Genomic DNA, 129,141 nt, shown 5'->3' with positions numbered 1-129,141 from the left:
TGTAAGCATTATCATTTAAACAATAAAGCATCTGTGTTTGGCACGGCTCAAAGGCCACCTAATGTCTGATCCTGAAAGGTGCATGCTGTCAGTGGTGATGGATTAATCCAGCTGTCACTACGTCAGCTAATCATAAGTCATCCAGTGGTCAGAGAAAGATTTACTGAGGCTGCACTGAACACTCTCTGAAGCAGACGTGAAACCACTAAGAGCAAAGTTAGTCTTCAAACTCGTAGAGCGGTGACGTCTCATTTCATTTACAAGCAGCAATTTGTAAACCTGATCATTTTTTTGAATCTGTCATTCAAAGTCAAACTATCTATATGAACTTCTCTAAATACAGAGCTTTCACAAATTAACACTACTCTGCCTCCTCCCACAGAAATGTTTCTCATTCTTATTATTTGTGTATCCAGTGCCCTATTTTACCCACAAAAAATCCATAACCTCATTATTCAAAGTAAAAGAACTGGGCCATGTGGCATGGTGAGTGCATCTGGCCGCCTCCACCCCTCTCCATCACTTTTAGCCAGAACGAAGGATCATAGACTTTTATATAAATCATCAAAAAGGCAGGATTTCTAAATCACCCGGCCTCTTTTGCGCCTGTCACAGTTGTTTTTTCCACACAGGCTCGTTGGCTGAGCCTATCTGTCACGCTGGCTGATTGACTGACTGGTTTGGCTGTCAGTGCTGAGGACCATGTAAAGGCAGCCACAAGAAGGAACCTAGGGAGAGAACGCTGTGATGCCCTGAGGGCCTGAGCAGAGATGTAGCTTGACATGGTGCTCACAGAGTCATCATTACTCATTTGAAATGCAGCTCTGGAGGCTGATGGGATAATACAGAACTGAGGGAAGAGGGACGAGTGCTTTCATTGGGCCTGGCAGGCCATTGACTGGGAGACAGAAAATTTGGTTAACTTTGCTTCAGCCCACTGGTGAGTGAATGTTTAAAATAGTGCGACTTTGGGGAAAGCTGCTCACACTAAAACCTTCCAAAATCATGTGGGTAACATTTGCACGGTGGAAATACAGCACAGTCGTTTACTGGAGAAGTTATATGAGAAAGACCTCTATGCTCTCTCTCTGTACGTAGTATGCAGCGACTGAGAGAAGCTCTCTTAGACTTCATTATCTGAATAGAGCTGGCCCTTGTCCTCACTGGGTGAAACAACGATGCATGGCTGTGCACTTTGTTTTGAATGACAGCCGGAAGGCTGAGCAGAGTGATACACTCTTGGTCTGCGCTGATCAGTTTCATATGACCAAGCTGGAACGTATTTGGTAATCTGATTAAGGTAGTGCCTGCCATATGTTAGACAATAAAATAAGTAAGGAATTAAAGAAGGGTGGGGTAAAGGGAGAAGGAGAGAGAGACACCAATGGCTGAATAGCTTATTAACAGTATTTTGCCTATAATCAATATTTTCATCATAACAATCAAATGACTTTATGTCATGAGAAAAGGGGTTACTTGTAATGAAAAACCTACAGATTGTTATCACCTGAGGCTGCGGTTCTTCTCAGCTCTACAAAGCTTTACAGCGTCTTTTAACTCACTGTTTTGATTTTCTGGCCCACAGTTTTACTGTTGTGGCTCTTGCTGATCTCATCATCATTTTCAGCCACAGCAGGAAGCTGTTTTTAACAAAAAAAAAAAAAGCTCTAAGACCTCACTGTGCACGAGCTGCCCAGCACCAAACAGCAGACAGACAAAATTAGCAACTAGCTGTAGCTGTTTTCTCTTAAAAGGTGATAATATGTCAGCGTTGTGTTCCCACTGAAGGGTTAAAGTTTCCTGTGCAGCATTAATATGGTGTTGCTGTCGACTGCCTCTTGAGTGTAAGAGAAAAGGCAACACAAATGCTAAAATAAAGAGAAACTAATGAACACACATTACATGGATTTTGTGTTTAACCACCACATGCACACCTTTCATAAATGCATATTCTTTCACACAGACTGCAGTGCAGGAGAATTAGCACATGAAGTAAACAAAAGAATTTGTTACTTGAAAATTACCATTCCCATCTGCATAATCACACTCATTAATAAGCACCGAGCTTCAATAAGAGAGCACAGATTAAAGAGCCGGGATCATAATTAGTTCGACATTTGCAAACCATGAAGGGCCGAGCTTCAAGCTGACCCACTTAGCCCATTTTAGCTGGACCCTGTGATGTTCATTTATCTGCGTTAACATCTGAAGTGTATTCAATTATCAAGCAACACAAGGGCGATCTAGAAAACAGCTAAGATGCCGCAGAATCGACAGAGGGATTTTTGTTTAAGATTAAAGGTTTAAGCCTTTGCTCTGAAGGCTGCGAACATGAAGCATGAGGGAAAGCATGAAAGAGGCAACAATGTAAGCGTATTTTGTTGTTGCAGAGTTTCATACAGATAGTTTGTGTGCAATAATATCACACATCTGATGAGGATTTAGGATATCTGCCCGTGCAAAAGCTCAGGAAATAAAAAAACAAATGTTCATAATGCAATTGAAAACAAATTTCAATTCTGATAGAACAGTAGCTGTGATTAAAATACAAAAAAAAGGTTAAAAAGGCATTCAATGCCAGTCACTCAGGATTAGGTGTGCATGTGTGGATATTAATGTGTGTTGTATCTGTATGCATGCCAAGGTGTGTGAGGACACACAGGGACAGTGTCATTTCAGTGGGAATTGATCCAAATTATCACCACATGAGTAAAGCTGGGTTATTCATTCCCCTATCCACCAGTTAGCTTAGCTACACAGAGTTCAGCACTCACTCTCCCTCAGGCTATGGCTGAACTGAGCTTTGCTGGCTGTGTCGCTCGAGCTAGTACTAGTCTATGATGTAACAATTCAAACACTCTGGGGCTTCCTTAAAAATGCAGTGTTCTTCTTAAACAAGGGATAAAACTGGCTGCACTGACATTAAAGGTTCAGTCATTATTGGTAAATGACATAATCAGTGGAAGACTGATGCTGCTGCAGATTAAAGCTAAGGTTGTATTGCACTGACTGAAAGGGATGATTAACCATGTTACACAGGTAGCTAATGTAATAATAACAAGGTCTCGCTTATCATCGTGCCATAGTCTGGAGTGATTCCAGTAAAGGTGTATAAACTTTAAACCAACATAGGAACCTCTTTTACTGATCTAAGGGTAAGAGGACACAGAGGGGCCTGACCAAATATGCCAAATTGAAGCTGGAAAGAGAAGAAAGACCGACCAGTGGTTAATGATAAAAAGTCACACTGGCACCCCTGAACTAAGCTTATGACATTATTGTGGTTTTGCGAAGATTATGTATGTTGTGAGGGTTTAAATCCATTTATTCCGTCACTGTAAGCATGACATACAATAGGCCAGATTATCAAAAGAGGAAAAGAGTTCTGCAAACAAGGAACTTCTAATCCTTTTTTTCTGTAACCCTTGTGCCCGCTGGGTCCCTGATCCTTTGTCAGCTTCCTGTGAAAGGGGGTAGGATGCGGGTCCAGGAGAGGGACGGCAGATATCTCAGAGTCCAAATTGGCAATGCTTCAGTTAACACTGTGCTCACGAGAACCCTGGTCAAGTCGAACTTTGTGTCAACTTCAAGCCTTTGATCTGGGAAGCTCCCACTAATCTCTGCCTTCCCTGTGGCGCTGAGAGAGTTAAAATGGATCATCAGCTAAACTATTCTCAGGCTCTGCTTGCCCCTTGTACAACTCTGTTGGGTAGTTTTTAATTTGTGATCACATGTCAAAGCCAGGACAAGAGCACAGCAGTTAAAAACTAACTGGACTAACAGAGACATTTTGAAAATACTATGCCTACTTTTTGGTTTGGCTAGTTCACAAGATAACAGTTGGAATGACCAAGTAAAACTCCCTCTGCGGAAAATGTTTGTCATTTACAATGCTGCAAAGTAACTGCTGGAGCATTTCAACAACAACCTCAAGCAGTGGGCCTGATACACACACACACACACACACACACACACACACTTAAATCTCTCTCAAGGCACATCTTTCTTGTTCTGTTCTTTGAAATCCATCATCAGCAGCGCCAGATGAAGGGCATATTCTGACAAACGTTCCATGCCTCTGAGATGTTGAAAGCAACATTAACATCAAGACAGGGAGTTGGAGCATGAATCAGTGTGTTCAAAGTGCTGTAGGAGCAGTGGGATTTCTAATAACTCACCTGTTGTTGTGGAATTGCTGGAGGAATTCCACTTGGAGGTGCTCGGCCGCCTGCTGAGGTTCAGGTCCAGACGGGTGACAGTCCGCTTGTTGCCGTTTCTGTCGATGACCTCTGTGAAGATTTTGGGCTCGTCTGTGTTACTGGAGTTGTCTCGATCTGGGTCCACATCCTTATCTGATAGCAGTACAATGCGGCGGTTGAGCTGTGGGCTTGCCTGCTTAGAGGACAGAGGGGACAGGACTGGGGACATGCTCTGGAGGCTGTTTGAGGCAGGGAAAGATGTGTTGAAGATCCCAGCGAGAGAAGGAGAAGAGGGGCTCTTTATGTGGGATTTGCCTGGAGGTGAAGGATTGGTAGTATTGGACAGGGGCAACTGTAGCCCCTCAGAGTGCTTGTTACCTGTCTTTTCTCTACTGACTCCCAGCAAGGGGTCTCTGTTTGGCCCTCTCCACTCAGCTGGGCCTTCCCTATCTGGACTTGTATGGCTGACATGCTGCACTTTCCCCTCCACATCCTGCACTTTAGCCACCACCCTGACCCCAGTATTCCTCAGACTGATCTCGCCGTACAGCTGCTGAGCGGACTTGACTGATGATGGATTTTGAGATAATGTCTCGACCGGAGAATCGAACCTCTTAATTGGTCGAAGGTTGCTCCCACTTTCCCGTCGGGTCAGTCCTTCCATCAGACTGCAAGAGGACGACTCATATCCCAGCTCACTGTCATACTCTGAGAAGTCGTTACAGAAATACATGTCAGAGTCAAATGTCCGGTTGTCCTCCATGAAGTCCCAGCCTTCACGAGCGATCTGGAAGGGTTCCTCCATTGGGAGGATGGGATTACTTGCTGCACTGACATAAGAGCCAGTGACTGGGCTGTCAGAGGTATGGACAGAGGCTGGGGTACCTGGGATCTGCTCCACTACTGAGGCTGCAGATATGGACATGCTGTTCTGAGCAGGAACTTCAACACATGAAGTTCCATTTGTAACTTTCTTCTTCATCTTGCTGTGTAGGAAATCCTCGGCACTGTCAAGAGTTTTGCTTCCCAACTTTTTCAGCTTCTTCTTCTTCTTATGCTCCGGAGACACAGTGAGAGAATAGTTGCTGCTGCTGAGAACCTGACCCCCAAGGTGGACTTCCTGACCCTCCATGTAATCCTGGAGTTTCCCATCCTGGTTACCCATCCTGACTTTGTTGGTGCAATCCCTACACAGCGATAAGAAATCTGCCAGCAACTGGTGGTGCTCAGCTGCCAGCCAGCAGAGCTCTGCAACAGCTTCCTTTGTTGCCTGCTGGGAGTTGAGGAGTTTGCCTGAGGAGCTGGAAGACTGGCCTCTTTGTTCGGACACCGCGAGATCCTCCTTTCCCCAGTCATGGTCATTACCGGCCCTTTCTGAATGAGGGGCGCGGCTCTTGTACTTGAAACCCGGGGCCCGCCTCTTGGGGAAATACAGGCTGATGTTGCTTAGCTCACGGATGGGCGCATATAGCAGCAAGACGGTGTGTGTGCCCTCCATGATGGGTGCCATGTTAATCACTCAAGCACTCTGAGTAAGTGGTCAGTCCCCAGACAGAGTGACTGGGCTCGGGCTGCAGAGGAGGATTTCTGGCTATTCATCACCTGGCCTGTCCAGATGCTGTCAGAGAGAGAGCAGCACACAGCGATAAATCAGACACGGGATGTCCACTTAACATGTTAGTCCTAAAGACACTTCTTGACTCCTACTTTTTTGTATTCTTGCATGAGTTCAAGCTTTGACTAAAATATAATCTTTAAATTTTCAACACAATACACATTCCTCTTACAGCTAGGGCACTATATATCCTCTAGATGCTACAGCAGATATAGTTTTGTAGCATGACAATACAAACAGCCCCTCTCTCAACAGCAGGCCCTCCATATCTCTCAAACACATATGTTCATTAAAAACCAAATAAAAATCCCACCTAGAACTGACTCTGTTAGAGACTAACCTCCCTACCCTCATCCCATCTTCATCCTCCTCTCCTGCACTGTTGTATAAGCAGATGAAACATTTCTAAACCGCATTTCATCAACATTTCACAAGCTGCCGCATTAAAAAAAAAAAAAAAACCTGCCAGTGTCACACAAGGTGACGACACATGCAGAGCCCCATGCTGCTCGGCTGCCATCAGAGGTGTTTACAAGCTACACAGCCACACATTTTTACTTTTGCTCCAAACGTCTTTCAGCTGTTTACATCATAACACAGGCCACTGTAATCCCGTGGGTTACTGTCACCTTGCAACAGCCACTAGTGCATTTGCCAATGTGTGAAGACGGCAGAGCAAATTTCCACTACTACCAGTCAGGCTTTCGGGTTACTGCTGCCCGCTGCAACTGAAATCGACAAATCTTAACCTAAATTTGATATGAATGAATTTGTATTCATTGAAAAACTCCGCATTAGCTTCACACCAGCTCCAGTTTGGTGTTTTACAATGAAGAAGAAGCTGAAAGTACGTTACAGACAACTGCACCTGCAGCAGGTAAAAGCACAGCAGCGGTTCGTCAAAGATAAACAGTTACTTACCCGTTTCAGTGGCATGGCAAATATTTCTTCACATCTCTGTTACTGCAGCCAGCCACCGCTCACCGCTGCCTCGCTGGGCCCGTCCGCCGTGATTGACGGGAGCATGGTCCAATAGGCGCACTCAGCGCCGGCTCGCTGCTCTGTGATTGGTGTTTTATTATTTATCCCCATCCCGCATTTAGAGTCGGTGCAGCTGCAGCTTGCAGGTAGGCCATGTGATTGAGTTAGGGTCTGTGTGTCGAGCCAGGAAGGATGAGAATCAGGTGAGAGTGAAGTTCATTTAACTGCTGTCGCATTTCCCAGTATTTAGGCTTAAATAGCGTTATGTTTTGTTCTACATGCTGAAAGATAAGTGAATGTCAAAGTCCAGTTCCTGCTCTGTGAAGGCCCGAGATGACACCATTTCTTACAAAACAGAGACACCTAGTGGCTAAAATGGGCACTGCTGATTTACCACACTAACATGCTCCTGCTCATAAAAAGATTTTCTTGAATTATCTCCAGTAGGGATGTCATTTCAGCTGTAATAATATTTCAAGGAGAGAGGTGTCTCAAAAATATATTAGATTTTATTTTTGTGTGTAATTATTTATTGAATGATTTACATACTATAGCCGTTGCAATAACTTAAAACCCTACCAAAAACTGTAAAAGAAGAAAAGGGCAAAATATATAGACATTTATATGTAAACAATTACACTACAATTTCAATGAAATCTGGTTGAAAGTCAGGCTAGGAAATAAGCTGGAGACCCTTCAGAAATGATTACCCTTGTAGATTTATTAGTGAACTCACAAGAATGTTATGACTCACTTACTTTCAGCTCCATACAACCAACTTCCTTATTCATATAGGCATTTAGTGCTTTAAGGATAATCAGTTCATTTTCTTAATACTGAAATCCTAATAGCAGTGAAAAACAATTGGATATGTAGGCGATCTTGCATTTTGCTTCCACTTTGCACTAGAGGGCAGCATCGCATCACGATAATGAATCATAGTTGTGGAGATGAGGAGGCTTCATTATGCTTTGGCGTTGGGTCAAATGCGGCTTTGTGTAACCAGTTGTTAGGTCGTTCATCATTATCACTATTTTGTCCACAGGAAAGTGTGAAAGTCTTATTTTGCATTCATTAAAATTTAACTGAGTTGACATCACATTTGATAAATCATTTTATGGTGATTCATCTAATCAAAATAAATAGCTGAATACATGATCAATAAAATGTCAGTTTACATGGCACATAGGTTCCTCATCTTTTTCATAGATTCTGTTCATGATCTGAAGCATAAACCCACCTAAACTCAGTCACTCAGCTTTTGAACAACCACTTTTATTTATTTATTTATTTATGCATAATGCAATAGCATACATACATCATAGCAAACACCAATGTTTTTGTGGTAAATATGTGTCGATATTGGATTATGTTTGCACAAAAGTCTAATAATACATTCCGTGTATAGAAATATGTGGCAGTACATCGGCCTGTGATATACGTTAGTTTACACTTTGTAGTAGATGTGAACCAAATTGTTAGATTAGCAAAAGATGCCTATCAGGAAAACTGGATGAATCAAACCAAAACTCAAAACAAACTTAATTGCTATCTGGCCTTAAACTATGAATATAACTTAGAAGAGTATCTCATTTCTGTCAGAGATACAAAGCAGAGACAGATCCTGACTCAGTGACCGCACAGTCTAACCACAGAGAAAGGACACCACAGAGGAAAGAGTCTGAAACTACACGGAGCGAGATGACAGTGAAAAGCAACAGATTGTATTAGGAGAGGGACACGTAGCTCATTTAGCTGCACAATATGTGACTGCACTGACACACGATTAGAACATCACTGAATATGACAATTATCCTGACATAGTCTGTTATATATATATGCAACACACACAGGTCATTCTTTTTATGCAGGTATTTATATTTATTCATTTATAATGATATTTTATATTTTCCGTAATGCATTTTCATCATACATATTTTTTATCTTCTCATGTCATTATTGTGTCATTATGTCACTATTGATTTTTTTGTTTGTTTTTTCATTTTCTTGTTCTTTTTAATGTGTTTATTTATTTTTATTTTATTTTCATCCATTTTAAACACACGCACACACTCCAGTCATTATTGAATTGCATTGTCCTTGAGGCTTACACATAGGTGAACAATAGTGCCATATTGTTCACCTGGCATTCATCATGCCAATAAAGCATATTGAATTGAAAATGTAATAGGCGCAGGTCTGCTGGCCGTGTGCCGTTCCTGCACACAGAAACATGTGTGTGCAGTGGGGGTGCTGACCATGGTGCTGATCTGGACCTGCACTGGAACTAGCATATTTTCTGGGAAACCGTATCTAGGAGATAGGGCTGGAAAAAGAAAACAAAAAAACAAAACTGATGAGACATCCATTAGATAGCGGTCATTTTGACTTTATATAACGCACTTACGTTTGAATATTCGCGCTTTCACGGTTGTATTAATAAGGTCTGCCGGTGACGTCGAAGATAAAGACCCCGCTTGCTGTATCTCGGCTTCACGACTTGGCTTCTCCCTGGTTTCCCCGCCACACCGTCCCCAGTTGCTCCAGCCCACCGATGCTGAGACACACTCTCCTCCTCCGGGCGGTGAGCGGGGCTTGAGCACAGGGGCTTGAGTGACACATGCTGCGGTAGTCTGCCCGCTGTATGGTCCGCGGATTAGCTATATGCTAATATCGATAGGAGAGAGGAGCCAGTGGAGGCTTCCCGAGTCTGAACAGGCTCCTTTGCAGCCATGGCTGAAGGTGGAGAAGGAGAGGATGAAATCCAGTTCCTCAGAACTGTAAGTACATTTCCTTGCCGCTTGTACTTGAAGCGCTGCTCCGGTGGCTGTGGAGATACAGTACGTGTAGCTCTCCTTTTTTCATAGTGCCTGGTGTGTGTGTGGGGTTAATACTGTCGTTTATTGCCCATCACTTGGCTTGCTCCTCAGATGTCATTTCATCCATATACCATTTGATAACCCCGCGTCTTCTTGCAGATCTTAGAGGCGGTGATAGTGCCCTTTTGTTTTGCGCATCGCTCGCTGACAGCTATTGTCTCTTCTGCAGTCTCTGTCTCAAGAAGTTGACAGCACTGTTTCCCCTGCCATGTAAAACTTACAAAGGCACCTTCCCGCACCCGTTTTAGTTCTTATTGTCCACAATTTGACATGTAGAAACCCTGTGATTTCACTTAGTCTTTCAATAATTCACAGAATCACACGGCCGGATTGTTCTTGTGGCATCACTTAAATTTCTCTGAGGTAAATAGGGGAGTTTTGAACCAGTGTGCATGCTGTGTGATATGTTCAAACGTGGTAGCCTGGCAGTGTGGGCTGCCCGTCCAGACAGTATCCCCAGGGTTCCTGTGCAGCAGCAAAGGTCTATGCAAATGAACTGACGACAACATTTTTTAAATACAGTGTTGATGCACCAAAGTTAGATTTCTAATGCTGTCTTACTTGTTGGACACAAAGCCGTTAAAGACAGACTGTACTGTATGCGCATAACAAGAGGACATACATTGGGATTTAACAGGCTGGACACTGGTTCTGCTTCTTCTGGACAATAAAAATATTTAGCCACTCAGTGGAAATGAATTTCTTTAGCTCGAGATGTGTGTTGAGGCTTGGAAATATCTGGCAGCGGCTGAGCAGTTTCCACCGCTGACAAAGATAGATGATGACATGATCCATTCATCTATGGTAAAATGCATTGAGAGGCATATCATGTCTGAAAATACACACTGGATAGATGCAGGAAAGCACTGGAGGTCTTCCAGATCAGACCCCAAGACAGTGGGAGGTGTTTGGTTGCACATATCACTGGAACTGCTGCTTGCCATTTCCCTTTATTAAGCTGTTCACAGATGCACAACTGACTGTAAGCTGAGCAGAGGTGTTCTCATTTTTATGTAAATTACAGTAACTCAGTCGTTTCTCATAGCATTTTCTCATTAATGTCCATTTCTTGAGGCTTAATTGAGGAGCTTCAGAACACATTTTACAAAGTAATGTAATAATTTATCCAACAAATACCAGTGTCAAAATGTCAAAATGTGATAGGTCTAGGTCCATGACACTGCCTTTAAATATCTGAAAAGCATAAACAACTTCAGTGATGGCATCTTTACTAAGTCAGCATTAGCATTGCGCTGAAAGGTTTTCCCATCCCCAGGAATGGCAGTGATCTTTAAAATGTCCCATCCTTTCACTCAAAATAAGCTGATACCTCCTCCTGCTGCAGACCCCCCCCCCCCCCCCCCCCCCCCCCACACCCCCCAGCCTTTTACCCACAACACCCAGGGGTCACCACATCAGCACGCCTGCCACTCCAAAAAAAAGAGCTGACATTTCAGCACCACCTCTCCTCTTTTCTGGGTCTGAACTTAAATACCACCAATCCACAGTCAGGATTATTTATTTTTATTTTTATTTATTTATTACTTTTTTTTTTTTTAGCAACAAGCCTCAAAAGAGTTATGGTTTTAGCAGTTTTTGCTTGCTTGACTATTTTGGTCCCATTTGTTGGATTCAGAGTGAACATTTTTTCCTCCAGATGTAACTGTGTGAGAAGACTTGAGATGGCATTGACTAATAGGAAACTGCTGTTGCTTTAAAAAGGGCTTAGCAGCTTGTTGCATCCCTCCACAGAGGGAAGCAGCTGACAGGCTGGATGCTGGTGGGATGGGGGCGCAGAGAGCGAGCTTGGTGTTCATGAGTATAAGTGTGTGTGTGTGTGTGTGTGTGTGTGTGTGTGTGTGTGTGTGTGTGTGTGTGTGTGTGTGTGTGTGTGTGAGTGTGTGTGTGTGTGTGTGTGTGTGTGTGTGTGTGTGTGTGTGTGTGTGTGTGTGAGTGTACTTCTATTTTTGTGAGGACCAGTCTGAGCTCTTAAGGGCTGTTTTAGTGTTGAGACTTGGTTTTAGGGTTTCAGGTTAGAATCAGGTTTAGGTTATTGTTAGGGTTTGGCTTGTAGTTGTGATGGCTGAGGTTAGGGTAAGGGGCAAGGGGATGCATTATGTCAGTGAGTGTCCTCACAAAGATAGAAGTAGTATTGTGTGTGTGTGTGTGTGTGTGTATGTGTTGAATGCAAATGCAGAGCTGTAGCTGTGTGGTGCAGTCAGGCTGCACCAGACGTGCCACAGCAGAGCACAGTGCAGAAATTATTCATCAGTCCAAGCAAAGGCACAGCTGAACTACTCAATGTAAGAGACCAGAGCAGAAACACACACATACGAGTATGTACATGCCCACACATATGTATAGAGACACACATTTATCTCAAGTACATGAGTGAAGTCAGTCCAGCAGAAACAAATGCTCAAATCAGATACACATATACCATTTCAACCACATACATACGCACACCGCGGCTCTAAACTTGCCTTTACATTGTATCACTTACTGGCAAACAATCTGTGAGGATATGTAGAGGCTGTATTTCTTGCTGGCATCCAAATGTTGCCTGTTATTGGAGTCAAGGAGCTTGATAAAGCAGTTCACAAACTGCCTTTTCTCTAACAACACAAAGTAATTTCCCTGGAGTGGTAGCAGAAATTACCCCTGCCGGACTGCTGCTGCCTGTAAACCCAGCTCAGTGGGAGGAAAGGAAAGGAAGAGAGGGGAAGAGCGAGGATATCTCAGCCACGGGTAATTTGATGTTACAGGAAGAGGAACGGTGCTGATTGTGAGCCAGGAGACTCAGAGAGAAGCTTTGCCCCAAACTGCTGTTTAATATCAGAGGGGGCAAGGGGCTGCATGGGGAGTTTAATAAGGCTGCGCATTCTGCAGGAACTTCTATTCATCCTGTTTGGAAATGTCCTCAGATGCACTAGTTCTCACAGCAGTAGCTTCGTAATGAGCACTATAGTGAATAAAATATCAGCTTATGGTTACATGGCTCAGGCTGCTCATTATGTAAGAGTAGTTTTCTAAATGAATTGCTTGAGTACTGTGTGTTGTGTCATTACAGCAGACGAGGAGTAAAGGAAGAAGAAAAGGGAATAGCAACAAGAAAGTTTTGTTCTTGTCTCCTCCTCTGGTCTCCTCCTTTTTTTTGGTTCTAATTCATATAACCACTCTGACAGAAGGCCATTTATTAGTGAAAACATGATACATCACGTGATGTGATCATCCACACACACTCGCTGAACTTCTCTGCTGCGCGGATCCCTGCTAGGCGAATATCAAATTCTGGCGATCTATTAGCAGTTTGAGTGGGAGTAGCGACTTTGAAAAGGCCAGACTAGGGCTGTGACTAATGCACTGTGGCAGCGCTCGGCTTGTTTATGTGAAGGCACCGGTCTCACTTTGCATCCAGGCGACGACCGTCGATGCGGCAACAGAGAAAAAGTAATGCAACGAGCCAAAACAAGCAGGCAAAAAAAAAAGTACCACGTCAGAAAAAAACCCCCAAAATCTAAGATTGTAAAGCAGTAAAGCATTCATTTTGACTATGCCATGTGCCCATGGCATCAGTGCCAGAGCTCGCTGCCTCCTCACCCACTCACGTCTCTGTGAAAACCTTCTGGGGTCTCTCTTTCTCATTCCCTTGTTGCTGTTGCTCTTGTCTGCTCTGTATTGCTCTTTTCTTCTTTCACTTTCGTCATATTTCCCATTCCACCGTCTCAGTTTTTTCTTGCTTTCAGCTTTTATCTCATTCTTTTATCTCTCCTCTTCCTTTGCCTCCTTTTCTTCTCATATCCATTGTGATCTGCAGCGGCTTTGCATGTTATTGACATGTGCCAGTATGTATATCTGTATGCAGTTTGAAATGGTGATGTGAGAGGTCCAGGGAGGGTGGGGGTTGTTTCTAACAGCTCCATGCTGGCCCGGGGGCAACCAAAGGTGCCCTTGATCTGCAGTGAGCAGTCAGAGATAGATTATTTTTACTATAAAAGTGTATGGAGGCATCTTTAGTTAGGCTGCATTACTTCAGCAGAGAGCATCAAGAACATGTTTTCCAGGTTTTTGCTGAACTTTCATCACATTTTTCAGTGTGTCCAACATCTAGGTTTATGCCACGATTTTAGCGCCACAAGTATGCCGGGCTTGATTCGTATTTGGTCCCTCCTGTTACTCTGTCACTTGCCCTGTGTATAATTATTAGAGATTACCATGAAATTATTCCCACTGATGGGAATTCAGTTCAGCACATCATCGCATTCTACTTGACTCTAAGGAGCGGAGCTTTAATGTTATTATGATGAGGTCTGCTGTCATTTCATGGTTGGATTAAAAAAGTAATAGCTCAGTTTCATTAGCGACCAAAAGGCATTTTGAGCATAATGGTGCAGATTTGTGCGCAGAGATTCACTCCCAAATAGCTTTGTATAGAAGCGATTTCATGAAAACAAGAAATTTTCTTCTCGTGACACAGCCGTCACAGGCAGTACTGGGTCATCCAGCGAATGTGTTCGAAGCTGCGTGTGAATGCTTCACTTTCATTGTCTTTCTAAAATTTATTTATTCATGACATGCTGTTTTGTGCAAATGTGAAATCTAATTGATTGTGGTTACAGAGGTTCTCAGCCTATATGAGTTGCATTTCACCTACTCAAAATGCATGTTGTGTATGTCATGTATAAGGCATGGTATTGATCAAAAATATACTCTCTTTTTCTGCACTGCACATAACCTATATCCCTACTGCGGTATTGATTTACCTCATATCTCCCACTACCGTCACCTGTGACTCATTCACAATTCTCAGCATTCCTCTTTCCAAACTTCACCTTGCAGAAAAGTAAGTTGGTGCAAGTTTTAAAGTGGAAGTGTCGTTGGGCAGAAGGTTGTTTCTCTGTGTTGCGTGTTGAAAATGGACAGATAAGATAGGCCTGTGATGTAGGGGGAATGAAGCCAGCAGGCCTGCCCAGAGACAACCCAGTGTAAAGCTGCTGTAATGAGATATTGATCATGCCACCAAATGAAGAAATTTCCTCAGTAATGTCAGTGGCATGCAGTAAGGGGGCCTGATTGATCTGGTGTTTCAGAGCATGAATATTTAATAAGGCAGTGTAGGAAGCTTCCTCCTAAAGAAGACCCTGTTGTTATTTTCTCTTTGTTTGAAGACCTCCAACACGTCTGCCATTTATGTTCTCAGCTATAGTATTCGAGGGTGGCAAGCACTGAAATGACAGTACTGACTAATGTGGACTTCTGTCTCAGATCTGCTCGCTGCTGGCATGCTGCTGTGCTCCCAGGATGCACTTGGATAAGGTGCTGGGTATCATGTTGCAGACGTTTAGAGCTACAACTATTTCTTTTAATTATTAATAAATGTGTCTATCATTTTTTCAGTTTTTTAAATTTTTAATTGACCACTTAGTTGTGATAAATGTTAATAATGATCCAGGATGTCCATCACAAATTACCAGAGGCCAAAGCCTACATTCAAATAAATAACACCTACCTATTTGATTCCCTAATTGTCTGTCTATAGCAAGTTATTTGTTATTCGCATCAGGAATAAAACATCTTTTGTACCCTGACCAGTGCTACGCTGGCAAAGTTCATTTTATTCAGAGAGAAAATTATTTTTTTCATTTATCTTCACAAATACCACTGATGTCGATGAGTCATAGCCCTTTTGGTTTTCTGTTACTTCTTTTGTGCTGTGGCCACCTCCCGATATCCACAGCTGACTACTTTGGACCAACAGCAATGCAGTGTAATTAATCCTACAAGCTCCACTGACAGCATACTAAAAAACATATAGACATGATACTGTTGCACACCACTTCTGTTATTTTGAAGCCCGGCTGCAATGGAAGCTGTGTTAGAAAGTAGTTTTAGTATGCCGTCAGCAGTCTGTGTAAAAACACACAAGCCGAAACATACTGCGTGTCAGGCACAATTAGAAACCCCATTTGTTAAGAAGTTGCTAGTATTAGCCACTTAGCTCCATACATCCTAGCACTACTGCTTTGGTTCTGTTTTCCATTTAATTTTTCTTCTTGCCATGTTGTTTAATTTTAACCTAAAAAGACTTGAGCGCCATAAGGCTGAGTGTACGCTTGCCACAGTCTCCACCACCACCAGTGACTGTTAGCCCGTTGTTAGCTGCTGCCTCCTCCGTAGCTAGCAAGGCCATTTCTCGTCTCCCATCTCTATCTCTGCTTCGCTTTGCCATTGCTTCTTGGCAGTTCATGTTGGCTCACACATACAAGGCTGCGTTCTTGAATCTGCTATACTACTACAAGAAGCTGTGGTAATCCATTAGTCACTGATTGTAGAAAATCTGTGCCATCTACACATTTTTACTGGCACGTTCCTTTTTCACCTTTCCCTCTAAAATAATCTTTTTTTTAAATTAATTTAATTTTACATTGCTGTCATGCAGTCGAGTGCATGTAGATTAATAAAACCGAGGACTGCCTTTGCTGATGTTTTAGTTGTAGTTTTAAAATACCGTAAAGTTTATCAGGATGATGTCACATCCTTTGATCAAATTACCTGCCTTGACCTTACAGGATGCAGATATCGCTCCAAGGTACTCCTGTTTTTACCTTGTCTAAACAGAAAGTTTGACAGCTAAACGCTTAGTAAACGAACAGTTATCCATAGTATAAACACAGCAAAAGCCAGTAGATAGTTAGATTAGGTCAGCATAAAGACTGGAAGCTAACCTTTGTCCAAAGGTAAAAAAAAGATATGACGTGATAATAAGTGAGTTTTAGCTTTAGCGCTAATGGGCAGATTTTTCCCTTATGTATGGACAGAGAAAGAATAACAGAGAAAGGATAACTCTTTCCCCTTGCTACCGACTGCTGTCATGACATGATACAGGTATCAATCTTCTTGTCTCACTCTCAGCCAGAAAGCAAAGAAGTGTATTTAGGTCGGTAAGGCAGAAGTACAATAAGAAGAAAGCACAGATGCTAGGAAGGATTTGAATCCATCTTTGTTTTCTCAATCATTTGATGATGTGCTGCTATAAAGTGGGATGGGGTGCACTCCATCAATTATATCCTCCTCCGAGGCGTCACTGTTTGCTGCCTTTTTACCCAATAAAGACGTAAGACTAACCTCTTTATTTCTAATTAGCTGCATGGATGGCACAAAATTCATTAAGTTAGAAAAAGTTTGGCTCATTTAAAACTTCCTGCTAACATGCCTTTCTCACAGTGCATGCTGTGCAAGCAGCATTGTTAGGATTTCCCTACTTGTGCAACCGACAGCCCTGTTACCACAGAAACAATGTCAGTGTTTCTACCTACATGTTGCCATACATAAGAATCATTAAAACTCATACTACTTTTGGCTGCACTTGTGAATCATCCTCCTCCTACATAAAGGCAGCTCTGGTATCTGCCGTAATTATGTCCAATGTTCTGTCTCCCCACTGTGCCCCTAATATGCCATTTAGAGGAGTGTTTACTGCTGCAATCTGCTGCTGTTGAGTCTCACTTTATAGGAGAAAGTTGTGTCTTTCTCTGAGTTTGCTGAGTTTTTAAGCAAACCTTGACAGTCTTTTGAAAATGCTGCATTGTTAGGCTATGGGCAAGATACTCCCAGTGTCACCAGTGCATGTTAGTGAAGAATCTTTATTGACTCCACTGAGAGTGTGTAATTGAGTAATTTGCAGGATCTTCACACACAGGTGCATCCGCCGCTATGACAATTGTTGTGTTGAGAAAATCCAGTGATGTTCCTCCTCCAGGCGTGTGCCAAAGTCTCGGCCTTTTCATCTGATATTGACAACGGTGGCGTTTCCCACCTCATAAAAGATTCATACCTCTTTAACAACCTCTGCGTCGCACCACGCCAGCACAGACAGAGAGATATCACCCTCTTTATTGGCCCTTGTTACTGCAGAGTCAACGATGTGTGTTAAAAAGAAATGCACCATCCTGCTTTGCCAGCAAGAGCAGGAAATTCATGAGGGTTGCATGTACAGCTAAAACATGCATGCCAACACATATTCGACCCACCTTACCCTCATCAGTGCTTCACGTGCAGTTTTCAGTAGCATTCCCTGCTAACATGGCATTCTACACTAGCTTTTTTTCTAGCTTTCTACTTTCTTCTGGCACTCTGCAGTGCTTCTTTGGAGTGGAGGCTTTTATAGCTAGGTCTATGTCTAGCCCTGCAGGTGAGGGAAACCATAGAGATGGTGGAGCATTTTTTTTATGCCTCCACTGGGCTGAGTATCTCTGCAGCAATGCTCAGTTTTACTCAGCCCCGAGTAGCGCTCCCTCCCAACTCAGAGAAGTGTTACTGTGGCAGTATAGCAGAGGAGCTGACACTTCAAAAGTACCTCACCAAGCTCTTAATGGCCTCTTCCTGAAATGTATGACAAATCAGAGTGCTGCAGGTTGATATTTGATGCAGTAAAAATTGCCCTACAAGAGGCTGTCTTCTGACTCTGTGCCCGGATGAGGTGAGATGTCTGTTTTTCAGCATCACAGCCTTTCTTTTTCCCACCTGCTTTTTTCATGACATGTTGCTCAGGGTGATATGTCCCTAAATTTGGCGATTGTCGGGAAGTCAAACTATCTCAGCACTCTCTCTTTGCTTCCATCTGCCCTCTCTTCTCTTCTGTGGTCCTTTTGTCCGAGACTCAGCTGTGCTTTAGCTTTCACACCACAACCCTTCACCTGGGCATCATCACCAGTCCCTGAACAAATAGAGTTTGACACAGCGGTATCTCAGCTGTAGTTCAATCTCAGCTCTCTCTTCTGTGCCAAGGGCCCGACACAGCTACACTTACAAGCATGTGGATCAGCGCTCTAAAGAATTTTAGTCAGGTCAGGCCTTAAAGGACAATGGATATTTTTATCCCAGAGAAGATGACACTGCAATCTGTTATTGCATATATAGGGAATAAGTGTAATACTGTTACACGGTCCAGGTTTTTGCAGAACAGAGTAAAAGAACATAATTTCTAACATTTTTCTCCAGTAGGCTATATGAATAAATAATCTAGTATATAAAACTGTGTTTTCTTGGTAAAAGCTGAGTGTTGCAGTCAATGTTCAATTCAGAGCTTTGGATTTATGGGATACGTAGGGCATGCATTCAACATGCATTCTTGCTGAAAGAGCTGATCAATACCACTCTCGTGTCTGCATGGTAAATATGAAGCTGTATTCAGCGGCCAGTTAGCTTTGCTTAGCATGAACTGGAAATAGAGGATGCAGCAAGCCTTCTGTAACTTGTACAAAAATACAAAGTAGTGACTACACACAACAAGCGAAATGTAACGTGTTAATTAGCTGGCTTCAGTGGTGCAGGTTGATGGATTTTTCCACCTTTGGAAAGAGTCCAGTTAGCTGTTTCTTCAATACTTTATGCTAAGCTAATCTAACCGGCTACTAGCAGTACCTTATTATTAGCTTATTTCCCTAAGTGTCAAAACAATGGCATGTAGACACTGAACCTCAGTAGTTATATATAGTCAATGACATCCTTTCCTTGTAGATAGGGCACAGGTCGCAGCATCTGAAATACCTGCAATCACTGCTCGGTTGATATTCTAGGTCACATTTACTCTATTTCCACTTTCTTGACCTGAAAACAAACTGTAAACTGCATCCCTACACCACTGGGATCTTTCTATAGCCTCACACTGTTGAAATAGTGAGTCAACCTCCGTGCTTCACTTCCTGGACGCAGGATGCTTACAAATGCACCTGTTAGTGCTGCTCTCCCTTTGGACCTTCAAGACCCTAAAAATACAACACATTACTTGTCAGAGAGTAGAAGCAGCCTTTTTTCCCTCCTCTTTGTTCTGCCACAAAAAGTTTCAATTCCCTGGGTAAATAAGGCTAATTTGTGGAGAGGAAGCAGAGGGAGCGGAAAGTAGTTTGTTCCTTTTGTTCCCTGGTTCAAGCCCCTGCTCTAGTGCTGTCACACATTGCCCCTGAGCATCCCCACTGCCATCACGTAGTTAGCGGAAAAATTGCAATACCACCCCAGTCTTCTCCCTCTAATCATTGTATGGCCTCATCTCAAAGCACTTAGAAACATTACAGAGATGCTCCATTCCTGTGTTTTCCTTTTTTTGTTCAATAGCCTGGACAGTGGAAGCCTAAAGCAAGGAAGTGATGAAAATGCTTACTTAGCCTTTCACATTAAAGCCACCGCCGGGGAGGCATAGCAGTGCTGCAAGGTGCAGTGAAACACTTTATAGCCTCACTCCTCTGCTCCTTCAGTACTGAGGCATGCAGCCATTCTTAATACCGCCAGACCGAGGATGGCTTTGATCTGCCTGCAGGGCTAACCTAGTAGCACTTGTTTTTGTTTTTACTTTCTCCTCAGATGACTTGTCACCTCTCTCATTCTCTATGGACTTTTAATTCTTTTCATAATATCTATGCTATATTGCAACGCTAGCAGCAGCTACAAACATTCCGTGTCATTTAAGATGTAGCCATTTTTCACCCCGAGCTATTTGGTTCACAGTGATCGCCATACCTGTCCAATCTTTAAGATGGATTGCCTCGGTCCATATGGTTGCTGCTGTTCACGGCTGTATAGTGTGAGTGTATGGTGATTGGGTAATTAGATTGCCTACAGTGATTAGACAGTCTGGGTCTAAAGCGCAATATGTGCCAGATGACTGTTACACATACACACACACAAACAACCTGAGAGGACCAAACATGGATGGGACTATTGAACCACCACAGTGGTTTGATTATCTTCCAGTGCTTTGTTGGTATTCTCTTGTTTATTTATTTTTGGAAAGAATATAGGGGACAAAATTGTGGTTTAGCTATTGTTTTAATGTAAAAATCTGTTGATACTGAGATATAGGTGTGTAAGGACTGAGCTGGCGCAGGAGCTGTAGCTGATGTGAGCCTGTAATGTCCATTTTGACATTGTAAATGATATGAGCAAATAAAGTTATGCGACCCATTATTGCAGACTTTACCTTTACACCTACAGTACGCAGGGTACAAATGGGAAATGTCTTTAATGATTCTCCAAACATAGTGTATTCATGCCAGCGCAGTCCAGGATGCAGCTGCATGCATTTTGTGCCAGGGCCTGGCCACAGACACTGTTCAGTAACAAGCTGTAAAGCTGTCATCCTCAGCAGCCTTAGCAAAGCCTTTAAAAGAGGTTGAAATTTTAGCGGATGTTGAGATTAATTTATAGTGTCACTCTGGCCTGGGGATTTTAATGATGTGTGTGTGGGTGTGTGTGTGTGAGGTTCTTGTGCTCTCTATAGCTCTGTTTGCCTTTGTTTAAGTCTCTCTCTGTCATTCTGTGCTCTGGGGGCTGCATGTTCAGCAGTTTGCCTCAAGATGAGCATTAGCACTCCCATTTACACAGCAACACTGAGTCATGAGAACAAAGCACTCACTGCTCTGGTCCAACTTTTTCCTCTTTATTTTTCCATCCCTCTTGGTGTCATACCACAGTGTGAGAGAGCATTAAGCTACAAGTCTATGAATCACTGCAACAGTAAGCCAGCAAAGAGCATGTGTAATCTTCACCAGAATATCCTGGAACAATCATTTCTAGTCTGAAACTGCTTCCTTTGATACTGGGGGACCATTACAGGAAAAGATGGTACATGTCTCACAATCATTGTGATGAAGATAGTCTCAGTTCTGGTACTGATAAAGTCACCTTCTCATTAACAAATATAGTACAAGGGACCTTGTTTTTAATAAATCCATTAAGTCTGTGTGTAAATTCACAGCTAATCCTTACATAAGAACTGGTGTGTTTAGTTCAGCCTGTTTAAATGTAGTGGTATGTAATTATCACTAACGCTGTAGCTAGGCTAAGTTTGACTAAAGTCTCCTGGACTCTAATAATTCACAGGTAGATGCAAACATTCAGTGTCTCATATTTCTTCCTCTGACACTATAGGATCATTGTACGTTGGAAAAAGATAGTGTGAAAGGAATATGGTACGCACCTCACACTTACTGTATATAATTACTTCTACTTCTGAAAATCAGTTTCAGTCTGATCACTGGTGTTGATAAAGGAATTAAGTCCCTTACATCATCTTTAACATGTATAATCTACACCTGACATGACCAGGAGGCATTAACAGATGGTTAGGCCAACAACTCCCCTATGTTTTAATAGTGCGCCATTATAGACTGCAGTATAGTTTCCTCTTCTCTCGTCTCTTTGCCTCTCCCCTGCCTCATGTTACTGCCGTGGATAGCCTACTAATAGGCCTGGGAAACACCTGGTCTTTTTCTGCACCTACACTGTGTGAGTGGGTGTGAGAGGAGAAAGACAAGGCGGGAGAGTGTGCTTGTAGGGGGTGCAGCCGCTGCCCAGCTGTATTTTTGTTCTGCAGTGCCCGACCAGCTGTATCAATCTGTCCAGAACAAAGTCTCGGTGTGTGAGCCAGCCTCTGTACGGTGTTGACTGGCAGCAGGCCCCTGGTGATGATGGAGGCTTATTACCCAGTACACGGTAGAGCAGTGTCACATGGGGACAAAGGCAAGTGGAGGCAAGTACTGTGGTCTGCTGTGTGTGGTGCATTTGGCTTTGTTTGCTTCTGTGAAGAAGATCTTTTCCATTGTTACTCTATCTGCTTCTTTCCTTTCCTTTCATTTTCTGTCCTTTCCTTTCTTCTTCCCTCTCCTCTCCTCTCTCCTGCGGTGTTCTACCTTTCAGCCTCCTCCCAGAGGGCTGCTCGGTGCCATCCTCAGATCAATTTGCTGTTGATTCACCAGATTCTTTGGCACAGGATCAAGCTGAAGAAGACAGAACAAATCTGACCTCAGAGAGCAAGGCAGAGAGCAGAAAGTTGCTGCAGCTGCAGGAGTGGAGTCTGGATTTTATCACCACAAGTCTTTACTTTGATGGGATATACTTAGCAATGGCTGTCTCTTCTTAACAGGAGGTGTAATTGTCTTTTCTTTATGAACTCCTTTAGATATTTACACACCCTCTTGCACCAGTGCATTTTTGTAGGAAGTTGGTAGTTTGGTTGAATCCAATTTAGCTTAATGTGCAAACTTTACCACATTTTAAGGAGGTGACAATTTGTTGTTGACATGGATGCATGGCTTGTGGCTCTGTCGGGTGCCCAGGCGTCTTAGAAACCAAAATCTGTTTCATTAATGGTGTCACTACTTGTCATGTTGATCCTGTCCACTGGGAGTTGTAACACTGTACGTGTTTGGGAAGTGTTTGGGAATGCAGTGTTTGTTGTTTTCTCTTCAACGCTGGTGCTTCAAACCTGAAGTAGAGTATCTTACATGAAAGAACATGAGCGATGCTAATGTCATGAGGATAGAGCACTGGGTAGTGCAAGCAGTGGTAATGCAAGCCTCATGGGACCTATTGGAGCAACACATGAAATACTGGAGCAATTCAGTTGCCATCACACCCAGGCTCATGGCGCTTGAAAACAGGAAACATTCTGTTTTACTGCAGAGAGGTACTTTACTTTTTTTTCTCTCTCTTGCTCCAGCTTGTTTGTGTCTCTAAGATATTTTGTGACTCCAGCTTTACAGTAGTTATTGTAGTGCCTCCGGGATGTACTTGAGAATACATTGCCAAAGCTGTGCAGCCCTGCACGGTGCATGATAAGCTGGTAAGAGTCTGTTTCCATGAGCTGATGGCATGCACTATGCTACACTACCTGCTGAAATCCTGTTTGGTCTCTTCAAACCAAAGACTTAGATACTCCAGACTCCTCCTGAGAGCATTTCGGTTTGGATTGCTCCTACTTATTCCACTTCTTAAGAAGAACAGAGTAACATCAAGTTGCACTCCACGAACCCCAGGCCTCTTATCTTTGTTGTCTGTAGAGGACTGGATTCAAAACTATGCAGCAGTGTATATAAAAAAAATTCTAATGCCAGGATTATTGTTTCACAAGCCATAACAGCCCATTATGTGCCTCTAAAGTCTGTAATCACCCTTTACTGTCATCAATAATGATAATTTATTTAAAAGCAGTATTGTGCTTGTGTGAATAAGTGCAGTCCATTGTAGTGCCAGCAACACTAAAAGGTCCTGTAGGGCAGCACTGGCAGTGTTACACTCTCTGGACTTTGGTGTTTTACAGGAGAAAGTGTCTCTCATCTCAGCATGAATTCATGTACAGTTCAATACAGTAATTGGCTCACTGCAGCTCTGTTAAGGAGACCTTTGGCGTGCCTACCTGTCACTATGCAAAAATCACATCATTCCCCTGTGCATCAGGAGAGCATGATTGGTTAAAACCAAGAAAATAAGCTGAATTGTCATCAGAGCCCGCTCATTGATATGCCATAGGGTTACTCACACAATTCTCATCGGAGCAAGGTGGAGTTTTTCGCTGTTGCTTTAATGCATACACACACACACACACACACACACACACACACACACACACACACACACACACACACACACACACACGGTGGAGATGAGAAATGCATGGATTTACAGAGAACAAAGCAATAAGGGAGAGAGAGAGCGTGAATGAGGGAATATTATGATAGAATCAAATTCAATCTCAAGGTGCCCTTGGAGACTCAGTTCCCTTCACATGGTTTTAAGACAGTTTAATGAATTATGTTTTCTTTACTTACATCTGTAGAGAGCTGAGCCCCTGATGCCACATTTTGGCTATTTTCCACCAGCTTGTGTGCTTCAGTACAGTCTCACAGAGGGTTTTTTAGCCTCGATACAGTGGCGTCTGGTCCAGAGGATGGATCCTGACTTTGGTGATGTCTTTACTGGTGTTAAGTCAAAAATTTAATTTAATTTAATTTGTCCATCACTTTTTTTTTTTTTATTTACCATTTTAAACTTCCCATTTCTGTCTAGACATAGTGAACTATTTGACATATACCCTCTACACAGCACTCTGACTTGGCTTGATCTTTTAGTTGTTGCCGTAAATATACAATACAGAGATCTTTCTATACAGACAGCCGAAAGTCTGATGTTTTCTTCAGATTTTGTAAACTGACCCAGCCTAAATCAAGCAGAGCATCTTTCCTTCCTTCCTTCCTTCCTGACATCACTTAGTGCTTCACTTTATGAATGATTGATAGCAGTGAGAGTCCCCTCGTCTTCTGTAGGAGGTAGGTACACTGGAGGATGAGCGAGAGGCGGGAGAGGGGGAGACAATGTCAGAACTTTAACTGTGCTTCAAAACAGTCAGCTGTGGGCAAGACAGTGGCAGGGACATGAGAGTTAGCCACTCTGGTTAAAGAGATGCTTGTGTATATGTGTGTGGGAGTGCCCGGCTGTGCATGTGCATCTTGGCACTGAGACAGGCAGGAATGTGATGCGTGGATCGATACTGTCCTTATATGGCCCAAATCAACCCTATTCCCGCTCCCTCAGCAGGGAGACTGATTGCGTGTTCCAACCCAGTCAAGTGTTGATTTGCCATAGAGGGCTATTCATTTCAGTCTGCATCTGAGTTGAATAACATCTTCATATTGATCCAAGACTGTTATCATTATCCAAAGTCCTTCTCATAACAGTCCCATGAAGGGAATGAATCAGTTCCAGCTGTCAGTATTATCTCAAGTACATCTGCTTCCTACTATACATACAGTATACATTTATCTCATACTGTGTATTATAATTAAAATATACACAAGGGCTCAATGTTATTGCCAAAATTTACATTATGATATTGCAGCCTATTTTTAATGAACAATATTCATTAAGATGTGATTAAAGATATGCTTAAATGATTGAAATGATTAAATTTAAAAAATTAATTAATTAAAAAATTCCATTCCAATTTTCCAGAGCTTTCAGCCACATTTTCTAGCTCTCAGCAGCTCAATTTGCTCAGTTGCCATGGAGTAAAATTTCATACTTTGGTTACATAATGGCAACTGAACCATCTTCATGACCACTAAAATGTGGCTGAAAGCTTCAGAAACTTTCCTGTACGTAAACCTTTTGAATCATAATATGACAAAATTTTATCTTAAATCTGTTAAATCTGGAGAACAGACTGAGGCTCACAGTGTGCTCAGAATTAGAATTTCTCCCTGTGCCATTTCAGAGGCACACGTGAGCATCAACACGAAATAAAGGTGTCTTGCATGCATTTCGAGGGCCCCGAGGCTTGTCATATTGATTTTCATGTAGTGTTTCTAATGCTCTGTACAAGCACATGCATACAGATGCTACTCATCTGTATCTCTCTCTGTCTCTTTTGCATCATGCTGCACTGTAATGGAGCGCTTTACTGTTACTGTTACTGTTACTACTACTACTACTACTGCTGCACTCTGCTCTCAGCACAATCCCTCTCACATTAAATAATGCAGCTGGCCATTGTGCAGAAGCCCCCCTCCCACCTCCGTCCCATAGCAGCCCATATCAGCAGATTTCCGCTTGCGCTGCTATTGCTAAGAGTAACAAATCAGCGTTTACAGGGCCAACACTATAAATACAATCAACCCATTTACACAACGGCAGCATCAGATGTATGTTTTCAGCTCCCAAAAAAAAAACATATTGGAGGAGATGCTAGTTACTACACCTGCCTTTGCTGATGTACACAATTGTTACAGTTGATAAGCAGACTTAATGCCTATGGCTCATCGGCATTAAATATTTAAACCATTTACTTATTTATGCTGCCTATTTTTTCTTTCATAAACACAGTGTTGAAAAGCTGTAGAAGTTGCTGACGTTGATCCATGATGAAATGCTTCCCTTCCAAAGACCTTCAGTTACATGCCAATGTGCAGCAAATATGATGCAAATTTTCTGTTAGGAAATCTTGTCTAGTAGCCACTTACTTCACAAACTTGGATGCTAGACATCCAGTAAGACATTCACTAGATAAGTGCATCCAGAAATATGATAAATATACATAAACAAATATATGTAAGCGCAATCTCACACATATTTACTAATGCAGCATCAAAGCCATGTAATTGCTCTCTTTTACATACATAAATGCATTCATTTACGTGGACCATTATTTCCTTTTAAAAAATCAATTGCCTCAACCTCATTTGTACCATATAAACAGAGTAAACAGCCTAGAGGAGTTTGGGTCGACTCAAAGGGATCAGGCATGGATAGTCTCTGTTTGACTGTTACATTTAGAAGGGGAACCCCCACCCCCAGTTGGCTGGGCAGAGAAAAAAGGATAAATTGTGTAGTATATTTTAATTATTAGAATTAACTCTTTAAGGTGTACTTGACTGTTCAGTTTTATATTTTATGGTTTCTGGAGCTCTGTTCTCAGTCTCTTGTTTAAGGATACTGGTTTTAAAACGAATAAGCTGGTCCTCATTGTAGCTATACCAAAGATTTCTACATTTAAAACATGCATGATGGCAATTTACGCAGCTCTTTGTTTGTAGTCTCCCTCTCTATCTTGAACGTACCTCATTGAAAACTCACAAATTGTAATAGTGACACTGCTATGGGGAACACACAGTGGTTCTAGAGCAGTATAATGATGATATTTCGAAGTAGTACTGGGGTGGGTATGTGCCTGTGAGTGAACTGGAGTTCTCTCAGGACATGACGCACATACTCACAGCATCTACACTCGCATGCACAGACACAAAGACTGAAGTCTGTTTTGTCTTGACAGGATGATGAAGTGGTGCTCCAGTGCGTGGCCTGCATCCAGAAGGAGAATCGCAAGTTCTGCCTGGCTGCTGAGGGTCTGGGCAACCGGCTGTGTTACCTGGAGCCCACATCTGAAGCGAAGGTATGCACCCTGACTCCGCCGTTGCACTGTTGGATTCTCTCTGGTCTGAAACACAGAGATGCGTGTTACTGGCGTGGGATGTATCTGCTCAGCTCAAAAAAATCTTGTTTGTTTTCGCTGCAGCCATAGAATCAACTCTGTTTTCACACACATATGCACACACAGACACTTATATACTCAACAAATGTCGCAGGAAGCAGTTTGCAGAAAAGTGAACCGGATGAAAGGATGCATTCATCCAGGTGAGCGATCCATGGAAACCAACACATCCATTTAATTCACCATTGTGTAGGTCCAGCAAACAATCAGCGAAGCCGAACGGAGACGCACAGGAAGGCAGCACGTCATAAAAGCAGGAGCAACAGCTCACATCCACCACAGTCTTCTTGATGAGCTTTTCTTCCAAGGGTTCAGGGACAGCTCTGTAGGGCCCGCCGTCAGAAGATAATTCCCTGAAATTACGCCCCTACACGCGTTTGATGGATTGTTTCATAAACAGAGCTGTCGTTGGCTGTAATTGTCTACAGCTTTATTGCAGCTGAGCAGCACTGTTGTAGCTGTGGACACATTCGCTGGTTTCTGCGACCGAGTGCAAAGTTTTAATCACTTAAATTTAATTGTTTGCCATTGTAATCAGTGGGCTGCCGCTTTAATGCATCTTTGAGTAACAAACCCAGATTCTGAAACACATCCCTTCCACAGCCAATTTTTTCTTCAGCGAATGATCAAGCTATTAGGCACAATTATCTGAATGATGACCGGCTGTTGGAGAAGATATTCTCACCTTTCGCTGGCCCCTGATGTTCTGCTGCTAATCTGGCATTTTCCTGTAGCTCCACCTTTGTCATAGCTTGTCCAAGGAGCTTATTCTGCATTGATTAGTGTTTAATCATAATCCATTAGTGTTACCTTAGTTAAATTCTTCTCAGGCAGGACACCAGTCACGTGCAGTGTGTATGAAGAGATACAAAGATGCTTTTCAGGGACACAGGAACCACATGAGGTGTCTCAGAGAGTAAGAACGAATAGGTGTACATCAGAATTTGTGTGTGCATGTGAGTATAGATCCATGTACTCCTGGCATTCTCCCCCCTCAACAACCCTCTCCTGCCCTCCAACGGCTCTCGCAAAGAATACTGTATGTGTGTCTATGGTGGGGGAGGGTCAGGGGGGATTGTGTTGCAGAGGGAGGTTAGGCTTTCACCCCATATTGGAAGGTAATTATACCTGACAGGTGTGATAGATGTTCTCCCTATCTGGCACTTTGTCTTCATTGCCTGCTGTTTTTATGAAAAGCCATCACGCCACCTTTGGGATCGACGACAGAGAGTGGGGAAAAAACCCAAGATGGCAATTTAGGAGTGGGCCCGGACAACTGAATAGGATGCCTCCTTGCCTTGGTGAACTAGTCTAGTAATGGAGCACAGAGCCAGGACGACAGGATGAGGTTGATTTAAAGTGTGCACAGTTTAAATGGCAACATCAATCAGCCTGTGAGAAGCTGGTTGATTGTGATGTATGACCGGCAATTTCTCCTGTCAGCGACTCAGTAGTATGACCACTGGAGAGTAGATGCCCACATTCCACACTGGCACACTTTGTTGTGTGTACAGTATGTGAATCAAGGAACAAGCTGTGGCTAACTGATACTTGCAAATTATTTGTTTTAGTTCCTTTCATTATCTCCTCAGTGAACAGTTTTAGCTGCAGTTCCAATTAAGTGGACACAGGGTGGCAGGGTACGAGGTCACCTCCTCAGGGAGGTCAGCTTTAACCCTTTTTGACCCTGTCTCTGGAGACAGAAATAAAGACGTGATCTATCCTCGCCCATCGTCTAGATACACTCTTCCCCTCAACACATGATTGGTCGTAAACCAAGCGTCAGGGCATGGCCAAGCTGCGGTAAAGCTGTCTCCCTGCCTCTGCCTTGTGAGGGGACATCCTGACAAGGGTGGACACTCATCATCCCCTCCAGCTCTTAGAGACCTTCATTTCACTTCCCTGTTCTCTCAAGGCGGCTCCCCTCCCCACCAAATGTTACAGTCCTGTGTCTGGAGAGAGCAAAGGTCAGCTGTTAGTCACCCAGAGAGATGTGGGCAGGCGGGGGTGGATTGCTTCCCACCAGACCCTTTTATTATGATTTCTCTACAGTGACACTGCTAAAGAGAAGGATAGCATCACTGACCCAAACAGCATTGCTCAAACTGGTTGTATTGCATACATACTGAGAGAGAGGGATGTATAAGTGTGAATAGTTTGACATTTTGGCAAGTAAATAATTTGATTCTTGCCTAGATTTAGGTGAGAGAGTCAATGCCACTCTCATCTGTCCATTAATGTAAGCTTAGCTTAGCATAAAGACTTAAAACAGGTGATATTACCTGAGAGGCAGCCTGAGAGAACCTGTGAAGTTCCACAGAGCTGTGAGAAAAATGAGCGACCCCTTTTCACATATAGTCATGTGAACCTTTGTCAATATAAAAGTATTGATTGTAGCCTCTTCAATGGACAGATATTAGAGTGGTATCAATCCTCTCATTTATCTCTGGGCAAGACATATAAAGTGAATATAAAGTAAAATATATTCCCCAAAATATCAAACTATTCCTCTATTTTGATTCATGGGAGTGTCCTCTTTTTCTGCCTGTTTGCACAACAAGCGCTTCATTTTAAATGATGTTAGGGATTAAAATAAATTCATACTGTCTCTCAAAATAAGAGAAGTCATTCAAAGTAAGTAACTGTGGCATCTGGGAGTGTGTCTGTAGTCCGCAATGCCAGTGAGACTAACTAGAAACAGCAATGTTAGATTCCAACACACTGGCTTATGCTTCTATAAATCCTCATTGTAATCCTAATAATCATTTATTAAATGTGAATCTATTGTTTCTTCACTCTGAAACTGTGTTGTGTGAAGTTTGCAAACGAGGTAAGATTTACCAGTGTGAATGATCCAGTTAAGAAGTTGAGATGCTCAGTAAGGAGGCCAGGGAAGGTGTTTAGGTCGGTATCATTTATCTTGTAGCCATACCCCACGATATCGCCATCCCTGCTTCCCTCATTCTGTCAGTGAATTTCCCCTATTTTCTCTTGTCCTCTCCGGCACTGCCCCGGTTTGGGATGCTATTTGGCATCTTCTTTGCTTTTCTAATAGTGCTCTGTCCAAGACCTGGCTTATCTGAGCACAGACCGACCTGAGAGCACTTAATCTGTTTATAAAGTCCCTTTTAATGAATATCGCCCACTCGATTAAGACGAACTTGGTTCAAGTGCAGTAAAAAATGCAGCAGTCAGCACAGATTTTATGAGTGGACATCTAATCAGAATATCCCTGTAGATTCAGGGAGCACTTTTCATTTTTCTGGCTATTTGTGGATGTTTTGCTTCTATAGCAAAAACGTATTTCCATATACATGCACAAAAACTGTGTGAAGCTTAATAAACGTTTGGTCTAATACTAACAAAGCCCCTGTAATCAATTATTTGATGTCTGACCAAAAACTGGACATTGTATTTCATCAGCATCACTGCTGCTGACTTATCCATTTCTGACCATAAAGCTGTAACACCCAGCTACCTCTTATAACATCAGAAGTGCAGGGTACCGTTTCATTTCACATTACCATGCATTTACTATCCAACTGATCTAGCCATTTAACACATTACTGCAACACATAAAGTCTCCTCAGAGACCATCAAAAATTGCAACAGCTGAGTGTATTTCAAGTCATCCAGGCAGGGTGTGAAACTCCCTCTGCAAAAGAATACAGATATCACCTGCAAGTGTAAAATGGACCTGGTGCAACATCCACATGTCCCAGAAAAAGTTGGGGAACTGCTGCTCTAACCAAAGCCACATTTGAAGAAGGATCTGGAGTAAATTAGTCTAATAAGTGTAGTGCTGGGTACTACTACCATACATTCATTCTAGGATCTCCTCATTTTCCCATGATCGACATTGCATGGTAAAGGTGGGGCTTTTTGTAAACCAGCCAATCACGTGCCATTGTACTGAAAAAAAAAACTGTACAAGCAGGAAGTTGTGAAATGCACTAGGTCCTTTTTACACTTGCAGGTGATATCTGTGTTTTTTTGCAGAGGCAATTTCATAGTCTGTGAAGTTCTGCTGAGATGTGATTATTGCTGACTGAAAACTGAAGCGAATACCCTGCCAGGATGACTGTGGCAATTTTTTGTTAGTCTCTGAAGCGACTCTACATTTTGTATTAAATGTAAGTCCTCAGTTAATGTTTGTTGTTTTGCCTCTTGTTGGTACTCCCACATAAAGAAACTAGACATTTTGGAAAGTATTCCCTTTCTTGTCAAGAGCTAAATGACAAGATACCACTCTCATGTTTGTGTGGTTACGCTAAAGCCACCACCAGTAATCAGTTAGCTTAGCTGCGTGTCTGGAAACAGAGTGAAGTCTTAATGCTCAGGTTTGCTGGAAGGCTGGCTGCAGCCTCCTGTTTTCTGTACAGGTAACAGACCTGGCAGTGACACCCATTTAAAGTTACACTAGGAAATTTTGCATTTTGGTGGCCTCATGCATAGAATGAGATAAAAGTTTTAAACATTTCAAGTTCCAGAAACTGATGAAATACACTTTTCCTGAACTTAAATTCCCTTTTCTTTCGTGGTTAATGGTTAATGGTTAAATACAGTGGAAATCATGTAAAGAATTCTTTGCAAGTTTGTGAACTTTTTTTTGGCTTCTGTAACCTCATCATCCCAGATGCATTAAAAATCTGCCTCATACAGCTTGAAACCATTAAAACGAACACACAGAGGAATACTGTATGCAAAGTAAATAAAAGTATCCTTAAAAACAACTCCTTTGTGAGAACTTTCAGCTGTGTTCATTTTTAACCTGAGACCCACTTTTCTGTTGTCGCAGTATGTTCCTCCAGACCTGTGCATCTGCACCTTCGTGCTGGAGCAGTCTCTGTCGGTGCGGGCCCTGCAGGAGATGCTGGCTAAGAGTGGACAGAACAGTGAAGGGGTGAGTGATGGTACACACACAACAAACGCTAACACACAACACACATGCACACACACAGATCAGACACACAATCCATACTTCCACTCTTCATAAGCCATCTCTGAGTCATGTACTGTATGTCGCCACTCTGTTTAGACATTCGAGGGAGGACGGTGTAAAAGAGTTTATTGTAATGAATGCAGTAAGCAAAGTTAAACATTCTTAACTTGTTCACTCACCGTAAAAAGATAAATGGAGAAAATAGACCCATTACAGTTGCCTTGGGACCCCAGCTGCAGAGAGGTCCGGGCCCCCCATGAGTATCAGAGAAGATGAAGGGGATACCTCGGCATTAATGCAGCTGTTCCTCAAGTGCAGTCGGCCCATTTGATAAACATCAAGCTTAGAAGTAAAACAGCATCATTTAGCTTCATATTTTCCTTTGTAAAAATAAGAATCCAGAAAGTCCACAAGCAAAGAGAACAGCTAATAGTAGATTTGCTTTGCTTTGAATTTCCAGTATAACAAAAGTGAAGCGGAGGTCTGGCTTGAATTTGTGATCAACACTCCCTCGTCACTGTGTTCTCTGCTCCTGATGTTCTTTCAATTGTCTTCTTGCAAGTGTGTTTCCTTCTCTTTCTCATAGCTGTGACAGATGTTTAATTCTCCCATCTTTACCTTCTATTTTCTGTGTATAATCTCCATCTTCCGCATGATAGACACGCGGCCCGGATCGATGGGTATGTTCATCACTCTTACCATTCCCCACTCGTCCCTTAATGCATGACACAGTACATTAGTCGCAATACCTCTCCGCAATTAGTTCTCTCCTCATTGGCCTTCTGTGGCTTGTCTACTGTAACACGTCACAACCCAGCATTTGTCTTTACCTCTGTTAGAAATGGTGGTTTATGCAAACACCAGAGCTCATGCTTTGAAATACTGGATGATTGTAATGGATTTTTTTGTGAACACTGAGTGAGGAGATTGTGTCTGAGCTCCTACCGAGCTGACAGAGACAAATGGAGTTTGGTATAGACTTCCCAATAAGGTTTCCCACAAACATCAGTTCTCACACAGCTCACCTTCCACTGCTGGAGAACTGGAGCGGCACCAATGCCGGATTAGCGTCAGATTAACATTTGTCTTGTCCTCGGGGGATTCAGATGGATGTTCATTGCAGTATCATTTGTTTTATGCAACCCCCCACGTAGGATAAGCTCTCATTTGTCACAGTATCTTCCTCAACTCATCTTGGCTGTGTTCTATGGTATGGATTGAGATGATGCAAACAGCTGAGACCAAAATTTCTGCAAAGAGACAGAAAATGATCACGAGTGATTTAGTTAAAAAAGAAAGATAAAGCCCCCCAGCACTTGGGGTCTTTTCTGCTTTATCCAGTTCACCCTTTAACGCCACCTGGGTAAGGATGGTCCATAAATCCTCAGTTGTTAAGGCTCATATTCATTGACTTGACTTCTGAGACAAATGGATGTGTCAGAGCTAGAGCTTTGTGGCCACAGCGGACTATCTGTGAAGCAGAATGACGGAAGTCAAGACCATTGGTTCCAGTGCTGTTGTGGGGAGTGGAAGAGCTAGCTGGCAGGGACTTATGAGCCACAGCAGAGAAAAGGGTGCTTAAAATATTAAATGCTAAATTAAAGCTCAAGTGGACATATTTAACTGTTACTTCATTATAGCGCCCCAGGTTTTTGCAGTAAGATGTGCAAGATGCATTAGTTGGAATACTATACTATTATATGTGTAGATGGAGAGAGAGATATACTTTTTTCTTAACCTTTCACACCACAGACACTTTTAGACGGCTTGGATTGGCCATTTTAAGTGTGTTACTTCAGTGCATTCTCACCACTCACGTTTATCTGTTTTCGATGTTTTGCACCTATTCATCATTCTTCGCCTACGATGAAATGTCACTGGAGAAAGCACCATTAAAGGGGAAATGGAGGTTGAATATGTCTCGGCTGAGACTCTGAAATCAATACGTCTTTGAACAGATGGGCTTATCAATAAGACAGTGGCTGGAGAAAATCAGTTGTTCAGTCTGTTTTACCCGGAAGGCGCAGATACACAGAGAGGACCTGTAAAGACAACACACTAACAGCTAGTGTAAATGCCAACCCCCATTTAGCTCAGTCTCCACCAGCAACCGCTCTGTGCAAATTTGCCGTCGTCTCATCCAAAATGCGCTGACCCGTTTGATTTCGGGGTCATTGGTCAAATAACGAGTCAAAAAGACAGAGCTGCTCTGATGACCTCTGGCATGCTCGTGTTTCTCTGCTGTCACTGTCACCTCTTTTTTTTTCTTTTGGCTTGGTGTTAGCTTGAGGCTCTTCCTACTGCCTTTTAGTGAGAGAAACCACAATACTGCAGCCAATCTGCTGCAGGGCTCGCACACTGGGAGGCAGCTTCCTGCTAAATGTCACGTCTTTAAATTGATATGAGGATGTCACTTGTGGTCAACAGCAGGACCAGAGATACAGTTCATCGCCTGTTTCTTCTCTTAAACCTCTTTGATCCAATAGTCATTTCCTTTATGGTTCAATGATCCAAGGGTAAAACTGTTTATAGAACAGCTCACGGTGTATTGAATTTTTGCTGCAATGTGTCTCTACATGCAGAAGATTCTTTTCTCATTGATATGAGCTACAATTACCCTCAGTGTACTCTATCTGTATACGGTACTGCCTGGCCACAGGATAAGGAAGTGAGCAGGAGACGTGGGTTTATTGGTTGTGGGGATTGCAGCTGGACGTGCCTCGCCGCATTAAGCTCAGTACCTCAACCAGCACATAGCAGTAGCCAACAGCACAGAAGAAGCCTGGAAGCCGGTGCTGCAGTCTGCACGACACAACTGCATCAAATCACAGGCCGGCTATTGTCCCAGTAGCTGGTCGATGGGGGCGGATAGAGAGAAAAAAGAGAGATAAAAAACAGAATAAAAGACAGGTTGTAGGATGTTTTCTTGAAACAATACCATTCATGTATTCATGTATCTCTCTGATGAAATATGACTCTAATTTTGTAAAAATGTACAGAATAGATATAGTTTTGTTACATACATATCATTAGTGGTCCTGCTGTTCTTGTAGTTTCAGTTTAATGTGACATTTTTATAGTTAAACTTGGCTGTTTGGAATTGTTTCATAGATTATTTCTGGATGTGGTGTTGGCATTGTTGCTTTGTAAAATGCCAAAAAAATGGCAGTCAACTTCTTTTCCTTAATGCCTGTCAAACTTTCTGGCAGTCATGTGTTGCCCTAGGAGTTTAATAATTTGTACCAAAGATTAAAATAAGGCAGCGGCAGACAGAAAGACTCAGGAGAACAATAGTTCTTTCTGAATAATGACACTCTTTCTTATCTTAATGCTTCCTAGAGGCTCACAAGGAAGGTGAGTAACACGGGAGTTGCTTGCCGAAGAAAACCAACAAAAACTCCTCTGTATTCCCTTTGCATCTCTACCAGTAGAGATATCATTCGACCCTCTCCTGCACCTTAACCCAACCCCATAAGCAGTGGAGTTACTCCCTGCTAATGTTGACATTGCATCGGAAACTGACTGTAGTTGTGCATCCTTCCCACATTCCTGTAGTTGGAGTGCTGGAAAGATGAGCCCGTATCCTGTTTCGCTCCGGGATACAGGAGCCAGAAACACCATCTCCTGTGGCAATTCAGGTTGCATGTCTTCATTGGTGAGAAGGGGTCTCAAACCTTCCCCAGGACATATGTGCCCCCAGCTTGAGGTCATCATCAATAACGAGGAGGTCCTCGCTGAGGTCAACATTCAGTGCCAGAGGTCGGGTGTAGATTGAAGCCGTTGGAGGGAGACCACTGTGGCTGTTCTGTCAGAAGCCTGAGCTGACACGTAACTACGTATTTGTGTGTATGTGTGTTTTTATGCGTGTGAATGATCTCTAGGCAGCGCAGAGCGGCGGACACAAGACTCTTTTGTATGGACATGCCATCCTCCTGCGGCATTCCTTCAGCTCTATGGTAAGAGATTAGACATGTCAGTCACCATCATTAAAAAAAAAAAGTTTCAATCCAAAATATCACAGTAGCTGGATTTACACATCATTAGCAATATAAATGACAGTTACATGAACAGCAGTATGTGAGCAAGGTCACCGGCAGAGTGTGTGTGACAACCCTGTCTCATGTGGTTTGATGTGTGTGTTGACCACAGTACCTGGCCTGTTTGAAGACATCAAGGTCACAGACAGATAAGCTGTCCTTTGATGTCGGCCTGCAGGAGGACTCAACAGGTAAAAGAAAAGCTCTGGTACAGTTTGCTTTCATCCTCCTCTTTTTTTTCTCTTTCATTCTTACTGTCTCTGTCTCTCTTTGTCGGTCTCTGTCTTTGTTCCTCTGTCTCTCTGCCTCTTTCTTTCACTCTGTCTGTCCCTCTTTATCTCTCTCCTTGCACCTTATTTGTTCACGATAGCATTTCCCTGTGTGTCTTTTCAGCTTCTTGGTTAAAATTCCCCGTGGAGCACTGTAGACATACGGTGTGGTTCTTTTGTCAGTGCTGATTACATCTCTCTAGCTCATTTGATAGTCTTGTTGGGTATCGTGATACCTGGATCCATCGGTAGATGAGCAGTCGCCTCAATATGACTTGAAAACTTTGTTACCATGGTGCATCCACATTAGTCCAAGTTCTCATTTCAGCCTACTTTGGCTTTATTACATTACTAGTAATTACATAGGAACATTTCGCAGTGACAGTTTGTTTGAATTAAAATATGGAGACAGCATCTATAGGTGTATGTGTTTTTGTGTACCATTAGGTGAGGCCTGTTGGTGGACAATCCACCCTGCTTCCAAACAGAGATCTGAAGGAGAGAAAGTGCGCATCGGTGATGACCTCATCCTCGTCAGTGTCTCCTCAGAGCGGTACCTTGTAAGTTTGTTGTTTGCCATTGGATCCTTGACGCTGCAGCTGGTGTGTGTGTGTTTGCATAATGTAGGAGAGCAATCAACTCTTCTTCCCCTGATGTGACAAAATTTCAGATTATCCCAATCCTGTTTCAACATACTGCACTCTCCCCATGACCTCTCTCCTGCAGGAGCCTTAACGTCAAAGGCAACAACTTTTTCCTTCTGGATGACAGCAACTTCTGACAATAATATTAAGCAAAATTTGATCCAGACTGGAAATGTCTGGTTTGGATTATGATTTCTTTAGACTGCTCCCGTTATCATGCTCGTCACATTCCCACATCCTGCTTCCATTAATAATAATTATGCAACTATTACACTTCTGAGCTGACCTTTTCAGCAACTGGCTTTTTTTTTTTTGCTATTAGACCATTCTGCCCTCTGAGCTTAGCATCACAGCACTGCCCTATGTAAACCCCTGAAAACATGTTCCCTGTGATTCATGAAGTTGGTGACAGCAGCCAGGCGGTGTTTACCCCCCTATGGCAGAGGGGGCATGGTCAGATGACCACTATTGCCTTACAGTCATCAGTGTCAATCTGGTAGTCTGCCCCTGCTGTCACCCACATAGTGGTATGTGGGGACAAGCAGTACCTGAGGGCTGCAGAGATACTCTGGGGAGAGAGGATGATCAGGACACAGCTGCTACAATTTTTTTTTTATTTTGACACAAGTCTGACACACAAACACTGTGGAAAACACACCAATGCACACACACAGCATTACAGCCCCCAAGACAGTATAAATCCCTAAACACTCAAGGCATCTGTCAGTCAGTTTTATGGTTCCCTCAACACTCAATGATAAACTGGAGTTTGCTTCTGGATCAGTGATCACAGAGTGTTTCAAACTTTAGTTGAACCCTGTCTGAAAAGTCACTTTTCTTGTTGAAGCGAGTGCGTGTTCTGTCCGCAAAACCCAAATTTAGTTGTTCTCACATCAATCTCAAGACATTCAGCAAACAAAAATGTTTAATATAGTCTTACTGTGACAGGTTCGGGGTGATAAATCTTTTTATTCTGTCAGTCAATAACTTTAATAATCAAAATAAAAACAATACAGGAAAACTTTCTTGTAAAATCCATTTTAATTCTTTATCTTTGCCTACTAACAAGTCCATGTACTGTCACTTGTATGGATGTATACAATTAAGTAACTGGTGCATGCAATCTTTCCTTCTGTCCCGCAGCACTTATCCATCTCCAATGGCAATATCCAGGTGGATGCTTCCTTCATGCAAACCTTGTGGAACGTCCATCCCATCTGCTCTGGTAGCAACATAGAGGAAGGTAGAGACTTCACACACAATAACAGCCTCTGCAGTTTCTTCACAAATTTCCCTGCGATTCTCCACTGTTTTTTCCAAGTTTGCAAATTTCATAAGTCAGAAGTAAAAAGGCCGTCAGTTGCATGTGAATTAGCAAATATATCTTTGAGATGGATTCAAGTTTCTACTAATAAGTCGAGGAAAAGCCCCCAAAGGTTCAAAACACTTCTCTTACATTCATTTAACGCCCTCAGAATTAAATTCATGTTTCTGTTTCATTCATTTTTGAAACACGGATCTGATGATTTCCAGTCTAAAATATTGTTTGTGGCTTTGACTATGTCCGGCATTAATGTTTGTTGGTGGATATATGGGAAACATGTTGTCGGAACTGGAACAGGATTTGAGTCTTTTAGAAAACCACCCAAAGTGCAGAAGCTCTCCCTAAATTTATAACCCACTTTTGTGATAGATAGAGCTGCTTTCCAGATTACATCTCTGAGGTGACAATTTATTTATTTATTTATTTATTTTAATTACTTTATTGATCCCTCCTGGGGAAATTACTCTCTGCATTCAAGTATTCACAGTGGAGGCAAAAGCAGCAACAAAACAGGAAATTACACATCTAGAGTCACCATATCTAAAAGCTCTGTCTTTCCTTTGCCAACAGGCTACCTGTTGGGTGGTCATGTGATGCGGCTGTTCCATGGACATGACGAGGTAGTGACCATCCCAGGATCAGACCAGAGTGAAGAGCAGCAGAGGTGCGAAACACAGCATGTGTTGAACAAACTAGATTATGCAGCAGCATTACAGTTTGCAGCTTAGTGAAAGCAAAGCTGTTACATAGCACATGAGAAGCTAACTGACCTGTGAGTTACCCATCTTCCTCCGCGCTTCATAAAAATGCCTGTGACCACCGTAACACTCGGCTCTCCGGGGAGCCAAAATGGCGGCTGTGTTATTTTTATCCACAGTGTCGCTGCTTTGTGCCAACACAGATAAGGTAGGCCGCAGAAAAATGGCACACTGGGCTTGAAGTGGGTCAAAACAGTGGGCAAGGCCCATACACACTCACCCAGGTGCCAATGAGATGTACGCACACACACACACACACACACACACACACACACACACACACACACACACACAGAGTCTATTTTTAGAACAGAGCATGGCAAATGTGGGGGCGGGATTAGATATTAATTTCCAGCTTTGGCTTTTCTCCTAGTGTTGTCCTTGAAATTCAACAGGAGGAGAATGCTTTTTAGAGGTATTACATTTTTTCTGGGGCAGATCAAACACACTCCAAGCTGTCAGCAAGGAGGATGATGAGCGACTTCTTTTATCTTTGGACCCAGTCACCCATATCACTGATAGACAGTGTAGCTGTGAGTTATCAGGGTGCACATGTCTCTGTTTGAAGGATGTGATGCTGTAGTCTGCAGAGTAAATAACAGCCCATGCTTCAGTGTGTGAGTGTGTGTTTATGTGTCTTGAGCTGAACATCCTCCCAGTGAAAATCAGTGTGACAAATGAGAGTAAACAAGTGGTGCTCTCCTAAGCCAGGATGAATGACCTTGACAGTATCAGCAGACGTTTAAAGAATCCACAGACAGACCACCCACTCATTCTCCTGTGCTGTCCCCAGGATAGTCAACTACGAGACGGGTAAAGCCGGTGCCAAGGCGAGGTCCTTGTGGAGGCTGGAGCCACTCAGAATCAGGTGGGTTGTGTTTCACATGATCTGTTATCTGTTCCCTTCCTTTCTGCCTCTCACTTCGAATTTTATTTTATTTTTATTTTTTTCATTTTCCATTATTCTCCCTTTTTTTCCCATCTCACCCTTTTCTTTCTGTCTCCACTTTCTATTTTCTCTGTACACTCATTTGTCCTTTTCTCGCTCTCTTTCCACCTATGATTTAATGCTGCACTGTGGCCTCTCTGTCTCTTTCTTTCCTCTATCTCCCTCCCTCTTTCTCTTTCACGCTGTCCCTCTCCCTGTCTCTTTCATGGCTTTGAGCCTGGCTTTTTTTTTACAGCCTCACTGTGATGCAGCCTTTCCTTTTTTCATTTCACTTCTCGTGTCAAATATATTTGTCACATTAACCGTGTTTTTGACCCTGTTTTATTTTTGAATTTCCTAAACGGAAAAAAAAAGAAAAATCATTAATTAGAGAAATGTTTCAGCTATTTGCTGATTATTCTACCACATGGCACGATAGATAATTAACAGCTGGCAGCGATGTTTAGATGAACTAATTAGCAAATATTAGGCTTCCAGGGCTTATGAAATACAACTTTTTCTCCTTGTATGTTTGCATGTGGGCTTCATTTTAATATGTACGTATGACCTTGACAGCTGGAGCGGGAGTCACATCCGCTGGGGTCAGCCTTTCCGACTGCGACACCTGACCACCGGTCACTACCTGGCCCTCACCGAGGACAGGGGGTTGGTGCTGCAGGACCGGGAGAAGTCAGACACTATCTCCACAGCCTTCTGCTTCAGAGCCTCTAAGGCAAGGACACACAGATGCAAGGGCACAAACACACATGAAGATGTTTGTACTTGAATCCCTGCTGTTCCTCAAGGTGACCTGTGTCACACAGGATCAACCACACACTTCCTCATTAAACGCCACTGAGAAGGCGTTGCAGAGGATCTCCTCTAAACCTTCACAAATGAACCACCCACTACCCTTGGACTGGAAAATCACCATTTTTTCAAGGACAATGAAAATTACAAGACTTATTGGACCAGTGAAGGCTACGCCGCAGAGGTTAATTTAGCTGATCTTGCCGACTCTGACTGAACCCACCATTTAGCCGTACTCTGTGTAATGGAGTTTCTAGATATGGCCAGTGATTGTGAGCCAATTAGTGACCCTTCCAATGTGGATTTAAAGCATGTATTATAAAATGTAAGTGAAGTAATTTATCACTGGACTCTTCATGTCGATTATGGGTAGCAGTGATACCAATGGCAGAACAAACACAGTGTCTGTACAAAGACAATCACTGTGATGGATAGACCCATAAACAGCAGATGCAGTTGACATTTGGTTGGTGGTTTGATTAAGAACAAATCTGCATGCAGTGTTTCTCTGTGTGCACATGTTTGTATTGTAATAGCATGCTCATGCGTTTCCCGCTGACAGCTTTGATATGTTCACTTTCATTTTCCCCTGTGCAGGAGAAGCTGGAGCAGAGCCCCAAGCGGGACATCGAGGGCATGGGGGTGGCAGAGATTAAATACGGGGACTCGCTCTGCTTCATCACGCATGTGGCCACGGGACTCTGGCTCTCCTATCAGGCACCTGATGTCAAATCTGCCCGTCTGGGTCCCCTCAAGAGACGAGTGAGCGGAGACAAACACAACAAGCACACACCGTTCTGTCTTCAACTTGAAATGCAAAGCGTGTACAAAAACAAACAAAGTTAATAAGTAAATGAGATTCCTCGGAGCAGATAATCACTTTCAGGGTAATGACTTGATTGAGTTAAGATGACTGTCTATTAGTTCATAACTCTACCTCGACTAAATATAAACCTTGTCCCTTGGCTACTGAGGCGCAAGTGATAGAGGTGTGCGCGCGACAATGTGCGCGACAATGTGTCCTCCGTGTAAACACAGCCAGATAGCCTGTAGTGTCAGCACCTGTGTTCCAGACATTGTGGCTCAGTGCTAACTGAGGACAACTGGAGACTTCCTCTCCATTAAACGGCTTCCTCTTTGTTTTTTGATCCCCCCCCCGCTCCAATATCGTCACATAGCAGTGTCTCACACTCTTTCTTTCTCCCTGTCCTGCCCTCTGAAGGCGTGCCTACATTCTGAAGGTCACATGGATGACGGGTTGACCCTGCAGCGCTGTCAGCACGAAGAGTCCCGCGCCGCACGCATCATCCGCAACACCACCTTACTCTTTAACCGATTCATCAGGTATGTTGGGGAAAAAAGAAAAAAAAAGCTACTAAATTCCTCACTGGTGCACACAGTGACGTGATCGCACAAATTGTCCAATTAAACCAAATTACAGTTCACATTTGTCTTGAGCCACTTTATTGGGGTAATAAAGTGTCCTGTCAGTGATGCAAGTTATGTAAGCGCCACAGTGATGATGATGGTCGATTATCGTTAATACAGATGATAAACAGAGACTCCCCCAACATCACCTCATCACCAAATTATAGCTGATGCTTAAAAACCAGACACATGAAAGCCCCACAGACTCTCACAGAGTCCACACAATTGCAAAGTAACGTCCCTCCAGATTTTGAACTCAGCCACTGGAGAGTTAAGCTCTGGGCCTGTGAGTTTTGACTGAGCGAGGTGCCAAAGCCCCAGACAGCTCACTCAGTGTTCCAGTCATGCGTTTCCAAATGGAAAACACTGCAGTGGCGTCACGGCTACGCACAGCCGGCTATGAAAAAGGGAGCCGCGGAGCACGTAAATGGATGCTTCCAGTACCCTTATTTGTTATCAAATGGCCCGCTGTCCCCTGGGTTGGGCCTGGGGGCACTCATGGCGGGAACATGTGAGAGTCTGTCAGCCTCCCCCGCGGCTCTGACACATACATCTCCCCACACCCCTCCCACGTGTACGACAGGAGCTATTTTTAGCAGGCCAGCGGAAATCAGCATTTCAGCATGGATGAACCTGTGGGCTAAACATTGTGTTAGTCATCACAGCCTCTCCTCGAGTCTGCTCAGCCACCCAATTACAGTGTATTTACCAGAAGTTAAACACATTTGTGATGAATGGGAGTGATTTGAAAACTAGACAGGATCACAAACGTCAGCGGGGACTGCTGTCATGCCTGGATGAGAGGTTTTCTTGTGAATATTGACGTTTCTGTGCTCATTCTGCCCCCCCCCCCCTGTCTCCAGAGACCTGGACTGTCTGGGGGTTAAGAATAGGGCACTGGTTGCCCTGCCTGTCGAGGAGGTGCTCCAAACACTCAATGACCTCATCACCTATTTCCAGCTCCCTGACGCTGAGCTGGAGCATGAAGAGAGGCAGATCAAGCTGCGCTCACTCAAGAACCGACAGAACCTATTCAAACAGGAAGTGAGTTTCACCATTGAGGAAGGCGTAGCAAACTAACAGTCCATGAAAAATCAGTTAATAGAACTGTGAGCCGTTCTGCAGTGCAGCAAAATGTTAAAAACCCAGAATGAAGGGCTGTGATTGAGACAATTTTAATAAGCGACTGCACATACGAGTGAGCCAAGAGCAACGGCAAAGCTACACAAGAAAAAATATGTGAAAGGCTAAAGCAATTGATTCTTTGTGGTGTGTTTCAATGCCATCTTGTATTTGGAGGCGCTGCATGTGAGGGCGTCAGCAGTTTTGGTGTTATAAGTTTTCCCGAGGCTGGCACGAGTGCACTGAAGCTTTCCGCTAAGCCACTGGGACCTAAATTGCTTTCATCAATTACAAAATGTCAGCTGCCTTTACTGAAGGGGGGCCTATGATGTCAACTGTACCAACTCTTCTTAGCTCTAACAGGCTGCAATAACGTGTCACCATATCCTCAAGCCAACATACATGAATGTGAATTAGCTAAATGGAACATATTCACTTTTTTAGAAACATTATCAGAAAATATATAAAATAGTGCTTTTAATATTTGCAAGTTGTGCATATTTCGGAAATTCATCTTTCATATTATTTGCCTGTCTCTCTCAGTTAATACGCCAAAATAGCACATCTCTGTCCCACCACTAATATATTACACTTAGAAGGTCAATTTGTCACTGCAGACAGCTGACTCATCATTTTTCCCCAACATTATAAATCATCCCCAATTTCCATTTTGTCTTTTTATGCCCTCGTTTTAGCATATCTGATCACTATAGATATTCCTCTGTAGTATAAATCACCATGACATGGCCACCAAATGGGACGGGAGAGAGCCGCTGGGCTGCGTTCAGGATGGTCAGCTGATTTAATACTGCCGAAAAAGATCTCACCAATTTACGCTCTCATATTACTGACAGCTTGTCACTGATACCAGATGTAGTTCTGTGTTTAAAATGCATATATTCCATAGTCTTCTTATTTCATGTTTATGTATGTGAATATAACGTGGATCTTTGTGTGTGTGTGTGTGTGTGTGTGTGTGTGTGTTCGAGGGCATGCTGACTCTGGTGTCCAACTGTATTGACCGTCTGAACGTATACAACAGTGCTGCCCACTTCGGGGAGTGTGCCGGGGCCGAGGTCGGAGCTGCCTGGAAAGATATTCTGAACCTGCTGTACGAGCTGCTGGGTAAGAAGCTCATCTACTACACGCACACACACACACACACACACATATATGTATGTACAAACGCACACACTTAAAGCAATTCCCTACTGTAATCAATCACCGAGACGAGAGTCGTCGTGTGAGGATAAAGTAGCTGCAAGTGCAGCGGCTCAGTGGTGATGAAGAACTGTGCTGACCTGGTGTTTAACCAGCCATTTACAGATGCCTCAGAATGGAAGATTGAATCCTGAGATTGCCAGGTTGCGAACAGCTTAACAAATACACACAGACACACAATATACATGCACTCTTACCATAAATGCCCCTCCCCCTAATACGTGCACACATTCTCTCATCGTTGGGGGAAAAGACTTGATGGCATGTGGCCCGTTGCATACAAAAGAGCTTTCCAGTTTATGTGATGTGCTTCCAGGGCATCAGCCCAACAAAATCAGACGTCATACACCCCTACGCACACACGCACAAAAATTTCGGTGTCCCCGATTTTGGCCAGTTGACTTTTTGGCCACTGAATTGTCAATTCTCATCACTGTCTATGCTGTTTTCTCTTTTGTTTACTTGCTCCTGCTGTGCTCTTTATGCTCCTTTAGCCCGATGTCATCTGTCCCGCCTTTCCAAACTCGCTTAAACCTCCTTCATTGCTAGCATATGCTTTGTCAGATATAGACATATCTCACTAAAATGACCTGGCAGGGGAAAAATACATATGTATTTTTTGCTCTCCTTCTCTGTCTTAAAATCCTTCTGTCTTGTATCTGATGAATATAGTGTTTGGCTTGGACATATCCTTTGCTTGTTAGGGCATAAAAGACGCGCTTCTGAGCAGAACAATAGTTAGCAGGTGTGATTTTCTTCCTGCCGTTGTTTGGATATGTCATATTCTTAAGGAGAGGATCTGGACAGCAAAGTTTATCTTTCATCCTGCCAGGCTAAAGCCCCTCTACCCTCCAAGTGTGTCCTTCACACTCTTATTTACACTGATTTTACCTCCTGGCTCGTATTAGAGTTCCAGCCACGTCTCTCTCTTCCCCCGTTCCCTCCTCCACACACCTGCTCCGGCGCAGTGCTAAGTGGATTTGGGATGCCTCCCTCCTTTCTTCCCTGTCTGTCTGTGTTGGGTGACCCTGTCTTTTTTTTGCTAGGACATATGTGGGTGTGTTTGTCAGCACGTGACGTGTGTTTTCTCTCCTTGTGTTGTACCCTCTCTCTATCTTACAGTTTAATATGTATAAGGGTGTCAAAGCAGATCCTCTCTCCTTCCTTGGCTTTGGGTATGCATTTAAGGTGTCCACCTTTGGGTGACATTGTTTGTGCTGTTGTGAATGAAGAAAAATTTGGCAGTGCACCTAAGGGGATCCATCAAACCATTTTGAATAAAAAAAATCCCTACCATCTTTGATACAAAACTTGAGTCATGCACACTTTCCTTCTACCCTGCAGCGGCGTTAATACGAGGCAACAGGAACAACTGCACTCAGTTCTCCAATAACTTGGACTGGCTGGTGAGCAAGCTGGAGCGACTGGAGTCCTCTTCAGGTATGCTCAGTTTAATTCTCACACACACTGAGATCTATGAGATACCCTGCATTTTCTCTGGCTGAGACATCACAAAACTATAAATCTCCTTAGATTACAATCCAGCTCTGTTCGACAGGGACATGAGTCTCAAAAGATCTAAAAAGATGACAGTGCTCCCTTAAAAAAAAAAAAAAAATATGGGTACCTCTACTTTTTAAATGTATAGTAAGGAACGTACCAGCAGCACTGAGTGTTCCCTCTTGATCTACATGGATGTCTCTTTGACGAGTGTCCTCTGTTGTGTCTTTCTCCTCTGCGGGTGTTAACTAATTGATGAATTTGCGGCTGTGCAGGCATCCTGGAAGTTCTGCACTGCATTCTAATTGAGAGCCCTGAGGCCCTCAACATCATCCAGAGAGGACACATCAAGTCCATCATATCACTGCTCTACAAGCACGGACGAAACCACAAGGTGAGCAGCAAGCTGTGCTGCTACGGTCAAGTGTTAATGTCAAGTGTTAATCTCTGCTGTGATATAAAGTAATGACACATCCGGGCTCCATTATTGTGTGTAATGTGGTTGAGCTACAAGGAGAATGATGTACAATGAATACAGGTTGTAAATAAAGTGAGCATAAGTTCAAGGTGTTGGTGGAAAGAAACCACATGTTGAAAGGGAACTTTGAGTCTGTGAAATCAAATATATTCTTAAGTTTGACATTTTGGGAAATTATTTTTTACTTATTCACTTTCTTGCTGAGAGTCGGGCAAGAAGATGTATGTCATGGACTTATGTCTGTAAGGTAAATGTGTCACTGGAGTCTGCTGTCAGTTAGCTTAGCTTAGCATGAAGACATAAGACAGGAGAAAGGGGGGAAACTAACCTGATTCTGTCCAGAGGTAACACTATCTGCCAAACCTCACTTGTATCTTTGGAGCCTCAGCTGGTTGCCTGGCAACTTGTCCGAGCCCAGACATAGTTTGGTACATTACCCAAATAACACCGTTAAATGGCAAATTCGTCCTTTACACACTTAGATTTTTGTGCAGATTAAACAAATGACAAACGATATAAAGTGTTAGTTAGTGAGCTTTAGAGGGGATAACTTAGACAAAGCCAAACTTAGAGTAATAGTTAGACACAGATTGCCTTATCTCCTCCAAGTATTAACAAGAAATCAAATCATGGAGCCATTTTTTATAACAAGGAGGGGAAGGACATTTCCACCCCCCCACCCCCAAATAACACTTTTGGCCACAACCATGCCAAACCATGAGAACCTGTTGACTCTCATGTTGTAATTGGAAGCAGTATTCAGAACAGCCCAGTATAGCAAAATTACAGTCAGGGATGACTTGCTTCCCAAGTATTACACTGCACCATTGTACTTTCTCAGCCCAGAAGAGGTGAGTTAAAGCCCCATCCACCAACTCACATTTGTCACATTTAGGGGAAACGGAGGGGTAGATTTTTTTCTGCTTGACCTTTGAATAGTGTACACGCTGCATAGTTTCAAATTGTATGAGCTGAAGTCTCACATTAACAGAACATTACTTCTACTTTAGCCCTTTTTTTCCCCAAAGCTCAAGAGTGATCTGAGCCAATTTCCTTGCCCCATGCATCCTTGAGATATTCAGAGGAGATATTCCCCTTAAAGACAGTGACCAACTGTGAAATCAAGTGTTTGGAGGTGAGTGCTAAAGACATGCATTCATAAAAGGCCAGCTTCATTTTTACCTGAAGGTGAGAGTGGTATCAATCCTGTCATCTATCAGCAAGAAAGCAAGTGTATTTCCCCAAACGTCAAACTGTTCCTTTAAACGATGCATACTGAAATATTAAGTAACTTTGATGTTGTCAGAATTTTTTAGTCATGCAAGAAAGCACACAATAAGCATTGAAAGGGCATTCTGCCTGTTTATCTTGTATCCAGTCATCTCCAGTTCTTTCCTCATTAGGCTCACCAAAGCGTTTCACTGGATGCACATTCATTTCCATAACAGTTCCCTTTGGGCCTCTTTGTCACTGCCTCTTCTCTTTAACTACTAATTCATTGTGGTTACCTTCTACCAGCATACAAACTTCCATTCTTGACAGAAGTTTCCTGGGGGTTTGGTTGCAGTGCGTCCCCCATCATGAATCAATCTGCTTAACAGTGAAATGAGATCAGGAGCAGGCAGTCAGCTGGTCGGGGTCATAAATCAGCCTAAATGTATTATTTTCCTGTGGAGGCAGGAGAAAAGGGCCAATGATAAAGCGAAGGTGCTCTGCCCTGTCACCCTTGGCTGAGCTTCCCAGCCCATTTAATTCTACGGCTTTGTTAACCTAACATCAAAAGGATATTATTGGACATGTTTTTTCCCCCAATAAGCATCTCTGAGTAATTATGCAGTGGTTGCATGAAAAGAGGCTGTCCCTAGAGCAGCAACCTTGACAGTGATTAGGGACAAAGATAATTAGTCATTTCATGAAAGATATGGATTCATATCCAGGGTTTAATAGGTAAAATTAGGTCGGCGTGTAATCAGTTACTGGGGGGGTGTGTGTATGTGTGTGGGGGGGGGGGGGGGGGCATATTGTGCTCTTCCTCTTGACATTGTTGCTTATTTTCCTCCACTTCCTTTTTTTTAGATTCTGGACGTACTCTGCTCGCTGTGTGTGTGTAATGGCGTAGCTGTACGAACCAATCAGAACCTTATCTGTGATCACTTGCTGCCCAAGAGGGATCTGCTGCTGCAAACCCAGCTGGTCAATGATGTCCAGAGGTTAGAAAGCCATCAACACACCATGCTTTCTTTCAACACTGCGCTTCTCTGATGTTTTGATTTGTTGTAATTTATTGACATTTTATAATTACGCTTGAAATAACCGAGTGATGAAGGACTAGTCTGTGATTGGTGTCAAGTCAGGTTCTTAGTAACTACAAGCTACTTTCCAACCAGTGATTTACTAAATTGACTTCGAACAACCTAGCACTGTATACTGAGACCACATTCATAGTATTCCTTATGATCCTGTAACGTTTAGTCTTTGTGCTGTGAGAAGAAGCATTTGGGTGAGGGTGAGATAATTTGAACTCAGATTTAATCCCAACTCTCATTGGATCGTTTTCTTGACACTAGTGAAATGCAGATTGAATGATCTCATCCTAAGGGAAGACTTTTTCATTAGTTTTAAGAAAAAAATGCATGTTACAAATGAATATGAGAATATCTTACATTGCTCTGAGGGATGTCTAATGATTCTGTGTTTCATTTCATTGCCAGCATGAGGCCGAACATCTTCCTGGGGGTGAGCGAGGGCTCAGCTCAGTATAAGAAGTGGTACTACGAGCTGATGATCGACCAGGTGGACCACTTTGTGACCAGTGAGCCCTCCCACCTGAGAGTGGGCTGGGCCAACACTAAAGGATATGCTCCCTACCCCGGAGGAGGAGAGGGCTGGGGTGGCAATGGGGTTGGAGATGACCTGTACTCATATGGCTTTGATGGACTCCACCTCTGGTCAGGTCAGCGTGAGGAGGAAATTTCTGTTTTTTTTTGTGTGTAGCTGAGATCATAATAAGCTAATGTACTGAAGAAGAGTAAGATGAGTGGTAATTCTGTGCTATAGCCAGATTGTGTCTAGACAGAATCAGTACCCAGCAGGGACAATCTCCTTGCCCAGAGTGTGTGTAACTGTGTGTACAAATATGTGTCCTGTGTGTGTGTGTGTATGTGAGAGAGACGTGATCTGTGCCAGCATCACTCACAGGGTCATATTTCACATAATACTGTACGTGTGTGTGTGTGTGTTTCCTGAACAGGTCGTATCCCGCGGGCGGTTGCGTCCATGAACCAGCACATCCTCACCTCAGAGGATGTGGTGAGCTGTTGTCTGGACCTGGGAGCACCCAGCATCTCTTTCAGGATCAACGGACAGCCCGTCCAGGGCATGTTTGAAAATTTCAACACAGACGGCCTCTTCTTCCCAGTCGTCAGCTTCTCTGCGGGGGTCAAGTGAGTATTTGTTTGTTTGTCCTTTTGTGATGTCTGAGACCAGCACCTACACTCACACAAACACTGCCTTGAACATCCATCTAATCCACATATCCATTCTGGTCCGAGTGCATTAATCCTCAAGGCCTTGAGATTGGACACAGGTAGAATCAGCTGGCTACATATTCCTTTCTGTTGCCATGGTGACCACAGATAGTGTGATGGACAAGACTTTAAAATGGAATTTCAGGCTCCAGCAGTTTTCCCGTGATTCCATGATTGACTCTTGACTTTGTAGAGCAAAGCAGCATTTTGCATTAACAGCTTTCACTCTTGAAGCCCATAGAAACTTGACACCACGAGACTAATATGATTTCGTTTGGTTGTGTAAGCTATCACAGAGTGAATTCATCTCTCGCTGCCTTATGAAAATGAATTCTCAAAAAGTAATACCACACCTGATAGAGCATGTGCAGTAGTAAGAGAAGCTTCCTCGGGGGTGTGAAAGCAACATGTCATTTTTCCCCAAAAAACATTCTGGAAAATACCCTGAGTTAGTTCTTCTTCTTCTTCTTCCAACCTCTCACCAAGGATAGGTTTTTCAGTTTGGAGTCACAGGTCCAGAGGTAAATGATGGTTCTCCGGTGTCATTCTGGACTTCTATCCTGCTCTCCCTTTTTCCTCCCGCTTGGTATTTCCATTTCCCCTGTCGTGCGGTCCATGTCGCTGCTAACTCCACTGTTGGCATAGAAAGTATGAACACAACCATTATGCCTCCTTCAATACTACATATAATATGGAGTCACCAGGCGCTTGTTTTCACATGTCAAGAAACCAGTACTTTACATAACCCTGAATTCTTGATGAGTAGCATGTATGGGGGTCACAAATGAGCAACTTAAATATTTCACATCAACAATATTAATTATTCTGTAAATAATTGAATAATAGCTAGGAGCAATAAAGCTTAATTCTGCAACAATCCAGAGTAATATAGTATACAGTATCGCAACTAGATATATGTGTATGTATATATTGCAAATATATTAAACATAAATGACTAAGTCTAAAAACATGTTTAAGTAAAGTTATTATCTTAACAAGTATTAGAGTCATTAGAGAAGTTTACAGTACATACTGAAGGACGTGATCATTCACTTTATTTTGCACTTCAGTTTTATTTACTTATGACTGAACTCCATTGTCCCATTTGCTTGTGTTTCACCCGTCTCTTGGGATTTAGGTTTAGTTTAGATTTTCAGAGTCAACACTCAGTGTGGACTGCACCACCTTATAAACACTTTTGTGTGGGTTACAACACCTCCGAGCTCATACTAAGAACTGACCCAGTGAACAGGTTGAACATCTCTGTGGAGATAAACGTGCCAGAAAATGACAGCTGCACATCTTCACTACTCAATAATTGAGGGGCTGCAGTCAGAATGGGCCTTGTTGCGTCACCACTACTACTTGAGTAGCTATTTTGGGCGGCCTCAGGAGAGTCTCTTCACAGTGATGGCCTGAGACTTTTTTTTTTTTGCAGTCTCAGAGCTGAACTTGTCCCTGTTAGAGCAGAGGCTGGAACTGATTGAAGTGGATTAAGGGGAGGAAAAGTAGTTATGTTTAGCTGCATGGTTGGTTTTCTTTTCAGTGGCTGCTCCTTTCATTAATAGCTATCTGATTATCCCTTATGATTAAATATTTAATTTATAGTTACCGGCACTTTTACCCCCATTGATGAACTTTTTTCTTCCTGCATTGTTTGTATGTAGAATAATAAATGACTAACATTTGGTCTTGTTAGGGTGCGTTTCCTGCTGGGCGGACGACACGGCGACTTTAAGTTCCTGCCTCCATCAAGTTACGCTCCATGTTATGAGGCTCTGCTGCCGAAGGAGAAGATGAAGGTGGAGCCGGTGAAAGAGTACAAGAGGGATGTGGACGGAGTCAGAGATCTGCTGGGCACCACCCAATTCATGTCACAGGCCTCCTTCATCCCCACACCTGTGGAAACCAGCCAGGTAAGCTAACAGGAGTATATAGCAGAGCGGTGGTTACTGAGACAGACACTTTAGTGACCAACTGACTGTTACTTTACCTGTTTCCTCAGATTGTTATGCCACCTCATTTGGAAAAGGTTCGGGACAAGCTGGCTGAGAACATTCACGAACTGTGGGGCATGAATAAGATTGAGCTGGGTTGGTCATACGGCAAGGTGAGAAACATGCAGATTGTTCTTTTACTTATATAATTCTCTTACAACAAGATCATCACTCTGGATCAGAATATAAAAAGCACAATCCATACATTTTGCCATGTTTGTGGAGAGATAAACATCACAAATACACATTTTCTAAACAAATTTAATTTAAAAACCAGCTTGAAATGCATTAATCCTTAGCAGTGTTAGAATTTAACCATCGCAAAAGCCTGTACGTCATCTTGCTTTCTCTTTTATAATTTGCGGTTCACACCAAAAAGAGGGTAAGTGGAAAGAACACTCATTTTCCATATTTGATGCTTTTCATACCACTCATTTAGATGCTTCATTCCAGTTTGCTCGTAGGTAGCAGAGTCATTGTGTTTGTGTTTTAGTATACAAGTAAGTCATGAATTACTAAGTATTGTTTCATCCAAGGGCAGAGCAGGATATTTTGGCTATTTCAGCGCAGCAGTAAACCAAGAGGGAAGCCTGTATTTTCATTTCTTGTGTTTAACTTTTCTTCTTTTGAAAGAAAAATAGAAAAATAGAAACTTTTTGGTTTGTGGACAGATTAAAGAAACCACATACAGTGTGTTAATTACTGAGCTGTTTCTCTTGCTTTTGTTCCCTATGCTAGGTTATGTTAATAGTCTCCTGACTCCAGCTCCATATACTTTCTCATCTAACTCTCAGTAAGAAAAGCTAAGTAGTGTATTTCCCAATATAGTCAGTTGAAAAACACATACCCACAATATATATAGTGTCATTTTTGTCTGCAAAAGACTCAGTGATGACTTTCTTGGTTTATTGCATCTGCCAAAGTGACCTGTTTGGCCCATAAAGCAACAGACTACACAACACAAACAACAATGTGGAACACAGCTCTTATGTCTATAATACAAACATACTTCATGCCTCTATTATTAATACTGTCAGCTTTTATACTTCATTTTATACTGTAACGCATCAGCAGAATCTTTAATTTAGCATGATGGTATCTGTAAAGTATGAGAGCTGTTTAATAAATCAAAATCTGAACTTTAACTTTTTACGTCAAGAAGTTTTCTCTGTTTAAATTGCGGGGGTCAGAGCACTAACAGTGTGTCAGACAGTGGTAAAACTTAGAGCTAGCCATGATGCACATAGTATCAAATGTAATAGTGGATAAAGTTCCACTGCAGCTTATTCTGTGCTCTGTAGCTGTGATTGTGTTTAATTACAGCAGCGTTCACCGGAGATGTCCTACAGCAGAGGGAAAAAGTATTGTCTGTTATTTAGCCCTGGTCGCATTATAAATACCTTTTTCATTTGTTGTTTGTTCCACAAATATAATTCTGTAAGAGGAAGAGCTGCCAGAGAAGAGATTTCCCATAGAGTTCTTGTACTATTCACAAAAGAGCTGGCTGGTGTTCATTGGACCCACACACACACACACACACACAGACACACACACACACATACACAGCTGCATATCTGTACATAGCCCCGCATGTTTTCTTGGTAAATATCCGCCATTGCCATTCCGCCTCCTCTGAGCAGCGTTGCCAAGGGATTATTTGGCATAAAGTGCAGCCCCGAGAGAGGCATTACACCTCTCACTTGGTATTCCAGCTGTACACCTTCCTATCTCCTCCAAGAAAACATGCTCCTGTGTTCCTCTTTCATAACATGTTCACTAGAGTAGACTGTCTTATCACTGCAACCAGTAGCACCCTGTACTTAGACCACATTCCTGTTCCCCATCCTTAGTTCACAATGACGTTGATTTACAAAGGTGTGAATATATGTAATGCACATACATATGAAGCTGTTGAAGAGCAGAGTTGAAGGCTACAAAAGAAAGTTGAAATAATACTTCTGTGACTTTTCTTTTCCTCACAGATAAGGGATGATAATAAGCGGCAGCATCCGTGCCTGGTGGATTTCTCTAAGCTGCCAGAAACAGAAAAGAACTACAATCTGCAGATGTCAACAGAAACTCTGAAGTATGTTGAGCGCTATGGATTGATTTTCCCCACGGTCCATGATTTGGTGTTTGAAGAGAAGAAGAAAGGGAGTGTGAGAAGGAGTCAATACAGAGACAGACAAATTTTTTTGTTTGAATCAAACGGTTGTTAATGAGCATTAATTAAGAGCATCACATACTTAACAAGAAGTAGATATAAACCCTAGTTATGACCAAGCCAGTCAGCCCATTGAACTCCACTCACATGGCATATATAGTGTTGATATTTGGCATCCACGCTGTGAGCAGCAGTAGCAGCAGTGACAGCATTCAGTTGCTTTGAGGGGCTCACTGTGTGTGTTGGATATATGTTGCAGTGAGAGGAGCATGGCCTGTGAGTGTAGCGTCAAATTAAATATTTTAACTAATTTCAGTGTGACAGTGTAGCCCAGTCTCTAATATACTGTACTTTTGCGGAACATAAAGCATATTTGTTGTGAAATTCATCATAGGAATCGCTAATGGAGAGCTGAGTTTGTTGCTGTGCCTATGAAGTCCAAAAATATTATTTAACATTCTTGTTTACACATGTATATACTTATTCATGTCTGTTTGGCTGTTAATATTATTCACCACACTAGATCATGTTGATGTGATGTTTGCCTCTGCCATCTGTGAGTAACTGTCACTCAGTGCTTTGTTCCTCCAGCGTTAGGTTATATTTTCTTGAAGATAAACAGTAAATACAGTCAAGCCTGAGGTCAGGCAGGTTCCTCATTTGAAGTGTAGGAAATTTCCATTTTCATTGTTGCACTACTAAGCAAGCCTTACTCACAGTCGGTGATCCTTTTCCACTTGTCAGTGCTCTACACAACATTTGGTTCTGCTCATAACAGTCCCAGTGAGACATTTTACAAGTGCTTTACATAAATGCTCTTTAAATGATAAAGGAGAACGTTGAGGTTTGCTGTGATTAATCTTGATCTGTTGCAGCCGAAGACACGTCGGGGTGACACTGATGGGTGTCTGAGTGACATCAAACTCATTTTTACTGCCACTTTGTCCTCTCACAAGGTGTGAGGAAAATTTGTCAAAAGCTCTTCACACCCAGTGCATTCCTCTGGGTATTCTTTGGCCTTTTTCTCCTGGCAGATTCCGACATGCGCAATTTAACCCATCACTTCTCTGTTTGAATACTCCCAACCCCTCTGTTTCCTCTGTTGTATATACATAAATCGAAAGTAATGTCAAAGTTGGGATTAAGCACACTCTGAACTGTACATTGTTTTCCCCCACAGGACCCTGCTGGCATTGGGCTGTCGTGTAGTTCAGGTGAATCCAAATGCTGAGGACTCCCTCAAAAAGATAAAACTCCCGAAGAAGTAAGAGTGTATTCTTATATGTACTGTTTAAATTTCATCAGAAAGCCCATTTCTTATCTAAATGTAGCTAAACATACAATACACCAGGATGTTTACAGTAGGGCTTTTCAAAATGTGCGTAAACTCAGTCAGTGATTATGGGAAAATGTCCAGCATATACTATATACTATGCTATATCATATACTATGTGTAGATTCATATCATGATGTGGATAAACTTGTCCTGTCGGACTGACCCTTTATTACAGCCATAACTGAGGGAAAATGTGTGTGTGTTTTTTTTTTCCTGTAGCTACATGATGTCCAATGGATATAAGCCATCCCCTCTGGACCTGTCTGACATAAAACTGACTCCAGGTCAGGAGCTGCTGGTGGACAAACTGGCAGAGAACGCACACAATGTGTGGGCTAAGGACCGTATCAAGCAGGGATGGACCTACGGCATTCAGCAGGTATGTTGGTCTATTTATGTACTATATGTTGGGACCAAAACAATTCTCTTTGTTAAAAAAAATCTCACTCGACAAAGCTCCCAAGATGCTCATTAAGAAACAATCCTACTTTCTTAATATATAAAGAAAAAGAGACAAAGTTTCTATCCTTACTTCTGTCTCCAGCTTTGCTACTGTCTTTTTAAAGTACATAGTTTCTCCCTTATGGTTCATTAATTTGCCTCCCACACAGTCTATACCTTACCAGTGCACGTCAGACAGTTTGTTTAGTCTGACATTTCCTAGCTAGAAGTCATTATTCCATACACAGCAAGATATTCAGCAGTAAAGGGCAACAAGACACAGAACATATTGTACAGAACATACTGGATACAGCGTGTCCCTCCTCATCTGTTGACCACACAAATGCTAAAACTGTATTGTAGAATCACTCCTGGTACATTAGGTGAGTAAAGGCTTATCCATTTTCCCTATTTTAGAAATAGTGTGGAGGAAAAAAAGGGTATTTTTTATTTGAATGCCTGTCCCTGAATCCAAGAGAGAGCTCAGAGAAAAGTGAAAATAATTTATAATGTAGTAAATAATGTTTGTGTAAACTGGTCATTTTTAAATTGCCCTTTCTGTTAAACTTTAACCAGTAAAGCTGAGGTTACACACACCAAGATGCACATGTGAGTTGGCACAGTTAAACACTTTGGCATCTATCCAAAAAGAAATCTTAAGGCAATGTACTTACATTATAGTTTATGTTAACACTCGATTTGACTTTTTAACTGTCATTATATTTACAAATTAAACTTTATTGACATTGCATTACCTTCGTGAAACACTGAACAGCTGATGTTTGTCCGTGTCCTCTTCACGGTTTGTAGATCAAGGGTCGCAGATGACAACATTAGACCACAACAGTTGACCAGCACTTTGGAAAAATGCCAGAAGGTTTTCAGTTAAGCCCTGTAGTAATGGGAAAGCTGTAATGCCACACTAAACAAAACAGCCTGCAATCTTAATAAGCAAAGCAGGATTTCAAATTAACTGCTGGTAGTTTTCATATGATATCTCCATGTTTTCTCCTTGGCCCAGTGGCAATAAATGGCCAATTAGCTTCTCAATTACTGGGATTGACAGCACAGTTGTAGCAAACACAACAGTTGTACGGCCGAGGCAGCTCCCTTGAGCCGGCCTACAATTGATGAAATCGGCAGGGATAGTTGGGGGGTGGGGTGGGGGTGCGTTTGATGCATAAAATTTTCTCGGACTGCCTCCTCTCCCCGCAGGATCTGAAGAGTAAGCGCAACCCTCGTCTGGTTCCCTACGTTCTGCTGGATGAGCGCACCAAGAAGTCGAACAGGGACAGCCTGCGGGAGGCTATCCGCACTCTGATTGGCTATGGATACAACATTGAGCCCTCGGACCAGGAGGGAGGTGAGTTTGAGTCGTGGATGTGTGCCTATCAAAACGCACAGACCTTCAAATTACACAGTACATAAAATTAGATAAAATGCTTGTTATTAAGAATGGGGTAAAATGTTATTCCCTGACAAGTGTGACTTCATTTTCCAGTCCAGATAAAGGATTCTGCCTCCCAACCTCCTCAACCAGGCTACAGTGAAAAAGAATATAAAGCAATTCAATTACTGTCCACCCAGTGTTTGCAGTCAGTGGTTCCATTTTTTGTTTCCTTATTTTTTGGAAGGTATTCTCAATCTGACATTGTGGCTGTTCTTTCCAACAAGGTCAAGTGGTTGAGCGGCTCAGCATCGACAAGATCCGCTTCTTCAGAGTAGAGAGGACGTACTCGGTGAAGACAGGGAAATGGTACTTTGAATTTGAGGCTGTGACGGGAGGAGACATGAGAGTGGGCTGGGCCAGACCTGGATGTAAGCCAGATGTGGAACTTGGCACAGATGAGCTCGCTTTCGTCTTTGATGGATACAGGGTAAGCTATATCCAAACTTACCTAAAAAATGTCTCAGTATCCATTTACATTGCATTGTGCTGTACAACACTTCAGTCAAAATGTTCTCAGAACGCTCAGGAACCTCATTAAATAAATGAGTGGAACCCAGTGGGCAACCTTTATGGTCTATATGGTATAATCTATCTATGATTGTCTTATGTGTGCTTTTATGTACATAGGGCCATTGTCTGAACATGGGCAGCCGATTGTTCGGGCGGTGCTGGCACGCTGGGGACGTGGTGGGCTGTATGATCAACATGGAGGACAAGTCCATGATCTTCACTCTTAATGGAGAGATCCTCATCACCACCAAGGGCTCTGAACTCTGCTTCACCGACTTTGAAACTGAGGATGGTGAGAAAGTGTGTGTGTGTGTGTAACTGTGGATACAATGTGTGCGGTTACAGAGCCAGTTATAGAAGCTGAAGGTCAGGAAGTGTTTGCCGAATAAGGCGATTGAGGAAAGAGTTGTTGGTCGTGTGTCCTCAGCCTCCTCCACTCATACTTTTAATAAAGCCTTCACATGCAGAGCAGGGAGCATTAACCTGGAACAACCATGCTGGGGATATAAATGAAAAATAAGTGGCTCCCTGTAATGAAATCACCCTTATTTAATGTGACACTTGTAAATTGCCTTTTTGCAAAAGCTGGATTTGGACCCCCCTCGCCCCCCACCCCCCCCGCGGTGTGTGTTCTTAGAGGGTTTTTATTCTCTCTCTCTCTCTGCTCTTCCTTTACTTCCTCACCCCTTCACTTCCTCTTGCTCTCCTCTCAGGCTTCATTCCAGTGTGCAGTCTCGGGCTTGCTCAGGTGGGTCGTATGAATCTGGGGAAAGATGCTAGTACCTTCAAGTACTACACCATGTGCGGCCTTCAGGAGGGGTTTGAACCCTACGCTGTCAACATGAACAGAGAGGTCACCATGTGGTTCAGCAAGCGCCTGCCTACTTTTGTCAACGTGCCGAAGGACCACAACCACATCGCAGTAAGAACAAGAGAAGAGAAATATTTCATTTTTAACAGTGATGAAATTGGTGATTGGATGAATACAAAGACTTTCTTAACTCTTGTCAGGTAACCAGGATTGACGGCACCATCGACAGTCCCCCGTGTCTTAAAGTGACCCACAGGACGTTTGGCACCCAGAACAGTAACGCTGACATGGTGTTTTGTCGTCTCAGCATGCCTGTAGAGTTCCACTCCTTCTTCAAGTCCAATCCAGTTATAGACATGAACGGAGTGCATGAGGAAGACACCCTTAAAGTCAAACACAGGTGCTCACCTCCCCAAAACCATGAAGCCATATAGCAAGCAACTCTGTGGTTTGTTGCTGTGTCAATGTGTTTGAAATAATCTTTATGTGGTCAAAGGTGTTTTTTTTTGTTTTTTTTTTTTTAAATAATTTATTTAAACATTACTCAACCAATCAGATAAGAAGATCAAAACTCTTAAACTTAATAGATGCAAAATGAGCCACACCCTCAACAGTCTAAGTTTGTGCAGAACGCTCAATGTATATTTATTAATATCTGTATATCTATAACTAGATGCTCTTGAACAGTCTTGTTTATAATTGATCACTTGCTGATTGTGTTTTCTGATGCCATTTGTTACTTTGTCCTTCAAGGTATCCATTGAGATCTGTGAGGCACAGTGATGAAAGTAGACGAGTGGACTACAGCAGCATCACTATGGTACAGATTCATCTTTTGTTGGTTGAGTACATTTTGGTTGCAACACTTTCAATGTTGTCTGACTGATATTTGTCAATACAGTACTATCATTCGGTGAGGATCTTCGCCGGTCAGGACCCTGCCGGTGTGTGGGTTGGATGGGTTACCCCCGACTACCATTACTATAGCAACAATTTCAACCTCAGCAAAAACAGAACGGTGACTGTTACCCTGGGTGACGAGCGAGGGCGAGTCCACGAGAGGTGAGACCATTTCTGGGAAACTTGTAACACACGTCTTCATTTGTTTGAACGAAATGCAGCATTCTGTGTTTAGCTTTTGTCTTCTCGAACCATAATGTATGAGAACACATGATTAATGACTTATATTTGCACTCTGATAGTGTGAAGAGGAGCAACTGCTACATGGTGTGGGGTGGTGATGTGACCAATGCTACTCATACCTCCAGTCGCAGCAACGTGGACTTGGAAATTGGCTGTTTGATAGACCTGGCCACCGGCCTGGTGACATTCACGGTCAATGGCAAAGAGATATCCACATCCTACCAGGTACTGAATGCATAAAAGAACAAACCAGGCAAAATCTGCCACGTCTGACTAAATTAAGGTTCTAATGTTTAAGAACAATTCATGTGAGTGACCATGTTCTGTAAAACTCTGAGCTACTCTCTGAGAACTCTCTGGAAATACTTTCTGAGAACTCGGAGATATTTCAATACTTTTTCATAGCTTGAATTAATTTCGTTGAGTTTTTAGACTTTTTAACAGTAACAGTCACTTTGTATGAACTTGCAAAATATGCAGTTTTTCTTTCAAGCTTGCTTGTGATCTTGCCACTTCACCATGTACTGTCTACCATCTGTTCATTTTCTCTATAGTTCCATCCACCCATAAGTCATCTCACAGTTACTACCTGTCTAACTGTCCGTCCCCCTCTGCTGTCCATCAATCCATCTGCAGTTTATTCTGTTGACCTTGAGAATAGGTCATCTTCTGTCTTTGCATATTTTCCAAACAGAGCCGCGACGTCTGTATTGTTGAATTTCAGACTCAGTTTCAGTTTTACTCTGTGAACGTAATCTTAAAGAACCTTTCAGGGGGTATAATCTTCTTACGTCCCCCTCACTGAAATTCTGTGAGTCTTCACCCAGTGCTGAGTCATCCCGCCAGCCGACACTCTTGAAAGATCATGGATACACACACACACACACACCGACAACACATATACACACGTTCTAAGTAGTGGGGTTTCATGATGCATCATTAAGCTGCTTTCCCTAAGTCATTGCTCTCTCTCTCGCTCTTGCTCAAGCTTTTGATGTGTGCTTCCTGTTTAGTCTTTTTTTTAATTAACTTCCTTCTCGTCTTTCTGCTTCAGGTGGAACCGAACACCAAACTCTTCCCTGCTGTGTTTGTGCGACCCACCAGCCCGAACCTCTTCCAGTTTGAGCTGGCTAAAATAAAGGTAGAGTCTCCTAATTGTTCCTTTACAACAGACAGAAAAATGTCTTCATACAGCTCAAAATGACTTTTCCAGGTTGTGAAATAATATATCATGTTTATAACACTGAGATTCCATTAATCACTTCATCCATCCATGTTTGTTTGGCCTCTCCAGAATGCCATGCCTCTGTCATCAGCCATCTTTAAGAGTGAACACAAGAACCCGGTGCCACAGTGTCCACCCCGTCTCGATGTCCAGACCATCAATGCGGTGCTGTGGAGCCGCATGCCCAACACCTTTCTGAGGGTGGAAACAGCGAGGGTCAGTGAGAGACATGGCTGGGTGGTCCAGTGTGTGGAGCCCCTGCAGATGTTGGCTGTGCACATACCTGAGGAGAACAGGTACAAACAAGAACACACAAAACGATTCATTTGATCTACAGAAAACTGATAAAAGTAACTCCAGTTTTATACTAACAGTTATCATTATCATTATTGAGTGATTGTGACTTGTGGTTTTCTTTCTGTTTTCTGTCTTACCATCCTGTGTGGTAAATAACACCTGTCAGGTGACTGAATAGGCCAAATCTAACATGAACCCTGTCTACTTTCCTTCTAAAGGTGTGTTGATATCATGGAGCTGTCCGAGCAGGAAGACATGAGGAAGTTCCACTACCACACCCTGAAGCTCTACTGTGCCCTCTGCGCTCTGGGCAACACCCGTGTGGCCCATGTCCTCTGCAGCCACCTAGACCAATCCCAGCTCCTATACACCATCGACAATCAGTACCTGTCAGGCATGTTACGCGAGGGCTTCTACAATGTCCTGATCAGCATCCACCTGGAGACTGCCAAAGAGGCACGACTCATGATGAAAGACGAGTTCATCATCCCCGTCACGGCTGAGACACGCTCCATCCGTCTCTTTTCCGATGCTTCCAAAAAGCACCTCCCGCCAGGGGTGGGGCTTAGCACCTCGCTCAAACCACGGCTCAACTTTGCTCCGCCGTGTTTCATCTGCACCAAACGGGAGCAACATCTGTACAGCCCCCAAATCCCACTGGATGCACTGAAGGAGAAAGCGATTTTAATGCTGACGGAGGCCGTTCAAGGTGGAGGGCACCACATCCGGGATCCGGTGGGAGGATGTGTAGAGTACCAGTTTGTGCCAATCCTGAAGCTCATTAGCACCTTGCTGACTATGGGCGTATTAGGGAGTGAAGATGTTCATAAGATCCTGCTCCTCATTGACCCAAATGTATTCAGAGAGACACACCAAGAGGGCGCCACAGGGGCCATAGACAAAGAAGGACTCACAGGGGCGGAGGAGAAGGCAGTGGAAGCTGGAGAAGAGGAGGTAGCCAAGGAGACTAAACAGCCAATGAAAGGACTGCTGGAGAAGAGGCTGCCTGAGCCTGTGAAACGACAGGTAATAATGAACATGCGTGAACAGATCCAGCGTTACTTTAATGTGTTAAACCTTAATGTGTTAAACCTTAATGTAAACTACTGAAGGTAAATCACCAAAACATGTAAAATCAACATCTTCATCTGCAAGTGCCAGTTCACTCTCTAAAGACTAACACAGCTGCGCTCTCAATCACATGCTCCATAACTGCTGCACTGTAATAGACCCATTCAGAAGTCAGTCAAACATGAAACGGCTCTGTCTTCCTGTTGAACAAATGATCTCTTGGGTAGTAATGTCTCTTTAATAAATGTGATAATGTGATGTCATGAGGCTGTTTGTATGTGTTCCTAACAGACGTGCAACACTTACGTCTAGACGCGCAACACTGATGCAACAGCATCCGTTGCATGTCTCCTCCTTATGTCTGTTCTGTTTCCCCAGATGTGCGAGCTGCTTCACTATTTCTGCGACTGCGAGCTGAAGCACCGTATCGAGGCCATCGTGTCATTTTCCGACAGCTTCGTCTCGAAGCTCCAGTACAACCAGAAGTTCCGCTACAATGAGCTGATGCTGGCCCTAAACATGTCTGCCGCTGTAACGGCAAAGAAGACCAAAGAGTTCAGATCACCTCCTCAAGAACAGGTGAGATGAGGCTATAGTCGCCTCTTTGAGGAATACAAAAATGGGTTAGAAACACTGATTTTTTTTTTTTTGAAGATTTCACTGTACATTTACTATACATTTTTAAAGATGTTTCACCACATCAGAAATCCAACATTTACATTAACTACATTTTTAATGTTATAAATCATATGAAATTTATGTTATATTCTGTTTTCAAACTTATCAAAATGAAAGAACTAAGAAATAAACATCAAAGTCTCCACTTAAGCAAGGAAATGCAAATCAGTACATGGTGCCATGTGTGACATCAAAATGAAGCTTATTTTATTTTTAAACATAACAAACAAAAAAAAATAAAACCAAGCATATTTTGCCATGCTGCAGATGCAGCAAAGCTAATTGGAAAGTTAGGGAGATGTCTAACAAACACAGTCTACAAACTCCCACACGCTGCTGAGAAGAGCTCTAATCATCCAGAACAAGTGAAATCACCTGTGTGGGTGTACCATGAGCGTGCAGGGCCTTTAATTTTTATTCATCGTTTATTTCAAGTTTAATTTATTTGCAAATCACAAAAAAGAAAATCACAGAAAAGTAAATCAGTGTATTAGTTCATATCATATTGATATTACCTGACATACAGTCATATGTGACTTGGGTGGTAGTGGAGAGGGACACATGGTCCTGTAAACGAAATCACTGTGAAGGGATGTCATTCACTCTCTTGTGTGTAATAAGTGTTATGATCAGCCCCTTGCTGACTGCTTTAGAACTCTTTGGACTTCTGTTGAACTCATTATGGACTGTGTTGGACTCTTGTTTTAGTTTCTTTGGTTAGTTCAGCATTTCCTATTTTATTTTGAAGTCCTATTCCTCGTGTATCTATTCCCAATCTACTTCCTGTCTTTGTCCTTTTCCTCACCTTTGTTAATTGCTTGCCCCACCTTAATGTGTATCACCTGTTACCAGTTACCCTCCAGTATATCTAAGTCTTGTTGCTCCTGTTTCTTTGTTAGTTTGTCTGTTGTTCTGCCTGTGTTTGGATGTGGTATGTTCCTGTGGACTTGCCTCTGATATCTATTTGCCCCAAGTAAGAATCCCTGAGTTTTCCTTTGAATTTGTGTTCCTTAGTTTTACTCCTTTGAGGATAATTTTTGGTTGCCTGGGCTGTGTTTCCTGCTCTCGCAGACTTTTTACCATGGGGGCCTTTTGTTCTAGCCTACAACAATAAGAAGCTAATTTTGTAAAAAAAAATTAAATAAAAATCTACTTCTGCTTTTCCAAATTGGGTTGAATATAAGGTAACACCACTTGTTACCTATTTACTGCTCTGCTGTGGCATCTTTTTTTACCCAGACAGTTTAAGGTAGTTTAAGTTGCACCACTGTTCATGTGATCCTGGCAACTCTCACTTCTGCCACGGGAACTTGTTGACGCTCATGTGACATAAAGGTGCAAATCAGCTACAGAGGATAAATGCGAGGAACTGTGCATCATTCAGAACTGATGAGTCTTACAGTAAAGCACACATGAATCTAAAATGACAGACCACAAAGAAAGCCTGCAGGCTCGCTGCTTCAAATGATGCATGTAATTAGATGAATCATTACATAACTTCTGTAATTTTCCTCATACTTGGCTCATTTCTTTCCCTATCCTTAGATTCCATTTTGGATTTGTATTCCATAATTTTGCCTGGAGAATGAGAGCTGGTCCTAGCTCCAAATGTTCCTGAAAGCACTCTCTTTCTGTGTGTATGTGTGTATTGAACAAAGCCTCAAGGGAAATTCATAGTTCTTGTCTGTGGTGTCATTGCTCCAGTGGGGGTGCACACTCAACCGCACGCCCACACACACTCGCATACACAGCATCCCTTTAGGGTCACAGCTGGGGATAGAGTTCGGCGCTTCACAGCTACTTTAATGACTTGTCATGGCGTCCTTCGGTCTGTGACCGCCCACGGAGAGTCAGCCCTTTAAGCTGTTTTTGCTTCCTGTGGGTCCTACAGTGAGATCGCACATGTTCACATTGCTTTTGAAAATAAAGTATGTTCAAATATGTTCATATTTCAGATCAACATGCTGCTGACCTTCAGTATGGGCGAGGACTGTCCGTGTCCAACAGACATCCAGGAGGAACTCTATGATTTTCACAACCAGCTGCAGCTCCACTGTGGTGAGATGCAGATCTTGCAAAAACCTTTATGAGCTGTATTTATTGTTTATGTTTACCATGAAACATACATTGTTGTACTTAACATGATGAACTATTCTCACATTGCTGCAGATATTTAGAGATAGAAAAAGATTTTGTTTTTCAAATGAAAAATATTGAACATACGTAGCAGTTGTGCATTTTTGCTTCTGTTGCCTGAGCTGCCTTTGTGTCAGCATCAGCTGAATTGTACCAGTCCTTGCTCTCAGAAATGCTTTCTTTTTCCCACTGCATCTCTCTCTGTCTCCTGGCAGAGGAGTTATAGTTCAGTGCCTCTCGATGTTTTGATAAATAATTGAACTGCCCAACCCTCCACGGTACTACCAATCCAATGTCAGTTTCAGCCCTGCCGCATAGCGCCGACCTGTCATGGCAACCTTCACATGGAGAACAATAAAAAGTGCCTTGAAATTGCCACGAAATAGGATACTGTACATGTCATACGACGCATCACACACATGACATGACTAACCACACAGGAAGCCAAGCTCGGCAAAGATATTAGCTTTAACATGTTCCATTTATATAGTGTGTCAATTTGTTTGTGTTGTGTAGGAATCCCTATGGAGGAAGACGAGGACGAGCAAGATACATCCATTAAAGGTCGCCTCCTAATGCTGGTGAACAAGATCAAAGGCCAGTCTCACAAAGCAGAGGAGCCCACGGAGAAGGAGCAAGCTGCACCATGTGAGGAATTCACAGTTTTTAATTACAATACTTTATATTTTACAATGCTTATGTACTTTATTACTGATGCTTCATATTCTTCAACCTGGGTAAAAAACTATTTTGTCATTGTCCTGAAGATAACTAAACAGTTAACATTTAATTTCTGCTCCAAATTCATATTCGAGTCAGAAAGCATCAGACCAATCACGGCCATGTGACCATTGCAACATACCGAAACAGCAGCAAGCTGTAAATCTTTGGGAATGGCAAACTCTCTGTTCATAGGCTTTTACCAATGTCCAAAATTTGCCCAGAAAAAGTGTCCTTGAGCAAAACATTGAAGTAGTTGCGCTCTGCTCTTGCACCTGCTTTGACAACATTTGTTTCTTTCCCGTAAAAGTACAAGCTCTGAAGTCAGGTTTTTCATTTATAAAGCAGTACATTTGGCTTGTTTATGGTCTCTTTCACCTCTTTTTCCACGCACTCTCTGCCTCTGTTCCTCACTCAAAAGGAGGGGAGAATTAAAAGCAGCTCTAGTACCCTCAGTCTTGCCTCAATCTGTTTGCCAGTGTCATGTGGACTGAGTCACCGGGTGGCAGTCATTTCCATTTCAATTTCTTTTCAATTTCATTATGGTAATACGGTGCCAGGAGGAGAAGAGGCTCCAGAGTGAGGATCTTCCATCAGCTGCTCTGGGAGACGAGAGAGGAGAGAAAAAAACATTGGTGATATAACCAAATCCTTCACCTGATTATGGGCATAGACACACATGTACATGTACGGGGAAAACTACACAATCATGAGTGCGTACACACTTGAAACAAAAACCATTTCAATCACAGCGCACAATAACCGAGGTGCCATCACAGTATAAATGTGAAACAAGTTGTATCTATTTTTCTATCTCAAGTACCACTCTGTGTAAGGGAGCACCAATCAAGTTGCTGATTGCAAATTATCACTTAACTGGTAAAAAAACAAAAAACAAAACAAGAAACACTTCTGTTGGTAGAAAGTAGAAAAGCAGTGTTATTTGAAACTGCTGCTCGCAGTTGGCTGTTTTGAGTTTTATTTATTAGCTTGTGTCTCCATTTATGGCAGCAATTTTTCTCTTATATATGACCTTTCCTGAGAATTACACCGTTCGGATGATAAAACCAGACACATATGTCTGCCTTTTATTGCTTAGATAGAGACTAACTAACGTGAAACAGGCTATTTCATTGCTTCTGAAAACCCTTGTGAGAAATCTTGCCACTGCCACACCATCCCTGTCAATTCTTGAAAGCGATGCTGGAAACAAGAAGTGGGCAAATTGCAGACGGATAAATTTTGGCCTGAAATATCAATCTCTCCACTGGGATTTGATGTGACCCTGATGTGGAGCATATAAGACTACTGCACCGATTTCCAAGGAGCAGGGCAGGATGAAAATAGAGGAGTGTGTGTTTTATCCTTAAAAGAGCGCTTCGGGTGGTGGTGTTGGTCGTCTCTGCAGGCTGATTGATGAGAGGACTGGTCTGTGGTGGCAGCTGCAGTTGAGGAGCATCACTCCTACTTTTGTAAGAGCTTGAGGTGTCAGGAAAGCGCGGGAAGGGAATGGATGAATGGAGTGGGTCCCTGTTTTGTTTCTAACACACACGGGCGACACGCCTGCATGCATGCAAGCATGTGGTGCCACTGGCGTCATGCTGTTCACCTGGTCGACAATTGGTTGCGGTTCCACCAGTGAAGAAGAAAAAGACGGAAGACAAATATGAAAATTAAACAATGCATGATGAAAAGCTTTACTTTGTTTGGAAATGGATGTGTTTTCTTTGTAGGCACAATATGGGAGAAGCGTATGTGACAGTTGGTGTGCATTCTGAAAACCAAAAATAAAATCTTATATAAGAAGAGGATTTGCCAGGAGGATGGCTGGAGTGAAGAAGACGTGATATATTCTGAGCTGTTACTCCAGCTATAACTTCTCCTCCTCCTGTCACATCATCTGGCTCAGTGAGACCCTGAAGACACAGAATGCGCCGTCGTCTTTGCCATTATTTCACAGGAATGAAGTAAAAGGAGGGCAGAAGTCATTTTCCTCATCTGATGAATGGTTTATCCAGCAGAAGCATTTAATGCTCAGACATGATGACTTGCCTTGAAGAAATCTGTGGGTGTGTGTGTGTGAGAGAGAGAGAGCATGGGGATTGCTTATGGACTCTCAAACCATAAAAACTGCTGGCTTCTATCAGTGTAACTCTAGACAGGTCAGATTTGTTTGTTGAGGACGTAGCGAGGGGAAAGAGCTGGAGGGGTGTATTCAAGACAGGCAAAACAGACAGAGGGGGGACGAGCGGGTGCGTTTGATGGCGTGACAGAGTGAGAGTCAGGTGTTGTGAAGCATGTTGGCTGAGGGGAAGAAATGTCGCTTCTCATTTTGGAGCAAGCTGGTGCTTCTGCCCTTTCTCTGACACCCACGCAACTCTCGGCGGCAGGATCGGTTACCGCTGACTGTGACATTCCGCTTGTTCCCCACCCATTGCACAAAACACGCACATACACACGCACGCTTACATTGATTGACAACCTGGTTTCAAACTGTCTTTGGAAAGCCCACAGATCCAATCAACCAAACAGACGCGGAGGCCTTAAAAACACAATCACCTAATTGCAATACTTTTAAGGAAATCAATTGTGTGTAAATTGCTCCATCTTTTATGGTTCTGAGTTGTTTAATTGATGTCTTTCTGTCCTTTGTGTTTTCGTGGCCCATGGATACACAAATATACTTGCGCACCCTCACTCACACAACCTATTGATCCAGCTTTAATGAAGCCTTAAGGGTAACCTACATACGAGCTGTCCAAACGAATGTCTCCGCTTGACCGCACAGAAGCAGAAAGTCTTACTTTACAAAACTATAAATACACCGTCCACTTCCGCTCTCTTATTCTTTACAGGCTTCCTTTTCCCTCCACCGAAAAATGGCACGAATGAGCTCGGAAACTGTGTTTTCTTCTCCACAGAATGGAAGAAAATAACTCATTCACTGCTGAAACACAGATGATTAACTCTCCTTTAAAAGCTGAGGCTTGTAGAGGTGGCTGACACACGCCTACACTTCTATTTGCTTGACTGAAACCACATGAAACTCTTTGAATGAGCTGTTTGTCTTGTTTTTTTTTTTTTAAGTGCTTGAGTATTATCTGTAAAAAAAAAAATTTAGATGGGAGTGCAGGCAAGTAGAGGCACTTTTAACATCCGTCTAATAGAGCTTTGTGTTTGGGTGCGTGTGATAATGTGTGCCTAGATTTGCATGTGAGCTTAAGGAAGACGTGCCTTAAGGAGGATTTCTGTGTCTTGGTGTGACCTCAGTTAATGGAAGGAAGGTTTCAGTATATTTTCCTCTAAGGCCAAAGATATACAGCAAGGATTACAAGACAATGCAGCGAAACACATCAGTGCCAGAGCCAAGTCTTTCTCTGCCGTTTGAAAAGCAAATCGTATCTTATTGTTTAAAATTAGAAAAGCCTGCATTATGTTAACCAATCCCCTTCATAATTAGTAATTCTATATCCACACACAGCTGTGCTTTCTTCATTTTAATCTGCATTATAAGTTAAAGGTTACAATGGAGTTTTGGTGATCTCTGAAAGCAGCACAGTGTTGGAGGATATTTTAATGTATTTTAATATTAACCCCTCAACAGAAAACCTTATTGTGGTGCACAAGCCTGAAAATCAGGCTACTGTTCTTCAACCCTTTTTATTACAGTCATAACCATGGTCTCATCTAAAAGGTCACTCTTTAAATTTTACAACCAAAAAAATATGAATGAGTATAAGAGAGGCACAGACATGATAGAAATGTAAGGTTTTGTTTTTGGGAATAAAAAAGGGAATGGAAAACACTGGTCTGAACCAATTCTTCTTCAGCATCAGTTGTAGTGATAAGCTTCTTAATCGTTCCATTTAAAATATTATAAAAATATTAAGATTGGTTTTAGCACATACACTAATGTTTTTGGAAAACTTTCTTTCCAGCCAATCTGAAGGAGCTGATCTCTCAGACGATGGTCAGCTGGGCCCAGGAGTGTCACATCCAGGACTCAGAGCTCGTCCGTAAGATGTTCAGCCTGCTGAGGAGGCAGTATGACAGCATCGGAGAGCTGCTTCGAGCCATGAGGAAGACTTACACCATCAGTGCCGCCTCGGTGCAGGACACCATCAACCTCCTGGCCTCCCTGGGTCAGATCAGATCTCTGCTGTCTGTCCGCATGGGGAAAGAGGAGGAGAAGCTCATGATTGATGGCCTTGGGTAAGTTGCTAGACTTGTGAAACAGTGTGTATATATGTCTCTTGTCTTTATATACTTATCATTAGTTTTATACAAATTAGGTACTGTTTCTAAGTGAGAATTTAATATTCATTGTTTTTGCTTCTGTCTTTTTTCGCTCCAGCGACATCATGAACAACAAGGTGTTCTACCAGCACCCGAATCTAATGAGAATCCTGGGCATGCATGAGACTGTCATGGAGGTCATGGTCAATGTGCTCGGAGGAGACAAATCACAGGTTTAACAACATCTATCTCTATATTTATCTCTGCTTTCAGAGGCACCTGCAGAGCTCACTGCACCACCTCACCAGAAATGATGTCTCTCGCTAATAGAAAGTTGCGCTTTGGTCCAGTTTCGTGTGTTATCATTTGTGTGTGAAGTATGGTTGCAGGGTGAATGTGCATTAATGAAGACGTGGTCCTAGTAGGTGGCCTTTCTCCTCAGACTGAGTCTGAGAGTGAGGGCAGAATGTGTCTGGCTGGCAGCGTGTGAAGGTGTCAGGCCTTTTAGACATTAATTAGGAACAAAGACATGCGGGGGAATTTATAGTAACAAGCCTGGAGGAAGTCATTACAGTAAACTTAGACCCCCAGAGTAAAGCTGTGTGCTGTTTTTTTCTTTTTAGTGACAATTTGTTAGCAACATGTAGACATGAAGATAGTCTACGGTATTTGTGTTGACTGTTCCTAAATGCATGAGGCTTTCACTCTTGGTTGTGGTCTCACTGCCGTTCTCTTGTGCTAACAGACAACCAGGTCAGATGTTTGACCCTACTTAGTCTGTGTGTGCCACTCCACAGGAAATTGCCTTCCCCAAGATGGTGGCCAGCTGCTGTCGCTTCCTGTGCTACTTCTGCCGGATCAGCCGTCAGAATCAGAAAGCCATGTTCGACCACCTTAGTTACCTGCTGGAGAACAGCAGCGTGGGTCTAGGTGGGTACAGCTCTCTGTGTCGTGGTATCAGTCATGTTACTTGGCGATTAGCCCGAAGAGTCCTGATTCTAATTTTACTGGATGAAGACAGAACAGCCTAATCATGATTCAACCAAAACCTATGAAAGTGTAGAGCTTGGTGTAGAGAAACATGTCTATAAAACCACCTCCAGCAGGTATGAAAAACATGCATTAGGCTCACACCTTAGAAGGCGTGTGTGTGTGTGTAATTGTGAGTCTGAGCGCTGAGAAGAAAAGAGAGCGACTCCTCTCCCATCCTGTTGCGATGCCACAGTCCCCCCCGCTGGGGCGAGAGAGTGTCTCCCTTGGATGCACACACACGTGCACCCAGTCATGAAGGCAAACACACACACACTGCTCATTAAGCAGGTGAAAACAAGTGGTGTGACCGTATAAGCAAAATGGAAATGGAAGAATAAAAAATTCACTTTCACTTTAAAAAGCATACAAGATCTAACCACAATATTATAGATAATGGGTCATGGGTCCCTGTGGAACCAAATATGGCTGAAGTTTCTGCTGAAAATTGGTGGAAACTTTTCTTTAACCTATTAACCAATCACCATTAACCAGCTGTTGGCAGATTTGCTGTTAGTGATGTTTGGAAGGAGTGGAAACACCACCCCCTGCTGTTTGTACAGCATTTTGTTGAACACAGACACAAGCCTGTTTTCTAATGATATTAGATAAGTTAGAATAGACAGTAAGCAGTTGACCCTGCGTGTTTGTGTGCTTTGTGTTGCAGCTTCACCAGCGATGAGGGGCTCCACTCCTCTAGATGTGGCTGCTTCCTCAGTGATGGACAACAACGGTTTGGCTCTGGCACTGGAAGAACCTGATCTGGACAAGGTACGACTTTTTTTTTGTTATGGTTATTTTGTTACTGTGCAGTCTTATCAGCTTGATTCAGAGACAAAGTCAGTTGAAATTGTGGGGTACACATTCAATACTGTTTCTGAAGGAGACACCAAAGATACAGTAGAAGCATGTAGAATGAACAGAGTATATAGGATGAACAGATTAAAGCTGCATATACGTTGCATATAAATGTGATGATGTGCATGTGCTGTATCTGTAGGTGGTCACCTACCTGGCAGGATGTGGCCTCCAGAGTTGTCCAATGCTTCTGGCTAAACGTTATCCAGACATTGGCTGGAACCCTATCGAAGGAGAACGTTACCTTTCCTTCTTGCGGTTTGCCGTCTTTGTCAATGGTAGGACTGCAGTTACCATCCTCAGTCTTTTCTCGCCTACTTTCTCTTTCTGCTTATTCTTTTCTGCATCTCTCTTTCTAAACATGTAGAAAAACCTAGCAAAGGCCAGAGACCTTCATTCAGTTGCTTAATGTAAACTCCACCTGGAGTTTTGCCTGAGGCTGTTTATTAGATCTAAAGACTGTGTGCGTGCGTGTGTGTGTGCGCCCCAGTTTCTGCTGACATTAATTATACATTTCCTTGCTGGTGTGACATCCATCCTTATTATTTGTGTTCTAGGTGAGAGTGTGGAGGAGAATTCCAGTGTCGTGGTCAAACTGCTCATCCGTCGCCCGGAGTGTTTCGGACCTGCCCTGAGGGGAGAGGGAGGGAACGGCCTACTGGCTGCCATGAAGGAAGCCATTAAAATCTCGGAGACACCTGCTCTGGACCTGCCGGGCTCTGTCCAGGGAGTCAGCTCCGACGTGTAAGCCACAAAGATCAGGCAAAGCTGTCAAATCAATGCTGAGGACTTACCCTTAAGATTAGCTGCTCATCCCTCTTGCCTCGCATCTTTGGTATGATGCCCTTCTCCTTCACTCCGCTTTGTCCACTCTTAGGTCTGCCGATGGTGATGACGAGGAGGAGGTGGTTCACATGGGCAACGCCATTATGTCCTTCTACTCTGCACTCATTGACCTTTTGGGACGTTGCGCCCCTGAGATGCACGTACGTTTGTTTGAAATTGTGTTGTTTTTTTTTTTGTTTTTTTTATTGCTTCTCGTGGACAGATTTTTCCTATTTTCACTACTTTTTCCTTCTTTAGCTCATCAACAAGGGTAAAGGTGAAGCTCTGCGTATTCGTGCCATCTTGCGCTCTCTGGTGCCCACTGAGGATCTTGTGGGAATTATCAGCATACCACTCAAAATGCCCATCATCAACAAAGGTACTGGTCAGGATGTTCACTCTAATCACTGACAGCCACAAACTGTAGAGTACACCTTTACACTTCCGTCAGAGATCACGTCATGTTCATTTGCATGCTACAACAGAATGTCTACCTCACCTGCAGATACAATGAAACTCTGCACATTCAGAGCAAGGCGGAAGGTTATTGATTTCATTTCACTGCTCATGCCCTTTTAATCAGCACAACACTTTACTGCACACTCCCATAGCTCTGAGTAAGCCAGATCATTTCTATAGCGAGCTGTCTTGCTCTATTGATTGATCTGCATAAGCATGGCGAGGCTCGCCTCTTAAATTTGCTGCTGTGAGCACCGCCACACAAGCTCTGTCAGCAGGCCAAGAGCGAAGACAGCGAGCCGTGGCAAAAACTCTCATCCACATGCTCCTGTATGCTGCCTAATGAATACACATGACTCCCCTAATCAGAAAAGAATTTCCATTATGTGCTATACGCTGTTGTCTGGGTGTTTCACTGCTGTACATCTGCGTGTTCAAAATGGCGTGCCTTCATTTTTCAATGTTGTCTCAATCTCTCTCAGATGGGTCAGTGACAGAGCCGGACATGTCAGCCAGCTTTTGTCCAGACCACAAGGCACCCATGGTCCTGTTTCTGGACAGGGTGTATGGTATTGAGGACCAGAGCTTTCTGCTTCACCTGCTTGAAGTGGGCTTTCTCCCTGACCTGAGGGCGGCTACCACTCTGGATACGGTAGGTGAAGCTGACAACAACACAGGGGAGCGGTAATGAATGGGCAGCCTCTGTAACATGAATGTAATCAAAGCATTTCAGGATCAATGTGGCAATAGCTAAGAATGTCACTCAACCTACAGCTATTGTGTCAGGCATGAGGCCAAATACAGGATTGTTGATATTGATGATATTATGCTAATTTAACCTACGTAATATGTTTGACAGAAACTCTTTTCTTTTTTTTCTAAAGAAACTCTGACATCTTAAATGACCTGTGGCCCTTTTCTTTCTACAGGAGGGTCTGTGTACCACAGAGACAGCCCTGGCCATGAACCGCTACATCGGCTCGGCCATGCTGCCCCTCCTCACCCGCTGCGCCCCTCTCTTTGCCGGCACCGAGCACTACGCCAGCCTCATCGACTCCACCCTTCACACCATCTACCGCCTCTCCAAGGGCCGTTCACTCACCAAGGCCCAGAGAGATGCTATAGAGGAGTGCCTTCTGGCTGTCTGCAAGTGAGGAGCATACGAAACTATTCCATTAGTAGAGTTAAAAAGTTTCCCGAGCTGGTGATAATACATCAAACACTTGCGATAACTCAGAGGGCAGGAATAGAAAGGATCAACATAAGGTTTTATCAGCTTTCTTGCAAAATTCTTCTGTAACTCAGAGCCTGGTTTCCTTAAACGTCCCTCTAAGACAGTGTGACAAAAGTGGTCAGAGCCTGGAGATGTTACAGTTAAAGCCCTGGGGAGCGGTGCACTTATCTCTTTCTCACCTTACTCTGCAGACACCTTCGTCCCTCTATGCTGCATCAGCTCCTGCGCCGCCTCGTCTTTGATGTGCCCTTGCTGACTGATTACTGCAAGATGCCTCTCAGGGTGGGCAACTATTTCTTCACTTCTTTTGTTTTACTCTTTTTTTTTTTTTTTTTTTTAATCCCTTTGCCATCCCTTATCTTGCCCTTATCTCACATACCTTGTTGCCCTGCCTGCACACCTCACTTTTAATTCTTTCCTGGTGCCTCATTTCAGTTGGTTACTTTTATTCTCCAACTTTTCTACTTAACTTAACCTTTGTTTTCTCTGTGTGGTTGCTGCATGGTCAGGCTTCACTACTTCGGTTTATTAGATTGTCAACTTGGTGGGAAGCTAACAGCTTTTTTTCCCCCAGCAGCTCTAGTGCAGGTGTACCTTTAATGTAATATTACTTGTGTTCACCTCTTTCTCTCTCAGAGACACACGCATCCACACACACTCACAGGTGCACAGTTGTAGCACACCCATGGTGTTAATCATGTGGTGTGGAAGAAGTAGGCAGCTAGAGGAGGGAAAACAAGAGCAGGGAGAATTGGACTGTGTGATTACAGGCTTGTTGGCTCCACTGCTCCACTCCATCCGTCTGGCCACAGGAGAGAAATACTGGAGATGTAATAGATTGTAACTGGCCTGTGAAATAGTGGACACAGTTGTTCTTTCATGTACACGTTTGGATTTCATTTGTGCTGCCTGTGGGAGAAGTGACTTCCTTTGAGGTGTTGTTTGCTATGCATGCATGGCCAAGTGCCAGTGTGTTGCGAGACCACATACAGGCTGCGTGCTTGTTGCTTATCCACTAAATTCGGTATATTTATTACTCACTGTGTCTCGCCCTTTACCTCCTGTATGTCCTCCAGTTGCTTACCAACCACTACGAGCAGAACTGGAAGTACTACTGCCTCCCGTCGGGCTGGGGCAGCTATGGCACAGCATCTGAGGATGAACTGCTGCTCACCAAGAAAATCTTCTGGGGAGTGTTTGATTCTCTGTCCCAGAGGGTGAGGAGTCACTTGTGTGTTGTTGTTGTTTTTTTTTTTCCTTATCAGGGTCCTTTGCAATTATTTTGTGACTTCATTCTCCTGAGCAATAGGCATTTACATGTATCTGCTTCTTATTAGAAACATTGTCTAAGGGAATGTGATGCCACAAATGTTCTGCAAAAGTGATTAACATTTAAAGTCACCTAATTCATCACAGTCTTGATTAACATGCGTGCACGCAAGGAACTCATCGGCAGAAATATCTCAGCTCGTGATGCAGATGGCTGGACTCAGCACATCTCTCTCTAAATGCACATTCATGAAAGGAGGCCTTGCAGAGGTCCAGCCTGAAAACATCAATATCTGGACAGCCATCATTGATCCAAAGCCCTCTAGCACACTGATTCCTCAGCTTTTAGAATAATTCTTTATTAACTTTTCCTCCACTGGTCCCAGTGACGCTCAGGCTAAAGTGGCTGTATGGCTTTATTTAACTCCCAGCTCAAAATGAACAGCTAATCACATTACTTGGGTTTGGAAAACAAAAATACGATTTGCCGATCTGTGCTGTAGCTAAATTTCAAGAGGCAACTTTCTTTCTCTCCTCATGCAGAAATATGACCCAGAGCTATTCAAGATGGCCATGCCTTGCCTCAGTGCCATAGCTGGAGCTTTGCCACCAGACTATGTGGATGCCTCCATGAGTACCACTGTGGAAAAGCCTGTTTCTGTAGATGCTCAGGGCAACTTTGACCCCAAACCCATCAATACTGCTAAGTAAGTCATGTTGGAGCTGCATGAGAGATGAGACATATATGCATAGCCTCACTTGTATTGTTGTATCATACCTGTGATGAAATACACAGTAAATGACTGTACATGACTTCAGTAACATGCATTTGCATACGCTGACCAATGGTCACCTTCTTCCTCCAGCATTGCTCTCCCAGAGAAGCTTGAGCACTTTGCCAACAAATATGCTGAACACGCCCATGAGAAATGGTCTGCAGAGAAGGTAAGGCCGTGGAAATGAGTCTCCACCTGGGCAAATGGGTATTAAACGGAGCAAGACATGAGTGTTATAAAAAAAGGAGAGGACACTAAAAATGTCTCACTGTGAAGAAATACCGCGCACGACGATAATCAGCTTAAAAGCATTTCCACTACTTGAAAGTGAAAAAAAAAAAAATCAATTCAGATCAATCTCTTGATACTGTTCTTTTTTTTTCCAGTATCATAGCACTGTTCCCTTTGGTGATGCCTTCTTTTTGCTATAACTGAAAGAGATACTCTGGGAATGCTGACAGAAACTGTGCTAGCTGCTGTGTAGAAGGCCCCTGCTCTCTTTTGTGCCAACTGCTTAGTTTGCTTCGTTGATTCTGTCAAAAAATTTCTCAAGAGCTGAGAACAGCAAGAACTGAATGTACCACAGCCTCTTAATGTGTTATACTTACTTAGTCTCTTACCAGGCCTTTCAAATAATAAATCATGTCCTTAGGGGACTCTGAAGGCAATGAGGATTGCTCTCACCCCTGTACATCCCTCTGTGCTTGTGCCTCAGGTGCTGCTGGGATGGAAATACGGAGACTGTGTGGATGAGAAGGCCAAAACTCATCCTCAGCTCAGAACCTACAAAGCCCTAACAGAGAAGGTACAGCATGTCAAATGTAAGATTTGTGAAGAAGATGAACACAAAGAGACATCCTAAAGATTTAGGCTTGTGTGCTTTGTCCTTGTCCCCCATTTCTGTCTCTGTGCTTCAGGAGAAGGAACTTTACAGATGGCCAATTAGGGAGTCCCTGAAGAGTATGCTGGCAATGGGCTGGAGCATCGACAGGACCAAGGATGGAGAGAGCATGTCTCAACAGAGGGAGAATGAGAAAATGAGAAAGATATCTCAGGCTTCACAGGTACAGTACAAAGAATACATCTGAGGCAAATACTAACATCAAATGTTTTTGTTGTGTTGAAAACACAAAAAAAATTCATTGCTGTTACACCACACCAGACCATTAATACTGGGTAGAACTGCCATAAAATCAAGTCTGATTCTTCACAAAACTGTCGGGTGTGAAATAAGAGACATGAAATACAAAACTCACAACCCAGTATTTTTAGTGGCTGAAAATAAAATCTGAGTCTTTCACGAGACATCTCATTTTTTGGTCTATTTTGTCAGTCTCTTATACAAGCAGGTTTACAACATGTTATTTTAACTTGTTGAAATAATACTGATTTAGGCTAGTAGGAATTATAAAATGGATTTTTATTCAACATCTAGCCTCTACCACCTGGAGTAGTATATTAATATATTAAACATCCATCCGCCTGCTTAGTTCTGAACTATAACTATTAACTCTAGTTTTAGTTGAATTTGGAAATTGCTGGTCTAGGCTTACACCTGCTGTCAGTTTGTATATTCTTACCTTAAGGTCAGAACCACTTGCAGACACTTCATGCATCTGTAAACATGCAGATCAAACAGTTGATTACTGAGGACACAAAGGTGAATCTTACATGATTTATGACTACTAACAGTGCATTTCATTGTAAACCTGCATCTTTTTGAACATTTCCAGGCAAATGGGTTCAATCCGAGCCCGATAGACACGAGCAACGTGGTTCTATCCAGGGAACTGCAGGTGAGTGACCCCACATTTGTTCTGTTGTACTTTCTCTTTTTTACATCAAATGGTCTCTCTGTCTGAATATGAGATGAAAGGCAATGTTTCCTGAATGTGGATGACTAATGTGGGGGAGGGGAGTGGGGGGACGTGCTTCTCGCTGAGATGTGCTGTTTGTCTCTTTTGTCTCTGGTCCAAGGGGATGGTGGAGGTAGTGGCTGAAAATTACCATAACATCTGGGCCAAGAAGAAAAAAAGTGACCTTGGAAGCAGAGGTGATTTACTAATGAAGTCAATCATAGACTTACACACCGACACCAGGAGAACAGAGTGGAAGAGACTGTGTGTGTGGGTGGGTGGATGTTAAGTGCCACTCAGTTATTGCAGTGTTTATACGGGCCTGTTAGCATATGCATGTGTCTGCCTTGCTGGTCTTGAATAAATAGGTTCAGCTGGAGTGCTCCTTTCGCTCTGTTTCACCATCTGCCTTCACACATAGACCCGTCACTAATCAAGTCCTTCCTGAACACTGGGTTATCTGTTTCTTCAGGTGGGGGAACGCACCCTCTGTTGGTGCCCTACGACACGCTGACAGCCAAGGAGAAGGCCCGCGATCGAGAGAAGGCCCAGGACCTTTTTCGCTTCCTGCAAATCAATGGCTATAGCATCACAAGGTCAACACAGACAGGATGTCACTGAATATATTATCATGTTTATGTCTTACAGAGACTTTGCGCAACCTCCTAACTTTTCCAGATGACACTGTCAGTGGTCAGTGGGGTAATTTATCGAATGTTATTAAAAGAGAGTCAAGTCTTATTTATAGCCAATATCTTTTTGTGCTTCAGAGGTTTGAAGGACTTGGAGCAGGATTCTTCTTCCATGGAGAAGAGGTTTGCTTATAAGTTCCTCAAGAAGCTGCTGAAGTATGTTGACTCAGCTCAGGAATTCATCGCCCATCTAGGTATGAAAATATTACACAGGACATGACTACAGGACTTGTGTGTAGTTGTCTCCTCAGTATTAAACATACATTTTCATGTCTCCGTTCCAGAGGCCATGGCTGCCAATGGAAAAACAGACAGGTCCCCTCATGAACAAGAGATCAAGTTTTTTGCCAAAGTAAGGATGTGACACAAATTCAGTTTACACGTATAAATAACTTTTAAAGATTACTACGATTGACTTGATTTGGTCATGTCATTATCACTGTCCCCCTTCAGGTTCTTCTCCCTCTCATCGACCAGTACTTCAAGAACCACTCTCTCTACTTCCTCTCCTCCCCCAATAAGAACCTGAGCAGCAGCGGTTACGCCTCCAACAAGGAGAAGGAGATGGTCACCAGGTACCCATTCACCAAATTACACACAGCAACACAGCATGACGACCATTCTTTAACTAAAATCTTAATCTCTAAATCCTAATCCTAATCTTCTCTCCAAGAATTTACTCATTGTGATTTTCTGATTTCCTCCCCTTTTCTAACCTTCACACCTCCAGCCTGTTTTGTAAACTGGCAGCTCTTGTCAGACATAGGATTTCACTCTTTGGTAAGCTGATTACTACTGACTGATCAGGACTGTGTGTGTGTGTGTGAATGTGATTGTTTAGTATTTTTCATTTTATCATGTTTGATGTTTTTAAGTGCACAACAAACCTCTTTGGGTAACGCATTAAATATTTTAATACTACAACATTTAGCTCTAAAACTGCAGAGTGAACCCTTAAGCTGCTTGAGCCACTGAAATGATGATTAATTATTTAATATTTTTGTCATCAAACCCTCAACATATGGATTTGACCGGGGTTTGTACATAGCCATGAACTCAGCTCTGCCATGAGAGTCTCAGTTCAGATCAAGAAAGTCCTTAACAGTGGGTGACAGTATGTATGTTTGCATTATACTGATTGCTTTTGTGTTTGTGGTGTCTTGTAGGGAGTGACTCCACCACCATGGTGAGCTGTCTGCATATCCTGGCGCACACTCTGGACACCAGGTGGGTACAAATTTTGGCCGAGCTCAAAACTCACAAGGAACCTGGCGCTTTTTGAGTTTTCTTCTTGAAATGATTCCACTGTGAAGTTATGACTCAGAGTATAACCTCTGTTGGACTCTCAGGAGGAGCATATTTGTCACAAACATTTTCTTTTAAACAGTTATTACTCCTGTGTCTTGCGGGAGGCACTGGCATTAGCAAAGAGCATCCTCTGGCATTTAAATAAGCAAAACAAATTTCATGCGGCACATGTTGCCCAAGGCTTATAGTGTTCTTTAGAGACAATGTACGGTTTGTTAATGCAGCTCACACCTAATGAGGCTAAATCGGCGACGCATTATTGTGTCTTGTTCGTGCTGAAGAGCCACAGCTGATGCCCACAGACTCTGTCTTTCATTTCCCCTTCCTACTGGGACACATCAGGGCTTAACAATGGGTAATTCATTCAGCAATGTTATGAACTGTGAAATGCTGAAAATGCACAGACTAATCATATTAATGCATTGTGTTATTCCAGCGTGTCATACAGTATTTCTAGGCTCCAGTGTTGGCAAACTCACCTTGGATTTAAATATGCACCTAAATCATCAAATAAATCATTTATCTTTCAGTGTAAGAGCGGTCATGTTGATAATCATGTATCATATTTCATGAGTAAAACCTTCACAGGCTGAGAGTGAAGTAATTGCAAATGTAAGCGTGTCCTACTGTTAGTAAACAGTGTTGTCCTTTGCATACCAAGGGGTTTCCAGTGGTTTATTATAGCCCTGCCCTTGCAGATCTCCTCATTTGGTTTTAGTCGTTTATCACGCTCTCTCCTTCACTCCAACAGGACTGTGATGAAGTCGGGCTCAGAGATGGTGCGGGTGGGGCTGAGGACGTTCTTTGAGAACGCCGCGGAGGACCTGGAGAAGACATTTGAGAACCTGAAGCTGGGGAAGTTCACTCACTCCCGCTCGCAGATGAAAGGGGTGTCGCAGAATATCAACTACACCACTGTAGCTCTGCTCCCCATCCTAACCGCTCTGTTTGAACACATCACTCAGCACCACTTCGGCGTCGACCTGCTGTGTGAGTCCTGACAGCGAAAGAATGATCAAACGTGTTGTTTGAGAGGCTGGAAAGAAAAAAAAAGTGCTGTCAAGTGTCAGTGTTAAATTTATTATAATACAGCGATTATATGCTTTTTATATCCTGACACCGTGGAACATCGTGTCATGGTGTCACACACGTATTTACACAAACGTACATCACAGGAGCCCCTCGTAAATATAAATTACCATAATAATGAGGGACTCCCACAGTGCTTTAGGATCCTGGGTTAATATCCATTCAGCCTATTTATTTAACTTGTGCTGTGTTGTATTTTACAATAGTGTATTAGAGGAAGACCTGTTTGAAAATTGTACAAGACAAAGCTCAGATTGTTTTTCCTTTTGATTTTTTTTTTTTTTCTTCCCCCAGTGGATGACGTCCAAGTGTCCTGCTATCGAATCCTGACCAGCCTATATGCACTGGGCACTGGAAAAAACATCTACGTAGAAAGGTATCTTCGCTTAAACATGAATGTGTTTAATTATAACTGATTAAAACCTCAGTGAAGAAGTGCTCTGATATTCATTGCAGCTTTCACCAACTCTCACCCTGTTTGTGTGCCTCAGACAGCTGCCTGCTCTCGGTCAGTGTCTAGCCACCCTGGCCGGGGCCATGCCTGTGGCCTTCTTGGAGCCATTGCTCAACACCTACAACCCCTGCTCGGTTTTTAATACCAAGAGTGCCCGAGAACGAGCCAGTGAGTCATATGTAATTATTCTAAAATAAGAGTTCATAATTAGAAGTGGTCCAAGGTGGCAAATCAAACCGCTATTATAATGGAGAATGAACACTTCTCAGCGCGCTCACTGTGCTTCAATACTATTCAGTCTGCAAGAGATTCAGCCTCTTCATAACATCATAAAATATGTAATGAGGCAAATAAACTTTGACGACATAAAGATTGTTGTAATAACACATCAAACCTCGGTGGTGTTTCTAGTCCTAGGCATACCAGACTCAGTGGAGGAGATGTGTCCCGGGATGCCCCGGCTGGACGGCCTGATGAAGGACATAAATGACATGGCTGAGTCTGGAGCACGCTACACAGAGATGCCTCATGTTATCGAGGTGGTGCTGCCCATGCTGTGTAACTATCTGTCTTACTGGTGGGAGAGGGGGCCTGAGAACCAGCCAGCCAGCGGGGGCAGCATCTGCTGCACCACCGTCACCTCAGAGCACCTCAGCCTCATTCTCGGCAACATCCTCAAGATCCTCAACAACAACCTGGGCATCGATGAGGCCTCCTGGATGAAGAGGATTGCAGGTGGGTGTGGGTTACGATAACAGCTCATGATGATAAGGAACAATGAGTCGGGTGGAGAATCTTTCCCTGCCTGCTGACACCAGATTTCCACACTTTCTTCTTAGTTGTGCAGCAACTCCACACCCTGCCTCATTTCTTTACTGCATCTAGAAGGTGAAGGCTATCACTGCTCATGCTGATTGCCTTCGTCTTCTTTGATTTATTCCACAGAAACACTGTTGCTCCAACTAGAAACATTAAATGCAACAGCAAAAGAGCTACATCGTTGAGTTAAAAGCTTTAGACTAAACTTCAAAATTCAGAAATCTCAAAGCTTAAATGGAAGTATTACTAAAATACCGGCTACTTTCTGATGAACCTAAACATTTAAAACACAATTAAACAGCTATAATAAAGTGACTATTTCTCTCTCTTACACTGTTCAGTGTACGTGCAGCCTATCATCAGCAAGGCTCGAGCAGACCTGCTAAAGAGCCACTTTCTGCCCACACTGGAAAAGCTAAAGAAGAAGACGGTGAAGGTGGTGGCAGAGGAGGAGCTGTTGAAGGCAGACAGTAAGGGAGACACCCAGGAGGCTGAGTTGCTCATCCTGGACGAGTTTGCTGTACTCTGCCGGGACCTGTATGCCTTTTATCCTATGCTCATCCGCTACGTGGACAACAACAGGTTAGCTCACAGATTAGCCTATGATGAAATTCGTTTAAAGGTGTATTTAAGGGAGGATGGGGCGGATGTTGGCGTCTGCAGAAAAGGTGCAAAGGACGTATTAATCTCCCTCTGCCTCTGCAGGTCCAGGTGGCTGAAAGAGCCAGATGCTGACTCCAATGAGCTCTTCAGAATGGTCGCTGAGATTTTTATCCTCTGGTGCAAGTCACATGTAAGTTCTTACATCTCCAATTCATACATATTAAACCAAGAAGAACAGGAGGCCTTTAATAATTAGAGCATTGACAACAGCATATTTACAGTTTCTTTCTTTGGCATTTGTCTTTCTTCAGAATTTCAAAAGAGAGGAGCAGAACTTTGTGGTTCAGAATGAAATCAACAACCTTTCCTTTTTGACGGGAGATAATAAAACCAAGATGTCTAAGGTAGGTTTTATATCTTCACATTACGTCTCAGCGCTGTCAGCTTTGTTTCCTTATCATGGAGCTTTTACCGAGCTGCACCAGGCAGCAGAATATCACGCTTTTATTAAAATGTAATGGTACCGAGATCCAGAAATAAAGATATACATGGTACATGTTAGCATATTCTCTCTTCTCTTTGAGTATGTGCGCTAATATGTTTACATGTAAAATGCTCATCTGAGAGGAATTACATGTATGCACACACAGAGAACACACTTGACAAAAAAGACTCCTTTATTGAAGTGTGTGTGTGTGCTTGTGAATGTATTCATGCATGTTACATTCAGCCCCTGTCAGCATTACAGAGGTTACAACTTGTTTTCTTGTCTGCCTGGTTTACCTGTTTAAAAGGCAAACGAATGGTTTTCATTGCAGCGCACGTCCGTGTGAGGACCATGAGCCTCCATTAATTGCCCTCTCATCCTTTTCTTCTGTCTGCCTTTCTCTTTCTGTCCCTTCTGTCTATCCCTCTATCTCAAACAGTCCTTTAAGGAAGAGGTAGAGTGATGCAGTGCATGAGCTGTTTACCTGCCAGCTTATTGGCTTATATGCTCCAGTCGCCAAGCAGAAAAGCCAATAGCTTGTGCCGCTGTGCTATGTAGAAGTCTATAGTGTAGTTATACATTATGTCACCTGATTATTTGTGGGTTCTGTTCATCACCGTGTGTGGTGTGGTAACTTCATTCATTCCTCATTTCCTTATGGGTGGAACACATGTCATCTGAAGTAATGAAGCCCAGCCCTTCTGTGGCAAAGATGTGATCACATGCCACTGGTGTGTTTGTACTTGATGGATTGTTGTACCCTGGTGTGTTTAGCCTGTAGTTACCTCAAGCTATTTTTATTATTGTAGTTGATGTGTGATAAGGCTGTGTATGTATGTGTGTGTTAGTGTATACATATATATGTATATATATAAATATCAATATGGAAATGAGTGTTTTCACTGAGCCAGCTGCTTCAATTTGGCTCAAAAGTGCCTTTTTCCCCACACTGGTATCGTCTTGCTGTTCAAACAGAGGCAGCCTGCTAGTTCTGCTTTTCAGCTGAGGTGTGAGACTTCTTACTGCTTCAGTGGCACAGATTTAGTCTGGTCGCAGTTTTTGCCTGGGCTGAAAAATAAATGCCTCAGTCGCCTCTGGCTTTTGTTCAAATACAGTGTGAGTGCTCCCTCTGTGAAATAAAAGACTTCTTAAAGTATCAGTTTCAATGTTTAAAGGACACATTTAGTGCAACATTAATCTTAGCAAGAAGGGGAAAATATATTACCTTAAAACACCAGCTCATAGCTTTTTTTCTTGGTTTAATTCACCATTGTGAGTTTTCTGAGGTTAATGTCACAATGTTGTTTCAGTCTGGGGGACAAGACCAGGAGAGGAAACACAAGAAAAGGCGTGGTGAGTTCTATTCCATCCAGACTTCACTTATTGTGGCTGCTTTGAAGAAGATGCTTCCAATCGGCCTCAACATGTGCACCCCAGGGGACCAGGAGCTCATATCTCTAGCCAAGACTCGCTATCTCCTGGTGAGACTACTTTTATGTGAACTTGCCGTGGCCAAAAATTTGACATGCCTCTTATAACACTCAAATAGTAAAACTTATTTTATTAGAGGAATGTAACCAGCTGCATTTCAACATGAGAAAGATTTATATTTGTTTATTTTGCCTCCCGTTGCTCAACAGAAAGACACAGACGATGAAGTCAAAGACCACATTCGGCAGAATCTGCATCTTCGAGAAAAGGTGAATGAGATGAGATCAGTATTTTGGTAAGTGGTTATTGGCTTCCATGGACTATAGGCTGATATTTAGCGTTTCTTCTTTGTAACACGCTCTCAGTCAGAGGATCCTGCAGTGAGGTGGCAGCTAAACCTGTACAAGGATATAGTGATGAGGAGCGACGGGCCTCCAGACCCTGAGAGGGTGGTGGACCGTATACAGAGGATCTCCGCTGCTGTCTTCAACCTGGAGCAGGTCAGCCTTAAACATTTATAGATTCTGTGAAAAACACACAGGGAGTGTGACGGTACAGGATCGACAAACAGGGAGCAGTCAGGTTCAGGGGGAGTCGTAAAAATACAAACCGCTAGTGCCTGATGAAAATGCTCGTATTCTGTTCTCTTATATTTTTTGATATTTGATTATTATTATTATTATTATTATTATGATTTTTTTTTTTTTCATTAGGTGGAGCAGCCACTGCGATCCAAAAAATGTGTTTGGCAGAAGTTGCTGTCCAAGCAGAGGAAGAGAGCGGTTGTAGCCTGCTTCCGCATGGCTCCACTTTATAATCTACCGAGGTATTACTGTATACTGTTACATCTACAGTATTTACATGTTTCATGATTATAACCAGCCTTATAAGCATGAATCCATGATGACAATCCGTATTTGACAGTAGCAGAAAGCTCCTTGTGGTACTTCTAGCAGATGTGAAATTGTGTAGCGTAGTGCTGTAGCATCACCTCTGTTTGCCGGCCAAATTCCACCACAGTTTCTTCTTCTTGTGTCTGACTCACGACTCTCATTTCTCTCCTCCTTGGGTCTGACCCTACATTAATGCACAGCGCCCCTCCCTCCGTTTGTAGGACAAATGTCTGGCCCGCAGCTGTTATCAAGGAGTAGAAAAAAGGGGACACTAGCAATTTCATGCCCTGCTGCTCTGTAACTCAATCACTAGAAGTCAGGCAGAGAGCTGCGGCAGGGAGGAAAACAATTATGAGGCCCAACCTGGGGGTGGTCATCCTCAATATGTGCTCAGACGATGCCACCCGCCTGCCTGACAGCATGACTCATTTATTCAGAGTTGTTGACAGTGAAATGTGACACAGCATAGCTAATAATTATTAGACAGTGTTTACAATGCAGGCACAATTGATTGTTAATAGATTTGTGTTTGAGGGATGGATGTGTAGCTTTAGGATGATGTCGGCTCTTCCTGAGTTTCACACATTCAGATGTCAACTTTTCTCTTTTGTCTCTCTGTTCAGCTTTTGTTCTCTCCTCAGTGTCACACTCTATTGTACCTCATCCCCTCAGGCACAAAAATAATAATTACTTCCTGAATGCCTACCGACATATTTGGCTGGAGATAATGCATGAGAACACAGACTATGACAGTCTGCTCTCCATGCTGACGGTAACGTAGTGCCGCCCCAGTGTTGCTACTGTTTGACCTCGCATCCCTCTCTTAATTACCCCTCGCTTTCCTCCGGGCACGGTCTATGCTGAAAAATTTAACTCCCATTCAGATATTTCCACTGGTCCTTGTCTGTTCAATAATGCATCAACCTACATCAAGAACTATTGCTTTAAATTCAGAGTTTAGCAGTTTGCCATTTGGTTTTCTTGTCCAGAGCTGATATATGAAGCTACAGTCAGGAGGCAATTAGCTTAGCTTAGCATAAAGACTGGAAACGGGGGGAAACAGCTAGCCTGGTTCTGTTAAAAAGCAAAAAAAAAAAAAAAAAAAAAAAAAAAAAAAAAAAAAAAAAAAAAGAAGAAGAACAAAAACTCCTCAGTAGCTGTTTCACTCTGTTTCCATTTTTTATGCAAAGCTAAACTAACTGTCTCCTGGCTCGAGCTTCGTGTGTAGTATACACTCATGACATTGGTATTAATCTTCTCACTCTAAGTAAGAATGTGAATAAATGCATTCACTAAAATGCCAAACTGCTCCTTTAACTGTTGCTGGCATGCAGCTACATGTCTATGTTATGCACTCATTGCACAGAAACTTCTATACAATCTAGACTTTAATTGAAATTCCTGTCCGGCAGAGAACAAATACGTCACAGCTCTGTATTTACAACCAAAGTGATAGTTTCCTCGAAGGTGACCGGTTGGATGTGCCAGTTACCCTAAACTAACCACTATTAACCTCTCCTAAAAGGGACTTTTCCCATCTATTGCTCTCTAACCCAGGCTAATCTCCTCTCACCCTTCCTTAGGCATCGCTCTATTAACCTCTTCCTCCTGGCCTATCAGAGAATATGGATAGAAACAGAGGAGTACTCTTTTGAGGAGAAGCTAGTGCAGGATCTTGCAGTAAGTACTTGTGTTACCCCCAGTGCCGTCTTGTTGGCTGGGGGAGCCGAGCGGCGCCCCTACCACTCTCCTTTCCTCGTGTCATTGTCGAAAGTGCCAGTTCCACCGTGTGCCACACTGAGTCATACTCAGTCATCCATGCAGTGTTTTTCACGTGTCGGTCAGACGCCCATTCTTGGCAAGCATGACATCACCGCTGATGTCAGAGCCAGCTCTCGTGTTGTGTAGTCTGTCCCATCCAGCAGAGGTAAGAGAGCATCCCGTCACGGTGCTTTGACTTACTGATGAAATTTATGAAAGCTGTGCCACCTTTCCTAAATTTTTCACAGTCATGAAACGTCACAGTCATGCACTGAATTTGTTGTAGTGGAAGCAGAAGAATCACAGCACGTACCATAGCTGCTTTCCTTACAGCTTACTGTACATAGACTGATTAACAATGCTTATAAACTTTATGAAATACTTTGGTATATTCTGCGAATTCAGTTATCTGATCTAAAATAAGAGGCTATCATGAAGGCACGTTGGAACGGGTGTTTTTTTTTTTTTTTTGTGCAATAATGAAATGAGGGTAAAATTTTAATTAATACAACTTTTGGAAATATAATCTTTAAGCCCTTTTTAATAGTTGTATCTAATTCACATCATTTGAAATTAAAGCCACGGGGCATCACAAAGGAAGTTAATGGTGTAACAGATGAAGAACTTTATGATCCAGCCAACCAAGCGCAAATGCTTGCAGCAACCCCCGAGAAAAATAGTTCCAATGTGTCTGATATCATGAGCTGTCTCTGCTCTGGGATGAAATGACAAGAAATCTATGATAGAGAGTAAACCCAGAGAGTCGCCCTCTGTTTGCATGTGAGTGCACGCGCCTGTGCCCATGCTTGTGGTTTATAGTCTGCATGCTGTCAGTGTGTCCAATCGCTGTCTTTTTTTTTTTTTTTTTCTAACACTGCCTGACTCTCTTAAGGTAAGCAGTGTATAGTCAAGTGTCAGTTTAGTAGCTTATATCATTGATATTCAGAGTAAATTCCTAAGCTCCAGTGTTATATGGCTTTGTCCAGAAAACGCAGCTCAAAGTGGAGGAAGAGGAAGAAGAGGAAGTCAGAAAACAACCAGACCCGCTTCACCAGCTCATTCTGCATTTCAGCCACAACGCTCTCACTGAGTGCAGGTAAATACACACTCGCTGTCACACACCTGGCCACCTGGCACCAGCACGCTTTACTCCATCTGTGCCACATAATAATTTTGGCCTGCTCCTTAGCTAATAAAGAGCTGCATTAAGCTAAATCATTGCCATATATTTTATGCTAGGAGTGAAACACAAGCAGTTTTTTTTAATTTCCTTTCTTGCTTACTGTACATCCATTGCAGTGGTTATAAATATAATCACTGCAACTTGCTTATTATTTAAAGATGAGATGTGATTGTGAGCTATACAAGGTTTAACCACCACATATTTATCTTCCTATTTTGTTAGCTCTTTGGAAGAGGATCCCCTGTACATTGCGTATGCAGATATGATGGCAAAGGTATTTCATTCTCTAAATTGCTTTTGTTCCTGAGATGTATGTTGTTCAGCAACATTTTGCAGGTTTGACATTATGTTTACCTACTTCAGAGTTGTGCTGAAGGGGAAGAAGAAGAAGATGAAGGAAAAGAGAAAACATTTGAGGTACTATGGATTTTCTGAGGAAGATTGCTCTGCTTTTCACTTTGTGTCCGAATCACATTCAGGGGTGGTGCTTACTGTGTTATCATTTCTTACAGGAAAAGGAAATGGAGAAGCAAAAGATGCTGTATCAGCAAGCCAGACTTCATGACCGAGGGGCTGCGGAGATGGTGCTGCAGATGATCAGTGCCAGCAAAGGCAGGAAAACACACACGCTCACCTGTCCGCCTTCCTACAACTGGCGTCTTTGGTCTAACTCTGGTGTCTGATTTGTCATCATCAGGTCGACTTGGTGCTATGGTGACGTTCACCCTCAAACTGGGCATCTCCATTCTGAATGGGGGAAACACTCTGGTCCAGCAGGTACACAGCCCTCTTCATGCAGAAGCTGTACAGTCAGCAGCGTCAAACCTTTATTAACTGTTCTTTTATTTGAATGCAGAAAATGCTGGACTACCTGAAGGAAAAAAGAGATGTTGGCTTTTTCAAAAGTTTATCTGGACTGATGATGTCTTGCAGGTAATGGACCCATTAACTAATTATCATACTCAAGATTTGATTTCTTTTTGTTTCATTTCTTATCTGCAATTCAAAGGGATCTCTAATGATATATGGGTTGCGCATTGGGAAGTGTAGGATCCTGTGGTTTTGGAGTTTGACCCATGCTAGTGACTAATATTGCAAAATATCGCTGACGTGTTAACTAGTATTTTTTCTCTTGTCAGTTCCCCAGCTTGGTGGAAGTGCAGTACTAAATTGCTTGAATACATCTTAAAATACAAATTGCTGAAAGAAAGAATATAGAAATGCAGCATGTCACACTTCAGTCTTTGTGTTTCATCTCTGTCAGTGTCCTGGACTTGAATGCTTTTGAAAGGCAAAACAAAGCTGAAGGTCTGGGAATGGTTACAGAAGAAGGATCAAGTAAGTGAGGATAATAAACATGGTAAACAGTCTTAGACTGTCCTGTTTGTTGATTTACCAACAATATGAATCATTGATTTGTCCTCTACCAGGAGACTTTCATGCTGATACAAAGAGCAATACACAGTATATTTGTGACCTTAATATGGTCCTGAATAAGAAAGTGTACAAGTCAATATCTGCACATTAGTATCATTTTACTGTGTGCTTTATATCATTGTAGAAAAAGTGCAGTTTTTGCTAAATGCTGATCTGCTGCACATCTTTATAAACTGACAATGAGGCAGAGCTGATGGAATTTAATTTAAAGCTTTATTTGTGCAGCAAACTGATCTTTTCCCTCAGCAACAGCAAGAGTTTTCAGCCTTACAGTATGTGGTCCAAACCACAGCAGCAACTCTCGCTTTCTGTACCTCATCTTAATTAAAAGGTGTCTCAGAGAAACATGCAGAACACTTGCTGTGACATGATGTGTCTCATCCAGGTTCATGGTGTTATTGTTCTTTAGTTGGGCTCGTAATTGGCCTCAAGACAAATGGCGCAGCATAAGCTTGATGAAACATTTGCACTTTAATTTGTTGACATACCAGCCCACCTCCATGTCGTGTTTGTCTCTTGTGTGTCATGTTGTGTCATTGTCATGCAGGTAAACCTGTGCTACTGTATGTTTAAGTCCTGTCTGCCACTTAAAAGCTCACAGCCACGACTACATCCACCTAAAAGTCCACTTTTAATCGGAGGTCTCTGTTGAATCTGATGGGTTGCATACAGTACATAAATATTACATAAATATATTTTCTCATGCATATTCCGACTCATTTTCACCCTCATAAGCTCAGGCATAAGTGATGGTAACTGTTAGTCTGGTACTCTGTCTAACCTGTAGTCTAAACACCTGCCGAGTGAGCAGACCTTACGACTTTGTTTAATTGTAACCGCACGTCAGTGTCGCAAATCAGTGTGAGTATGTAAAGATATATCTATAGCGCTATCATTCTCTCCTGTTCCTACTTCTATTGAATCTCAATGTCTTCTCCTTTGCTTATGTCTGCTTTTGTTTTGTTTGTTTGTTTTCCTCTGATCATGTTTTTTATCTCATCGGTCGCAGTCAACGTGAGTGAGCGGGGTAAATACATGGTTTAGATTCTACTCATTCTATGCAATGCTGACATCTTGATTGCTCTCCGTTCAACTCTTTCCTCCCTCTCCTCACCCCCCCCCCCCCCCCCCCCCCCTCCTCTTCCTCCTCCCTTCTCCTGAATGCAAAACAATCACCTTCTTTATACCCTGGACTGAAGGAACGCATGCATGCTCCTATGACATCTGGATAGATTATTCAGTCCATGGTCAGGTGCCTCAAACTGACTCAAACCGATACCCTTCTTCTTTTATAAGAAGTCAGTGCTTGTCGTATTTGTGGGACCTTTTCTGTTTCTTGATTTTGATGATACTAACCAGCGTGTATTAAGGAATAAATATCCCAAAGCTTTGTTTGTAAGAAAACAACAAAGCTTTGCTGGTGTTAAACAACAAAGCTCAGTTTCATTCCTGTTACAAACCTTATTTTCATTTGTGAAATGATGCACTATACTTTGTGTGTTCTGAACTCTCAATATAGTGCACATAATATAAACAGCAGCTTTAAGAGAAGTGAAAGCTATGCAAGCTCTGATGCCTGTACTGACATTATAATGATAGTATCTGACCTACTTATCACTGAACGAGACAAGGTAAATCTCATTTCCTGTCCTCAGGTTCCAAGGTACTGCAGAATGATGAGTTCACCAAGGATCTCTTTAGGTTTCTGCAGCTTCTCTGTGAGGGCCACAACAATGGTAGGTGGATGCCAGCAAAATTAGAAAGAATTTACCCTATGCTGCACGTCTCTAAACAATACAGGTGTGAATGTGCTCCTCTGCAACCAATTATTATTTTAGATTTTCAGAACTTCCTGAGGACTCAGACAGGGAACACAACTACAGTCAACATCATCATTACTACTGTAGACTACCTGCTAAGACTCCAGGTATGATATTTTAGATTTATAAACATATATTTCTTATATTCCTTATTCCTGAATGTATTGGTTTTTTCTTTATTAGGAATCCATCAGCGATTTCTACTGGTACTACTCTGGTAAGGATATTATTGATGAGGCCGGTCAAAGGAACTTCTCCAAAGCACTGGCAGTGGCCAAGCAGGTCTTCAACTCTTTGACTGAGTATATACAGGTACAATAGCACAATGCATTACAATAAATTGCAGTATATGAATAATCTGATCTTAAGTGGGTCTTTTCTGATCCTCTGATCTGTGATCTGTGCTGTTTGCTCCAGGGTCCGTGCATTGGGAACCAGCAGAGTCTGGCTCACAGCAGGCTGTGGGATGCTGTGGTGGGCTTCCTGCACGTTTTTGCCAACATGCAGATGAAGTTATCCCAGGTATCTACTGTTTGTCTACACTGAAGAGACATATTCTATATAAGCAGTTCTATGGTATGCATATTAACCCCTTGGATTTAACTCTTTCTTATACAGTAATGTCTCAGGTGTAATAATCTCTTCACATAAAACAAGTATAATAACAATGAACACTCTAAAATAGGCCATTCTGCATAATGAGTCCTTATGACTAGTAGTCCTTATACATATGTACATTTTCCTAATAGTATATCTGTATGTTTAGTTAAGTAAAATTTGAAATATGGAACTTTAACTAATTTTTATTTAATAGTATTGCTACTTTTAGTAAAACCAAAAATCAGAATACTTCATCACTGGTATTTGTCTTTGTCAGCCACAGGCTTCTTTAAAATATCTGTAGCCACTAGAGGTCTCTCCAGGCTAAAGGATAACCCCAGGCTACTGCAGTACAATTACCTATTTAATTCCACTCAGCTTTATGATATATGCCTCTATCTATGATATTTCCTCCGTGCCCAATAAGGCAAAATGGGATGAAATCCAACCACCTAACCTTATCTTGGTCTGACAGTAGAAGCCAGGATGAAGGAGAGCACAGGTGGAGGCGTTTGAATTGAACGCATCAAAGTATGCCTCAGATTTATCGCATGCTAAATACAGTTTCCATAGAGACCCTAAATGAGTCAGACTGACCCAGCCATCTGCTCCTCGACAGTAAAATAACATTAACCCTGGTGGTGATGGATGGATGTTTCCTAGAAGGGCCTTCTGGGCCCCAGCAGGGCCATTGTGGGTCCCCACAATCTTAGGCAGCCTTGATTTCTCCAAAAACAACTCGGGGATATTAGGCAGGGTGGCAGGGCCTTCACAGTGTGGCCGTCAGTAATCTGTGTGATATAGTGTGGTGTGACTCACAAGGTTTCCCTTTTCTGTTGTCTTCTACCAGGACTCCAGTCAGATTGAATTATTGAAGGAGCTGCTGGACCTACAGAAGGACATGATCGTTATGATGCTCTCTCTTCTCGAAGGTTGTCTTTTTAATGACTCAGAGACCATATGAGCTGTGCAGGCAGTGTTAGTTACAAAGATATTGTCTCTCTTTTTTTTTTTTATGACTTTCTTCAAACAGATTTGTTGGCTTGGGATGTATTCACATATTTACAGCAGCAGCTTTGCTTAATCCTTATGGAGAGTGTTGCTTATGTTTACTGACAGACCTTGCTGTGACACATTCTCCGTCACTTCGCAGGTAATGTTGTCAATGGCACCATCGGCAAACAGATGGTGGACACCTTAGTGGAATCTTCCAGCAACGTGGAGATGATCCTAAAATTCTTTGACATGTTCCTCAAGCTGAAGGACTTAACCACTTCAGACAGCTTCAGGGAGTACGACCCTGAGAGCAAAGGGATAATCTCAAAAAAGGATTTCCAGAAGTCCATGGAGAACCAGAAACAGTACTCCCAGTCTGAGATCGAGTTTCTTCTCTGTTGTGCCGAGGCTGATGAGAATGACATGTTCAACTACGAGCAGTTTGTGGAGAGATTTCATGAACCTGCCAAGGACATTGGCTTTAATGTCGCTGTGTTGCTAACCAATCTGTCTGAGCATATGCCCCATGATGCTCGCCTCTCAACGTTCCTCGACCTGGCTGAAAGTGTTCTCAGCTACTTTGAGCCTTACTTGGGTCGTATTGAGATCATGGGTGGAGCCAAGCGCATCGAGAGAGTCTACTTTGAGATCAGCGAGTCAAGTCGTACCCAGTGGGAAAAGCCTCAGGTGAAGGAGTCGAAGCGGCAGTTTATCTTCGATGTTGTCAATGAAGGTGGAGAAAGCGAGAAGATGGAGCTGTTTGTCAACTTCTGTGAGGACACCATCTTTGAGATGCAGCTGGCTTCTCAAATTTCAGAGCCAGACCCGGTGGAGCGCCCGGAGGAAGACGAAGAGGACAACCAGAGTGTGCTGGAGAGCCAGGAGGACGGGGAGGAGGACAGCATGATGTTGGAGTCCTCCTCTGCCTTCACAATCGCCTGCATCTCCTTGAGAAAAAGCCTCTGCCACTTCCGCCAAATGCTAACTCTCAAGAGCATGAGGCGACAGTACAGGAAATTCAGGAAGATGAGTGTGAAGGAGATGGTGCGAGGCTTCTTCTCTTTCTTCTGGATGATCATCAAAGGGTTCCTCCACTTTGTCTACAGCCTAATTTGGGGTTTCTTCCACATCTTGTGGACCACCATGTTTGGCGGCGGCCTCGTTGAAGGCGCCAAGAATATGAAGGTGACAGATATTTTGGGAAACATGCCCGATCCCACTCAGTTTGGCATCCACGGAGATGTGTTAGAGATGGAGAAGATGGAGGCGAGCGAAGCGTCGGCGTTGGCAGAGATGGGTCAGATGGCTCAGGGGGACGTGGCAGAGGCAGACCTGATGGCTGAGTTGCTGAACATACAGCCCAAGAAGGAAGGGAAGCATGGGGCTGAGCCAGGGTTGGGGGATGTGTCTGAGGTGGTGGTGGGGGACGCTCCGTCTATTGCCAGTGCTGTCAAGCAGAAGAAGGCACAGGTCAGTAAACACATTAAATCAAATGGAATGAGGATAGCTCTATTCCAAAGCACACCTTAACTAACAGACACAAAAAACAACATTAATATAGGCGATTTAGTTGAAGCACATTTATGATACCAGTGCAACCTGTTAAAGTAACTGATCGTCAAACAATGTATTTGTTACAGATGGCTGCAAAGAAGAGGGCCGCAAATGGAGACTACAAATCTGATTCGGAGAAAGGAGAGTGAGTGTTCTTCATTTGTTCATTGTTCATCCTCAGTGGATGGTGTATTTCTTTTGATTTACTCTTTAAGGGAGTGTAGCATCCTTAAACGTTTTCTGATGGCATACAGCGTATTGGCATGTTTTGCTATGTGACACATCATCAGACGCCTGCTCACTGATGGAGTCAACTGATGGGAAATAGTATATTAACAAATATGTGTGTAAAAACATTATTTGTATTTATAAAATAATTATCTGTATCTGTGCTTCGGTAGTTTTGTTCTTCTCATAGGCCACATGTATGGATGTGAGTGTGTATCTATAACCTCGTGCGGCATGAATCAGTGTGTCACTAAAAGAGAATGTATTGTTGCAGTTCAGAGGACGGTGAGAAGAAGGACCACGACAAGGCCAGAGACGAAGCCCCTCCAGAGCACTCTGTGGAGGAGAAGAAAGCCCCGAAGAAGAGGCTCGGCCAGAAGAAAGAACCACCGGAGGCCTTCATGGCCAGCTTCTTCGCTGGCTTGGAAATCTACCAGACTAAGATGCTGGTCAGATATTTCCCTCACAGCTGTCTTAAAAAACATAAATCTGATGTAGCTTAATCAGCAACAGAGCACAAATTAGCTGCATTTAAACAACTCATATCCAAATTATTATTTTCACAGAACTACCTTGCCAGAAACTTCTACAACCTCCGCTTTCTGGCACTTTTCGTCGCCTTTGCCATCAACTTCATTCTGCTCTTCTACAAAGTAAGTTTAGAGTTGAGACATGATACTGTATATTGAGCCTAAGTATTACAGATTGTTGTAAGTGCTTAGGTGACTTAAAAATGTCTCACTGTCTCTTTCAGGTAACCGGTGATTACTCAGATGATGAAGACCCCTGGAATGGTCGGGGCAGAGCTGGGGATGAGGAAGACGAAGGGGCGCTCGAGTACTTCGTCCTGCAGGAGAGCACAGGCTACATGGCACCAACGCTTCGCTGTCTGGCAATACTACACACTATCATATCTTTCTTGTGTGTGGTGGGATATTACTACCTGAAGGTACAGTAACACTCACAAAAACACATCATTTTTAGTTAGTTTTCACATTAGATGTAGCATTCTTGGCTGGGGTGGTGTAATAATACAGGAAAAAGAGCATTTTGTTTTCACACATTAATTTAGCATTTATGCAATTGAAATAAATAGGATGTAAACGTACTGTATTTAAAATGTTTTACAAGATTTTTTTTGTATTTTTTAAAACATCTCAAGAATGGTTTTTAGTCCTTGGTTTAAGACCAAGCTTTATCTTTCATATTCACCGACATGCAACATACTGTGATCAAATGTATGTCATATCCTTTTCCGGACCAATGATGCAGCCAGATTCTCTGTGTACCAAAGGTGCCGCTGGTGGTGTTCAAACGTGAGAAGGAGATCGCGAGGAAGTTGGAGTTTGCCGGCCTCTACATCACTGAGCAGCCGTCTGATGATGACATCAAAGGACAGTGGGACAGACTGGTGATCAATACTCCGTGAGTCAGCTGCAGTACAGTTATACATGAGTCATAATCTTGTATAAACAAAGGTTTAATCCTCTTTTATTTATTTATTTTTTTTTTCAGTTCCTTCCCAAACAACTACTGGGATAAATTTGTCAAACGCAAAGTAAGTGGCTTATGTAATTTTTTTTTTTTTTTTTTTTGTGTAATCTGTTACGTACACAAAACATAAACCAAATCTGATGATATTTATTAAATGTCAGTTACGGTGTCAACTCCTCCTCTGTCTCTGTTTTGCTGCTATTTGTAGGTGATCAAAAAGTACGGAGACCTGTATGGAGCAGAGAGGATAGCAGAGCTGCTGGGCTTGGATAAAAGTGCCCTGGATTTCAACCCTACAGAGGAAACTGTCGCCAAGGAGGCTTCATTGGTGTCATGGTGAGAGATGAGACTGATAAAATGCAGACAGGCTAGAAGTGCTTAAAGCAGAAATAGAGGTCAGATAGAAAATATGAACCTCTCAAATCAACCTCTCTCTGTTGCCAGGTTGAGCTCAATCGATACAAAGTACCACGTCTGGAAAATGGGAGTGGTGTTTACAGACAATGTAAGTTTGAACACAAGTTGGGATGATTAATTGCTTTGTTTTGTGGTTTTATGGATGGCTGAGTGAATAATTTGATGGATGGATGGATGGTTGTGTGAGATGACTTGTGATATTACGACCGGACGGATCAATTCTGATAAACTTCTCATTTTTATTTTTTTACCAGTCTTTCCTCTATCTAGTATGGTACACCACCATGTCTATTCTGGGCCACTACAACAACTTCTTCTTTGCCGCCCATCTGCTGGACATCGCCATGGGCTTCAAGACCCTCCGCACCATCCTCTCCTCTGTCACACACAACGGCAAACAGGTGAGGATGAGGAGGTGGATGCAGGTCTAATTCTAAGCAGCAGGGGTCACTGCAGAGTTAGTGGTTGAGGTTGGGTTGTAACCACTACCCCTTTATTCCCTGATGTGCAACTACATGCCAGAAACCACAGTTTCCATGTTCTGATGGCATCTTGGGTACTACTAAGGTCAACGGTCTGTGCCAACCAAGCCTTGACATGCTTGATTAGCTTTACGAATGGTTATATAACAGGTGTCTGCTCACCTGACTAATCAACTTTTAACTCTGATATGGTCGACCAACTCAACATGCAACATGTCCCCACTTTCTGTACATGGTTGACAGGTATCATACATATGGCATGTGTGACCTTCTGTGCAACATGTTGAGGGATAATGGATGTTAAAATGATGCTTGGGGATCATCTAGTGAATAATGTACGTGCTGTGTTGATCCCTGTATCTTTGCATCTCTCTGTCATGAGATTACAGGAAGAACTAAAGCAAAAGGAGGAGATGTAAGTGAAGGAATCAAGGATGAATACAGTATACTAAGTGGGACTTTAGATGCCCTCAGTGTCCATTGACATTTGAGTTCAAATGGCTCAAATGCCTTCATTTAAATCTTGTTTGGGGCTGTCAGTTCTTGCAGGGATGTCGACTGACCAGAGGCACAAATCAAAATTTAATGTCACCTTAATCCCCAAGGGTGGCAAAAGGCTCAAATGGTGAGGCCCCAAGGAATCGCCTCCCACACCTCCCACACACTGCCTGCGGGCAGATCAATCGAGCTGTCAGTCCAAATGCATGCAGTTTACCGCTGCTTCCACTGTTGTTGCTGTTGAGGTTCACTAGTGAGTCGATGTGGGATCTGATTCAGATGTTAAAAAAATAAAATAAAAAGGCTGCAGTTTACCTTTATTTACCATAAATAGCTGAATGTTCTCATCACCTCCACTCATTTGAACTTTTCCCTTCTCACAACCTGCTCTTCTCTCGCCACGGGCAATCCTCCATCGCGTTCCTTGTGAGGAACAGGCTTTTTTTAGAAAAGCCAGCAGCTCTGCTCCAGCTGTGTCCAGTGTATTTCTACGTAAAGTTTAAACGAGACCAAACTGACTGATTCCTGTGGGGTTTTTTTCTATAGCTGGTGTTGACTGTGGGCCTGCTGGCAGTTGTGGTCTATCTCTACACTGTGGTGGCCTTCAACTTCTTCAGGAAGTTCTACAACAAGAGCGAGGATGATGATGAGCCGGACATGAAGTGTGACGACATGATGACGGTGAACATTAGTCCCATACTTTTGAAGAAGTGCCTGTTGATTAAATTCCTCTTTGAACCGAGGATCCGCCTCACATTTGTCCTGACCCTCCCTCTGTGTCTCCTCAGTGCTACTTATTCCACATGTACGTTGGGGTGAGAGCAGGAGGGGGCATCGGGGATGAGATCGAGGACCCGGCCGGTGACCCTTACGAGCTGTACCGCATCCTCTTTGACATTACCTTCTTCTTCTTTGTCATTGTCATCCTCCTGGCCATCATCCAGGGTGAGCTCAGGCACTGTACACACACTTTTTTCTGTGCTCTTGTCCACCAGACAAAACTCCTTCTAAAATTACTTGATTTTTGAAACTTACTATATGAATGTTTAAATAAATCTAATCTCTTTGCAACACTCCATATCACAGTAGTATATCCATATTACACTCCATACTATATTTATAGGATGTGAGGAGTGTAAGATTGTGGCTGCATTGATTACACAGATACTGTACAGTATATATGATACGCTCATAGACAGTCCTTCGTGTCTGCAGGTTTGATCATTGATGCCTTTGGAGAACTGAGAGACCAGCAGGAACAAGTCAAAGAGGACATGGAGGTGAGAAGAGATTTCATTCTCACCCAACCTGTGGAGCACTGAACGGGAGGAGAGGTCAAGGGGAGGCAGGGGTGAAAGAATGATGACCTGCATTGTCTCAAATTGTAGTAATCTGCAATATTTTACAGAAAACATACCCCTTAACTTTATCACTGTCTGTCAGGAAAGTCATTTCCTTTTCTTTCCGTGCATGTCTACTTTTGTTTTTTGAGCTCTCCATCTCTCTTCAGAGTTTTTTAAGCAACAGTCACTCAGGCCAGATGAAGATCAGAGTGCACTTTTGGTCAGATTTTTGGTCGTTAAAGAGATTGCAGTGACCGGGGAAAACAAATATTTAGTTTAAAATATGAGTAATGCTTCTGGGAAAAACAGACGAGTAGGTAAAGGTCCTGCTCTCACTTAGCCAGATAACCCCGACAACATCATAGGGGTTATTTTCTCAGACTTTAAGGAAAATCCAGCAACATCACGGGATGAGTAGTACTAACCATGACGAATAAACTGACCTATATGTGCAAAATCAGTGGAGTGCCCCCCCCCCCAAAAATAATGCAAAATCTTCTGTTGATTAACATATCTGATATACTGAAGCACAAAAGAGAAGAAGAGAAAACAAAAGAGAGTATGTGCTTTAATCATCTCTTCATTTTCTGTCCTCAGACCAAATGTTTCATCTGTGGGATCGGCAATGATTATTTTGACACAACACCTCACGGCTTTGAGACTCACACCTTACAAGAGCACAATTTGGCCAACTACCTGTAAGTATCTCCCTTCGAATAATTTTACATAACCTTTAACTACAGACACATTAATCATTATCGTCATCTTTCCCAAACGCGTGCTGCCTCTTTTCTGTAATTTAACCATGTGATTGATGGCTTCGGCACATTACCACAGCATTAGGGCCAAAGTCACTAATAGCTGCAGTGATCCAGAACACTACATCCCTTCAGGTGCTCTTTCCATTTGTCTCTGTGTTTCCCCTGCACTCTCTGCTTATCCAGTGCTTCTCTATAGTGCCTGGCCTGTGACAATAGAAAGTCTCAGTCCATTTGCACTCACAGTCAGCTGGCCAGAGGATATGAGAGCGACCTCATTATGTTGCTTCATTACTATTTAATGCCATGAACTTTATTGGAAAATAGGGTTGTGATAGCGTGCTCTCATACAGTATTCATCATGATTCGGCATGCTGTGATGCCCACAGAGATACAGCGGCCTGATGCCATTTACACTTGATTTGGGAAACAACAGGTGATTCTGTGATGGAGATGGGATGGTGTTACTTTGCTCAGACACTTGCGTCAGAAATTGTGAAGCCTAACCAATGTGACATTTCCTGTGATTTTAGAGTTGAAGGAATTGATCGTGCCTCAGTAAAGCTTTTCTCTCTGTTCTCTGTTTTAACTGTGATAAGATGTTCAGGTGGGAGAATGTGAAAGTTTGATGTGACATTTTTGTATTGTCTCATTGGCTGTTTTTTTTTTTTTTTTTTTTCTTCCCCCTACTGAAAGGTTTTTCCTGATGTACCTTATCAACAAGGATGAGACAGAGCACACTGGCCAGGTACAGTATCATGCTCCACTAATGACCTTTCTCGGAGGAATCTTCAGTCAATCAAAAACAATAAAGCAATTATTATCCTGTCAATGGTGGAGATACTGTGGGCGGGGTGAGGGGTGATGGGGTTGCATCTAAATATGTAATTATACTGACAGATATTGTGGCTGAATCTAAATTATATTTAAATGATATGATTGTACCAAGCATTACCACTGACCTATCTTGTTTCTACACCAATAGAATTAGATTATATAATGTAGTGATGTAATGAGTAACTTGCTCTTGCAGTCCTGCCAGAGTTCCATAGATAAACTGACCAATTTTGGCTCATATTTATTATCTATAGTATTACATTAGTTGTAACCCTATTACTTATATTCACTTATCAGTGACATTCAAAAGTGCCATTATATTAATTAAAAGCATAGCTATGCTAATAATGACAAACTGCTTTATTTCTTCAGAACAATAACATCTACCTACGATATGTCTGAAATTGATGTATAAAAAGACAGTGTTGGTCTTATGAGGAGCAAAAAGACACAGTGTGGCGTCTTCTTCCACAACACCATCTTTGACCAACCATCTTTTCTTCTGTTGTTTTGTCAACTCTCCAAATTCCCGACACTAATTAACCACAGCGGAATAAATTTGACATAAACTTGGCTATCATGACAGTTGTCATTATATTCTATGCAGTGTTTCCACTGGCTGAAACACTCCCGTCCTGCAGTTTGTTAAGACAGTGTTAATTATGTAAATTATAATTAAAGTCATGACTCTTGCAATTTGAAAATTAAACTTTCAAATTGGAAATTTGGATATAAAAAAGATTAATTGTTCATCCCTAGTCTGTGCCTGTTTTGTATGCATGAGATTATGTCCAAAAGTTGAACTGAACTTTTCTTTTTTTTTTGAGTAACACTTCAGTGTGTTTTTAATATGTATGTGTGTGTTTGTGTGTGTGTGTCCAGGAGTCGTATGTGTGGAAGATGTACCAGGAGCGATGCTGGGATTTCTTCCCAGCTGGAGATTGCTTCCGCAAACAGTACGAAGATCAGCTTGGATAGAGCAGATTCGTCTTCTTTATTCTATCCATATTAAGTGGGCTCCTGAAATACGTAGTCCTATATGCAGCTGATGGACTGAAACACCGCACAGTCATCCCACCGATGCTTTGGACTGGCCTGAGAAGAGACGAGGCAAAACTACTTTTTATCTAAAATAGGAGAAACATCTCGTGCCCATGTCAGATGTACCTTTGTCACCGTTGGTACAGTGCCAGTCTGTGAGGAAATGACCTGTAACTTGCCCTGACATTTTTTTTTTTTTTTTTTTTAGTTTTGGGACTTGTTTTTGACAGCATGTTGCCTTTTACTCCACATAACCCCAAATCATTGCACAAATTTTTTTTTTTGTCTTAATTTTATTTTTTTTTTCCCCCAGAAACACTGGGTTGTGTGGAGTTATGGGACAATGTGTCGTTCACATTATGCACAAGAACCCAATTTCAATATTTTGAGAATGTTGAACTTGAGACTTAATGCCAAAAGAAAAGCAGAGGAGTACAGCAGATTTACGTAGTGTGCAAAATGTGATATGGAAAAGTTTTTTTTCTCAGATGTTGTAATCTTATTGAGATGAAGTTTTAGAATGAAGTGATAAAAAGGTTTATTATGTAGGATTAAAAAATGCCTAAATTCTTTCATGAAGTGCCTTACTGTACTGTATCTACATTACAATGAAGCTATGCAAAACTTTTGTTTTTTCTTTATTGTATGTAAGTACAGTAATTTTCCTGGAGCAGTGTCGAGTAGCTGTCCAGATACGTAGTTTGTGGCTGAGATTTTTCATTTGAACATGGAAGAACAGCATTGGTTTGATTGTTTGACTGATTGATTTGTTTTTTTGCTGAATGCAGAGTAACTGCAAACGTTCAAGGTACGAAATGTATAAATGACACATTTCAGAATTTACTGAACACCTTCAAACAAGAACAAAAATTTAATTGCTATTGTATGGCCATTTGTATGTAGTAGCTTTGCTGATCTGTGCATTTCTTTTGATGGAAAAAATAAAGAAATCAATGCAAGAAATGTTAATATTTATGATGTTCCCTGGTATCACTAAACACATATTTGATATGTATGTGGTACATATTCCACTAATCCAAAATACATTTTAATTTGTTCTTGAAACTGCTATATATATATATATATATATATATGTGTGTGTCTGTGTGTGTCTGTGTGTGTGTCTGTGTGTGTGTCTGTGTGTCTGTGTGTCTGTGTAATAAGTTTAACAAGTTAGTCTTGAAGCTCTGACTCATTTCAGCCCCTAAATCAGCAAGATGCGACATCTGTCTCTGCAGCTAATCCCCATCTTTTCAAAATAAGATGCCTACTGTGTGCAAATAGCCTTTGGCTTTTGTTCTGTTAATCTGACTTGCCCAAAACCTCAAAGCTATATCATAAATGTGACCTTCCTGCAGCTTTTAATTACAGTGTGGTAAGAAGCAGTGGCTGACTAGATTTGTAGTTGGTCAGAGAGGTAGGACAGGGCCTCAGCAGGCTGCATGATGGGAGTTTTAGCCCTATTACCCATGGTGCCACCTGTCAGCTCGCATCATGTCACCACACCTCAGGCACCACACAGTGCTGCTGCCTGCTGCTGAGAGCAGCTCTGGCTCCTCAACTCCTCAACTTTCGCCTGCAACAGCTCTGGCATGTTGACTGGTGTTTATGGTCCTAGCAAGTTGTGAGTGAATTATATATTTTTTTTAATTAAAAGGTGACTCATTCCCATTACTCTTAAACACATTGAGTCATGACTGCAAGATTAAAAAGCCACATTTATTACTAACTGTATTAAAAACCTGTGACTGTCATAGTTTAGTAAATATTTTGAAAATATTGTTTTGTGTGCACTGGGTAAAGCAAAGACAATATCAGAGGAAACTCATTTTCAAGTTTGAGATATTATTTTCTATGCTCTAACAAGCAATGGAGCTCCCTCCTCATTTAGAAGGTAATGTCGCCATTATTGCAACAGGAGGACACAGTAATGTGTGAAATCACTGATATGATCATTTTCAGTAATTTGACATAATGAAAGCTGCAGGAAGCCATTCTCAACATGAAATAGCAACAATTAAGCCATCAAATAACTGCAGACACAGAATTATACCTAGGAAATTCTAGTTTGCTGATGTTGAGTTTGGTGGCAGCAAAATGAGGTTAGGCCTTTAATTTTCATCTCAAATGGCTTGTTGAGTGAATTCATCCATAGTAGTAATTGAAGATGTATTTGAAAGATTAAACTTTTTCATACTTTGTAGTATCATGGTTACATTCTGTTTCTAACAAACCAAGCAAGCGTGGAATATGATAAGACACTGCATAAACAGCCAACACATTATCGTATAGTTTTGAGTAATTTCTCCTGTGTGGGCGCATAAAAGACATTTCTGAAAGGTACGTTTTATTAATTTTTTAAAAATATGTATGTTTGTGTTCTTGCAGAGAATTAGATGAGAGAATTGATACCACTTTTAAGGTTATCAGCTAAATGTACCACTACAGCCAGGAGGTATATAAAAAATAAATAAATAAAAAAATTTGCCAACCAGCACCCAAAGTTCCATAATTAACTTAATTGTTTAAAAGTCTTGGAAAAAGCCAGGCTTTTGAAAAATCCAGGCTCACTGTTCTTACCCAGTTGCTAAAGTAGAACCAATACGTCTGCTACGCTATCATATCTAGCTCACATATCTCGTGCTCCAGAGCCTTGATCTCCAACATAGAGCCATGATAAAAAAGGACACATGGCCAGGGAGTGACACAACCCAGGGGACAATTTACACTTCATTCTTCATTCCACTGTCCTCTTCAGGTAGAGGACCGGGCACCTTTTTCTAATCTATATGACTCTAAAACTTCAACAAAATAATTATTTGTTTTATTTATTTATTTTAAAATTACTGTTAGACTAAACTTGGAGGAGGGATAATTTGGAGATACTGGCCCCCTATCTGTGCCACATTGAGTATCCAATATATTTTGTGTAATCACACAACAAAAGCCAAACTCTTTGCACTGCTGTAATGTCTGACCTCTGTTCTCCTCACTCTATGATTCCCGCAAATAACCTATTGCTGATGTAATGCGGCTGAAAGTTGTATCCGGTCTGTCATCCCGGGCCCCGCGTGGTGCACAGTGCTGTGGAGTGACAGATAGGTCGGGAGAAAAAAGAGAGCAGCTTGAGTCACAATCCGTGCTGTCACCTGCAGCCGGCGACCTGCAGTGAAACCGCCAACTGGTGACAAGACACTGCATATGTTCCCCTTGATGCATCCTGTCAGCGTATGAGCATTTTATGCAACATCACAAGGCAAACAACACCTTAACAGCCGAACCAGGTAATGTATCGAGAATTTCCATCGTTTCCATCTTCATTAAACAAGTTTAATCGCCTCTAACGACACCACTAATGGACAACTAAATTCCACTTTGTCTTGCAGATTTGTAGAACAGCATGCCGCTGTAGTTCAGCTGACAGATTGTCATGAAAATTGATGGCCTGCCCAAGTCATTTAAACAATGCCAAATGTTGTGGGAGTCGTCTGCATTAAATGATTTTAGACTGGTTTCATTCAGCTCTTGACTTTTTCTAAATCTTGAGAGCATGGAACAGCACAGCATGGCAGCTCAAGGTTCACTTACTTGTTCTTCTTCTGTCTGAAATGAGTGTGTCTGTTTGTTGGTCTTTATGTGTGTGTGTGAATGCCGTAGCTAACACAAAACCCTCTGTCCTCAGTTCACACACTGCAGTACTGGCATCCACATTTTTGACAGATGTGTTCCTCCCTGAAGCACAATCTACATCAATACAGTTTATGCGCAATTTTAAGTGTGTATTTGTGTGTGTGTGTGTGTGTGTGAGACAGAGAGACGGAGTAAGACGGATAGAGATTTAGAACAAAGGCGAAAAGCAATCTAGCAGTGAGTGAATTTAAAAAAGTCACAAGCAAGAGTAAAAAGAGAGCTAAAGGATTAAACCCTTTAAAGTTTGATTTTCGTGACCTCTTTTTTTCCTTCTCGCAGACTGACTGTAAATCGTGACATCTGTCAGTGAACTTGTAAGGTCTGATTGAACTGGACTGCAGCCTCAATGAAGCTTTGATAGGAAGTCAGTGTGACTTGGGTAAATCGTTATATCTACTGGTGTCACCGACCCTTATTGACGTGTTTGATGCCAGCTCTAATGTGGCCTTTATAACGTGAGGACCGCAGTTCTTTTCACAGCCCATTTGAATGACACATAAACCGTTTTTCTCATCTTCAGCATCAAAGGCTTTTCTCGAGCTGTGTGAAGCTATTTGATTATTGATAGATCTGGGTTGTTTAAACTGACAAAGTCTGAAGACCCAAACCACATTTTCTGAAGTTTCTTCTGCTATTTTTCTAGGACACGCATGCTGGACTGAGGCACTGTGCAGAGTGTTTTGGTTTAGAAAGCATGGGTGGGAATCCCCTCAATCACTGCTGTCTCAGAGAGAAAAGAGCCTCTTCTGTCAACTCCTATTTAATTCATCTTCATAAGACAGATTCAGACAGACACCCTTACAAGAACTAACATGTGTCTTATGTGTGTGCCCATCACTTCGAAAGTGTCTACTGCCAAAACAATGTTCTACATGAAAATGAAACCAAAAACCTTCTTGTTGAGCTGCAATCCTGATAGATTAAACAATCCGTTTACGTGTCCAGCACCTCACAAGTACCTGAACATCATCTCTGCTTTAATGGACTGTCTTGTCCTTTGATTTCTGCAGAGAACCAGGTCTTAGGTTCTTGCCCAGAGGATCTGTTACATGTCCAAGGTCAGACAGAGGTACTTTAGCCTGTGACTGTTGAGTAACTGAATGCTGCTGGGCCAGCAGTGCGGACAGACAGTGATGCGAGGTGAACGGTGCTGAGCGAGGGCTGAAGTGAGCTGAACAGGCTGCTTCGTACTCCACGGGTGTTCTATTGCGCTGATACGGCAGGGGACAAGTCAAGTGCAGATCCTGCTCTGACATTGGGTCAAACGTACCTGGAGAGGACGAATGAGAAATGAGACGGGTCGGGAAAAATGAGGCTTGTGTAGGACATTACATATATCACTCAACTTTTAGTATGTATTTAAAATGTTTCACCTTGAGCAAAATGATTTGTGCATATGCAGATATGAGAGTGGTATCAATCTTTAAATCTATCTCTCGGCGAGAAAGTAAATAAGTGCATTTCCCAAAACTATTCATTTAATATATCTCATAGTGAAAATATATATTTTTATGCCTCGGAATCTTGATCCTGATGGTGCCACAGTTTTCTGCAGGCCACAAATCCTCAGTTCTGATCCAAAGATAGGTGGGCTTAAGCCTGCAGACGAATTGGAGCACAGAGGAGAGGAAGATGAGAGCATCGCACAGTTGATCAGACACAACAGAAGAAAGAAGGAACGTGTGTGAGGCAGGGAAAGTGACAGATGGCTTGAAGCATGTCGAGGATAACGCCACCTTACTTTTAATCTCACCTCACGCAAACTCCATCTGCTGTTTGCCATCAAAGACAATTCTGCTACACAGGGAACCATGCAAAAAAGTTTTGTTCCAATTAGTACACTAAGCCAAAAGAAACATGTTAGAGTTATATTCTGCCTGGCACAGAAACAAATGGATGGCTCCAATCAAGGTAATGGTGCAGGAGGCTGTAGTCGATGAGAGCGATGTACAGTAATTAGCCATTTGTTTCCGATCACCAGGTTGTCGTTCAAATTGCCCCAAGCTTCCTGAATATAGTTTTTCAAAGCAGGATGCAACCCCTTCTCAAAGATTAACATAATTACGGTTTCATCACACCATGTGATTCACACTCAGTGAATAGCATTGAAATACTGGAGAGAAAGTTTGGAATATCACTTAACATAAGCAAAAACAGATGATTGATGATGACTATGAAGACAGTGATTGTATAATTTAATCTTGAATTGCTCCTCCTCTCTATGAATAATACATGTTATTTCCAAGGCAGAGAATGAATGAGGTTGACACTGATGCTGCCTAATGCAAGTCGAGGAAGCACGCAGAGGTAAGTCTCTCAGAAGCTTTTCAAGATCTCCTCTCCATTCTTCGACGCAGTTTTGGATTTCCACTTCACAGCCCATTAACTCTTCCTTGGATTTTTGCCAGAATCAGCTCGTGTCACTTGGAGCACCGGAGCTGGGTGTATTGAAGAAGGGAATCCCAGTGGACCCTCTGTCACAGCACAGAGCAGTACATAGCAGTGGATAAAAGCATCTGCCCTTTGACTGCTTGTTCTTATAATGGTGTTACAGGTCACAGCGAGAGCAGAGAAAGTTTGGTAGTTGTAGACTAAGCATATAACTCATCCACACACACACAAAACAAAGAGTCACTCTTGGGGTCACGTGAGGCTGTACCTAGGCACAGGAGTGCTGGAGGAAAAGTTAGGAGTTCACTAAAGTCATTGAAATAAAACATTCAGCAGGGTCTTAAACAAACTTTGAGTCAAATCATCAAGTAGATGTTACTGGATATTTCACTGGATAAGTAAAAAAATCAGCCCTCTAGATTAATCCTCATTAGATTAATCCTCTGGGGAACACAAATGTCTCTCCAGAGGATTAATCTGTCATGACTAGCCCCTAAGGGGGCAGTTTTCTGAGCCCTTGTTTTGTTTGGAACTCTTTTGTGGACTTTTGTAGACTCTTGTTTAGTTTCTTAACTTCTGTTTATAGTTCCTGTTTTATTTTGAAATCATGGCCCTTGTGTATCTTGTCTTGTTTTACTTCCTGTCTTTGTCTTGTTTCCCGCCTTTGTGATTGTCTGCCCCGCCGTAATTGGTTTCACCTGTTGCCCATTGCCTTGTGTATTTAAGTCTCGTTGTTTCCCTTTGTTCTTGTCAGTTCGATCTTGGCTCTTGTCTCGTCTCTAGTCCAGTGATCTAGTGTGTTTTCCCAAGTCATCGTGTCTCAAGTCAGGTTGCGTATTATTTGTTACTTTGTTTCTTGTTTGGTTTTGGCTTCTCAGGTTGTTTAGTCTTTTTCCTCACTGGAGTGATTTTGTGTTCACGTTTTGTGTTTTTGTTTCATTGCCTTTTTCCCCGTTTGGATGGTTATTATTTGATACTTTGTTAGAATAAAAACTATCATTTTTGATTACGTCTGTGGGTCGTGCGTTTGGGTCCAGGTCCTTGACCTCAAGCCGTGACATTAATCATGGGAATCCATCCAATAGTTGGTGAGATATTTCTGTCAGCATCAAAGTGGTTGGTCATCCACCATCCCTATAGTCACAGCGTAAATATAGCTAACAAAAATACAGGCACCTCTGTAGTAACATCTATTAACTGTACCACCAGCTCACTGGATCTTATTCACAGTCACCTTTGTAGCCTAGGTCTAAACAGCTTCATAGATTTCAAGTGTGTGTGTGTGTGTGTGTACAAACCTGATTTTTCTAAAGTGGCAGCTGCCCGAACACCTGGGGCGCAACCGGTGAGTGATGTTTGAAGAGATGCTGTTGTAGCAGACGCTGGCAACCTGGACATGGAGCGAAGTAGCCCCAGCCCATGGCACATGGCAGGCCTCTATATCTCTTTGTTGCCCTGAGGTTAATAAAGAGGCGTGTGATTATGTAATTTTGCTCTAGACACCACTGAAAAGGGAAAACGGATACAATAATGTCATTTGATCCTGTGTGGAATCCTCTTGTGCGTTCCACAGGTAATTTCAACATGACATGAGCTTATAAAGGCAATTTACTGTTGTTTTTCACTCAGCTTTATTAAATTTTGTGCCCCAGGACTTGGCTGTTATCTTAGACAGCTTTAGGTTATTGTGCACATAAAAACAATGCAGGCAGTTGTCACTGGAGTCCAAAGCCAGTATTATCTCTTATGGGTTTTATATTGCACAGTTATCTTGCTCTGAGATAAATGGAACAATAAGTTATTGATTAAAGATACTATCGTGGTTGTGTGACTCTCCATGCGAATCTTTTAATTCTGTTATTTTTGACTGACCAAATATCAGGATTGTAATACAACAACAACCATGAGACTGCAATCATTACTAGAGATGGGACTCATGATGGCCACTACGTCTCTGCAGTTGATAAATTACCAGCAGTGATTTAGCTTCTAATAACTGCTATTTGGGGTCTGCTGCTTCCCATTTGGACCTCAGCTCTCCTCCACCATCAGCCACGAGTGTTTGCAAACAAACAGCAGCTCCATTTCTGACCTCCATTGCCCATTTAAGGTTAACAATTATCTGCTCACACATCCAACTGTAACTGCTGCATGTGTCACACCTGAAACACAGGTTTTTTTACACTGAAATCAGGGGTGGTGTGTGTGTCTGTTTTGCTTTCAACTACTTCCAAAGATGTCTGAAAAAGAGTCTTCCACACTTATAACCATGCAACAGCATGCGAGACCTTTGAAGCACAAACTGTATAAGTTATCCAATGTGCTACCTTGGCTTTATTCTCTCATCGCTCAACTCAGGAGCTTAGTACGACTTCAACCAATTAGCACACAGCACCACAGGAAAGTGAATCTCATCAATAAACCATCTCACATTATTTAGGATGGAAATGAAAGATTCATGCTTGAGAATCCTAAAAGGACAAGTATGGCACTTCAAACCATCGAAGTGCACTTTATGAATTAGACGCGGTTCATCCTCAAACTTTTGAAGAGATGTCACTTTTAATATTTACTCAGTGGCCCAGCTGTATGAGGCCATACTTCTGACAGTGGATGCATCAGGAGTTCTCAGCAGTTGGGGAGGCCATCTGTGTTTATTTTCCATTAAGAGTGACTCTCTCATCTCTCATCTCTCTCTTCATGAAGGATACACTTTACATTATAGTTATTAATTAATTATTCAGAGATATTGAAATGGGCTGATCTCACTGATGAACAACGAGGAATAGCATGCACTGTATTTATTGATTTTTATTTCCTATTATGCCAATTCAGCAAGAGTGTTTCTTTGACTCATGCTCAAGTCATCTACATATGAGACAAACTGGTGAAGCTCAAACTATGGAAAGTCTTGCTTGAGGAGAAACACAGCGTGGTTCACCCCGAACAGGGAATTCAGCGGGGCCTGTGCGATTTAATGCCAAATTCATGAGATAGGCTGTATACGTGAGAGCAAGTAATTTGCTGGTGTATGGTGGGATGCTAAATTGTCTATGTGGAGGATGAGGGACCACATGATGGGCACTGGCTGTACGCCCAAAATAAACACCTTATCAGAGAGCTGGTGCTGGGTAAACGGCCCACGGGCATCAGCCCACTGAGGACTCTTGACAGACATCTCACCCAATTAGCATTCAGCACCTTGCCTACTGCTTTGGGCAACAAACACTATTTTAATGTAGCGCAATTTTCATCAAGAACAAGCAGGGTGACTATTGCCTGTGCTAAGTATAGAAGGAAGTTCAGCAAGACCAGGCTTGCCGTCGACACACACACAAACACAGGACCTCAGTTTGGAGACACTTCAGAAGTCTGTAGATTTAAAATATGGACAAGCATGCAGGCAAAAATTGTGTCTTTGGTTATACACTTCATTAAAATAAAGTGCATAAAGTCTCACACTCTGAAAGTTTTTAAAGAGTCTGTGAGCAGATAAGGGTCAAGGAGCTTTTAACAAGCCTCTGCCACAGTGTCAAGGACAGACCTCATCAGCTGTGCCTGGCACCAGGCCACCTCCTCACAGGTTCACATCATCTGAAGGCTGCGAGAAGATGTTCCTGTCACCCCTTCACTTCAGCTATTCATGGGATGTCACCTGCATTATGATAATGATATTAATAAGAAATAAGATTTGTGCACACACACACACGTACAATATATTTGTGAAACATGCTTGTACAACTTTATTGTTTATTGTTTAATTATGGTTATGTTTTCTTGCACAGTGCAGTTGTGAGAAGGGACTGTGGTGACAACTCCCAAACTCTTGTTTAGCAGTGTATTTAAAGCTTTCAAAGTATTCATCCTGCACTGTTACTATCAGATGATAACAGAACTTTCACAAAAACAAAGCAGACAGACAGATCAAATATCCTCCACCTTTTCCCTGACAAACAGAAATTATTTCATCTGTTTCATTAACTTAATGTTTCATTGTGGGTGTGTTCATAAGAAAAAAGGTGACAGGAAATGAAAAAGAACACATGAAAGAGGGGAAATGGATTGCAAAATTCTTTGATTATAAGCTTTTGTTGGAAGATTTTAGTTCTAACTCAATTCACTCTTTCTCAATAAAATAATATCAAGGTTAATTAAGGTATCAATGTAAAGAGCTTGTGAAAAATAATCAGGTTTAAAACAACAAACTGATATTTACATATTAAAGGTCATCCAAATTTTAAAAAGGTCAATTAAAGTAAGTGAAGGAAAGCAGCAGAACAGATAATGAAATATTGTTAATATGACTTTAACAGACTGCAAGGCATATTAATTTGACTCTGCTGATGATATTTCCATCCCTGCTGGGCTGTGCTGTTTTTAAGCTGTCCCCAGGTGAAATTAAAATTAAAATTCAGTCCCAGTCTTGGCATGACTGGCAAAACCTTTATTTTCAGCTAACTGTGCTGGCAAATTACTGCCAAACAAAATGAGAGAAAAAAAGTCACAACAGAGGCTGCACTTGCTGAAAGTAGAAACTACTGTCTTTTATGTCACAACTTGCTCTATATTTCCACTCAATCGATAGGACCAACATACTAAATTCATGCCTTACTTCTCAAACTTTCACACTAATGAGGACTGACAAAGGAATCGCCTATTAAAGTAGTTTTGGCCAAACATATGTGTATGTACAATTCTGTGTCCCTCGGGTGCCATTAGAAAGGGCGACTAGGTTGGCCTCTAGTCCCAGTGAGGGGCTAAGCTGCGGTAATTTGTGGCTGCAGAACAGTGAGTAGAGGCAGTCCCACCATGTGGCTGCGTCAGGGCCTCGCAGAGCTCCGATAATGAGGCAGGTTGCCTCATTAAAAGCCATGAGGCTTGCACACAAAAGAACCTGACATCAAAAGCTTCCACGCTGCCTTTAGTATGCCTCTGCACACACGCTTTTGACCACAGTACTAAAGCCACAACATTAAAGTCGCACAAAAGACCTCTCCGCTGCAACACTCGCACTCTTGCTGTTGTCTGGCACCTCAAGGCGGCTGTGTGTTGTGCTTCTGGAAATAATTAATCATTCTTTCATAGTCTGAAAAAGAAAAACATACACAAGAGAACAAAGATGGGCTCTTAGGTCTGCGTTGCAGAGGTGGTAGAACATAGATCATAAAATTTCTGGTCTGCAGGCACGTGTCCTGTATGTCCAGGGATAAACTTTCCACCATGCTTTCTTAACAGGTTCACACAGGTGTGTACCATCAAAGACCATGCTCAGTATATAATACTTCACTTCTTTATTTCTAACCATGCTAGCTGCGAGGCTTTAGAGATGGAAATTACTGGTCCCCAGAGGATAAATTGCCATGATGAAGTCAAACTTTTAATTATTCAAATACTTGGTAACACTCTTGGAAAATAAAGTTTCCAATATTAAATGAATAATGAAGGAATATTTACTTGGGATTCAATAAATCAAATCTTTCTAATTCCTATATCCCTCATAATACCAGATTATGTTGGACTTTCCAGGAAACTTCATAGGAAATTATTAGAAAATTACAGAGACATAAAATAATGAGCTATCCCATATTTCAGTTTATGACCAGATACCTGGAAAACTGACAACATACCCATCATCCTCAGATGTACTTTGTGTTTCAGAGTCAGATGTTAGCATGCTAAAAGCTAAAAAAAAATAAAGACTGAGTGTGGTAAACATTATACCTGCTAAATATCTGTATATTAGCATTGTCATTAAGTTTGCTTCCATACACCTGTGGAAATACCTGCGTGGAAATATAAAAAATGTGAACAGAATTGAAATATCACCAGTAAAATTTCTACACCTGACTGAGGTGGAAAAGTTGGTGTTTTGACAAAGTGCAATGGAAACAAACATAGAAAATAAATCAAGACTAACATGCAGCTGCTGACTTAAACATCTACTGAAGTTTCCATTGGCATTATTAAAATACAAGGTATGAGGTAAAAATGTTTATGAAGGGATACAAAACTAGGGACACAAAACGGACAATTTCCAATAGACATATTTGAAAGTGGCATCGTCAGAGAAATGCACGTGCACGCAGGGGGCAGGAAACAACCCAAAATGGCAGGGAGCTTATGAGAAAATCAGCATGACAAGCTGTTTTTGTGTCTAACTCTTCAAGGATTGTAAAAGTAATGAGTGGATGTTCATCATATCAAGAAGCAAACCTGTTAGCTCAGAGTGCAGACTTAGCTGTATGAAGGCATTGGATTTATGACTCTTTTGCACTGAAACTGCAGGAATAAGCAGCAGATTTAAGGTAAGGCAGTTCAAACAGTGACAGTGTGTTTAAGGCTGTTTAATGAACAGTGTCAGGCTCTGTTTGACGTGTGTTTAGAGTTTCAGTTTGGGAATAGGTGACAGCTGATAGCAGAGCAGACTGATTGCTTTGGATGGAAAAAGAGTTATGGTGTTATGCTTATAATTTTACAGAGAAAAATAAAATAAACGGGCGATCAGAGTCTCTTTTCGTGATCCAGTGTGGCTGATTCAGTAATTAAATCCTTGTATTGGCACAGTCTGGCTGGAATATGTTTCGTGTTAGTCACAGCTGACAGATGTCTATCAAAGGGGGTCTGTGGTTACAAAAAAAAAAAAAAGACTTACACAATGCAAGAATATGTGTCACATACACATGGACATGCTTTCTACTCCACAACTGTGCACACATCCTCAATTGTTTGTACATGGGAAACCCATCTATACAACTATCTTTGTCACTTTTTCAGTTGCAGTTCATTAAGCCCAAAATCCTACATTTGGTAGTGTGATGTATGTAATGTAAACAGCAGCTTTATGATCACTTCAGTTCTCAAAGTTCACGAGAACATTTTTAGATGTAGATATATACAAGCTCATCGCATCAATACATAGAGGACCGGGAGACAGGAAAAAAATCTTGTCTTTTTTATAAACCTCAGTCTTCACTAACATGATGGCAACAGGATCTTTCAAGTGCTTCATAATACAGGGTTTCTGTGACTGGATCAGGAGATAAAACATCATGAAAAAAATATCAGCATGAAATGTATGTGGTGGTTTGAAGTCAGAGACACTGTGGTGTCCTTCCTTTGTTGTATCAAACCAATTATACAACAATTAATGAGTGCGCTCCATCGCTGGAATTCCACACTGGTTAAATTTAAATCTCAAAGCAAAGAGTCTCACTGTCATTGACTGAGCCATTAAATAATTACTCTGCTTGTCCTTCCTCTGCTGGCATTTTGCAGTTGAGCTGTATGTAAGTCACAGGGGGATTGATGGTGTGTGAGTGCGACAGGAATCAGATGAGATGCGCTCTGACAGCTCTGCTCCACCACGGCTGGACAGCAAATGTCAGGAACCAGACAGCATATGTACAGACAACAGTGGGAGAGAGGAGTCGTGGCTGTGTTTTATGGGTTTTGGGAGTGTGTAGATCTCTGTGTCTGTCATCTGTGTGTGGTTTTGAGCGACAGAAGTGTACATGTTTGACTGTGTAGTATGTTGGAATATCCAGCAGGGCTTCAGGGATGTAGTTTCACTGTACTTCACTCCACACTATAGGCACTTCAACACAGGTGCATCAGCGTGAATTGAGGTAAGCCTTATTGGGTCTGTCACTAGAAAAACTCGAAGCTCACAGACTTCAGGCCACGAGCAGGGCAGTGAGGTATGGATGAGGATAAGCAGAAGCTCAGCCATGAAATGCTTTCCAAGGAATGTGGACAGAGATACAGAGGGAGGGAGAAAGACAGAGAATGAAAGTGACAGAAAGAAGCAGAGGAGGCGGAAAAAGTGAATGAGTCACCATGCAGAACACAAAGCATATTCTTTTGTTCTCATTTAGATGAGTCACAGTGGATTAATGTACAATGCTGTTTTTGATGTTATTTTTTTTTTCCCATTTTCTTTTTGTGGTGAAATTGTTGTATGATCTGCGTCAACTTGCTCTGAAAATGGGTCAAATCTCGTCCGGTGAAGCAACTTTTTGAGACATGCTGCTCGATTTGCTGCTGTATCTGTGCTTCTTTGCGAAATGTCGATGATCTGTTGAGCCCAAGAGACGAAGGGTAGCAAGCATGACAAGAGCCCTCGGGCCAGCAGTACAGTGATAAGCTTGTGGCTTGTGATTCGAGTTTTCAGGACAAGCGTTCCAATGACTGCTGCTGTAGCTCAATATCCCAATTCAATATTAAATCAATATCACAGACATGTGCTCTCAGGACTTTTCTGCCTTTGGGTTAGGGTTAGGGATAAGTAAAGGAAATCATCCATAATCAATGACCAGAATCAAATTCAAATTCCCAAAGTAAATCATTCTCTTTTTTGCTGTTTTTGATATTTTAATAATTGAAACATGATTCTGTGGTCAAAACACAATATAAATCTGAGGTATGTGATTCTGACATAAACATTATGATACCTATGGGGCTTGTATTTTTTTTATATTGTACTATTGTGCTCCTTTCTCCATCCTCTTGCTGTTGTCTCTACGTTTGCTGATGAATAATGATGTTCCACTCAGGGGAACAAGACATCGCCTGAAGATGGATCTGCGCCTTTAAACAAAGCAGTCACAGTTGCCCTTGCCTTGCCATTTTCCTCATCTCCTTCTTGATGAGTTGAGTAGGAACTGCCTTCTGCATTATTTATTCTTATTAAGTATTTTGATATTTAATCGATTCAATTTTCATTTAAGCGAGCGTTAAAGCACCAACAAGGAGCCTACACTAAAACAACAAACCTGCCTAATTTTACATGACGTTTTTGGAGCTAACAAATACTGAAAACTCATCACTCCCTCAGTGCCCAGCTGGGTGTGTAACATCAGCTGGAACTCCTTACTCTGATTGACTGCATACTGGTTTCAGTATCATAGTAACTTACAGGCCAAAATACTAATTTTCTAGATATATTTATCTATAAGTTTTCATACTAGTAGTTCTATTAGCTGTGTCTTGGTATCACTAAAATATTAAACAAGTAGTGCTTGTTACCACAGAGCCACAGCATAAAAAAAAAAAAATGCTTCATGACTCATAAATATCCCCCAGCAAGAATGTGGTTTTTGCTAGCATTTCAATTAACCATTCAGGCTTCTGTTGAACATCTGGAATTGTTTCTTATTGAAAAAGGTTAGTATTCATATATACCCAGATTTATGCACTGATCATTTCCAGTAAATCATTTCCAGTTAGCATCACATAGCTTATGAGCTTTAGGCTATTATGAGTCTGTCAGTGTTTGGGTGTCATTTATCAGTCTGGCATGGGTCTGCAAACCAAGCATGTCGAGTTTAGCCCCCTGGCAAAGCCATACTGCATTTTGGGGACATGGGTATAAAAGGTTGCAAAAAATCTAGAATATTTCCACTGATTTGCAGGCATTAAAACAAACAAACAAACAAACAAACAAAAACCCAATAACTTAGGTTTGAACATTTCATTCACTTTAAGCATCACATAATTTCACTGTGTAAAATAAATGTAAACAGTGGCTAGAATTGAATTAGAAGAATTGGCAGCTTGACAAAGTAAAAATAAGAAGAATAACTGCGACCAGGCAAATAATAATAATAAAGACAAATAGAAAAGTAACAGCCAGCAGGCTTTCTCTGAGTAAGTAACTATGGATCTAGCACAAAATATCAATTTAAAATAAGTACACATATTTATATTCTGGTAGAAGTGGGTCTCTGGATCAATGTCATTTTCTAACTCATATGGTTTATGTTCTTGAAAATCAAAAGCAGAAAATTCTGTGTATTCACACATTCTCTTATATTTAAATTATCACCTACTGAAAATATTTGTTCTCATTTATCTCAACAACAAAAAACAAAACAACGAAAAAAACAACAATAACAACAACAGAAGAGACATTTACCACTACTCCCCTTCTTCACCATAATCTCATTTATACTGATCAAGATCTCTCATGTCTCATGACTAACTTTGGCCTGTTCTGGTGTACCATTCAGTCTTATCATTACTTTATAGTTTCTTGTCCAAGTGTCTTGAATTCGCCTCTCCTTCTTCAGAATTCTTGCTTGTCGTGCAATTTCAGCATTTCTCCTTGTGAGATGTTCATTTACATATTCTCCTGTACCCTTCAGGTTTTTTTGCAAACTTTAGCACTTCAATTTTATGTTTTCTACTAACAAAGCGAATAACAATGTTTGGTCTTTTGCTTTGTTTTTTTGATATGGTGTAACAACCAGCTATATTTTTACTTGCTAAAGGGATGTCTTTGTTGTTGAAAAACTGGATAACTTGCTGTTCAAGTGAGTGCAGTTCACCTCTTGGTGCATCCTCCCCCTCTTTGTCACCTGCTATGATCCGTGCATAAGTACGATGGTTCGTCTCAAGGCCAGATATCACCAAATCATCCATCCTTGTATATTGTTCCAACATTTTCCACTCTTCTTTCCAGCTCTTCAATCTTCTTGTCTTTTTCTTTGATCACAGTGTTCAGTTGTCGCACTTCCTCAATTAAATCCAGTAGGCCCATCTGTTGTTTCACCACCTTGCTTAGTTACTCTGACATAAAGCTCAGAGATTTTTTCACTTCCTCCATATCTTCTGCCAGTTTCTTAGTTGCCATTTCTTTAAATAATTATAGAAAAATGAGGGAAAGAAAAAGAAGAAAAAAAAAGATCTTGCTGAGATTCCAGGTAATCCAGTAATGCTCATTGCCAAGCACATGACATGAAAAGTGCTCAAAACTTCAAAATAGCAGAAAATGCTACTTCAAGTTTAAACTTCACTTTCTTGTAAAGTTAAAAAACTTCACAGCGAGCTTAGATGCCAAACTCTGTTCATGATATTTGAAGGATTGTTCAAGCTGACCAGCACAGTGTCTAACCAGCAGCCATCTTGAAGGTGTGTGCATTTGCTTTCAATGAAAAATATCTTACTGTGAAATGGCCTTTTATTAAGATTATCTGGCATTTAAAAAAACTGCAACCTCCCAGATGCTGTCCTCTCAGCGAAAAGCAACCCTGGCTCAAATCCACCGCAGCAATTTGAAATAAAACTTTTTACAGGGATGCATTTCCTGAGAGGGGTATTCCATTTTAAATGGTTGATGCACTTAAATGTCTTGTATTTTTGTTGTTATGGGCTGTTTGCTATGAGGTACAACAGTAATGCATGGGCTACAAAAGTGCCAGAAAGAGCAAACTCTAAAGCACTCGCAAGGGAGCTACAGTACGCAAGTGTTATGGCCTGTGAGTGTAAAAATATCCTCTCCCCTCCCAAATATGTAGACCTGTTGTCTCTTTGTTCTCATTTATCTCAACAACAAAAAACAAAACAACGAAAAAAACAACAATAACAACAACAGAAGAGACATTTACCACTACTCCCCTTCTTCACCATAATCTCATTTATACTGATCAAGATCTCTCATGTCTCATGACTAACTTTGGCCTGTTCTGGTGTACCATTCAGTCTTTTCATTACTTTACAGTTTCTTGTCCAAGTGTCTTGAATTCGCCTCTCCTTCTTCAGAATTCTTGCTTGTCGTGCAATTTCAGCATTTCTCCTTGTGAGATGTTCATTTACATATACTCCTGTACCCTTCAGTTTTTTTTTGCAAACTTTAGCACTTCAATTTTATGTTTTCTACTAACAAAGCGAATAACAATGTTTGGTCTTTTGCTTTGTTTTTTTGATATGGTGTAACAACCAGCTATATTTTTACTTGCTAAAGGGATGTCTTTGTTGTTAAAAAACTGGATAACTTGCTGTTCAAGTGAGTGCAGTTCACCTCTTGGTGCATCCTCCCCCTCTTTGTCACCTGCTATGATCCGTGCATAAGTACGATGGTTCGTCTCAAGGCCAGATATCACCAAATCATCCATCCTTGTATATTGTTCCAACATTTTCCACTCTTCTTTCCAGCTCTTCAATCTTCTTGTCTTTTTCTTTGATCACAGTGTTCAGTTGTCGCACTTCCTCAATTAAATCCAGTAGGCCCATCTGTTGTTTCACCACCTTGCTTAGTTACTCTGACATAAAGCTCAGAGACTTTTTCACTTCCTCCATATCTTCTGCCAGTTTCTTAGTTGCCATTTCTTTAAATAATTATAGAAAAATGAGGGAAAGAAAAAGAAGAGAAAAAAAAGATCTTGCTGAGATTCCAGGTAATCCAGTAATGCTCATTGCCAAGCACATGACATGAAAAGTGCTCAAAACTTCAAAATAGCAGAAAATGCTACGTCAAGTTTAAACTTCACTTTCTTGTAAAGTTAAAAAACTTCACAGCGAGCTTAGATGCCAAACTCTGTTCATGATATTTGAAGGATTGTTCAAGCTGACCAGCACAGTGTCTAACCAGCAGCCATCTTGAAGGTGTGTGCATTTGCTTTCAATGAAAAATATCTTACTGTGAAATGGCCTTTTATTAAGATTATCTGGCATTTGAAAAAACTGCAACCTCCCAGATGCTGTCCTCTCAGCGAAAAGCAACCCTGGCTCAAATCCACCGCAGCAATTTGAAATAAAACTTTTTACAGGGATGCATTTCCTGAGAGGGGTATTCCATTTTAAATGGTTGATGCACTTAAATGTCTTGTATTTTTGTTGTTATGGGCTGTTTGCTGTGAGGTACAACAGTAATGCATGGGCTACAAAAGTGCCAGAAAGAGCAAACTCTAAAGCACTCGCAAGGGAGCTACAGTACGCAAGTGTTATGGCCTGTGAGTGTAAAAATATCCTCTCTCCTCCCAAATATGTAGACCTGTTGTTTCTACACAGCAGCATATAGACATTATTCATCGTCAGCATTTGAAAATAATAGATGATGAATGAGGAATCACATCAGCTCTTGCAGTGCAATTCAGTATCAGCTGACTGTCTGATTACCAATCACATTTTAAACACTTCCCAATCACATTAGAATCAAGATAATGAGTTTCTTTGCGATCTGACAAGCTCTCACCGTCTTTCTGGTCATTATGTTTCTGTTGCTTGCTGCTTTAGCTGCCGTTACTGGCTGTGTCGTGCAATTTCAGCATCACCACCCTGACCCCTATCTTATCACCATACCTCATTTTGTGCCTGATGTCTAATCTGTAACTCAATAATTTGTGTCTGTTGGGTTCTGCTCTGTATTTTCCTCTCGGGATTTGACATATTAGTGTATTATATGCTCTCATATGCATTAGAGAAAAGGCAATTCCCAGAAGTACATGTGTGCAACCATTTGTCAAGCTACAACCAGTGGCCAATTAGCTTAGCTTAGCACAAATACTGGAAACTGAGGGAAACATACGTTGTTTTCATGCTACCTTTTTTTTAGTGACTGTAATTTTAATTAATTTGCTTTATGGTACTTATGGTAATTTAATACTCAAATTCAGTGGACTAAAGGAATGCTCAATGAGGTGATCTTCAGTCGTGCAAAACCCATTTTGCAGTTCAAGGACATTTACCTGTAGGCTGTATTCAATGTATAATTCATAGTACCTGCGTTTACGTTCATGTCAGTGTGTGTTTGTGACAGAGTGATGAGCAGCACTGTGTCAGTATGGGTTTGCTTGTAAAGAGGATGCCGCATCCTTCTCTGTTATCTTTAGACTTTTAAACTTACTTGTACATTCTCCTTCAGGTGTCAGTGAGACATCTGTTTGTCATGCACTTCCTGTCTGCCCTTCGTCTGAGTCACCATTGCGAATATAGCTGGCACAGCAGCCCGACGGCGCTGGTGAACAGGTAAGAGGTGGCCCTATGAGCATTGCTCTTTTATGTCAAAATGGTGGTGTCAAAGCAAGAATAATCACAGGTTAATGGAGCAACACCGTTCATCTGTGAAGCCAAAATATGTTATAATCAATCCCTAGTGTGGCTGTTTTGAACTCTGCTTTGGATTTTTGGGTGTTATGGACAATGTTGGACTTTTTGGATTCTTCTGTTGGACTCTTTTGATGTTCAGCCCGTGGTAAGTTTTTAAGTCTTTGAAGTGGATTTTTCTTTTAAATCTTTATGGACTATTTGAGAACTTGTTTTGTTTTTTGGTTTTGTTCTGTAATTCCTGTTTTATTTTGAAATCATGTTACTCTTGTTTTGGTTCTTGACTCTCGTTCAGTATTTCTTGTTTTAGTCTGAAATCCTGTTTCTAATACCTGCTCACGGGTTTGTTATTTCCTGTTTTATTTTGAAGCTCCGTTTCTTGGGTATCTGTTCCTATCTACTTCCTGTCTTTATCTGGTTTCTTGTCTTGTTGATTGTCTGCCCCACCCTAATGTGAATCACCTGTGGCCAATTACCCTTTGTGTATAGAAATATACCTGAATGCTTTCCTATAGTACTTCTGTGGATTTATCTCTGTGACTGTAGTGAAGCAATCAGGAGCCCAGTGTTGCCTTCAGGTCTTTGTTTTGAGTTTTTTCTATGAGGACTCTGAGTTTTGGCTCTTGTGCTTTGTAACCAGTGACTTTTTAATACACACACATTGTTCTTAAGTCCACCTGGTGAGTCTGCAGTTTGGTCCTTCCCTCATGTTCCTGTCCACAGTAGCAGTTATAAGAAATGATCTCCTTTTCTCTGCGTCTCTCTGACTCTCAGACATAACATCTGGTTACACAAAGCTTTCACAGGTTTTGCTCACTGCTGGTGTACCACAGGGTTATATAAGGTTTAAGTCTCTTTATACTCAGCTAGGCCTATGGGTCAGCAGGTGTTCTCATTGCCAGAGGCAGAAGACTCTGTGTCAGTTGTTCAAACCCACATACCAAACTGGGTCATGCTGTTTTTGGTAGCAGGATCTAATAGTGTCTTCTGGGCCACATACACAACTTTGAGGGTGAATGTTCAAATGAAAAAGTTTTATCTATGAGAAAGCAGAGACTGTTGTGTTAAAAGTCTTTGATTTAGGAACATGTAGCAAATGTAGAAGCGCTTTGATGTGATGTGTGTCCTCTTATTTCAGAGCCAGGACGTGGTCCATCTTTGAAGAAATAATTTCTATAATTTTAACCAAAGACACTGGGAGACCATTTGTGTTTGTTTTGAGTGCACGCTCTTTTTTGAAGCAGGCACCCACGGTTTTGATTACACTGCAGTGGAGTAAAAATTTAGAGTGGTAAAATTGACTTGAACAAGCTTAAACCTCCAAAACAGGGAGCGAAAAGTTGTATTTGTAACTGGGTTGGGAGGATATACTGTTGAGACAGGAGGCTGAAGTTTGTGGATGAAATAGCAGTTTGGGTTTCATGCAGTGAAACATGATACTATAAAAGTCCCAACAGGTCACACAGAAAAAAACCGACATAACGTTAGTGTCCTTAGTCAACACAGTAATCTACAGGTTTGTAATATACAGGTATGCAGTAGAGTGCATGTACAACTAAGTAAAGTACAGGTACTGAGTTTATGAGTAGGCACATACTGCAAACAGGCATGTTATACAACAGGAAAGGCATTCCAATGTCTACAAGGTGAGACAAGGATCAATAAAGTTGTACAAATTTCTTTTTAATTATCTCCATCCTGTGCTCCTAAATGGTGTAAACAGTCCATCTTTTTTTCACCACTGACCAAGCAGAAGACATGATTGCTAAGTTTTTCCTCATGGAATAAACAGCATTAGTAGAAACCGTGGCTCAGATTTTCACTCTGAGGAATATTCATCCACCATAGCGTGCTTCACTGAAATATACTATACCTCAGGATATTGCATGAGAAGTCGGCTCCTCCTCCTATTAGAGTTAACATTGCATGTGAATAAAGCAGATTAGAACAATGTCCTGGGGATGGACACATAAACTCATCTCACTGGGGGTGATAATAACAAGCTTCGTAATCTTAGAGTTACTGGGGTTAACAGTGAGTGCAAATATTTTTCTAAAGATTAATCTGACTCCTGTGTCTCCTCTTAAAAATGAAGAAATTAATAGAGTTCCCTTTGTCCGCAGAGGATTATTATCAACATGATGGATCTATTTCACTGCTGGAAGGTTGAATGGCGTGCCTTCCCTTTTTGAGGATTTTTCCATCTCTCACCTCAGAGAGAGGCAGATGGAAGCACTCAGCTGGTGGTCCTGAATTATAGTAATTAAAAAGATACAGACAGTCCTGCAAAGCCAGCCCAAAGTGAGAGCGGGGTCATGCCCAGACAGACGAGCAGAATCAGAGTCGCAGAGAGAGATCAGATATTGAACACCCTTTATGAATTATTTTCACGGTCTTTTCTCTCCTCCTAATTTTTTTTCTCTTCACAGTGGAAATTTGGCTGCTCCTGATAAGACTCGGTGGCATTGGCCGAGCTCATTTGAAGCCTTGACACCCTTTTTGCCGACCAGTAATTCAGACGGATGGTGACTGGACGACCTGATAGGGAGGGAGTCTGGACGTCTTGTTCACTGTGTCCACAACAGGATCTGCGTCAGTATGTACATGAGCGCATACACTAATCACACACCTGCATAAACAAGTACAATGTTAAGTCTGTGATGTCAGGGCTGTGAAGATGGAGAAAAACTCTAATCCTGCTGTGCTAACTTCTTTTTGCAAATACGCCACTGTGAAGATGTGTGTTCACCTGTGCTGTATAAAAGTTAATTGTCATTCTTCGCTCTGTTCTTCTCTCTCTTTTTATTTGTTCTTTGCATTCTTCAGAAATAGATACACTTGGCAGTAAGGCTTGAGATTATAGCCTAAAAATGGCAGTGTAATCATTTTCCCTCTAGAGAGAGCCTGTCGCTTTTTCACCGCTGTAACTACACTGTGATCACTGTAAAAAAGAGACATGCTCTATTTTCACTAACCACTGGGCAAAGTGCAGCTCATTATCCTGTGTGTACCAATGCAGAGGTCATTTTAATCATTTAAACTGTGGAATCTAACTTTAATTTCATGTTTAGCCAGAAGCCAAAAGCCAATTAGCTCATCTTAGCTCAGAGAGAGAGTTAGGTTAACTCTTCCCCCATGTTTCCAGTGTTCATGCTTAGCTAAGCTTCTTGCATTAGCTTCATATTGGGTGGACAGACATGAGGCTGGCATCGGTCTTCTCATTTAAGTCTCGGCAAGACAGCAAATAAGCACATTTTCCAAAGTGTAGAACCAAAACATTCCTTAACTGTGATGAGCTGATTAAAATGACAAGACATGCATAACACTATGTAGTAAGTGATTAAACTGTAATACATGGCCTGTCATATAAAGCTTTAGCAAGACAGTTTACAGAGGTAGTGCTTTTTCTTTTCATAGCACGCATTCATACAAAGGAACACGAACACTCATATATGCAGAAGTTATCTCAGGTCTCGTCCAGACAAGGTCATTGTTGTTGACGCAGGAGTGTCTGTAGAGTTGGTGTTGGATGTCCTTAAAGGAGTGCAAACCACAGGTCCACAATAACAGCTCAATCAGAGCTGCCTACCACCTAATCTCCTCTGTCAAGGCAACATTAAAGTTGCATTGTCGAGAGGGAGAGCTCATGTGCCACCCAGCTCCAGCTGATTGGTACCTAGAGACGTACAAAGCTGGTGGTTCACTCATTTACTGTTCGTCAGTGACATGGATACTGTTTCTGGATTCTAAATGTCAGTAAGCTCTTATGTATTCATGAGCCTGAACGCAGCCTTCATTCAGCCACTTTGATCAAATATTGAATAACTTTCTTAAAAATTGTACAGTTATCAATAGATTTTAAATGAAGTATTTGTGCAGCAAATTGCATGAAGCAGGAAAACGCTGTGTATCTTGTTGTCTAAGAGCTACAAACAAACCAGTCTTTTCTACTCAGGGATGAAAGCGAGCTCCACAGCAGGGGGACTTGTAAATCCACTGAAACAGTACAAGGTATTGGCAAATCATTATGTCAAAAAGGAGTTGTTGCTTGGGGCCAGTGGGAGACAGAAAAAAAAAAAAAAAAAAAGAAGAAGAAGAAGCAGGCACAACGGCAGATAAACATTTGTTGCACATCAAAGCCTTGAAGAGAGAAAGACAGCAGAAGAGTCGATTCTTTCAATCAGTGTGGAGAGACACGTATGCCAGGGATCAACTAGATTAAAGGGGGCTCTGAAGTGAGCCATTGATCGTGTCAGTGAGGTTATTCTGCTAGAGCCTTATCATTTATAGTCATGTGGTTTAATCCCTAATTTGGCTAATAAAAAAAAAAAAATCTGACGAAGTGGTAGACCTGTGTTCAACTAAATTAAGCTAATTTAAGTTTTAGTTCAGGGGCAGCTCTTACCTCCAAACACAGAATACTTTCAGATTGAGCATGAAAAGAAAGGATGAAAAAAAAAGAAAAAGGATATCAGAATTGCACCATGTAGGGGCTGATATATATATATATTTTTTGCCAGCATATGGGTGCACAATTGGGTCAGGAGATAAGCAAGCCCCTGTGGACTGTGGACAGATGCAGTCCATCTCCGGCTGTGTTGATGTCCTCCCCCATCTTGTCTCTCTCACAGGCACGCAGTGATCAGACAGTGACCTGTGGAAAAACAGCCATGCCTTTAGGATGCAGATGAGCAAAGAGCAGAGAGCAGGACGCCTGGATGATAGTGGACTTCAGTGCTTTTTTTTTTTTACTTCTGCCATCATTTGTAGCTTTTTCCAGAGACAATGATCAAAATCCAAAAGATATCTGGAGAAAAAAAAATCTATTGGAAAACCATTATTTTGTGGCTTTCGTGTTAAAGGTCATATGCCTCATTTCAGCTACTGATCTATTATCAATTTTCAATTACGCACTTAATTAGAAAGTTAATAATGCATCGCTTGTCATTATTTCTGATATACTTTTGTGATTTAATCAATAAGGCATGTTGCACAAAATTAATCAATATGAATGAGCTAGAAAGGCGACATGCTTGCGGGTGTGCACACCTGTGCTTTTGTGTGTGCGTGTGTGTGTGTAGGTGTGGGTGTTAATGTGTGGATGTATCACATAAAAAAATATGACTACCCTTTTAACTTTGTGCAGGTCAGCAATTCAACGGTAATGATGAGCCAGGTGTCTGTCCTTTGGCCAGCTGCCTGGAAATGGCATTAGATTAGACTGTCAGGCAGGGTGGAAAGTGGAGGCGAGGCTGGGTGGGGGATATACGGTGCTCTGTGAAATGGACGTGGCGGGATTTTCATGAAACGCATCAATCATGTCATCGGCACACAGCTCTGACCTAGTAGCAAAATCATTTGAGTGTGAGAGCTGCATTATGACAAATGTCAATGTGAAGTATATAGGAGGGAGTGTTGTCTGTCTGTCATCCACTGACCATCTTCTTCTGCTGAACAGGGCAAATTGCAGGTCTGTATTCTGTGTGTGGCAGCACAGAGGTCATCTTGTCCTCAATGCATAGCCGCCAAGTCCAGATTATTATTATTTTTCATATTGCTTTTATTTATTACAGAGCTATATTTCATCTTTTAATTTGTCTTTTATTGTGAAGCACTTTGTGACACCTGATCTAGAAAGATGCCCTCAAACTACAGAAGATTACTTTTTTTTTTTTTACTCACTTCAACAAATCAGATGAGTGTTTTCCTACATTTTTGGCTTGTGCCCCTTCAAAGTAAAGTACTGTTTACATGCAATGGTTGAAATGAGCGCAATCATCTCACAACCCCTCAGATTTATCCTGCAGTTCCAGGGAGGGTGGGGGTACAGTCTAATCACTTTATTAGACCGTACAATAAAACAGCCTTACTGTACACCCAGAGCTTAGAAATGGAAGGTAATTTAAATAATTCTCTGCAGTGAATAAGTACCAGATGAACAGCCAAATTTATCCTGTGACCTTGGGAATATGAGTCAGTGCCATAAATTAAATGGAAAAGGGAAAATTCCTAC

General features: G+C 42.1%; 1 protein-coding gene and 1 pseudogene across 1 annotated transcript; both read left to right on the top strand.

Moving 5' to 3' along the window:
- Positions 1-31,479: 31,479 nt before the first annotated feature.
- LOC121197830 lies at positions 31,480-31,605 on the top strand (annotated as a pseudogene).
- Positions 31,606-32,320: 715 nt separating this feature from the next.
- On the top strand, positions 32,321-104,142 carry LOC121196816 (ryanodine receptor 3-like). Its single transcript, XM_041059950.1, is given in 100 exon segments — positions 32,321-32,395; positions 36,316-36,390; positions 36,584-36,662; positions 37,188-37,300; positions 38,528-38,627; positions 39,279-39,372; positions 40,260-40,334; positions 40,971-41,169; positions 41,838-41,966; positions 42,427-42,548; positions 43,496-43,676; positions 44,744-44,879; positions 46,320-46,415; positions 46,751-46,869; positions 49,030-49,163; positions 49,665-49,906; positions 50,204-50,396; positions 52,180-52,396; positions 52,486-52,590; positions 54,460-54,563; positions 55,822-55,905; positions 56,197-56,356; positions 57,634-57,781; positions 58,093-58,295; positions 58,496-58,670; positions 59,092-59,300; positions 59,390-59,578; positions 60,037-60,251; positions 60,392-60,557; positions 61,387-61,473; positions 61,627-61,853; positions 62,073-62,880; positions 63,304-63,504; positions 65,559-65,661; positions 66,256-66,387; positions 70,398-70,671; positions 70,814-70,928; positions 71,493-71,625; positions 72,392-72,495; positions 72,725-72,860; positions 73,140-73,326; positions 73,460-73,568; positions 73,666-73,786; positions 74,349-74,518; positions 74,796-75,016; positions 75,292-75,382; positions 76,177-76,317; positions 76,913-77,076; positions 77,236-77,314; positions 77,861-77,950; positions 78,063-78,209; positions 78,879-78,941; positions 79,123-79,198; positions 79,474-79,597; positions 79,772-79,887; positions 79,978-80,045; positions 80,147-80,268; positions 80,424-80,473; positions 80,860-80,920; positions 81,753-81,991; positions 82,385-82,466; positions 82,582-82,712; positions 82,956-83,279; positions 83,705-83,945; positions 84,069-84,156; positions 84,278-84,370; positions 85,764-85,934; positions 86,094-86,153; positions 86,250-86,384; positions 86,598-86,710; positions 88,361-88,457; positions 89,525-89,634; positions 89,944-89,995; positions 90,085-90,138; positions 90,234-90,333; positions 90,419-90,498; positions 90,578-90,654; positions 90,986-91,059; positions 92,168-92,185; positions 92,814-92,894; positions 92,997-93,085; positions 93,162-93,290; positions 93,396-93,500; positions 94,429-94,510; positions 94,732-96,044; positions 96,215-96,273; positions 96,631-96,805; positions 96,923-97,070; positions 97,139-97,305; positions 97,651-97,781; positions 97,872-97,914; positions 98,059-98,186; positions 98,295-98,355; positions 98,522-98,668; positions 99,794-99,928; positions 100,036-100,192; positions 100,463-100,527; positions 101,188-101,288; positions 102,045-102,096; positions 103,068-104,142. Coding segments are annotated over 100 exon segments (14,418 nt in total). The 5' UTR covers positions 32,321-32,362; the 3' UTR covers positions 103,164-104,142.
- The last annotated feature ends 24,999 nt before the right edge of the window (positions 104,143-129,141 follow it).

Source organism: Toxotes jaculatrix, chromosome 17 (assembly GCF_017976425.1).
Source record: "Toxotes jaculatrix isolate fToxJac2 chromosome 17, fToxJac2.pri, whole genome shotgun sequence".
In the NCBI taxonomy this organism is placed as follows: Eukaryota; Metazoa; Chordata; class Actinopteri; family Toxotidae; genus Toxotes; species Toxotes jaculatrix.
Note: the sequence above shows the minus strand (reverse complement) of the source record. Positions and strands in the feature narration are given on the sequence as shown.